At 32.1% G+C, this 144,179-nt stretch overlaps 4 protein-coding genes across 6 annotated transcripts; 1 reads left to right on the forward strand and 3 right to left on the reverse strand.

Annotated features, from left to right (window-relative positions):
• Positions 1-1,925: 1,925 nt before the first annotated feature.
• LOC123663871 (microtubule-associated protein Jupiter) lies at positions 1,926-73,161 on the forward strand. The gene is made up of 4 exons (XM_045598518.1): positions 1,926-2,130; positions 68,234-68,387; positions 68,811-68,940; positions 71,733-73,161. The coding sequence occupies exons 1-4, from the start codon at positions 2,069-2,071 to the stop codon at positions 71,864-71,866; spliced, it is 480 nt and encodes a 159-aa protein (XP_045454474.1). The 5' UTR covers positions 1,926-2,068; the 3' UTR covers positions 71,867-73,161.
• A 423-nt stretch (positions 73,162-73,584) lies between these two features.
• On the reverse strand, positions 73,585-78,935 carry LOC123664029 (D-aminoacyl-tRNA deacylase-like). 3 transcript variants are annotated; one of them, XM_045598654.1, is made up of 5 exons: positions 78,703-78,934; positions 78,535-78,625; positions 77,311-77,437; positions 76,091-76,199; positions 73,585-73,900 (listed from the first exon to the last, which is right to left on the reverse strand). In XM_045598654.1, the coding sequence occupies exons 1-5, from the start codon at positions 78,743-78,745 to the stop codon at positions 73,779-73,781; spliced, it is 492 nt and encodes a 163-aa protein (XP_045454610.1). In that variant the 5' UTR covers positions 78,746-78,934; the 3' UTR covers positions 73,585-73,778. The 3 variants fall into 3 exon arrangements, with proteins under 3 accessions (XP_045454610.1, XP_045454612.1, XP_045454613.1); XM_045598656.1 differs by lacking the exons at positions 78,535-78,625; positions 78,703-78,934 and adding an exon at positions 77,540-77,807; XM_045598657.1 differs by lacking the exons at positions 73,585-73,900; positions 76,091-76,199; positions 77,311-77,437 and having other exon boundaries at positions 78,438-78,625; positions 78,703-78,935.
• A 5,331-nt stretch (positions 78,936-84,266) lies between these two features.
• On the reverse strand, positions 84,267-90,330 carry LOC123663909 (D-aminoacyl-tRNA deacylase-like). Its single transcript, XM_045598552.1, is given in 5 exon segments — positions 84,267-84,464; positions 84,553-84,662; positions 89,803-89,929; positions 90,015-90,105; positions 90,202-90,330. Coding segments are annotated over 5 exon segments (531 nt in total). The 5' UTR covers positions 90,245-90,330; the 3' UTR covers positions 84,267-84,304.
• A 2,813-nt stretch (positions 90,331-93,143) lies between these two features.
• LOC123663902 lies at positions 93,144-98,762 on the reverse strand. The gene is made up of 2 exons (XM_045598546.1): positions 98,560-98,762; positions 93,144-94,584 (listed from the first exon to the last, which is right to left on the reverse strand). The coding sequence occupies exons 1-2, from the start codon at positions 98,756-98,758 to the stop codon at positions 94,214-94,216; spliced, it is 570 nt and encodes a 189-aa protein (XP_045454502.1). The 5' UTR covers positions 98,759-98,762; the 3' UTR covers positions 93,144-94,213.
• Between the last annotated feature and the right edge of the window lie 45,417 nt (positions 98,763-144,179).

Genomic DNA, 144,179 nt, shown 5'->3' on the forward strand with positions numbered 1-144,179 from the left:
TATATGTTGTAATGGGTAAGTGTTGAAACAGGGAAGCCCTCGATTGTTTGACGTGTGCCGCGTTGAAGATGGATGGTAGTTATACGGAGCTATGATGGGAAACACATGGGAGATTGATTGATTTACAATTGTTGCGATATTAATGTATTTCGTATCACGTAACCAATGTGTTATTAATGTACTGTGATAAACGCTTTGTTGCAGTTCATTTGAATTTTCGATTGTTGTGTTAAATAAGCGACTCTCTAGCGGTGTGTGATATCGTGATTTACACAATTTGTAGTTTCTACTGCTTATCGCACATTTTCTATTTATACATATAGTGCAACTTAATAGATATTCATATTATTTTTCTTTTTTTTAGTTTTTATGCTTATAACAAAATTTTTGTTTATATGAAAGTAAATTTTTAAACAAATACAACGTATGGTTAAGATAAACAAAAATGTTAAATGCAAGGAAACTTGTCGCGTTTTGTGTTGTGAAATCTGTCCGTGTTTTCTACTCAACAACATCAGTAGATGTTTACGGTGCAGTACTTAATGGACCCGTGATGATTTGTACTAATACCTATCTAAGAACCATGTCTTTACCGAGACTATATTAGGATGAATCTAATTGGCTCTCATGTTCGGTTTTGTCTGATCTTAAACTGTACCAGATAAGTACTGTACTGTTATAGTTTTGTATACATTAGGTATCAGTATAAAACTGTTAGTTTTCCTTACCTACGGTTACATTTGCTAAGACTTTTTACAACTCATTTTGAGCTAAAAATAATTTTGCTACTTAGACCGGGTAATTTTATCGATTATATTAATATATATATTAAAACAGAATATTTTGTACATAGGTTAGAATGTACGATTTTTTTTATGTCACGAGTAATTAGTAACTTGAGTACGAAGCCAATAATACAGGTTACACTCGGAGCGTTGTTCGAGCATTCTATTTAATTGTATCTTAAATCTCAAGAGCAAGAGATTATAGGAATTAGAAGATACCTCGCATTAATCAATGTCCGCGGACGCACGACTCGAGCACCGTATCGGATTTCAGTGGTCGTTCATTAAACAGTAGCCAATTATATGCTTCGAGTGGATTAGCATGCGTGATTACTTAAGTTGACTATAAGGCATAAATTAATGTAAATATACATTATATTGTAGTATAACTGTACTATACAAGACGTAAATCGCGTAGTTAGAATAATTTTGTTGTAAACGCAATTGATAGAAAAGATAATATGAGAATTAAGAATAGCTTTATAGAAATGCTTCTCTGGTTTATAAAAATATCTATATAATTATAATTTTTATATTACTTTTTAATGATTTTTTATAATGCAAAAAAAGAGTCATACTCGAAAGGCCGGCAACGCGCCCGCTAATCCTCTGATGTAGCGGGTGTCTATGGATGTTGTTTTCATTTACCACCAAGTGAGCCAACTGTCCGTTTGTCTCCTCTTCTATAAAAAAAATACCATCAAAGCTAAATGTTAAGGAACAAGCTATGTACTATAACCCTTTTTATCAACATTCTTGCAAATAAAGAAAAAAATATTGATACTGTGTTAAAACAGTTTTTATTTTAAAATATAAATACTATGCGTAATTGACGCTAAAAATATGCATAATATGACTTCACGTTTTAAATATCAATGAATTTCACAGTAAGGTTGTATTTCGTTTTTATAACATACAAGTATTTTGACCGGCTTAGTTTCTGTCATCGGATATTTGCTGTCCAATTTAAAAAACCGTATCCCTTTCTGTTGACACTAGTCATCTGTTCCGTTCAGATGTCAAACAGGAAAAGCCAGGTGCTGGTTAGTTAAAAAAATAAAATAAAAAAGCACAACAAGACTTGCGGAAGCGCATGCGCGGTTCACTTTTCACGCGCGGGCGGAGGGTGGCAGCATCGACTTAAGCAAGGGTACTGGCGGCGCGCGCTCAGTCAGCTGACGACCGTCGAATCGTTCGCACGTACATTTATCTCAGGCGGATTCGCGCAGTGACCGCACTTGTGCTAAATCGTGGTTAATATTTGAAGATAAATCTAAATTACAATGGCCACATACGCCCAATTCAAGCATGTCGAGCTCTACAAGATTGGTCATGGAAAGAACAGGTGAGTGTGGTCGATTTTCAGATGCGCGGATGCTGTAAGATTTTCAGTGAAACGGGAGGGATCTTTGTTATTTGATGGGGTTGCGAGCTGGAGTTATATCTTGTCTCATTAATTTGCGTCTCATAATTTATCAATAATGTCATATTTGCGAATACGGGTCTCAACCTTAACGCGCAGATAAAAATTACTATTATTATTTAGTACTAATTTTTTTTTTCAAAATATATTACATAGTTAACATTAAAATTATTGTATATTTATAGTTATTTCTATTTTAAAAATTACAAAGTGTATTGAACTCTAGGTCGCTGTAATCAGGAGGTCACGCTTAGTTACTCATGACGTGATTTCAGTTTCAGTCTAGCTTATAAAATAAGACCGCATTAAAAATATAATAACTAAATTATTTTTATATTCTAAGTGATTTAGTAATTAAATTAAATAGTTTTTCTATTTTTCTTTATTACGACGATTTATAAATTTACTGAGAAATGTATAAATATATTGCGTAATGAATAATTATTTGTTTTCTCGTATTTATCTTCTATAGATTAATACGCGAAGCAAAAAATTTGTAACCCCTTTTTACGAAAATTGCGCGGACGGCGGAGTATGAAATTTCGCACACTTACACACACTATAGAAAAGAAGTGCAGAATGCTAATATTTGTTTTTTTAATTATGCATAAAAAAACATTAAATCATTAAAAAAACATTACACACACTATCATTTATTTGACTCACACAGACACGCATATTATATACTCTTTTCTATAGTCTTTGACAACAAAACGTTAATAATGTCCAAACTTATAATTTAAATTAATTATGATCGAATTTCTACCACTAGGCGATCACTAGATTAGATAAATATTTTAAGGTCATTTTTTTCTACTTCAAATTAAAAAATTTGAACGACGATTATTCGAAATTTGCAGAAAAAATTATATGCTGCATATATTAGCTTCTTAGATCTTATTATTAGCTATACTAAACTTAAAATGTGCGTAATATTAGTTGTTCTATAAAAACTGACACACACATGTAATTTTGGCATACCTCAGTAAAATTTTGCTGAGATTTAAATTCGATTAAATGTTGCTAGGAAATCATTTTTAACAATAGAACGAAAATTGCTTCATGACTAATATTTTAATGTCTATCAAAATTTTGTCTAAAATGTGTTTGTTTTCATACAAATTCTAGCTGAAGCGGCAACCTTCGTACCGCCATAGTTTTTTTTTTTGTGAATATGTCGTTTTTCTTTTAAATTATCTATACAAATAATAAAATTGGGATGTCTGTTTGAAGAATGAAAATAAACGATTTTTACTAAATGCATAATATGGATGTATACACGGTACATATACCAAAATAACATTTTTTACAATTTTTATCTGTCTGTCTGTCTATTTGTTTGTTCCGGCTAATCTTCGAAACGGCTGGACTGATTTTGACAGGACTTTTACTGGCAGATAGTTGATGTAATAAGGAGTAACTCAGGCTAGTTTTATTTTAGAAATTTATTTATTTTATAACTCTGCCAGCTGAACAATAACTACACGGTACATATACCAAAATAACATTTTTTACAATTTTTATCTGTCTGTTTGTTCCGGCTAATCTTCGAAACGGCTGGACTGATTTTGACAGGACTTTTACTGGCAGATAGTTGATGTAATAAGGAGTAACTCAGGCTAGTTTTATTTTAGAAATTTATTTATTTTATAACTCTGCCAACTGAACAATAACTTTTTTATTAAATTCCACGTGGACGAAGTCGCGGGCACAGCTAGTCTTTTATACAAACCTTGCCCTGACAGTAACGAATATAACAAATGAATAATTATCCCATTTGCTGCAGTCTTCGAAAGACATGCCCGTCCATGCATATCGGCAATTCATTATACATGTAAGATTTTTATCGTACACGGTTTAGACAACAATAACTATAATAATATCTTCAGATGTAAGTCTATATATATATTTTAAATAAAAGTACGCAAAATTATTATAATACATACTTATTAATTACTTTCTTAGCATTTCTTTTACAAGTGATTACAATCGTTTAATCCTTGGCCTAATATTCATATTATAAGTATAAAATAAGATTTATGACTTCGTCTGTGACCGCTGAAAGGTTACATCTAGGGGTGTTTCAGATTGGAACAGATTTTTGTGGATTTAATACGCATATTTTTCAATTATACAATTTATATGACAAAAATGTTTTAAATCCTTTCTCCTCTTTAGTAGATGTGTGTATTATTCCTTATGGTACTAAATTCGGACCCAAGCTTTAAGCTACATTATAAATATAATAATCGGTCTAGTGATTCGGTCGTGAAAGCGTAACGGACAGACAAAATTACTTTTGCTTTTAGGAATTTTATGGGTATGTTATCCAAAGATGACTTAAATACAAATATATATATTTAGTTTTTTCTTATCCTGAAGTTAGTTACAAGTAAGTCTGTGATACTAAGCAAATATTGCTCTAGATTTCAGAATAAGTGTCTCGTATACTAACGCCCTACATTCGCAAACACATCTGAAGCGGCACTAGCGTCGCGTGCCAGCGTCGCACATTAGCATATCCATAGGAAGTGACGTGATTAGTTGGGGCGAGCAGACAGACGCGAAACCACCCTCAGTTACGATTTACGAAATAACTACTAACGAAGATTCTTGAAGTTTATTTCATTAAATAATTCTAAAGTATAAAATAAATAATTGTGTTTGCTCGCAAACGAAAAAAAAACCGACTTCAATTACATCGACAAGTAATACAACGTAGATCAACGAAAAAATAGTCAAGCAACTACGCGTTATTAAAGATTACTCAAAAAGTAGTTATCAGATCTCGATAAAATTTATATGTGACCACATGATAAACATCAGCTTTCGATTAAATTAAAAATTATCAAAATCGGTACACCCAGTAAAAAGTTATTACGGATTTTCGAGAGTTTCCCTCGATTCCTCTGGGATCCCATCATCAGATCCTAGTTTCCTTATCACGGTACCAAACTAGGGATATCCCCTTTCCAACAAAAAAAGAATTATCAAAATCGGTATATCCAGTAGAAAGTTATGCGGTATAATACAACGTAGGTCGACGAAAAAAGCGTCAAGTAAAAACACATTATTAGATATAACTCGAAAAGTAATTGTTAGATCTCAAATAAATTTAAATGGGACCAATTGGCACACACCACCTTTCGATTAAAACAAAATTTGTCGAAATCGGTCCACACGGGCAAAAGTTCTGATGTAACATACATAAAAAAAAAAAAAAAAAAAAAAAATACAGTCGAATTGAGAACCTCCTCCTTTTTTGGAAGTCGGTTAACAAATAGAAATTTAAAGGAAAATACCTATATTTTAATATTTGCATTCACTAAAATGTCGTAATTTACTTATATTTAGGTTCATTTTTAAAGTAAACCCTTCAAAGTCTAGCTTCTGGTTGGGTTAGATAATCCCGTGCTAAGGGCCCGAAAAATCAAAAATACAATTGCCTAGACCACAATAAACATTTGTATGATCTGTCCAAACAATTGTCATATGCCGGGATCGAAACCACGACCATTAACATATAAGACAGTTGCTGATTACGGCGCTAAAGATATTTTGTACGAAAGAAAAAGTATATATAATAGTAGTAGTGTAGTGATTTTCATTTATATTTTAAATGCGTATATTAGTTTTGATATTTTTATATAATTTTATGTAAAAAAGAAACTAATCAAGCTCTAGCTTTATGTATAAACATGTAATAAGTACGTAGGTACCTACTGTGTTATTATATAAAGGGTCATGTAAATTTTCGTCGTAAACGTAAAAAGTGACCTTAGCTTGCAAGATATATGGTTCTAGAAAATATTGTATTTAAAATAAGCCACTAGGTCATTTATAAACAAGATCGAAAAACGCAGATAGTCTAATCTATTAGGCTCAAAGCCTCGAAAGTCTCACGCTAAGGACGACCTTTTGGATGGATTGGATACAACGAATTTTAAATAAATAAATCACATGTTTGTACATTAATAGCACTGGATTATAATCAGCTCAGTACGGAATGTCAAATAAAAGATAGATGATACATTAAAAAAATTTTTTTTTCAGTTTTATAATTACCTTCTGTTGGAAAAAATCTTTTTCTTTCACTAATAACAAGGGTGAAGCGCTTCTCGTCACGCTATTTAACCGTTGGTTGACAAAGAATTACCTTTAGTATTGATCGTTATCAGATGTTTGTGGTAATAACTGGCATATAAAGCTTTACGAGTTCTTCAAGACACAATAAGTGAAACGGACAAAAATTTAGACGGGTTACATTCATCACCACTACGCCAGAACGTTATTTAATTTTTACTTCTTTTATCACAAAAAGTAAACATCTGATCTTCAATCAAGAGAATGAATTCAGTGTTTCGTAAATTAAAAATAGTTTCAATGCATGACAACAAGTAAACTTTCGAAATACAAAATTTCTTTCACGGATTTATGGGTCTTGATTTAATAAAACAAGAAGAAGAAATCGTATACCTTTTACTCTTAGTTAACAATACAACGAACGGTACAGGAACATAAATTTACTTTGTGTTTTATTCGTCACGCATAAAAAGTTATTTATATCACTAAGTCAGTGTAGTAAACTCATGTTTTCTAGCACTAAATTATACTGTTCTACGAACGAAGTACTGTTCACGTTTCTTTCGAAAACGCTATTAAAACGCCCTAAACTATGAAAATGTGAGACAGTGTAAATTACAAAGTAATTTACGGTTATGACCGGACACTGTTGATCCGATTAATCGTAGTCGGATGGTGACGGTAATGTGCTGTTATTATTAAATATAGATGTCAATCTTTATCGACAGTTATCATGATAGTAAGTCTAACTACTAGAGTCTAATCGTCGATATCGAGTAAATTGCCCATAAATATACACAAAACGTAATCATTGGCGGTTATTTTACTGATTTAGCGGCTACGATCGGAATCCTTTTAAGATATCTACTCGGGCGACGGTCTACCGCTTAGCGCTAACATTTGATAAGTTTATTAAGAGCAGAAGTTAGTAGTATAAATATGTTGAATTGATTTTAATAAGTTTTATGTTTTATTTAAAATTCTATTTCTACAAAAACTGTCCTTACTTGTATACCTATTACTATTATAAAGAGGAGAGATTTGATTTTTTGTTTGCTTGTAATGGATTTATCCTAAAAAAGTACTGGACAGATTAAAAAAAACACCTCCAGATGAATGTTACGCTATCACTGTGTGACATAGGCTATATTTTAACGGGAGAAAAGCTAACAAAATCAACGGGTGTAAAACTGCTGGCAAAAAAACTACAAGTATAGTATTCAATTTTAAGATATTCTTTCAAACGCTGTATTGTATGTCAAAATAAAAAAAAAGAATATTCTTAACTTGAGTGTAGGGTGTTGTCGCATTAACTAGCTGGGAGAGTTAAATTAGAAGTGTCGCTAAATGTTTTAAATGTTTACAGCTTTCACGTTACGATGTCGCTTTTAACGTTAAACATTTTCGATTTATGTTTAAAGTGGTACCACTCCATGTATCGGCCTTACGTTAACGCTTATCGTTAAACATGTATCTTGAGTATTTGATTATCTTCAACTTGGTTTGGGTTGGACAAACACATCAATTATTATAAATGAATAAATTTTAATTAAATGCTACAGATGTTTTAGCAAATTTCTTACTTTTAAAATTGTTTGATTTTGCTTTAAAATGGTTTATAACAAATAGATTCATAGTACACAATTCCATATAGCTAGGTAACTCTTATCACATATATAAAATCACATTTGCGGATTCCTAGATCTAACAGGTTTATGTTATGCATAACATGATCTGACGTCCCAATTTGAATGGGACAGTTCAGTTTTTTGATATTACGTCCCGCTGTCCCCAAAGATAGCCGCGGAACGCAAAAATGTCCCGTTTTATACTGGACCGCGCATATTATTGAGGTAGGACACAGCAGAAAATATGCTGCTGAAAATCTGGAGCAGTACCGATTTGGGGAGTACCACAACTTTACATAAGATTATAGATAAATAACAATGCTCTCAAGTTGTGTTGTGATCCTATGGTGAGTAAAGGATAGGGTCGCCAACGCCGAATGACAGTATGGGTGTAGTAAAAGTGTGTTTTTTTAATTTTACTGTTTCTTGTTGACTTACATATCGTCATGGAGTTGTAATTACCTTGGACTCTGTCTTCTCTACCTTATCACAATAGCAATAGCCGTTATACTTGTAGCGCACATATTTTATACCAATAAAATAAACACACCTATTAATTTTTAACGAAAAAAAAAAAAAAAAAACTGAAGGCAATGTCCTATTTTGAGCCAAAACGAAAACTAATATCAAGTTTTGAGCAAAAAAAAACCGATACCCCGTTTTGAGCCAAAAAAAATGGTCACGTTAGTTATTTAGTAACCTATTGAAGACTTTCTTTAACCATACTCTACTAATAGAGTTAAACAAGGAATAACGTAAAAACGGGATGATACGCAACATAATAATAAAACGTTAACAGACAGAATAAAAACTTGATAATCCTTTTTTGCTTGAAAACGTGGAAATAGCATCGCATTCCGAAGCATTTCAATTAATGTTGGAAAAGCGGATTAAAATAAGTATTACTTAAAATACACGCTAAACAAAATCAGGTGATTTGAGTTATTTTTACATAAATGGTACTAAAATTAATTAGTAAAAATGTTTTTCCATATATAATATTGTAATCTTTGACGTGACTATTTTTTTTATTGACGTAAAGCATGGGATTATAAAGTCACCCTAAATCACAAGGTCGTCGGTCGCGTGCGAAACAAATACCTCTAGGATGATTTCATGCCGCAGTACAGAATATCATGACAGTTCGCAGTGATTACGACTATCTGCAGAGCTACATACTACCTGTACGGTAATAAATTATACGGGCTAGACATACTGAGACAACAAAGTTTATACTTAATCAGCTAAGTGGTAAAAGTTTAATATTGACTCGTGTATAACACAATCTGTATCGGGTAATTTGGAATGATTATAATAAATAACATTTCGTGAGGAAGTTAATTTTTATATTTAAAATTAGCTGAGCTTGCGAACATCGTAACTCTATATAGGTACGTTTGTCGTGAACATATCGGTTTTTTTTTCAATAACGAATACAAAAAAAAAAACAATTTGGTGCAGTCGTTCAATTTATATTCAAATTATAATAGCTAACGTGGTTAAATAAAAACTAATGTATAGAAGTAGTATAGAAGTTTAAAAGACTGTTTTAAAAACAATTTAATCCTTTCTTTCTAAGTGAATGAGAAAGAGGTGTATGTTTTTTGTTGAACAAAAATTTATTATGCACTACTGTAATATTTTGTAGCTATTAATTGTTTTTAATTTTTCAGAAATAAAAATTTATTTTTAATATACGTATATCCTCTATGATTATTACTGTTTTCAGAATAAATTGTAAGCATATTTCTAACGTTTGCCTAATTAATCGTCTTACGTGTAACGAACATTCCTTTGTTATGTTTGAGTATTATGTTCTTATAATTATTTCATCGTAATTTCAGATATTTTAAACAAAAAATAATTTAAAATAAAAATAAAAATAAATTAGTAGCGAAATGTAATTTAAAAAGTTAATATTTAAAACAGTAGGTGCCTAATGAGTTAATTTCCGTACATGTAATATTTTTACGATTCTAGTTAGCGATCAATCCGTTCGTTTGTCCGTAGTTGAAGAGTATAGGGTTTAGTTTCCCTGGTTACTGATAAAGTTTATCTTGCACATTACTTACTGATAGGTAGGTTATAAGTACGATATACAGTGTCTCGGGGCCTGTTCCACCAAAAGTAATAAAGATTTGGATTGGTTTAAAGTTGCGTATAAAAGTATCTGACAAATAAAGTAGCGCTTGATGGTGAGAAAAAAAGTATCACATGTGTTTTTTATGTAATAAACACAAGTATACATATAGATTGTTACGCAGTAAGTTGTGAAACAGGCCCTTAGCTTTAGAAAGCCGTAACTTGGCTAAGTGTACGTTAATCACGTTGGCAAAGTGACAAATAAGTAGTTCTTTGCAGATATTCGACACTAGTTCCTATGCAACAAAGTTAAATAGAAAACGGTTGTAAGTTTATTTTCATTTAACTATTTAATTATTTCAGCTTAATAAAAAACAGCAAGGCGATGATTCATCTTAAGTGAAATATATGTATATGTATATTGATGCTCTGTTTTTTAGAAAAGATTGTCATAAAAATCGGCAATTTTTTAATTTAACGCTAAAACGGATTTAACATAGCCATCAAATGGAATGTGTTCTCACGGCGATGCCTAATGGGCTAAACAGTTTTATTGCATCAATCACATAAGAGTGTGTTGTACAAAGGGCCTTTAATGCTTATGTCTTTTACTTCTCATAAAAACTAAACGGCTACAGCGGTAAATACATTAAAGAGAAATTAGTGACGCTGACGGCGTCATGAGGTAACATTAATAAAAATTACCATGTTGGCCAGGCGTAATGTTTAAAGCGTTAGTTGGTTTTTGATATCGCGTTTGATCCTCGTTTGTGACAAATTTTTCATGTTTGTCGCATTCTGGTTGTCTGTATTTAAGCATATATGGTTTTTATTTTACTAGTGTATTTTAATGTGAATCTTTATGAATCGATTGTAATAATTATTCATTATTACGAATTTCTCAAGGTTTAAAGATATTATGTTATATGGGATATAAAATTATCTTCTATATAAATAAAAATAAATGTTGCTAAGTGTAGAATGGCTCGAACAATTCGGCTAATTTATTTATTTTTGTATGTTCCTTAAAGCCCACGGAAGGTTTTAATAAAAAATAAAAAAACTTTTGACATAAAGAAGTCTGTCCGCAGCTAGTTCAATATAAATATTTAATCAATCAATAAAATATTAATTATTATATTTTATGGTGATAATTAGTAATTATATTTCTTTAATTAGCTTCATTAAAATAGAAACTAAAATTGGTTTATTTTATCTAGTTGTAATTTTTTTTAATCAAAATAATTATCAATAATAAATAAAGATTATAATTTAATAAACCCCGCTTGAATCATATAAATTAACATATTTTTAAACACACTGTATTTTTTCTTCATTTTTATATAGTCGGTATTTATGTTTAATAAAACAAATCAAATATCTACACACTGAAATTATGTTTACTTGAGTTTTGACAGAAGTACTTAAATTTGTAAAAAAAGTTTATTTGTTTGCGTTGACAGACGAAGCGAATCGCAATCCGTTATAAGTACAGATTTTCTTATCTCTGCACTGAGTTTTTATCTCCATTTTGTTTTTATCTTTGCGATTATCGCGCATCTACCGTTAACTGCACGCGCCGAGCTGCAAAAGAAATAAAACTTTTGTTACAACACTTAATTGTCTTTGTAATTGTACATTTAAACTGTTTAAGCGATTAAATTTTACTTCACTCATTTCAAATACGCTAAGACATTAGACCCGTACATATTAATTCAATAGAAAGTAACCACCATGAGCTATGTTTGTGAATTGTTAATTTTTTGTTATCGCGTTTATTTGCATGTATATATTTATGTTTTTTTTTTTTTAATTAATGTAAATGTTGTGGCGTTTTAATATACATGTTTTTACACCTTAATTGTTGGTTTCAACGTCGTATTTTGAGTAATATACAATTAATACAAAAAAGTATTTTAAATTAATTGGATAAGTATAAAATATCTTATTAACGCCTGACAATTTTAATTTGATATATATATATATATATATATATATATATATATATATATATATATATATATATATATATATATATATATATATATAGCTATTATATAACACAGAGTAAGAACTAAGAGCAGAAATTGAATAAGAAGGTTTCTCTTCTTACAATAACGAATTTCAAGTTAACTTTATAAATAACGCTAACAAGCTTATGTAAATAAATTATACAATGATAAAGTCGTTATGCTAAATATTTGTTTAAATAAAACATTTACATTTAAATTCAATGCGCTTCAGTCTATAAAAATTCATGACCTTAAAGGGCTACTGCTCTATCTATCGTTTTCCAAAACTATTTTATATAACTAATATATAGAAGAAGAAATTAAAAATTGAGAGTAAGGAAAAACTGGTTAATTTTATTATATTATCTTTAATTAAAAGCCTACGTATTTATATAATAAGAATTCATCAAGTATTTATGACTAATACGCCTATAATTTTCACTTTAAGATTTATTAAAATGCATATATTTTTATTTTATAGGTATCATTTAGAATGACAATTTTGGGAAATGGTATTTTTCAAATTGTTTTAGTTAAAGTATTTATTTATTAATACTCCGTCTCTATTTTATTATGAATAAATAATTAGTTGTTTTGATTGTTTCTCGGCAAACAACATAAATTAGAAAATTACTTACAGAGTTGTAATAACGATTGCAATTAAGCTTATTATGACAATTTGCGGCTGTTGAAATAATAAGTACTACTAATTTATTGTAAATTTCAATGTACTATTTGAAACCATAAAATATTTATTTATTATAAATGGTAATTTTACTGGGAACAAGTTGTGTCCTGTGTTTTAACGCTGGAAAATTGGGATAAAAAATAGTCTAGATATCTCAATCCGACTCCTCAAGTTAGTTGCGGAAAAAATGTCACGTTTGCCGAAAACATTAATGGATACATATATATACGAGTATATACGTAAATAGATGTAGTACAATATACATTAATTCTTGAAAAGTTGTGTTTATTTTAGCGCTCTAAATTCCTTTCAATTTGGAAAATTATTTTAATACTGTGAAGCCTTTTTCTTTGGATAGGTAGGCTATACAATATGACGGTATGCCTAACAGGAGTAGAGAAGTGACTTTAAGCGTCGACTCGAGTGAAACCACGTTCATGTCTCGTACGAGATGTAATAGAAAATGCTAAAGTAAAAAGCATTAACTATTTATTCTAAAGCAATTTTCAACATTATTAAGACGCCCTTTCTCGAGTGTGTGCGATATTTATTACAAACTCGTTTATCGGGCAGGTGCTAATTGGAGTTCTCACAGAACCCGTTTGTGCGAAACATTTATAAATAGATATAATCGTAACGATTTGTTTGAATTTCTGTTATAAATTAATAACTGCGTTCATTGGAGTGCATCATCTGTTTTAGTTCGACTTTACATTTAACGTAACTAATTAAAACGTTACTAATATCAATTCGGTTAAATGCTTGTAGGACTTTGAGTTTTTGCTAAAAACCTCAAAAATTTTTTTTTGTCAGAAATCAGTGAAAGTGGTCGTGAACGAGTAGGTAACGGATTATATTCGTGACCGACGCGTGCGCGTGCTACGTCTAAATTTACAGGTGCGCTCGCGCACGAGAAGTACGATCCGTCGAGAGATAGCCGACTTTATTACTGCGCTCAGTTACGGCGACCCAACGCCAGAGTTAGCGATGCAATACTCGAGTTGATTAGTTTCAGATAACAGAGTGCATGCCGTCGGAAATTGGATGGAGCTAATGTACATTATCAAACTCATAGTACACATGTACTGACGAGAGAAACTTCAATTAAATTAAAGATAATTGAGGTACTGACAGCGGTTTGTTTCGGCTCTATGTTCAAACTCCGTATAACCGTTTGAAAGGGAGCTGTAAAACTGTTGATGTTTTTGAACTCTGCTGGTTTTTTAAGTAAATCTTCTTTACCCACGCTTGACTTGGGGAGTAAGCTGGTGAATGTATGACGAGAGCGTTACAAAATGTGTGATCTGGCGAGGCGAATGGAAGTTGAGAGGGAGATATAAGTTAGTGAAGAACGAAAGAGAGAGAGTTACGTTTTTATGAGCTTTTATTTCAGTCATATGGTCTAAAGCACACCCGTTTTTTTGTTATTATTTAACTATCTATATGAAATTTATAACAATAGACCAACGTTTCTAAATTTAAACTAAAAATAAATGTTCAAATTAGTTTTGTTTATTCCATGTGTTATATGAAGTAATTATTATGTCAGACGTTATCATGGACAACACGGGGTCGGGTGACGTGAAGTAACATGTTAATTTTAATTAGTTATCGTATAACTCCTTATTCATTCGGCTACAGCTTAATGTAGTTAGCGATCACAATTACAAGTTACAGTTAGATAGCTGCGCTTGAAGCAAACATAATGATTATTTGTTTTTGTTTGGCGAGGTGTGAAGTAGACATGACTGTTATCCGAGTATCTATTTGTACTACGAATTGAAGATTTTCGAATTAGGAATTAATTCACAACTTTTTTGTTACCTACCAGGCTTTGGTTACTGTAAAAAAAATTATACACAGAATTGGGGTATCCAGAATTTTGTGAAGGTGGGGTAAAAACAAATAAATGTAAAACTCTATAAGTAGTTGAAAAAAATTTTTTTATTTATTTATTGCAACTCTTAATTTACTTTCACTATCTACACTGCTACAAATAATAGCTTGCGGAGGTTTTGGCTAAGTGTATCTACGATTTCCTAATTTCAAATCTAAAATATCAACTATTGCCTACGAATCAGGCTGGGGCAAAACTGTGCTCCACCGTGGATCCGCCCATGATACACAGTATTTTTAAATCTCTTGCTGTTTTTAAATTATCAACATTAACAAAAAAGGTCGAACTGTAATTATTATGCTTTACTAATAGAAGTATTTTTTATTTCCTTGTGAGTTTTATCCTCAGCTAGCTTTAAAAAAAATATCAGCATTCTACACTCCTTCTCTTTATCTTCTATAATATAAAAATGAGTCGCTGAATGTGTTGCTAAGCGCAAAACTCGAGAACGGTTGGACCGATTTCGCTAATTCTTTTTTTAAAATATTCCTTGAAGTACGAGGATGGTTCTTACGGAGAGAAAAATTCTAAAAAAAAAAATAATAAAATTAAAGAATCGACTGTTAGGCGATACGAAGTTCGCCGGGTCAGCTAGTTAACTATAAATGTGCGAAATTTCATACTTCTTCATCCGCGCAATTTTCGTAAAAGGGGTACAAAGTTTTAGCTTCACGTATTAATATATAGATGATTAAAAAAACGCATTTAAAAGAAATCGCCATAAGCTAAAATAACGATTTCGAAACTCTTATTTGTGACCCTTAAAATTTTATTATGCATTTCCTATAACATTCCTTATGACAAAAAAGCCATGACGAAAAACGGCGTGTCCAATTAGATTTTATTACGTTGTATCGAATAATTTCTTAAGAATTGTTTCGTAATTGTTGCAGCCTACATTGAGCCGAACGATTACTATTGGTGGTCTCGAAAAAGTTTGTTTTTAAATTGTATAATTGTTTCAAATTGTCGTTGCCTAACTTCCTTTAACGAATTACCTATTTCTTGTTTTTGTATCATTGGCTGATTGCGTTTTAGGAGTTCACTTCTTAAGAAACAATAGAAGGCATAAAAAAACACGGGGAGTAAAATCGTGTGAAACAATGAAATAATAGTGACTACCTAAATAGTGCACTGCTGTGCGGTTACGGCATTAAGAATATAGCCAACCCCTCTCTTCCCGTGTGTGTCGTAACAGGCGACTAAGGGATAACACAGTTCCACTACCACCTTGGAAGTTAAAAAGCCAATTGATGGCTTTGAAATAAACAGGCCGAAGACGGGTAGCAGCGTCTTTGGTGCGACAAAACACACCTTAAAATTAAATAGAATATACGTACTTATATGTATGTAATATTCTTTAAAGGTAAAGTTGGCATCTGTCGACTCGATTAAGAAACCGTTATGCTCATGGTGTCATTTTGTTTAATTTAATCATTTGCGTTGTCTACGATTGTTATGATAGCGTTCGGCCTCTGTTGACATTTAAACATGATAATAATTAAAGGGTTTAAACTATGGAAATGATGATTTTAGTTAGATTTGATAATTAAGGTTTTGGTGTCTAAATACAGTACTACTTACTATGCGTTTTCTAGTTGTAAATTATTATAATTTTAAAGAGAATTTGTTATATGTTACTTAATATTATAAAGGGATTGTAATTTTTTTTTGTAAGAAATTAAGTTATTTAAATAAATGCTATGGTACTCATTATGGGGTTAAATAAAAATCAAATTTACATTTATAGTAGCGCGATAATGAGAATTTATACAGATGAAACCGCGTGGTCGTCTAGTCCTTGATAGAAACTTTGTTTTTTCTTTATGAAAGCTCTTATTTTCTCGCACGCAGCTATTGCGAACTGTACATAAGCGTTACGAGTGAGAGGAATAGAATAATATTCGTGTATAAACATGTACCTATATTAAAATAACAGTTATTATTGCAATGCACCACTTTCTGAGATTTCTAACGCGTGTCGGACTAAATTGTGATATTTTTTTATGAAAACGTACGCGCTACGGCCGCGCGGCGCGGGAGTATGATTACATTAGAAACGTGCATATGCGCATTTATAATTAGGTGTCAGTTATATGAAAATGAGTTTAAGAAAATATGTTAAGTTGCTGAGAGTCATATTTTTTCAACGGTTAAGCGTCATTTTATTTATCTCGTTAGCTTGTAGAAGCTTTTAACGCTGTTTTTTAACTTCTACGATTATTTGTTTAAAAGTATAGTAATTATTGTTGTTGTTAATTACGGGATAATTTTATTAAAATAAATGAAATAAAGAAAGCAATAATTGTATATTAGGTAAAATAATTTTGAGTTCCCTAGGACAATACAAAGTTCTTTACCAGCGAATCTATTTCCGTTGATAATGATAATATGTATCGCTGAAAAAGATGAATTAAAACTTTCTCCTGCAAATAATAATAGTACTTAAAAGTAAGAGGGTGGTCGTTTGCAGTAATTTCAAAGCAAAATTATATAAATATAAGTAGCGTTGTAATGGATTCATTTCTGCTTTGTCATTGATTGTCAATTGAGATGTAGATTTTTTGATTTCACTTTCACGGTGAGCGATTTTGTGAATTGAAGATTGAAACGATTTTGAACGTTTTTAATTTATCTTTTTTCTCAAAAAACTTAATTCAGTAATGTTTAATTCAGAGTGATGTATAAGAATGTCGTTATGAAATTGAATTATTATATTCTTATGAGTTATTATATGGGTTTAGTATAGATAATTATTTTCGATGATAATTTACTAATTCCCGTGCATCTGAATAATTTTTCTACTTAAGTTTGCATGTCTGTACAGTATAATAGTTATGCAAATATTGCTAATATTTAAGGCAGGTTTATTGACCGTACCTTAGCGATTAAATGAAGATGATTCGAGACGGTTTATAAGATGCAATTGAATGCGATTTCCGTTTGACCGGTACCATTACGAGTACATTCGTACGTTGCCCGGGAGCCCAAGACTTTAACTAGTAATAATCTCATTTCTCTTAGTGACTGTCGTTATGACAGAATTACCTAGTTAGTTTATAATGTATGTAAGTGTAGGCTTATAGTTCAATGTTGGCACGGCTCGTATCGTCATATTTTTTTTCGTCAATATATAAATTATATAATTTTAAAAATTTGTTTAGGACTGACCTGGTTCCGTATATATGGGTATAGATTAGCTGAACTGTTTTGTTTAATACTTATCATAATCAGTATACCACGACAAACAATAGCTCGTGATACTTAAGGGAGTAAAAGAAAGGGCTGCATATGCGCTTTTTACCATTGTTTAGTTTTAATTAAAAAATATATGATAATTAAAAAGAAAACAATTCGACTTTTCGCATGCTCCCCGTCGTTTTCCGTGTAAATTGGCACGTGGCATGTCAATTCAATTCACTAGTTTCATTGTTTTACCAAAAAAAAGTCTCATAATTTTAATATCGTAGGTGTATTGTTTGACGTGCATATGGCGATAGGCGCGGCCTTTGCTAACAATGCCGCATTATGTACTATACGCTTGAATGGTTGATTTTGTTGATTTTATAGCGGCATATTATGATCATTGTTTAATACTAAATAACTGACGTTATTAAGTTTTGAAGTAATATCCGATATCATTACGTTTACAATTCCACATACGGTTTTGTTTGCTCGTTAACACAAAGACAAGTTACAAATAACTTTGAAATTTCTTCTATCAGACTTTTATAGAAGACACATGCCTACTCAGCTTAGCTATTGATGACTTATTACTGTAGAATTTAGTAAAATTTTGGATGATTATTGTATAAAAGTATTGTATCAAAAACTTACGATTCTTACAGTTTTTGTATCTTCCTTATTTTAATTTTTAGTATATATTTCAATGTCCATTTTAAATCCTACATTTGACTAACGTTTTTTGCAAACCTTGAAATAGATTCCAATTTTCAAGCCTTTGAATGGTCTGTTTAAGCCAAATATACTACACCAGGTTTACTACACCAGAGCGGTTACGCTAACGCTTCAGCTTGTAATATCCCACAGCTAGGCATAGGCCTCTTTCCCCATATAGGAAAAGAATCAGAGCTTTATTTACCACGCTACTCCAATGCGGGTCTGCGGCTTCCATTTAATTTTGAAATTGTTTACGTAATTTCAAGTGAGAAATAGATTGCTTTGCGTGCGCTTTTATGAAAAGTGTATTTAATATTTACTACGCTAAATATCTTGGTCATCGTTAATAACATAACAATTAGCGATGAAGTATTCGTTATTTGATGTGCATAATCGTATTTTAGTAGTGTTTTTGCAAATACATATGTATGTTATTGTAAATGTGTTATTACATTTCCACTTGTATCTTAATCATGATCTGCAGATTTTTTATTCTTTAAATGATAATAAAAGAACTTTCTTTGATTGATACTCATAAAATATCATTTCATAAGTATTATTATTTTTCACAATTAAAATGAATTGTTATAACATCGAAAGTTTTATTGATGTGAATCGATAACGAGAATTAAAATGAATGTTTTATTAAATGTCGTATAATTTAACTGTACGGCGTTTTTTATACTGTGATATCTATTTTTTGTCATTTCATTGAATTATAATTGTCGGTGTCTTTATTTAGGTGTGAATATTTTAATTAATAATTATTCGGTGTAAATGTAAGTAAAAAAATGTAGATAATAATTAAATTACCAGTTCTGAGAACTAGAAAAAAATGTATAATTTCGCATATCCACTAAATTTTAGAATGTAGATCAATTATATATTTTGTCCACATTGACGTTTAGAGTTTGAGCGATATTTGGAGTTGCAAGGTATTTTATGGCTTACAAATTTTTTTATAAAAAAAATAACCTATATATAAAAGGATAGGATAAACAAACAAATTCGTGTTATGGTAGTTATGTGTTGAAAAGAGAATGGATACGACATGCTCGGTGGAACACATACCACAGTTTTGTTAGCTCAGACAAGACGTTAAACAACACTAGATCCATATCTGGCGGAAGAGAGCTATTACCTTAGCAAATATCGAACATCAATGTATCAGTCGAATATAACATTAAATCAAGAACATGCCCCTTCCGGTTATTGTTCATATGTACGCGTTGGAACCGTATTGTCTTATTTGTTATTTTAAACTGATGACTAATGTCTCTTTAATATGATTAGTTTTTTGTTTGTTTGCATTATTGTCTTCTTATAACTACGTAGGAATAACTCTTATAGGTATATTCATTTGGATTTTGTTTCTTTCTTTTGCTATTATAGGTAATATCTATTTTTTTATGTCAAATAATACGGTATACCTACTGCACTAGCTTAATCTTCTTCGTAGTAGCAACTCTAAAATTTTATGAAGAGTTATTACAAAATCAGCTGAGTTACTTAAATTTAATTTGTAATTGCTTTTTAGTAAGTTGCGGCCTTGCTAACACAGTCAACATATTTTGTGTCTGTGGTAAAGCATGCAACACTAAGAAAATATTAAGTAATATTTATGATAGTAAAGATTATACAAATATTTCCTCGACTTAACGAGAACATGTTTATGTGATAGTTTGTTTTAACTGCTGATCTCCGAGTCTTTGAGCGCTGTACACTCCGCAAACTATTTATGTAAAACCGGTAGTTAGTGAGAACAATTACTGTAATTATTTATCGTTCAAAGGTGGTAAATAAGAATATTAAAGGTTGCGTTAATTATATAAGAGCTATGATATTAATTATTGAATATAAAAGTACTGGTCGGATGTATATTTATGTAATTAAATAACGCAAAATTGCAGTTATGATTGAAATGTACTGTTTTTTACTTATTTTTGTAATTGACTGTGAATAAATATATATTTTTTATTTCTTTTCAGGTAAGGATTTCTTTTTGTTACTGTCTGGATGAAATTAAGTGTGTAAGTATAAAAAAATAGCGTATAATGATAATAATTATTAATAAATTGTTGCTATTTAAACAATCTATATTTTTAGTATTTGTATGTAAGAAATCCTTATATCGAGATAGGAGATTCATAGATATATCTATAAATAAATAAGCTTGTCTCGGGGAGGATATCGCCGTTGTTGCAGGCGGTAATGAAAATGAATAGCTACAGCAAGCACCATCTGTTGCCACAAGCTTAACTTGTCAGTTATTAATAAATCTCTAATGACAAACGGACACCTTACTGCCGTGTAAGAAGTTTTCTATCGTACGATTTTTTTTTATCTTTTATACATACTCTATTATATTTGCTTTTGCTTTAAAACTTATAAAAAAATTAAGTACATTTAATTATTATTATTTTTCTTCGCATTTATTATAATTATTTAAAGTTTACTGATAGCGATCGTTACTCCTAGTAGGGAATATATTCGTCAACCCGCAGTGGAGCAGCGTGGTGGATTAAGATCAGCAGTGGGATGTTTCAGGCTGACTCAATCAAAAATTTAAAATATTCTAGAAACAATCAACCTTAAGACGATATAACTACATATACTAAAAACAGATATAAAATTTTACGAATGGAGGTCACATGTCTATACTAATAAAAGTTAAAAAAAAACCCGTTAGGTATTTTAAGCGGCTTATCGAACTAATATTGATCAAAAAGGAATCTAATATGCATCGATAAGAGTGTTAGTCACTATCAGAATGACGGCTTATCTGATATATGAACTGTGTGTAAACAATTGTTTGTTTTGTTTTCAAAGATATTATTTTCACGGCATTGGTTTTGATGTATGATAATAGCTTTGTATTCTATCTGGAAATATCTACGTGTATAAAGTAAGACAAGATCAGCTTTCGTATGCCAGACTAAAAAATATGAGAGTTTGGATGTGGACGAGAAAAAATTTGTTTCTTTGTTGTGAAGACTACATTGTTTCAAAATTAAGTTTTAAACTATATTTGGACGTAGCAGAATCATTCTTCATCGCTAGGTTTTCACTCATTTTTATTTCATTTACAATACATTCTTATTAATTCATACATTACTATACACTTCTAAAAATCTTACCAAATTTATTTTAAGAGTGTCGCACTCCTCAGACATACTGCTCCGACACAAATTACTTTGATTATATTATAATCATAGATAACAGGGTAGTTCTCGTATTAGAAGGAATTCTCGTTACAAAAATACTCTAAGTCTTATTTAATAAATATAATGAACTATTGGGATTCTGAGATGGATGGCCTTAAACTCCCTAGTTTTACTATGATTATATCGTTAACTTAAATAAGCAAAGCGGAACTTCTGTATTCTTGTTAGTATAATTTAACTGTTTTGTCGCTTAGATACGTTTTATAACTACAGTGCGATTTTTTACTCTGTCATAGGTCCTACGATATTGTTAGGTTAAACGTCAATTTATAGTACTTTGTTAGGTCAGATCCAAATTTATAATGCAGTGTGCCGCTTGATAATATTTTGATCGTGTGACATAGAGTAGCTAAATAATTTAGGGAGAAATATTGAGGACATAAGTTTGCTATTAGCGGTTTTAATACTGAATTTTCTAAGCTTACAAGTAATCAATACTAATCTGTGAAAGTTGATTGCAATCGAAAACCGAGTGATTATAAATACCACCAATACCCATCACGCGATCCTGATTCTGAATCGAGACGACACAAGACCGATCGTAATCCTATCACACTGATGCCCCAGACAACCGTCGTACAACCCACACATTCTATAACTCTTATTTATATGCAACAAGCGCTACACGTATTATATTCATTCCCAGATCACATTATTTGCATCGTTCGTATGTTCCAGATGCACTTTCGAACGGTTAAATATCTAGGACCTTTAGGGAATATAAAGTCCACATAGTAGTGCGTTTCCAATATTAATATTCGTATTCAAGAATTCGGTCACGTATAATAGCATCCTTTACACGAAATAACGGCATGTTTTATGGGTCGTTATTATTTTGTTATTAGTTTAGTGGGTACGAGATTCGGGTCAATTTTGACGCCCTTTCACTTATTGTTTTAGAGGTCTAGTTTTATAGACGACACGTTGACGGCTTTGCAAATATTAACATTAATACGGTGCGTGACGTGAATGTGTTCGTGGAATATCTATATTGTGAATCGCCTACTCTCTTATTTCAATATTTTATCTGACGTTTACATATTCGTATTGATTTCGATCTTATATATGAAAAAGGTTTGTTTGAGATATTACAATTACTTATTTTATTTTTAAATGAAATGTTTAAACATAACAATAACTTCGGATATTTTTTTTAAATATCAATTGTTTTTCTTTTTTAATAATTTTGATAAAATGTAAAGCTTAGGTACGAGTAGGTAGAGATGTTTATGAAAATTAAAAATTAAAAAAAAATCTTTAAAGATATGCACAGAATACAAGTTCTTGACAATACAATGTCTTTATTGCTATATATCATGTAGGATTCTCTCATCTATTAAAGGATTTAGATTTTAAAAAAGCTAGTATTCCTCATAAAATCATCACCGCAATATTCAAATGATTAAACAAATATCATTGGATATTTATTATTAAGTTTCAATTTTATTTAAATGTTTTCCTGTGTTTATTTACCACATAGGTATTAATTATCGTTTGGGGAAATACGGCTAACGTTATACATTTAATGTTTATATCGAAAAATATATTCATTTAATGTAATTTTTGATTATGTTGTGTTTACAAAGATGTGGATGTTTGTTATTTTTTTTGTGCTTTTAACAAAAGCTTAAGTACGATAGACGTATTTTTTTCATATTTACAGTATACATACACGGTCGTCTGTTCCTAAAGTACGCAACTTGATGCTTGTTTTATAGGTAATAGTATATGTTGCACCCAGATTCGGAGTCGGAATCGAACCCACAACTCCTGGATTAGAAAGCAGGGTCACTACAAATTGCACCAACGGGCTAGTCAAATATTCAACCAACTTTTGGTAAACATATATTCCATGACTTAAAGTTGTCAGCAATGATTAAATAGTAGTTAGCTATAACCCTTGGATATACTTTAGAGTTGATGCTTGATGCGAATATGTAATTCGAACTGCGTTAAGTCTGCTCAGGCATCCCCGATCCTCAATCGGTACCTAATCCAATCACAATTCAAACCCATGTAAATAATTGCCAGCCGTGTTTGTTAAATCGATTGGTCCTACCTATGTTGAACTAACAGATTGATCAATAGTTTTAAATTAGCTGTAGTTTTGAAAATATATAGTTATGTAGCTACAAATTATATTTTATTTAATTATATAAACGATGAAACTGATATAAATTACATAAATAAATATAAATATATGCTAAGCTTTACATACACGGTCGTATTCTCCTTTACATTTTTTTTTACATAAGCACGTTATGCACTTATAAATATAGCGCTCAGACTCAGAGCGGGAATCGAACATAGAACCCTGGAGCGAAAAGTACAGTCGCTGTCATATGCGTCGACGAGCTAGTCTATTTGGTACTAGTGTGTTGTGGTGGTAAGTACAGTAGGTACGTGAGTTCAGATGAGAGTTATACTAATATATGTACCTACGCGTGACATGCGATGGTACGATACAGTTACAAATTTCGCGTGTGTTTCAAATTGCCACGCAGTATACAAAATAAATAATATTACATTTTGAAATTAACCTTTTATTTTATTTTTTTATTAAAATGAAAGGGAATAATAGTCGGATTTGGTCATATTTTATCAATCTAAATTAAATCAGTATACAGTAGACTGGTACAATTGGTTATTAGTAAAAGTTTACGCATTTTAATATTTAAAAAATTTTGCTTTAAAAAAAACCTATATGATGTATAAAATTATTTATATATATTAATATTTCTTATTTATATCTTTTCCAAAAAACTTTGATGCCTTTCCTGTCAATATTTCATACAAAAGTGTCAATGTATTTATGTAGTAATATGTATTGTGAAAATTGTATTATCAGCTCTCGAACCTAATAGATATTTGATTTAAATTTTTTGTCTCTTTTTTTTTTATTTTCATTTAATTAAAACTAAAACTCAGCGAGGCAATAGTATATTTTTATGTAAATTAAAAGTTTATTAAGTAATAAATAGCGGCATTTTAAATATTAATTAGGATTAGAGTGTTTAAATAATGCATAATTTACTAAGTGTTGAAACTGCAACGGTAATTAGGTACGCTAGTATATTTTGAAAAGAGGTAGCTTAAGATGATTAAGTACAAGCAATTATTAACCAGAAATATTTTGTGGTAATAAATTGAGTAGCGGTCGAGGTCGGAGCTTTACGGCTCATAAAATGCATCTTAAAAAATTAAGGTTATTGTCCTCTTAAATATGATTTTTCATATTTCATCAAATCATCGCTTCAGTATATCTAATAAAAAAATTACGTCTGTAAAATCGCAATTCGTTTTGTTACTTTGTAACGGATACCGTGTATTTAACAATTTTTTCGTTTTGATTTCATGAGAAAATTATTTCAAGAAATGATTTTAATGAGAATATTGTAATACCATTGTTAAAACCGCGTTAACGAAAGTTCGTTTTATAAATTACATTACATAACAGTTAGACGTTACTTTCTAACACTTCACAGAAAAAAAGAAGCTAATATCTCATTGATTGATGTTGGGTGTCTTTAATTCACCAATTTTTGTATATTGCCCGTTTTCTGATACCAGTCATTACGGGAATTTAATCGAAGACCGCGATTGCGTTCAAACTGCCCACGACTGGTAGTTACATCTCACGTAATCATTGTAATATAATAATATTTTACCTCACGTAATCACTGTAATGGTTGTTTATTGAATTGGATGTTGATAGGAAACGCATTCTATCTCCGAGATAAAATTTAAACTCGCTGCATTTCGCGGTCGGTCGTAAAAAGTTGATTGACCGTGATGTTATAAAGATCAATATCCTAGATGCCTCGAAAGCTATTTCTGTACGATTTAGTACTGTATGATAATAGAATTTACGAGAAAATAATTTTAGGATTAGGCAGCTGTAATAGTTTAGATTGTTTAAATAGTTTGACATCTGTAGTAAAAGTGGGTTATATTTATAGTTATTACTAAAGCATTCTCTCTACACCACATGTTTATCATAAAATAAAATACTTTAGTTAAAAGTAGCTTAAAGTTCATCATCATCTATTGTATCATATTATATTACAAAGCTGAAGAGTTTGTTTGTTTGTTTGAACGTGTTTTTAATTTCAGGTCCTAGTGGTTCGAAATGAAAAATTGTTATTGTTATTAGATAGTCCATTTACCAAGGAAGGGTATATCATATTTTTGTGTACATTATTTTCTTAATTTAACGAGGGTAAAACCGCGGGGCACTTCTATTTTCTAAGATAATTCTGAACAAGACGCTAAAGTCGATCATGGTGGTCTCCTTAAAGTCTGAAGTTTAGTCTTACTCTAATCGTGCAGATCAAGCTCTTACCAGACACGACTTTATTGGACCATGAGGTGACAAACAGATTGAAACGAAATGTCAAACGATACATATATACATTTATATAATATAGTAAATAGTGTTAAAAGTAAATTTAATGAAGTTTGTAATCAATAAAAAATACTTTTAAGTTATGTTATGTTATTTATTTATTTATAGTCTATTGCAAACTTAAAATAAGAACATTAAAAATAAGAGGAAAAAAACATACTGAATAAGGTTCAAAGACGATCTTATCGCTGACAGTGATTTCTTACAGACAACCCGTCTATAAAGGAAATATTTGCAACATATAACAGGTACACGGTGCAATTTAAAACAATACACTATGTATAAGACTCATACACCAAGTATACAAAAGTATATTCACATATACATAAACGTAGGCATATATATATTTACATAATAATATGCATAAAAAGTAATTACATACATATATAATACACTAAAAAATAATTATTTACTAAAAATAATATATAAATATCATACAAATAAATGTTATTAACGATATGTTGATAGATAATAATGTTTCATGACACGTCGTTTAAAAATATCTATCGAATCCGCTTGACGAATAATGTCTCCGGGAGGGCATTCCACAGTTTTGCAGCCTTAACACAAAAATATTCGCTGTAACATTAACTATGCGATATAGGATGTTTAAGCCTGTTGTCAACTTGAGAACGAAGGTTTAACGTTCTAGGGACTTCCGAGCCAAGAAAAGTACAACATATTTTTTCTCTCTCATTTTAAGCCAGTTAAGCTGTGCTCGATAATCTGCGATACGATCGTACTTTCTTAAACCGAATATGAATCTGATGACCGTGTTTGGAAGGCGTTCAAGTTTATTACGGAGAGTTTCAGACAGGTCAGAATAGCAGACATCAGCTAATCAAGAATAGAGAAAAGAAGTGTGTGATATCTTTGTTTTGATGGGTAAGACATTTTTCCACTTTCTCAATGTGCCGATTGCAGCATATATTTTGCGACTGATCTCAGCAACTTGAGGTCTATAAGAAAGTGTTATGTTATGTAATTATTACTGGAAACCTCCTAAAATCAAATGCAACTCAGCATTTTCAATACTTAAAAATAAGCTTAAGTTTAATTAACTGCTTTATACCGATAACGACTCCTACTGATTTATTAGTTAGTAAAAACATTATTAATTCATTGATCATTTCCAGCGAGAGCTATAATTATCGGAATGCAATTAATGGGGTCTTCCTATAGCGGGATAGCCGTAATGACAGATCGGCTGTATCATGTCTCAGACATAGCGTGACGTGACGTTGACTTATAGCTCACTACTGCCATATCAATCAATGCAACGATTATTATTCTATAATGTTCACACATTTTTATTAATGTTATATTTATAATTTAGTTTTTTTATTATAGTTTAAGTTGAAAGGGGAATAATATTGAAATAATTAATCGAAAGTCATTTAAAATGTAATTAAACTACTTTATGTTATATGAAAGTAAACATTAATAGTGACGAGCCTTTAACGAAATCAAAAATAAATAGAACAACACATATAGAAAAGATACTAAAGAATTAATGTATTAAGAGAAAACTTCGTAAAAGCGTAACGAAACAAGTATAATTATAAAATTAAATGACGTCAAATCTTGCAGTCCTCCGTGAAGACAATATTGTAGAAAGAGTAGAGTGCTGACAGATTCATTTATATTTAATTAATCCATATATTTTAATAATTTAATATAATGAAACACAAATAGTTTACTTTTAGTTAGAGATTGTTAAATATAATTATTCAGTTTGTCTTTTTCAAGGAAGTGTCTTAAAACTCGTTATTGTTTTTGAAATGTAGGTTAGTTGCTTTATGTTTCCTGTTCCATTTTCCCTAATACCTCGAAAGTTAATCGATAAATAAACTTTAATGCATCCGAATTTTGACTACTTCCTAGCAGTATATCAGACAATTCCTATTTAAAAAAATAATAATAATGAAGGTAAAAATAAGGACGACGAAGACATTTTAGCAGGCTGATATTCATACATTCAATGACAGAACAACAGGAATTTGTCTTAAAGGGAAAAGCCGTTATCGATAGTTGTGACATTTCATCGAGTCCAGTGGTACTAATCTGTGGTGAAAAGTGGTGGACAGTCTTAAACGAGATGGTCGGATGCAGTCGGCGACATCTCCGCTGTATCGTGATCGGGACTCTTATATTGGCAATCACGCGCCGTCGTTAGCGAGGCTTCTAATAAAGATATAAATTACTAAAAGTTAATTAAAACGTTTATCTCTCTGGCAGGCATGCCAGTGAAGAGGCTGAACGGGTACGAATTTAATAGATTGTTCGAGTAAATCAATAAATGAATTATTATTTTGTATTTATAAATATTTTATTTCCTACAATTAGTTATTTATTTATTTTGACTTGTTTTTATTTTTGTATTGAATAAGTAGCTACAAAATGAAAGCCAACAAAGTGTTCTGCTTTATTTTAAAATGAAGTTTAATGAATATCCTAAATATTGACTAAAAAACTTACTCATTGATCAATCTGAAATAAAATGAGATATGAAAATTATGTTTTAATTAAGTTTCCGTTACGATCGATTAAGTTTGCAAATTTTATCCGAGTGAAGTAGAGCATGTCGGCGGACAATCAAACTCTTAGTTAAGCGTTAATCGATTGCTTGCGGTAGGGAATGTCCAATTTCACTCCATTCTCAGATACGGAAATGCATTAGCGCGATAACTGTCACTTCTTCCGTTAGTCCTATCTATACAATGAACGGTCCGGTGGCGATGCGCCCGCGCGGCGAAATGGACGCGATTCTCACGAACATCATTCCGCAAGACATTTTCTATCTCATTGCTTTTTTAAACGAGAAATTGAGAATCGCGAGTATTATTTATATTAAAATTTCATTTAAATAATATAATTTTTAATTAAGCTAATTGAACGAGACTGTCTTTAGTATTTGTCTTACTCGGCCATTTCCACGTTTACGGTTTATTCGCTTTAGTAAATTTTCTCCATTGTTTTAAGCACGACTGTATATAACAGGTGCGGGTGAAATAACAAAGGTGAAAGGAACGACCAACGGGTCGGGCTCTTTGCATAATCAGGGAACTGACACTACAATTAATTGTTTCTGCCATTGGTCAGATACGGCTACATACTGCTCGGCAGCGTCGGAGCTCTGTTTTATTTTCTATGAGAATCATTTCTAGAACTCTCTCTAGTATTTAGTGGCTTTAACATTACTAGCTACTCTGCTTTTATAAGTAGCATGATTTTTAGCCTGTGTATATTAATACATAACGATGGCTCCTAAGTATACTGAGTCAACTCTACTTCTTATAACTTTATTTTTTTGTTACATAGGTAGATAGGAAATGAAGTAAATGTTATTAATCTATAATATAAAAATGAGTCGCTGAATGTGTTGCTAAGCGCAAAACTCGAGAACGGTTGGACCGATTTCGCTAATTCTTTTTTTTAAATATTCCTTGAAGTACGAGGATGGTTCTTACGGAGAGAAAAATTCTAAAAAAAAAAATTTAAATTTCCTGAAAAAGTCTAAAAACAACACTTTTCTATACTCCCATACAAAAAATTTGTGATAATACTTAAAAGTCACTGTTGGGCGATACGAAGTTCGCCGGGTCAGCTAGTATCTTAAAAAAATGAAATAGTCAAAAGTTGTTAGTTGACTCAGTATACTTAGGAGCCATCGATAATAAAAAAATACAATAATTTCAGTAGGTATTTTTAAAATATGTCAATTAAGAAAGAAAAAAAAACAAGAACAATTAAAAAAAGAATGAATGAAATGAATCTACAATTAATTTATAAAAGTAATTTAATCCTCCGTTTGATATTTAGATTGATTGCTTTGAAGTTGTGTCACTGTTTCGATATTAGTCTAATATTTTTTATAATTTCTACCGACATAAAAGATTCTTTCTATAAAAGCTCAGTAGGTAGGAAGTGAGTGGCTGACGGAGCGGTAAAGTTGACAAGTCAATTTGACCGAGGTTGATTGATCGACTTCATTGCGGTCATAATTGTGATACCTGAACATTAATGATGTAACAAAGACATTTTTCATCCTTTCTTTGAATAATACACAAATAATTAATAGTTAATATCGGTATATATCTTTGAGTTCTATTATTTTTAACATGTTCATTTTACTCATACTTATGTGTTTGGATGTGTGTGAGAGGAATAGGGTCTAAAGTTCCTTATCCACTACTGAAAAGGGGGGATCCTCCGACCAGACGGATATTGGTCTAGCGGGCTACTACCCCGACGGTTGTTGTCGGGTTCTTGTATATATTTTAAATATTCGGATAACTTTAATATTTCGATGTAGGCTACATCAGTTCTTAGTTCCGTAGTTCGTATGTTGCGCGATAGACGTCGCCACTATTTGTATTATAAATAGGTATTTTATAGACATTAAGTTTGTTAGGTTAGTCGGCACTACTCATCTGCTTTTTTGCGTTAGAAACTTATTATGTTTTGGGCTATAAAACTTCATTCAATGGCTGAAACTGGCGGAGTCATCATCATCATCATCGTCTAGTAGACGTACCGTCAGTAATGTAGAGTTATATGAAAGTTTGAAGATGAATAGTAATGTAAGTTATTAAAAATGATAAATATGATACATGAGATAAACGACGGGAAATTTTAACATTCTTTAAATACGCAAACAACCTCAATAGTTCCGATAAATTCGTTATATATGACTTAATTCTTACATCCTGCAGACCCCGCAGTAAAGCTGTGTATACAAAAATAGCATAAATTTTATTAATAAATAGTGAAATCGAAATTCTTCAAACGTGTGTATATAATTATGTCGCTTCTTTTAAAAGCATTTTCGGCATTGTTTCATATTGAAAATTGCCTATAAAATAACTAATTTCCTATACAAATTAACATCGATAAAATAGTGAGAAGTCGCCGAATTTATTTGGTTTAATACTACTTAGTTGATACAGTTATTGGCGTATAGTTTATATGCTTCTATGTACGAGTATGTTAGATTTTAACTTTAATAGAGACTTCCGATTTACATCTTGACAAATGTTAGCATTTAATGGTGTGAAGCTATAAAAGTTTCGATAAGATACGCATCTATTTATTTGGTGTAATTTTACTAATTTACTTAAAAATATGTATACAAGTATAATCATTTGATTATTTTTTTTTGCATCTAATTGAGCTGGTATGTTAAGGGGAACGGATATATAACAATTTTTTAAGATGTTTAATTTAACAACTACAATTAGGAATTCTATCGAAAAATTAATTTTATTACGCTCATAAATGTAGATGATAACGTTATTCGTTAATATTTAGTAAAAGTAAAAACAGTTATAGCTTGTAAATTCCGAAGCCTCGTACAATCTTCCTTAAGATTGTTTATTTCACATTTGAAAGTTAAAGTGGTATGTTTAGCAAAATATTTAAGCCACGTGATTTGTTGTTGCTTGTGGTCTATTTATATAATAATAATAATAATAATAAACAACATTATTGCAACCAAAACTAGCTTAAATGCCAAACCTTAATATTAAATACATTATAATAAACAATATTAAATATATTATATACCTACTAGGCCATCTTAACGTTTAAATTAAGCTCCAACCCTTCATACACGGAGGATGAGGCCTAACCCAGCCGTGGGATATTACAGGCTGAACCAATAAATCATCTTATTTTCTAAAAAACGTAACAGTATCATAAATTCTCAGATGATAACAAAAATAAATAAATCTATTACAAGTGAGAGATTCTGAAAGACGGACGGATAAACTTCATAAGCGCTTAGGTCGAAGATCTGACGCGAATCCATTAACTATATTCTCTTGCTAATGGCCTTTGCATAAAATCGTAAAAATGACTGGTGCTAAATATTATATGGCATAGAATTTTTAGTGTGAATGTGGTGTGCGAAAGCTTGGAGAATATATCTACATTCTTTTAACATTTAAAGATAGTTATCTATATAAATTAACTATTTGTATTAATTAACCATCTATTTAAATTAAGCTTTTTAAATATGCGATACGACTAAATATTGGTGTTTTTTATTATTAAAACGGCGTTTTAATTATTTTTTGTAAACACAAAAATTTAGGCTTTCTTTGTTCTTGTACATATATTTATACTTTCGCGGTTTCATCGTGTAGAAATAGTGTGAATAGCGAAAATTCGTGACTTAGTGTTTCTCTTTCAGAACGTAGTTGAGAGTCAAATATATGCTTAGTGTGCCATTTAGTCCCGCTTTCATATTTTGACCACTTTTAATTTTTTCTTGTTTTGCAAAAAATCTGCCTTTAGATAACCGTATTTTGATATTTTGCTTTGTGATTACGGCAGTAAAGAATATAACTACCCTCTTTTTTCCCGTGGTATCGTAAGATGCGACTAAGGGATAACACAGTTCAACTACCACCTTGGAACTAATTAAGCCGACTGATGACAGGATAACCATCCAACTGCTAGCTTTCAAATACACAGGCTGAAGACGGGCAGCAGTGTCAGCACCGACCCGCCTGCCCAGCGAGGTGACTATGGACAAAACAGATGAGTTCGCGCTGTAATGTCTGGAACGAACTTAAGGAGGCCTATGTCCAGCAGTTGACTGCGGTAGGCTGAAGTGATTTTCATTAAATCCTGCCACTTTATAACTATAAAATATACGTACAGTGCTATTAAATTATTTTAAGGAAGGACTAATAATTTGTAAATGAGGAGCAGTATTTTTTTTAAACTATTTTTTAATTTCGTAAAAGTTCATAAAATTTCGTATATTTATTTTTCGCAAAATATACAAAATTTATACTTGACTCACAGAAAAATTAAGTTTAATCGTTGATAAATAATTTAGAATAATCTGTAAAATCCTAACTTATCCTGAAAGCTTTGCCGTCGAGATATACCGAGATGAGATTTCCTTGATCTAACATTGAATATTTCTGTAGAGGCCGTCATCAAGCGTGAAATGAATATGTAAAGAGAAAACCGATAGTTATCTGTCACTGTCGGTCCGTATATTAACTCAATTGAATCAGTACTGTTATTAGAGTTTCTAATTGAGTTCGACGGTATTCGCTGTATCGATATCTCTCGTTATTTCATTAAATGTAATCGAGACATCGTTTAGCTATGTGCCGTATCGATAAACTAAGATTATTTAATTGTGATCTATTTGCAATTCTATGCGATTAACTTATTATTTTAATTAATAGTTTTAAAGTGGTGTGACGTAATCTCTGTTGGTTTCTACGGAGTTGTATTAATTGCATTGAATGTCTGTTCCGTTCACCGTTCGTGTTCGCTTTTTTTCCATCCTTGTATTCTACAAACTCAGGTACAAATAGCAACTTTGAGCAATGCATGAGAGAAGAAATCGAGAAATATATATCCAACCCCAGAGCCAGTAGTACTGAAATACTTGAACTAAGGGAAGCCTATGTAGAAAGCATCAATTCAACCATACCATACGAGTCGGTTTCATCACTAGCTCCCTGCCGATATCCAAGATTTTTTTTGCATCCAACATAGACTATTTGTGTCATATCAGAATCTTCATTGAGTACAACACTATTTTGCATTAATAATAATTGATTTACTTAAGTAATGAAAAATTCTTTACAATTTATACGCAGTAAGAAAAGATTAGCGTAGCGTAAAATTAATACAGAACTCATTTTTTTCACGATTACGGTAAATCCAAGAGGAGAGATAATAATTCAAAAGGGAGATAATAATTATATATTTTCTTATAACAATGTGTTTGACTACAATTTAATATACACAGTTTAAATCGTTATGACACGTAGTTTAGGGTGCATAAAACTTGTGTAGATAAAATTGAGTGAGCATATTAATAAATAATGAAGTACGTTTTGTGCATAAAATGCATTTTTAGACGACAGCTTGTTTCTCCAATTACTTTGAATCAAAAAGTTTTATAATTATCAAATGTACTCGAACAGGGAAGAGAATAAGAATATCTGTCAAGTGACTAAAACAAAAAATCCATATTTTTAGGAACACGTACGTTCATAGTAGTGGGCTTGACTTATCTTTAACGAGTTTAGGTGAATGTTTACTATTCATCAAGTGCCGTGTATCTTGTATATACATATTTTCTAACGTAGAACTTTTTATTCATTATTTACCAAGTGGCTCTTTAATGTCTATTGTATTGCATGGTACAATGTAATAGTGCCCAAACATTCGACAGTTGTTGAATTGAACACGAGTTTTGTACTCTAATTCGGCTTATTTCGTATTATTCTCGTCTGATGTGAAAGTAGAGGTCGTCGGGTTACACGTCAGATATTTAGGTATTTTTCTGGGGTTTACCCACTTTCATCTTAAGACTTTTGTATGATATAATGACTACTTGACGGTATCATAGAACTTTAATACAAAAAAAATGTAGGTACTATATGGAAGCATCTTGAGAATTTTGGGTCGTTTGATGAAAAGATTCATTCTAATTTTCGAAGAAAAAAAATGATAATAAAGAAATCGTTCTCATGAAAGCCACGACATCGTTTCAATAACTAATGTTTTTTTAAATCAAAGGGCAGAGGTGAACAGGTGGCCCATTTACTCGCCTGTCAACTATCAATAAAATATCATCGTACATCAAAAGCTACGTCGGTTCTTTGGTACAAATAAATTCATATTACAATACTAATTACTGAAATAACGTTGGTTCGTTTATGACTTGTACTATAATTGACCTTTGACCTAAAGTCTGGAGGGTCTATTATAATTTCCTAGCCGCAAAGGTTGTTGATAAAACGATATAACAAGGCGTTAGTTAGTTAGTAAGTTAGTGTAAGTTTAGTATTATAGAAGTTATTGATTGACCTAATCAAATTTTAGTTTATTTCTTCAAGTTACCGTGTGTACGTAGTCATATTGTATAGTATGTCAGTCAGTCAGTCAGTTCAGCCTATTTCAGTGCACTGCTGGACATAGGCCTCTCCAAGATTGTCAATATTATCTTAAATCGGATCTGTTTATTTTAAGATTAGTTCAGCAAACAAACAAAATATTCGGCTTTATAATTAGTAGATGCTGTAAGTTATTACTAGCAGTATGTTTTTATTAGATCTAAAAGCGGTTAACACTTACCGCTATTCTATATCAAAAGGCAAATAAACTGTTTACATTATCGGTTACACGTTAAGTGTAATTTTGGTTTTACCATCAACAGTTACGTGGTATATCTACTGATACCCCGTGGCTCCTGAACCACACTACACAGAGGTCGACAACACGTCTACAAATAGAACCGAACAGACGTACGTTATTAGCTTCTAAACTTCCAAATATAGTTACAATATAACCGTGTTCCGCATTACACCGTACACTGAAAATATTATGTATTCATTATTAATTCATACATACAAGTTTTGCTACAGAGTCAAGTAAAAAAAAAAATATATATCTCGTAAGTTTCACAAATTAAAAAAAACATATAAATCATACGTATGTCTAATAATGTTTATATAAAATTATTTACTGAATATGAAATGTTTTGAATTTATTAGATTAATTAAGAGATACGTAATCACTGGTACTTTTTTTTTGTAATTGAGTGCCCGTCAGTCTGTCAACGCACGTATTAAGCGGTATTTGACAGCCTAATTGATCGAATATTGTGACACTTGGTTTGGATAATAGGGGATTATTTTATTAAATTCGATAATAATTCTACTAACATTTGAATAAGGTGACTTTAATCTGAAGAGTTATATATAATTATATCGAGATACAAATTTGCTCGCTCTGAAACTATTCAATATCTATTTTGAAATACATCTATACAAATAAAAATTAATCGCCTAAACCTATCGCACCAAATTGAAAAATTCTTTTTTTCGTGTTTGTTATGGACATGACAAGGTTAATGTGAAAAGTCAGAATGTAAATTTTTTTGAAAAAAATATAGTGTTACGAATTACGCTTGGCCCCCCGGTTTAAAAGAAATATTGGGTAAATATTAAAGCAAGTTTTGAAATAATTTTCGTTTCATACATCAAGTAATGTTTATATTATTCATAGAAGTACAATTTATTGAAATAGACTAGTCACACGTGGTCGCCAGATGTGTCGTTTATGCAAATCGATATCGGAAGTGGGAACAGTGCCCTAACATTAAATTATTTTGCTTTTACTAAATATGATTTTCCAAGAAGTTTCTTTTAGTAAGAAACTGAGATAAGGCACAGTAGGATATATCCTGCTTAAATTTTGGAGCAACCCGCTTGGGAAGTGCATCGACCTTACAAAAGATCACAGCTAAATAGCACTGCTCTCCAGCAGTGCAGTGTTTTCAATAAACAACTTTAAGCAACGCTATGAAAAGTGTTTAAATTTTAATTGCAATACTATTTTATTGAATATTATATATATACTAGCTGACCTCGCTAACGTTGTTTTGCCATACATGTTATTAAGCTCTTAATCCCCCCCCGCTCCCTTATAACTTAGGGGTATGAAAAATAGATGTTAGCCGATTCTCAGACCTACCCGATATGCACACAAAATTTCATAAAAATCGGTCCAGCCATTTCAGAGAAGTATTGTAATTAATATTGTGACACGAGAATTTTATACATAAGATATCTTGGTTTATACCTATGTTTTGAATATTTGAATCCCTTCATTAAAATATGCAGGTACAATGGCGTTGCGTAATTCCACTTTCTAATAGCTATCAATGCGAAGACTTTTTATTAAAATTATTGAAAGCCTAACAAATCGAGTCGTGATCGCTTTGGCTGTCATGATAGTGACATAACCACTTTTTCGTTACATTCCAAAAATACTGTTCAACTTAAAGTAATTTTGACAGCACTTACGTAACCAGGGATCAATCTGAAGGCACTTAAATAGAAAAATATACAATAATTATAGTTAAATATACCCAAAGAATAATTTATTACTAGCGGACGTGTTATTTTAATATGTCCGACAATGTAAATAGTGTCCATAATTTGACGGTATCCGTCTAATATATATTTAAAAAAAATACGTTTTTGTACAAACTAATATAAATACAAACTAATATACTCGTAAGTATATTGAATTTAATGTGTTGGTATGATCATAATTGATAGGCTTCGTTTACAAAAAAGTTTTTAAAATTAAATAAAATAAAAAATAAATGTTTTATCGAGACTCGGAAACGATACGAGACACTTACACAAACGCACAGACAGTACTCGCTACCGTAATCGCAGCAGCCAGTTGTTGTGGTTGCTGCACCAGCGTGTCGTCATTGCGTTATTATTATTAACTAGTGGTCGCCCTGTGGTCGGATTTCGACTATAATTTAAGCACAGACTTTAACAATAAATAAAAGATCATATATGCGTCTGTTTGTAATGATTAATTTATTGCTTTAATATATTTTTTATGCATAATTTAAAAAAAATATTAGCATTCTGCACTCCTTCTCCATATAAACTATAAGTACTAAGTATAGTGCGAAATTTCCGTAAAAAGGGGTACAGAGTTTTTGATTAACGTATCAAGATATACACAGATTAGTAATTGATTGAATGTTATTGTTGTTTAGAGTACCTATACGGCGTATAAGGTTGTATGAGAAAATAATTATGAAAGAAAGCTAAATTTAATTTTAATATTCTTTTATATTTAATGAGAGCGAGTCTTTAGCACAACTCACAGCGCAAACTGTTTTTTAATTTAAATTAAGCTCATCTATCTTCCCTTCACTCTGTTGTATGTGCATGTCCGTATCAGATGCGAGGCGTAAGGGCTCTTCAAAATATTGACAAAACAGCGTTGTGCCGTGCCTGCCCGAGTTATCACCGCTGAAAAATACTGTAAAAGCGAAACCCTACGTGGATATCGTGCAACTCGTCTGTATTTTATTTACTAATGGCTAAATTCGACTGCATTGAATAGAAAAGAAACATATTTTGTTACAATTCAACAGATTAATGGGAATATAATATATAAGTAAAATTATCTCTAAATACTTTTTCTAATGTTGTAGCTAAATAAAGAAATTCGTCGACTGCTTTTCGTTTTGTGACTAAAAAAAACACATGGATGCTGTAATTTTATGTGTGTACATAAATTATGATGTTGAGAAGTTATTTTCTTTCATCGTGAGATTATTGTTTATTCATATTTTATAGTGCAACTATAGACCCGCACCGGCCCTGCACGGGTACAATGCTGATACTAAATATAAAATAAATATTTGCAATGTAAGCGCTAAAAAAATATGCTTATTTACGACATCACATTAGAAACCTCTAAAACTATCAGTGTTTCTCTACTCTATTATCCACGCATCCATCTCATATATCTATTATCTCATACATATAAACCTTCCTCTGGAATCACTCTATTTAGCAAAGAAAACCGCACGTAGTTTTAAAGATTTAAGCATACAATAGCGGAAAGCGACTTTTTTATACTATGAAATAATAAGAAGTACTTATTTTTTAACTCATGGCATAGTTTACTCCAAAATAGGTTTTTTATCAATAATTAATATTCAATGACTAATAGTCATCAAGATAGTAATCAACAAAGATAATGTAAAACTGCTAACAATACGCATTGAGTATTAATATTTTGTTGTTGTGTAAAATAAAAGGGTTTTTATTTTTCAAAAGTGCGGAGTAACAAAAGACGATTTACTCGATATTCTTTCGTGCATTTCTTTGCAATTGCGTCTTCAATGGCATTGTTACGTTGATGAGTGTTTGGTGACTTGTAAGTCTTTGTAATAATGGCTTTCCCTAACTTAATTGTAAACCTACCATTGAGTACATTGTAACGAAGTAGTAAAAAAAGTTGTTACTAGTAGTAAAAGTAAACACGAATAGTAATTCGTGTATACTTTTAAGTATTAAATTAGTTCGGTTTCTACAATTTAGTGATTTCAAATTGGCACTGTATGTAACTATGAAGTTTATCGGTTCTGTTGACTATAAATCATTTGTAAATAGTTCGTTCTAGATTATACTGAAGTAAAGCAGAATGGTTTCACAAGGTCATACCATTCACTCCTCACGACAGATATATAGGCCGTCTCTTCAAGTGCTATTTCCTGACGCAAAGCAGACGCATACAAGTGTCACTGTTTTCGCGGACCGTTACGATATTTAGCATTCGTATTATATCCATTAGTGCACTGAAAAGTCCTACTTACGATAATTGATTATCGAATCAATTATCGTAAGTAGGACTTTTCAGTGTACTAATGGGAGTCGATACTCGATAAAAATGAGTGAACGCGACTAATGTTTTAGAAACTTTGTCGTTGTTGAGCTTTACGGCTCCGTTCGTGCGTCTTCATAAGAAGAAAATAATTTCTAGAAAATAATTTCTAGACATGTGTAAAACTTAGAATAGTAATTAGACTTGAATAATTTTGAAGACGAATGGGTGGATGGATATTTGTGGTGCTTTTATGTTAGAATTATAGATTTTCCTTTAATCTCGTTATCACTCACTTCAGCCTATCGCAGTCCACTGCTGGACATAGGCCTCCCCAAGTTCGCGCCAGACATCCCGGTCTTCCGCAATCCTCATACAGCCGACACCGGCAATCTTACGTAGATCGTCGGTCCAACGGGCCGGAGGACGTCCCACACTGCGTTTGCCAAGACGCGGTCTCCACTCTAGGACCCGTCTACTCCAACGGCCATCGGTCCTGCGACACAAATGACTAGCCCACTGCCATTTGATTGAAGACTTATTATCAGATTAAATTATGGGGTCCTTTTTATACCGAAATTCTCACAGTGTTCGGACTCATACAGTAGTACCTTGAGGCACAAATAGCACGTTATGTACTTACAGTTACATATATATTTTATTTAAAGGATAAATATAGTTCTAGAGCAGAAAGCAGGATATCTGCCGCAATAACGGGCCAGTCAGTAGCCTAAATTTTTGTCTGATAGGAATATTTTGTTGCATGTAATAATTTCTAAACTTCAATTTACTTTAATAATGTAAACAATATTCAGCAATAAATTTGAACATTGTTGTAAAACGAGGGCAACTCGAGCGAAACGAGGGCGTCTGACATCCCGCGGAAAAGCTTAATTGGACGTATTCGGAGACGCGAGTGTAAATGATGCGATGCTGTGTGACGCCTTTGATATCGCCGCTTTCTGAGTACCGTTCGACTTAATACGTGACGACATAATTATATCAAAGACACTGTTTTTTTAACCGACTTCCAAAAAAGGAGGAGGTTCTCAATTCGACTGTATTTTTTTTTTTTTTTTTTTATATATGTTACATCAGAACTTTTGACCGGGTAGACCGATTTCGACAAATTTTGTTTTAATCGAAAGGTGGTGTGTGCCAATTGGTCCCATTTAAATTTATTTGAGATCTAACAACTACTTTTCGAGTTATATCTAATAATGCGTTTTTACTTGACGCTTTTTTCGTCGACCTACGTTGTATTATACTGCATAACTTTCTACTGGATGTACCGATTTTGATAATTCTTTTTTTGTTGGAAAGGGGATATCCCTAGTTTGGTACCATGATAAGGAAAGCAGGATCTGATGATGGGATCCCAGAGAAATCGAGGGAAACTCTCGAAAATCCGCAATAACTTTTTACTGGGTATATCGATTTTGATAATTTTTAATTTAATCGATAGCTGATGTTTATCATGTGATCACATATAAATTTTATTGAGATCTGATAACTACTTTTTGAGTAATCTTTGATAACGCGTAGTTGCTTGACTACTTTTTTCGTCGATCTACGTTGTATTACTTGTCGATGTACTTGAAGTCGGTTTTTTTTTCGTTTGCGAGCAAACACAATTATTTACATTTAGATATTTTGTAAATCTGATTCGCATCTACTTACGAACCCTTCTTTCTTATACTTATGTAAATTGTAATTTTGATGAAATATGAATTGTCTTTATTGCTTCAAATAAAATTAAACTTTGCCAAATTCTCTACTTAATCAAAAGGACTAGTTACTCCTTGTAGGATTTTTTCTTCTTTGTAGTCAAGTTGATGACTTATCGAATAAAGTGATTTACAATTAAATGTCTGGTACTTTCAAAAAGTTTGGTAACGTAATGTATGTACTTTATATCATAAAAACACTCGTTAATATTTTTATAAGATTTTAATATAATTGGTCTAAGATAGTCGAAATAAATACGCATGACAATGAATTGCGTGTCTATGGCCATATATAATTTTAAAGCTTCCTAGAATGACAAAATAAAAGACGCAACAATAAACGCATTCCCTGAGGCGCGAGATTTAATTGGACGTAAGGGGGCACGCGACGCAAGCGCATTTATGCAGCTATGTCTTTGAATTGCCGCCACCGCGTCTATGATGACAGGTTACATAAATAGAGCAATGTTGGAGATGCAACAGATATTATTGTCAGTTTAGCGATTGTTCTGCGTTGAATGGGATTCAATTTTATAGACGGGCTTTGTAATGTCATTGTTTCCTTGTGTGTCAGTTTATAATAATGTATGATGGAGTATTTTTGTATTCTATTTTATTTTTTATTTCACACTATTAATATTGGAAACATGATATACTTTTATATCTATCCATATCTATACTGATATATCTTTGTGTGTTTCTGTGGCTAAATTTTGTGATTAAACTTTTAGTTAAACAAAGTCTAAGGTTTCGTGTATTTGTAATTTAGTTGCAATCGTATTTTATTTAAATACAAAAGTAGCAATCTCATTCATGTTTTTTTTCTTGTTTTTTTTATTTATAAATTTTGATCCACGGGCTCAAAATGCCCGTGCCTTTGCCGTGCCCTTGTTTATCATGCATGCATTATAATACCACAGGCGATTTTTCTACTTATTATATATATCTCTCTCTTATCAATATCTCATTCATGTTATAAATACGAAGCTGTGCTACACGATGCACATGTGCATTTTCTGTACAAGTGTGCACACAAGCATGTTACTTGTACCGGTAACCATTATTTATCTTGATCACGCATGTGTACGGTATATGAATATTCATTCTATCAGGCATTATATAGACTTGTGCTCTAAATTTTCTATTCATTTCTACATTGACTCATTTGTCTCATATGTCCATTATTTATCTACGTGTACGTATGAACTTACGTTTAGCGAATTCTGAAAAAGGTTGCTTTGTTATTCCATGTATGGTAATAGTCGTATCTTAAAGTACACGGTACAATTAATTGTTACTTCAACTTATTTTAAATGTACCTAAATAGATACATTACACACATCTAAATATATGAGATAATTTTCTTCCATTATTTTAAATAAAATATATAAAAAAATCTAAGCTAAATTTCTAATAATAAATATTCATACAACAACAAACACATACATACACAATTTACGAAGTTGACACAGTAGACTTCGTGATCTAAGTATAGAACATCCGGGTGCTGTTTTCATAAACATTGACAAATGGAAATATACAATTACTCTTACAAAATATCTTTGTTCAAATAAGACTAATAAATAAAGCTGATGCTTAAATAACATTGCTTTAAAATTGTGATTCATGTCAATATTTCGAAAATAAGAGAAAGAATATACAATAACTCTCAAAAACTTAACTGTTCACTTCCTGGACGATAATTTTGTTGTAATATAAAAAAAAAAAAAACACTTAAAAATTCAATTAATATTTCTTTCTTCTTATGATAAACGTGTAATAACTTTAATAAAAATTGCGTGTTAATTAAAATTTGTATCTTTACCGTTTTAGAAACGTGTTTTGCTAAGATAACATCATAAACCGTAAGATTATCCATTATCAATTATTAATTATTAATTTATCCATTATCTATTATTTCACACTTTTGTATTAGGAATGGGAACATCAGTCGATTGGCGGCTTCCGACCGAATGAATCTAGCTTGGCGATTGGTTCCGCATTTGAAACTTGCTTGTAAGGGCCATACAAGATTGTATTCACTTTATTCACTTCAGCCTATCGCAGTCCACTGCTGGACATAGGCCTCCCCAAGTTCGCGCCACACATCCCGGTCTTCCGCAATCCTCATCCAGCCTACACCGGCAATCTTACGTAGATCGTCGGTCCAACGGGCCGGAGGACGTCCCACACTGCGTTTGCCAAGACGCGGTCTCCACTCTAGGACCCGTCTACTCCAACGGCCATCGGTCCTGCGACACAGATGACCAGCCCACTGCCACTTCAACTTGCTAATTCTGTGGGCTATGTCGGTTACTTTCGCTCTCTCGCGGATAGTCTCATTTCTAATCCTGTCTTTGAGAGAGACCCCAAGCATAGCCCGTTCCATTGCACAAGATTATTATTATTATTATTTACAAGATTGTATAAGGTAGACAAATGCCGCGGTATCGCCTGTATTGCCAGATCTTGATTTTTGTTGTTAATCATTTATTTTCAAAAGTAACCCAAAAAATTATATGATTGCTTTTTCGTCAACATTGTATAAACTCGACGGCTCCATAAAATTATAACGTGCTCCCTTTGGAACCTTTTCTGGAGCATTAGTATGATGAGGGGTAGTTATGGCTGGTGGAACAATAGGTGCACTAAATTGAAATGATAGCTCTATTAAAAATCGTTTGAAGGGAAGCGTGGGGAATTCGAGCGGACGAGAACTCATAAAAGGATTTATTGATTGCGCAAAAATGGTCAAAATCAAATCGAATCAAAGTATACGTAGGTACTTCATTTCAAGTTGAGACAAAAAATAACGAGAAAAATTTGAACATTGTGTTATTTATTATTTTTGTGAGTTATAATTTTATTTAAATGTCATACATGAAAGTAATATAATACTTAATTCACTCGTCATGTCTTGTTTATAGTATTGAGTACAATAAAGATAAAATATTTAGATGTTGAGGATTTCCAATTACTTTTTTAAATTAACTGTTGGGGAGAGGTCACGTGCAAGGGAAACGTATTGAAATGGACAATTCGAATTACCTGCAAAAAAAAAATCGAATTAACATCATATCTGCGCCGATGATCAATTCAATGTTTTAAGTTTTTAGTCCAATAATAAGACTGAAATGGTAAATAAATTACTTAAGTATAGATAAATGGTACAAAGTGAACCAATATGCTAAAAGTTTCATAACACACGCAAAGTCGTAAGCTAATTATTTATTTTTTTAAAACGAGTCAGGTAGACGGTATTATTGTTACCGCAGTTGTCAGACAGTCTTCAACTCGGCGCCTTTAATTAAGATTTAAAACTAACAAAATATCTTTAATCTGATCTTGAAAATATTTAACACCTTTTGTTTTACTGTTAATTTGCGCAGTCTCAAGTGTTCGTATTTTCATCGTTTTTGTCTGGTAATATTCAGAGCGCGACCGGCTCGATACCGTTTCTCGTTGCTCGTCGTCCAAGCGACCGGAACAGACTAATGAGTTCATTTTAAGCATCGTTTGTATGATAACTCGATAAGCATCTATCAAATTGCAAAACGCTTTTACAGCCGGTTCCTATAAACTATCAGTCTATCGGTGAATTTTCTTACAAGAACTATAAGAATCTTATAGGTCTTAACCTAGAAGGTTTATATCAAAATTTTATCTTTAGTAAGTAAAATCATAGATAAGTTGTTGTTCATACATAAGAACCGACCGTTTTATATTAATGTATTCCTGATACTTAATCATATTATTATTACACATACGAGAACGTTTGGCGTTTTATAATTTTATCACTAAAGAATTGACGACACCTCTATTATTGCGTTAAATAATAAAAATGTTGCTGCTTTGCACGTTTGACCTTTACTATAAAATTTGTTTTTCTGTTTCAGGTACGTACCTACTTTACAATTGTTGGAAAACTACAGAAAAGTAACTTCATTTGGTATGTTCGAATATTAATTGGTTGGAGATTCAATTGATACTCTGAAACTGAAGGCTAAATTTCGGACTCAATATGTAGAAAGATTATGTTAAGTGTAGTACCTACTGTTGTATTGGCAGTAGTTTATTTAAGCATGATGTAATATGGAGATTCACATATGGTAACTTGTTCTTTGGTTAACGAAAGACAATAAAAACTAAAATGGGAGCAATAGAGAGAAATAAAACTGTCTCATTTACTTTTGTTCTTCTTTAGGTAAGACGGTTTCAATATATGCACATTTTAACTATCAATTATCCAGCAGTAATTTGACTTTACGATCTAAAGTTGAAATAATCTGTAATAAGATGAGTTTATACTTAGTTAAAGTAATCTCTGTTTAGATCTGAATCTCTCTAAGCCTTCTTCGACGAATTTACTATATATAAACTACTGCGTGGGTGTTATTGTACCAGTTAACTATATTCTGAAGTGAGGTTACACTAACGATGTTCAATTATACGAACAATGGGATAAATATATTCGTATTTTGGTTAATTTTGAAAAGGGTTTGTCATTATTTTTATCGCTAGTAATTCAGATTGTATGAATAAATAATTAACGCTAAACTAACTTTATTGTCCCTAAAGCTTGAGGAGCGCGAATAACCTTATATGTCGAGCACCAAGAACGAACTACGGTGCAAAAAATATCTTGTTTCAAGGCGTGAAATTATATAATAAAATTCCGAATGATGTAAAGAACTCACAATCATTACAAACATATAAAAAACGTTTAAAACATTATATAATAAACAATTGCTAAATAAAATAAAAATATTATAAATATAAAATATTTATAATCTATAATAATATATATAAAAGCGAAAGGTCACTCATTCATCACGAAATCTCCGAAACTATAACACCTACAAACTTGAAATTTGGCAGGTAGGCTCCTTATAAGACGTAGGCATCCGCTAAGAACGGATTTTACGAAACTAGACCCCTAAGGGGGTGAAACGGGGGTTGGAAGTTTGTATGAAAGTCCTATGTTTTTGAAGTAAGAGACTTAAAATTTAAAATGTAAGCTCTATAGATGGTGAAAAGGTGACCAAATAATGAATATTTAGAAATCAACCCCTTTTTGGGGTTAAAACGGGGGATCGTAGGTTGACTCACTGATCACGAAATCTCCGAAACTATAACACCTACAAACTTGAAATTTAGCAGAGAGGTTCCTTATACAGCGTAAACTACCGCTAAGAATGAATTTTACGAAACTCGATCCCTCAGGGGGTAAAACGGGGGTTGGAAGTTTGTATGAAAGTCCTATGTTTTAGAAGTAAGAGACTTGAAATTTAAAAGGTATGCTCTATAGATGATAAAAAGATGTCCAAATAATCTATCTTTAGAAACCAACTCCCTTTTGGGGTTAAAACGGGGGATGGTAGGCAGACTAACTCATCACGAAATCTCAGAAACTATAACACCTATAAACTTGAAATTTGGCAAGTAGGCTCCTTATAGGTCGTAGACATTTGCTAAGAACGGATTTTACGAAACTCAACCCCTAACGGGGGGTGAAACGGGGGTTGGAAGTTTGTATGAAAGTACTACGTTTTTGAAGTAAGAGACTTGAAATATAAAATGTATGCTCTATAGATAGTGAAAAGGTGTCCAAATAATGTATCTTAAGAAATCAACACCCTTTTGGGGTTAAAATGGAGGATGGTAGGTTGACTCACTTATTACGAAATCTCCGAAACTATAACAGATACAAACTTGAAATTTGACGCGTAGGTTTCTTATAGAGCGTAGACATCCGATATGAAGGGATTTTACGAAACTGGACCCCTAAGGGGTAAAACGGGGGTTGGAAGTTTGTATGAAATTTCTATGTTTTTGAAGTAAGATGCTTGATATTTAAAATGTACGCTCTATATAAATGATGAGAAGGTGTTCAAATAATATATATTTAGAAATCAACTCCCTTTTTGGGTTAAAACGGGGGATGGTAGGTTGACCCACTCATCACGAAATCTCCGAAACTATAACACCTAGAAACTTGAAATTTGTCAGGTAGGTTTTTTATAGAGCGTAGACATCCGATATGAACGGATTTTACGAAACTCGACCCCTAAGGGGGTAAAACGAGGTTGGAAGTTTGTATGAAAGTGTTATGTTTTTGAAGTAAGAGACTTGAAATATAAATGTATGCTCTATAGATGGTGAGAAGGTGTCTAAATAATGTATATTTAGAAATCAACTCCCTTTTGGGGTTAAAACGGGGGATGGTAGTTTGACTCATTCATCACGAAATCTCCGAAACTATAACACCTATAAGCTTGAAATTTGGCAGATAGGCTCCTTATAGGGCTTAAATAGCCGCTGAAAATGGATTTTACAAATCTCGACCCCTAAGGGGGTAACACGGGGGTTGGAAGTTTGTATGAAAGTCCTATGTTTTTGAAGTAAGAGACTTGAAATATAAAATGTATGCTCTATAGAGGGTGAGAAGGTGTGTAAATAATGTAGCTTTAGAAATCAACTCCCTTTTGGGGTTAAACCGGAGGATGGTAGGTTGACTCACTCATCACGAAATCTCCGAACTATAACACCTACAAGCTTGAAATTTGGCAGATAGGCTCCTTATAGGGCGTAAACAGCCGCTAAGAATGGATTTTACAAATCTCGACCACTAAGGGGGTAAAACGGGGGTTGATAGTTTGTATAAAAGTCCTATGTTTTTGAAGTAAGAGGCTTGAAATTTAAAATGTATGTACTATAGATGGTGATAAGATGTGTAAATAATGTATCTTTAGAAATCAACTCCCTTTTTGGGGTTAAAACGGGGGATGGTAGGTTGACTCACTTATCACGAAATCTCCGAAACTATAATAGCCACAACCTTGAAATTTGGCAGGTAGGCTCCTTATAAGACGTAAACATCCGTTAAGAACGGATTTTACGAAACTCGACCCCTAAAGGGGTAAAACGGGGGTTGGAAATTTATATGAAAGTCCCATGTTTTTGAAGTAAGAGACTTGAAATTTAAAATGTGTGCTCTATAGATAGTGAGGAAGTGTCCAAATAACGTATCTTTAGAAATCAACTCCCTTTTGAAGTTAATACGGGGGATGGTAGGTTGACTCACTCATCACGAAATCTCCGAAACTATAATAGCCACAAACTTGAAGTTTGGCAGGTAGGTTTCTTATAGGGTGTAAACAGCTGTTAAGATCGGCTTTTACGAAACTTGACCCTTAAGGGGATAAAACGGGGGTTGGAAGTTTATATGAAAGTCCTATGTTTATAGGAAGAGACTTGAAATTTAAAATGTATGCTCTATAGATGGTGAGAAGGTGTCCAAATAATGTATCGTAATCTATATATATAAAAGAGAAAGGTCACTGACTCACTCATCACGAGAACTCAAAAACCGCTGGGACCATCCAGTGGTTTTTAATCCATCCAGGATGGACAAAGATGAAATTTGGTAGGTAGGTAGATTATAGTAAGTAGGCATCCGCTAAGAACGGATTTTGCGATATTCCACCGCTAAGAGGGTTTAATTGGGGATTATAGTTTGTACGAAACATAAACAGCAGCTATAAGTTCGCCTGATAGGTTATTTATACTGCAGCCTGAAAATAAAGCTAAAAATGTGGTGTATAGAGAGGTTTTATAAAAATAACTATTAAATTATACTAAATTGTGCCTTTTAAAAAGTTACTCAGTGTGATAAGCATTTCAAGTGACTGAAATAAAAAAATAGTTTGCGTTAAACATCTTAATAGTAATGCATATCTTCATAACCACGCGAACGTAGTCGCGGGCAACAGTTAGTGTATTATAAAACAAAGTCCCCAAAAGCGTATGTGATCGATTCCCTCAAAATCTAGTGAACGGATTTTCATGCGGTTTCACCAATGGAGAGAGTGCTTCAAGAGGAAGGTTTACGGAATGACTAAGCCGATTTTGATGAAAGTTTCACTGGGAGTTTGCTGGTAAAACTTTGTGAAACACTGATTTCAACGCGGGCGAAGCCGCGGGCACAGCTAGTAATATATAAAATAACAAATAACTTAAGTGCCCTGAAATGCCATGCCACTTCTGGTCTGTGTGTGATCTATGTATATTCCACGCATTCGATCGCTGTGTAAACTGATTGTTGAATTTCTACCCACTTTAGTTTTATTTTTTTTCTTGCGTGTTGGACTCGCAGTAATACTATGTTATAAACTACAAATTGTTTATATAGTTGAATTTCTCATGTAATTGAATTTGTTGTAATTCTTTATGAGAATAAAGTTTCTATAACCACAAAGCTAATGAATACAACAACAGCAAACAAAGTGTTGCGAAATATTAAAAACTCAACGAATAATAAGCTTACCGAACGCTAGTACGTTTAGTGGATAGGTACGAAAATATTGTAACCGACGGTTGACAGTTTTAGATTGATTCAACAACATTGACTCTTTAAATAATAGACAGATGACATAAAAAGACAAATTTAGTACTTGAAGTATTGACGGTACCAGTGCAGTGTGAACTTAAGCCCATTACAGTTTGGTAGAGTTATAAAGTCATCAAATTAATTTACCTCAATTACCTATAATTAGAAAAAATATAACGTTGTCAGACTCAGTGTAATCTAATTTACTTGAGCACTGATCGCGGAAAGGCTTCATTCGTAACACCTACTTCCCTATATTTTCTGCTAACAGGGTGTAATATGAGTACAATGTAAAATTATAACAAAGACTGATTGACAGGCATGTATCTAAAGATGGTTTAGAAGTGCGAAATTATGTACATAAGGGTATTTGTAAGATCTTTAAGTAAGCAAATACGAAATAATATAGATATAATAGGTTACTAAAATTGTATATTTTCTTGGTTTTTTAATTATTTTTTATTGAGTAAAACGTCACATAACTAACAGGAGCTGAGAAATAAAACTAAACGGGTGTAAAACTCGTGGTTCGTTTATCTATATAATAATACAAATAATATAAACTCTTTTTTCTTGCTTAGCAAACTTCAAAGGTTTAGATAATGTAATAATTTTTAACCGACTTCAAAAAAAGAAGGAGGTTACTCAATTCGACCGTATATATTTTTTTTTTTTTTATGTACGTTCGGGGATAACTTCTTCGTTTATGAACCGATTTTGATAATTCTTTTTTTGTTTGAAAGGAGATATTCATAATTTGGTACCATGACAAGGAAACCAGGATCTGATGATGGGATCCCAGAGAAATCGAGGGAAACTTTCAAAAATCGTAAGGGTGACTAGTAAATTTAATCATGTTTTCATTAAGTACTATAAAGCACTACTATTTAATAAAGGTCTGGAGTCGATCTGATGATGGAGAAGAAAGATAGTCGAGGGAACTCTTCAACAATTTATAGCAATTACCTGCTGTTTGAACTTAATTCGTTTCTATTGATGAGAACTTTGCATATGTATGAGTTATAAGTGCCATTACAGTCTGATGATGGAGACAAAAGATAGCCGAGGGAACTCTTTAACGATTTATAGCAATTACCTGCTGTTTGAACTTAATTCGTTTCTATTGATGAGAACTTTGCATATGTATGAGTTATAAGTGCCATTTCAGTCTGATGATGGAGACGAAAGATAGTCGAGGGAACTCTTCAATGACTTATAGCAATTACCTGCTGTTTGAACTTAATTCGTTTCTATTGATGAGAACTTTGCACTTATATGAGTTACAAGTGCCATAAAAGTCTGATGATGGAGACGAAAGATAGTCGAGGGAACTTTTCAACGATTTATAGCAATTACCTGCTGTGTGATCATATGTGTCGCAGGACCAGGTTTGATGATGGAGCCCATAAACACTCGAGGGAATTTCTCAACAATTTACAACAGTTACCTTTTGCTGTTTGACGACCGCTTTGATATAATGGTGCATGTACCGTGTCGGCGGCGCCTAAACACCGACGGTCGCGGGTTCTATTCCCGCTCGGAGTGGATATTTATGTTTATACAAATATTTATTTTCGGTCTAGTTGTTAATCCTTGTGGTTCTCCCAACCTAGCCTCAGAGAACACGCTAGGCTGTCAGTCCCGGTTGTTATTACGTTCACCTGATAGCGTACTTTACTCATAGTATGTCGACGCGTTAGCGCAGCGGTCACAGCACCGGCTGTTGCGCTGGCGTTAGTGGATTCAATCTCCGCGCACGACAGACATTTGTATTGGCCATATAGATGTTTGTCATTGTCTGGGTGTTTGTGCTTGTGTATTGTGTATGTTTCCGGACCCCCGACACAAGAGAAAAAGCATCCATGTTAGGTCTACCCATCACTAAAAATTGTAAAATAAAATAATTTTTAACAAAAAAAAAAAAAAAACCGACTTCAAACAGGAAACTAAAAAGTGAAAAATAAATTTACTTAGTACAAAGTAATTCGTATTTTGATTTAGTTAATCAGAAATGATTAAATAAATATTTTATAATTTTGAAGTTGGTGCCAAGTAAATACTACAACAACCTGGCTACAATAACAAATACAAACAACACACACACAACAAACAAGTATAAAAAATATTATTAGATATGTCAAAACAATAACAGAATAATAACAGTATTCAACCTAATAGTCAATGAAACAAATTATGAAAGAAAACTGAATACAACTTACGAGTAGATACTAGAGTAGTTATTGTTTTACTTGGCACCGACTTCAAAATTATAAAATATTTATTTAATCATTTCTGATTAACTAAATCAAAATACGAATTACTTTGTACTAAGTAAATTTATTTTTCACTTTTTAGTTTCCTGTTTGAAGTCGGTTTTTTTTTTTTTTTTTGTTAAAAATTATTTTTTAAATAATTCTTCTTACTGGTATTCTAAAAGTATTATCGTATTTCTGTTCAATTCTATGTCTTCAATGGCTATTGATGACTGTATTTAATCCTTCAATTTGAAGATAATTTAGCCACTTGTCGACTAGCCATTCCCACGTACCGCCGCAACATTCTAATCACCAAAGCCAAAGGTGCACGGGTACTAACTAACGTTACGTAAGCTAGGGTAACCATAAACATTTCTCTATAACGAAATGTGTTATGGCACATTGCGATCTCTGATTATATCACTATAGTACACTCATGAAATTTTATATTTTAAGATTCGTAAAAAGATGATTATGATTGAAGGCATAAATTTAAGCTATATAAAACAACATATCGCTAATCTTTGTAAATAATTAAGTATTGTATTAGTTGTAGATATGAACTAGAGACGAACTTCACCCATTTGCTCGATTGATGAATATTATCTTATATATATTTTAGTATGTTTAAGAAGAAATCGGGTTGACTGATAAATTCCTGGCCATGCATTCTTTAATTAAAAATTGAAAAATTAACAGCAACATTGGATGACAGGTATAAACAGGTATATTAACAATTATTGTTCTAGTTACTTTATAAATAATTATATAATTATTATTATAAATTATTACTAAATAAATCTTACAACAAGTTTAGTACAGTTTTGTAAGTGTGTATATATACTGTATATATATGACGCCGCTTTGGCGCAACGGTCACAGCCATGGAATGTATCTGTTGCACAGGCGGAAGCGGGTACGATCTCCGCACTTGACAAACATTTGTATTGGGCATACAGGTGTTCGTCGTGGTCTGGGTGTTTGTGCAGTCCTTGTGGGTCTCCCCATCGTGCCTCGGAGAGCACGTTAAGCCGTCGGTCCCGGTTGTTATCATGTACACCTGATAGCGATCGTTACTCATAGTTGGGAATATATTTGCCAACCCGCATTAGAGAAGCGTGGTGGATTAAGCTCTGATCCTTCTCTTACATGGGGAAAGAGGCCTATGCCCATTAGTGGGATATTACAGGCTGAAGCGTATATAATATAACATCGTAACAATTGTCTTATAGAGAATATGATTTGATTTTTCTTATTCGTCTTTATAAGTACTTCAGTACACTACGTGTACGAGATTGTTTTGTTTCATGGGAACTCTAGCGAAGGGACGTGTAACTGCAAGAGTTATTGCTAGTAGTATTGAATTGCCTTGCCATGCCTTGCATTGATTGTAGATGTTCTCACACGTAGTTAATCTTCGGTGAAGATAAGTATGTTCTTATAAAATTAAATAGAACAGGAAAATAATAATAATTTTAATTATTGCACACTATTAAAAGATACAAAAAAATAAAACAAAGGTAGTACAATTAGGGGAAGATGTAAAAAGGCGGTATTATTGTTAAAAGAGCAATTTCTTTCAGAAAACCTTTGGGTACCGAAATATACTATAGTAAATAGATCCATGTATAGTATCTACTTAGAATCAAGTCTTCGCTAGTACGAAATACGAAATATTAGTAATGTTTGCAGCTGTGTGGCCATCCAACTGCTGGCTTTGAAATACACAGACCGAAGACGGGCAGCAGTGTCTTCGTTGCGACAGGGCCAGTCTTGCGGTCACCAACCCAGGCGCCCAGCGTGGTGACTATGAGCAAAACACATGAGTTTACGCCATTTTTGGCGGGAGCTTGTGGAGGGAGGCCTATGTTCAACAGTGGACTGTGATAGGCTGAAATGATGATGATGATGAGTAATGTTTGTGTAAGTACAAACAAAAAAAACTTAAAATTTTGTAATATTACAGATTTCTTGCGGTAGAAATATAAATACATTCCGTAGTGTATAAAATCGTATTGGGAAATGATTTTATATCATGTAACTCTTAAATAAAAACTTTTTGTACGTATTTTGAACTAGGTGTTTAGTGTTCTATAAATAAACAATATTATCACCTTACTTTTAATTATAGATTTATTATATATTAACTATGCTTTTTATATTATCTAAACATATAAAATAGCTGTTCCAATGCGGATGTATGTATCGTGATTTAGTCACCTCCTTTTCACCAAAAAAAAATATTTTGTCAGTCTGCTCGACCGCGCCATTTTTTTTTTTTTGGACGCATTGACGTGTGGCAGGCGAGCAATTAAATTGTCTGTTAGTAAAAAGACATTTCAATTTATGTTGTAAGCGATATGACAGTCCTAATAAATATTCATTCGAGCTGTATTACATGCAAGACGTGACTAAATTTATAATGACTGACTACTGACAGTTTTTTTAAAAGAGCAACTGCGGAGTTGCGGAGTTACTCGCTGATTCTTCTCCGCAGAATCTACATTGTGTATCGGTGGTCGCTACGTATTAGCCATAATTATTGCAATGTTAAATTTATCAAAGAATAGATAACTAATTTATAAAACGCCGATTAAAAGGTGCTTTTGTAATCTACTTGTATGAAGAAAATTTTTATTTTTATTTTTTTATGCGATTGTTAAGAGAAGCAAATCCAAAGAACAAATATAATGATGAAGCGTATACAAATGACTGTATTTATATTAATGTCAACAGTGTCACTTTCTTAATCTATTTTTTGCAAGAAAGTTATATTACAATTGTAGCGGAAGTAATTATGGTTAATTTAGAAATAAAGACAAGAGACAAAATGTGTAGTGATTTGGGTTTATAGCGGTTACCCAATGTCCGGTAAGTTTTGGGTGGATATCCGAATTCCATTTACCTAGTTCCTAGCATTCGTGATTGAAATAGTATGACGTCATAACATAACCTATTTTTATTAATTTATGCTTATAGTTAGTATTTGCCTATTCACGCTAAGAAAATTAGCCACGCTCCTCAATTGTCTCTTAGAAGGGCTTACTTTAGCTGGTCAATGTGAACACAGCTTATAATTTACTGCGATTTAATTGGTCAAGAGGTCTATCTAAGCTTAGTGAAAGCGATGAGTCACTATTTTTGTAATGCGAACATATACTATAGCGATTGAAGTTTTTCATAATTCATATGGTGCTTTTGTGAAAATTCTGTCTTTCGTAAGCAAAACTACAAATAAACAGTTTAAAGTAACCAGCCGTTAATAAACACGTTTACCCATTGTCATTCGATACGACTGTTTACCGGTATCGTCAATTACGTACTAAAGTATATAGGTCTCCTAGTGCGCCCGTAAACTTCGATGAGTCAACTGCCTACACGATCGTTTGCTGAACATATAGGATGTAATGTTTGTAATTTACTTTGAATTACTTTAAATGATTATTTTCTTTTAATCTTTTTTACTTCGCTAGCCTAAAAGAAATACCTTGGGACGGTTTTAATAATCTGTTTATCTCTGCTTTTGTTTGATAAAAGTAGAATTCTGACGGAAATTCAATATGAATTAAGTCACACATCTATTGCCAGTAAGTGTATTCAAAAATAGGTTAATTATTAAAACCAGTCGTAATGATTCTACAGAATTGTAATATTAAATTGCTTTTATTTTCTAGTAAAAAAAAAGTTGCCAATTAATAAATATAGAGTTAGAACCAAAAATTTTAGAAATAAAAATAAATAATTTTTAGTATAGAACTATTATTTTGGTGTATAGAGAAAAAAAAAACATTGGAAAAGATATGGTTTTTTTTAACGTGTAAATATAGAGCTTTAGCGAACGTGAAATAAGAGTCGTTTGTAGGTATCGTGGCACCATAAATACTCAAATTAGGTTAGGCTTTTATCTTTAGGAGAATCAATAAAAAGAAAGTTGTAGTGTTATAAAAAATAAATGATTCATCAGGACGACATAATCGTGGGAGATTTTAGTGAAAAGTAATAAGTCACTCAAAATATTCAGGTTACGTTGAGTTTTATGTGTTATTTTTAAAGTAAAATTAATAGCTATATGTTCGATATAACATGCGCTATATATTGAGTTAACTCGTAAAGTGCTGACAACCTCAGTTTAACCAAAGCTGGCTGACCGCCAGGAGGTCGTTATTGATTAAACCAAACAACTAGCCTATAGCTAGTCAGAAAATATTTATTCAAACAAAGTATACACTAAATTGAAAATTTAATGTTTATTTTATCTACAATTGATAAAATCAAAAGTACTAAGCCGATTTTAATAATTCTTCCACCATTTATAAAGTAGTCATCGAAAATATAATATATGACGAAACTGAGAAAAAGTGCTTAATTTAATTGACACCTTTGAGTAATCGCTGTTAAAGGTAACGGAGAAGCATTAATATCTAAAAGACCTTTGACCGGATCAGGCGTGAAGCTCATTTGACATAGAAAACATCGTACGATCTCCGAAGTATCACACACTCTGGTAACCAGATTTCCTAAAGAGCGCAGAATAAAGTTACTGTTTGTATGCTTGGAAACCCCAATAATGCTTTAGTTTACCTATTTGTTATAGTACCAATGATGCCTATTATACTGGCATGGAAGTGGAAAAGATAACAAAAGTTTTAGCGCTTATCGCTCATAAACTCCTCTTCATTTCAGTTCCAAATTTCTAGAAAAACATCCTCCACATGAGATCTTTGAATTTTAAATATTAATAAAGCCCTATTTCGAGTCATTTGGAGAATAATGCCACGTTGGCTGTTAAAAAGCTCATGGTAGGAACAGAGCCAGATGATGTTTCGCATTGGGACATTGGCTTCTTTTCATTTATCTTCTCTAGTTTACCCTAGTATAAATTGAGTAATTAAAATAAGATTCCCGAAAATACCGAAAGAACCGGGACTGACATTTGATTTCCTGGTTCTTTTTGACTGACCGGTACTGGGATTTACCGGTTCTAAACCATACAAATACAAATACAAAAACCATAGTACCATGTATAACTTTCGAACTACTGCACCAAATTGATGGGTTTTTTTAAATATATGGTTTTACGAAGCTCGACTGATCAGATAGATTAATTATTTAAAAAAAAACATTCTATGCAGATTATTATTAATTAGAATCCACGGGAAGGTTGTAAGTAAAGAATATCAATTAGACGAGTTCCTGTACGCCTATGCTCTTATAAATTTTATTATCTGTGCCGTGCGCGAAATCACGATCTTATCTACATTCAACAATAATTCGCGGATAGATATCGATTTCTCCCCGATCGCGATCAAACGTCAGAGGAACGAATCGCCTTGATCGATGCGAGATTGTATCGATTTCAACGCCGACTCGTGAACCCTGTGTGGTATGTACATTTGTTTCATACGAAAACGTTATGGTTTAATCGCCAAAATGCCTATACATTGCCTATTTTCTATCAAATATCAGAGTTGAAGAACATCATCAATAGTTAATGTAAATTGTAAAAGTAATATTTACGATTTTACGCAGTGTAGGAAGGTCGTAGACGCTTCTCAGACGGGCGCTGGGGGCAACGCCCGTATTCGTGTAAAGGAAAACTAAAAATGACGAAAGTTTCGTGAAAAAAGCCGTTCTTCCTAGCTACAACTTACCCTATCGATGTTCTTTTAACCTAGATAGTGTAACTTGCATATTTCAAAAGTTAAATTGATGTTCAAAGTTTATTTCGGTTCAGACTATCTATAAATTTGATCTCATTTTTCTACATGACATTATCTTGTATAAAATCGAAATCGAATCTATATATGTATATTAGTACATATACACTATATAGGGCTATAGCTAACTATTCAGTCATATTTTTGGTCTATTACTTCTTATTCGATTTGTAATCCGATATACACGGTCACTCAGTAAATCTTATGAAACAAGTCAACCGACCATTATGAAGATCTTCATTTAAAATTTCTTCTTCTTCTTCTTCTCAGTCGTTCGCTCTTGACAGAGTGGTCGTGGTTGACGACGATTCATTAGCTAAAGCAGCCCCCGCTATACGTTTCCACTTGATGCGGTTTTCAGCGTCTCGAGACGAACATTTAAAATTATGTGTTCATAACACAAAAAAGGACTGTTCTAGGGTAGTGGTACATGTGCTATATATACGCGCCTACATACCGGTGGTTTGCAAGTTAGATTCCCGCTCATACTCGTATGTTTGTACAAATGAATGGCCCAGTTCAAGAAATTGTTAAGTCCACTTAGGGATTTTATGCACCAGAAACATCTCTTTCAACAGTTTTTCATTGTCTACGGGTTGATCTGTTTAATTTATTTCCAACGTGTGCCCAAGTGCATTTTTTTAAACTTCGACGTCTAAGTCCAGTGACTAGACACCAAAAATCTCTAGTCCGAAAATCTTAAAAGCTTGCGGCGGAAGATAATGCAGAAGATCCAGCTGCTTGATTTATTTTGAGATCTTTAAGTGTGTGTATGGATCTTAAAGATTTAAAAATATATTTGGCTCGTCTCTATTGGTTAATTTTAAGATTCATAGTATTTATGTGTGTTAATGGATTTTAGATTACATTTTTATCTACGTTTAAATCATTCGAGGCTATAGATTGATTCGATACAAAAATAAATAAACGCGACCTTTGCAAATAATGACGGGTTTTGATTCGTTTGTCGTGTGTAACCGTGTTTTATGTGTGACTTCTTACGTGTTTTTTCCCTTTTCAATTATTTTATATTCCTAAACTTGTGGTATATGTGATTTCTATTAAAAATGCGTTTATATAATCTAATAAGTTTCAATTTTTGTGGTACTATTTTTGTTTAATTAAATATTTATTTGTTGTAAAAAAAATATAATAGTTTAGAAATTTGTCTAATAATAAGAAGCCCTCACAAAGTTTAAGCTTTATTCACAACGACATTTTTATCTCACGTTCTAAAGATCTCTATTTCGTGACCTCGTTAGTCGGAGAAAATCCTAATGCATTTTAAAAGCCCAAGTTAAACGGCTTTTTTTTGCAGTGAAATGCTGGTTAAATCGGCTAACGAATGTGTAAAGGAAATTACACGCTTAAGCATAACCGACTACTAGCAGGCCTATTTTTCTTTAATGCATAAGACATGAATGCTAGTTCTAGTTCGAATTCTCATACAAGTCACTAAGTAACGTTAATAGGCTAGAGTGCTAGGGTTGCCATTCGATCTGTATTTTTTGTAGTTTACTCCTTAAGAAACGATAAAAGGTGCATGGTATGAAAAAAATATGGTGAGTGAGGGATATCGTGTAAATTTGTCCGCCAACCAGCAGTCGAGCAGCGCGATGGATTAAGCTTCTATCCTTCATCTATGTAGAAAAAGAGGCATTTGACAACAGTTAGGGGTTGATCCAATCAATATTTCAATCAAACAGAACAAGATTACTTTCGTATAACTTACGATTTCAAACTTTTATATATTAATTATTTTTATAATGACGATTTATTGACACCGTCTAAATATTAAAATCTATGTTATATCTTATGTAATCGAATATGAAAACCTTTTTATATATCAAGGTACAAGAGTATAAGTAAAATTGTGCTTCCTAGATCAATTTCACTGATTCGACAGCCCTATAATAAACCTCGTAAATAGAAAGAATGTGTACACGAACAAGGAATGCCTTGTAAATATTATAATGGCAGCTTTTACCTTTATAAAATACAATAGGCAGCTTAACAATTTAGAGTTTCAACGTCAATTTCTACGTTCTTACATTACATAACATATTAATAGTTCAATTTCTCGGTCTCATATTTGAATAAAGACCTAAATCATAATGTACACAGTAAAGTAAATCATTTAGAATAGTGTTGCCCAGTTAAAACTTTATATTTTTTTTATTTAGTGTAAACATATATTTTTTTACTCTTTTTAGACTAATATGGTGTTAAAATTTTAAATTTACTCAATTTGCTTAAGTTTTTTAAACGTTGCGTTATATGCTTTGCCCATACTTTAGTTTTTTTTTATAATGTTATAGGTTTTAAACATATTAATTGACCTTGCGTTAATTTTTTGGTATTTCGCTATTAATTAAAAAGAAAAATATAAGACTAAGGCGACCTTCGCTACTGTTAATGACTTAAATCTTGTACAGTAATTTATGTTTGGACATTTTTTAAATGAAAAGTCACTAGTTAAATTAACTTCGCTACCTTGGCATAAAAGTGTTTAGGGGGACCTACTTTCTTTAATGTATATTTAAATAAAAAAGCATACTTTCTTATACTATTAGTACGAAAATAATATTGATAAAAAATTGAGCAAGGTAGAATTTAATAAAATATTAGTATGACTAAATTTCCATCCACGCCTTATTTTTCTTTCGATTTTAGCTGTTCCGTTTTATTTATAATGTAGAATTCTACTGATTAATTTTTTTTAAATCTAGCCAGTAGTTTTTGGGTTTATCCATCTTCAGACAAACAAAAAATTAAATATTTTTCGTATACAATGAATTAGTATACATTTACGAGCGTAAACAATCTCTCGCAACTCTGTTAATGTTAATAAAAGATCACGTAGCAAAGGAAATAAAAAATAAAAAGTATGATGAAATGCAGTGTAATCTACAATTGTGTTTCTGTAGTCACGAAACGACAGCTTAATGATACAGTCAAAAGCGAAGTCGAGAGATTTTCGGATCATACTAATTACTCGTGTATGTATGAGTGTGTTGTAACTTGTAAGTAAAGCGTGCTGCGTACTCAAATACTCTCCAAAGTTTCGTATAAAATACGTAAAATTTTGCATTGTATATTATTTTTGCTTTGGAAATATGAAAATATCTTCAAATGTTTGTGTCTATAAATCGAAATAAACTTTTTGTTAATTCTGTTATGACTGTCTAGTCACATTAGTTTTTCAATTACTTTTCTGGTTATATGTTATAGGTTATATGTTTGTATATTTTCTCAATTATATTTATGAAACTAAATATCAGACGACACGCGTTAAATATGTTATTTTACATTTTCGGATTTCAAACTCCTCTTATCTGAAGCATCATGTTTTACATGTTCTGTATAATTTCAACTTCTGAGCAAAGTCCTCTCCTTAATGTAGAAGAAGTAAAGCTTAATTATTTAAGAATAAAATATATTTTTTAATTTAAGAAGCTTGATTCGTGATACTATTCCACTGTGGGTTGGCCGTCGGCCAAACCTTATGTGCTCCAGAATTACTTTCGAAAGTGCATATGTAGGTTTAAATCTAACCTCTTTAATAAATACCTACTATAACATAAATAGATTGTTTTTAAAGTTATGCTCTAAAGTATCAGTATAAATTATTTATATTTTGTTTTCGTCTTAATACTTCAGCCTATCACAATCCACTGCTGGACATAGACCTTCACAAGTTCGCGAAAAAATGGTACGAAGTCATGTGTTTTGTCCATAGTCACTACGCTGGGCTGGCGGGTTAGTGACTGCAGGTCTGGCTTTGTCGCACCGAAGGCGCTGCTGCCCGTCATCGGCCTGTGTATTTCAAAGCCAGCAGTTGGATGGTTAACCCGCCATCGGTCGGCTTTTTAAGTTCCAAGTTAGTAGTGGAACTGTGTTATTTGCCGTTAATATTTTTCATTAGTAACATTTTACTGGAAAGAAAAATAAATTAAACAGATACATGAAACGAAAAAATAAATAATCATAACTACATATACCATTTTTATGGAAAAAAAACAAAAGTCTTAGAAAGACAAGAAGCCACTTCGTCCATGTCTACGCGTAATTTCATCCAATTTGTTTTTTTCTATAATCTCACTAGCGCTCGTGGGCTTCTAACCTTTTCCTATTCAATAGCCGTGCATAGAATGTTCAATTGTAAAACAGTTATTATCATTAGCCTTTCTAATTTCCCGTCTATAGTAAAGTACCTAAAGTTAACACTGAATCACCAAATCTATACATATAAATGAAATTGAAGTCTCTGTTTGTGATTTAAAAATAATTAAGCTTTTTAAACTACATATGTATAGTTTTTTCAAGTACATATTTATAGCGTCTTCGGTGCGACAAAGTAGCCCTGCGGTCACCAACCCGCCAGCCCAGCGTGGTGACTATGGGCGACACATATTAGTTCACGCCATTTTTGGCGCGAACTTGTGGAGACCTATGTCCAGCAGTGGACTGCGATAGGCTGAAGTGATGTATAGTTATTTACATGACACTAAAACATAAACGAACGATTAAAAAAAATTTGTCTGTCTGTCTGACTTTTTTGTTTGTCCGGTCTTATCTTCAGAACGACTGAACGGGACTTTCACACTAGAAGATAGAGGAGGTTGTGGAGCAACATGTAGGATAGTAAAACCGTGTTTACCGCGTCCTAGTATCTACCGCCTAGATAGATATAACCAATCGTTTTCTACTAAATACGACAATTTCTGCGAGCATGTATACATCTATACCAATATGATGAAGCTTAAACTTTGTTTTTTTTTTTCATTAAGCGTGGTAATCTGAAGAAATACTGGTTTGAATTGAATTTTTTTTTCCGTTTTAGAAAGCCCATTCACCGAGGAAATCTATTTTTCCTCAAATTAACGCGGATGTAGCCGCAGGGCACAGCTAGTATAACCTAGAATTTTACTAGGATTTTAAACTAGCCTTATATTCTTGAAGTCTTTTCTCTTTTAGATTAAATAAAAAATATATATATTTAATTACATCAAAAACATAAATCAAGCAAAAAATGTAAAAATTCAAGGTGCATTCAAAATGTACTTTCCGAAGTTTTACCATTTCTATCAAACAAATTTCTAAATTCATAATGTGGCTCTCTATGACACAGCAAAACGCTGTTCGTCTTTGTATGCATGTATTTTGCAAGATACTAGTAATAAGAGAACCTTTAAAATCAATTTACTGATGCCCAATCGACTGACTAGGTAACCAGTACCTAAGCCACATGACCGCGTTCTGCTCTTTGTCCATCGAATAGTCGATGCAAATTGATTTGTTTATTATTTACGATTCACGTTCCCACAACCTTTAACGTACCTACAGCGAAATTACTTGAATTGTTTCATGTGGGAGTACGTATTTATTATTTCGTTTATAACGTTGTCAGGAAATTTATTTACTGTGCCAAGAATCCTTAACTGTATAAATAAGTGTTAGCTATGTTTACTTAGCTAAAGCTTGATCGCTTTTTTATTGTATCTTCTTATATCTTTATAAACGGAATAAATAATTATAGTTATATAAAGCAATTAAATATGATAGATGTTACAGCAGGACTTTGGAAAAACGATTACTTTTTTTATGGTGATGTTGAGTTTTCAAATCGGTTGTAGCAGTTTTTTTATCCATTTATTTATTTACTTAAACCTTTTCTTGTCAGCCCTCCATGTCACGTCATGGGGTATTTAATGTCATATGGTACGCGAGAGTTAAATTATTAAAAATAAATTGCATTTACGTAACAAGTGTTTCAATAAGTTGAGTAAATTGTTACATTAAGTTCTAGGTAATGTTTCATAACTATTAAACATGACAATGGCGTCTTTTCGTTTGTGGAGTACAATTAAGTTTATTTAAATGTTCGTGAATAATGTTTTAGTAAGTATTATTTACGGTGTGAATTGTCGTGAAAGTTATAATCTTTGCTCTCTTTATCTTAATGTATCGCCTTACGTTCGAAAACTAAAAGCAATTTCTCCTGCCGTTCCACATATGATAAAGTTACGCGGTCTCTCATTACTATGTATATCATTACTGGCCTAACAGCAGGTTGCGATGAAATTTTATGAAAATGAAACCCTTTTAAGTTATCTAATGCTAACACACAACAACAATTTTAGTTTCGTTTATAAAATGTGCGATGAAATAGTACATTACAGTAAAACTTATTTATTATCCTCACTTCAATTTTTAAATGAATCAACTGTATGAGTACCGGTTGATAATATTTCTTTGCCTCATTAATTTTCATGAGGAATTTCATTAAATGACGATAAGTAATTATAAAGTGATGTATTACATTCGAATAGAAAATTATGTTCACTAATGATAATAAATTCCGCATCCTATCTTATAAATCTTAAGACGATGTTTCGTTAAATGTCTGCCATACATTCGTAGTGAATCGCTAAACATGCGATGCTATCTGCTTCGTGATCGGTAAACGACATTTACAGTTGACCATATCAATATGACGTTGTAATTACCCGTAAATCGTGTTTAAAGGCAAATACTAGACGATGTGGTCTACTTCTAGGTATATAGGGTAAGCTAAATATTCCTGTCATTTTAATTACCTTATATAATTATTGTTTTATATAATTGAGAGATCTTTTTCTAAAAAGAAGTCAAGGAGTGTGAGGCGTTTTTGTTGAAGTTAGTGTAACAATTTTTTTTTTTAGTTTGATTGTTTATCTAGTCCAATTTCGAATCGTATTCAAATAAATCATTAAGATTTATTACAGATAGTCATAATATTTTCAAATAAAACATATTTTTTATTGTCTTCCGGCGTCTGCTCTATATGGTTTATTTGACAGATGTCTATTTTAGTAACAACACCCTCGGCGCCATCTTTCTTCATCGCGTGTGGCGCATGCGCTGTTGCGACTGATATTTGTGTTACAAAACCATGCTATTTACCTTCTCTCACATACTTTCTCAGTTAGAATAATAATTATAGGACTGGCCCTAGCAATTTTAAATTGTTCTATAATTAAGGTTCATGTAGTGTAACGTAATTATCTATTACCATCATCACATTTTTTTTTGTTTTCGTGTTATGTTTCACAATTTAATTGGTAGGTAATGTTTATAAAGATAGAGCCTCAAATGTTATTTTTATGTCTCACTGTGAGTCTAAAAAAACTAATTGCTACTTAATCAAATCGTAATGACACTATGTGACAAGCACTAGCTTTCGATTAAAAAAAGAATCATCGAAATAGGTCCACCCAGTAAAAAGTTATGAGGTATAATATAACGAATGGTCGAAGAAAAAATAGTCAAGTAAATACGCATTATTAGAGATGATTCAAAGAGAACTTATCAGATCTCTGTTAAATTTAAATGACAAGCACCGCCTTTCGATTTAAAAAAGAACCATCGAAATCGGTCACTTAGTAATTTCGTTATGACGTGATACACTTAAAAAAAATTACAGTTGAATTGAGAACCTCCTCCTTTTCTTTGAAGTGATTAGAAAGAAAATCTATTTCTATTAATTCTTTTTATTAATTTAGTAAGATATAATAATGATTATAACGATCATTATAAAATGTTAGAAAGTTGTAAAATATAAAAGGTTTAGGAGTTTATCTTATTTTAATCTTCTTCTTCTTAATATATAAAAGTTGTTATTATAGTTTCAATTGGTTGACTTTTCAGTCGGATGTCATTACGTCAATCTCCGAAGCATGGAGATTATGCGGGTAATGTGAAACTATAATTCGCACGATGCACTCTACTGCGGAATGGGCGAAAACGCAGTTTATGGGTACCTACTGTATATACACATATACATAACTGAATTAAAGTAGCGTGTTAATATAACTCACTGTTGGGGACCTTCTCTTCTCCTATATAAGAAAAGTGATTGGAGCAAAATACATCGTCTTGTATCTGTATAGAATGCCAGATAATAATTTATCCTCCAATAATTATGATCGATATCAGGTTTTCATGACAAACACCGGGACCTTAGAGTGTAATGTATACTCTAAGACCGGGACCAATAGCTTTACCTACATGTAAGGAATTTCTACAAATACTAATCTCCGATACATAATCACTACAAATCCCATAGTTGATAGTTTTATAAGCCGGTAGGAGTCTGAACACAAACAGTGGGGACCAAAGTACAATTGATGAATTTCTCTGCCATCAAATTAAAATGTATGGACAATTAAACGAAGGAAATCGAAATGTGAAAAAAATGGTAATTACTAATTTATTAAAGTCTTCCTTCATTTTAACAAACTGACCTCATGCAAACTTTTAGGTATTTTTTCTAATTCCCCAGTCAGTTTTTTTCCTCACAGATTTTTTTAACAAAACTTGCGAGTTGTTTCCGTTATCTATGGAGGCAATATGATTGGTTTTTTATCACTTTCGATTCTTTAAAATAGGAATGTAATATAATATATATGGAATATCTCATGATTAATGTGTAAAATACACATTTTACACATAATGAATTATTTTTAATATATTGTAATTAGATGTATATATTAATTACTATGTACTAAATTAAGAAATAATTAAGAAATTATTAAATTTCAAGATCATTTATAAGTATACATATGAACCTATTGAGCTGGCGGAGTAATGCGTGGGTACTATGAAAGGCTTAGTAAATACATTAAACATTATACACAAGTACATAGATACAACCCCATGGATCGTCGGTGAATTTGCTTTTATTTATCGTACCGACTCGGGGGGTACTCAATAGCTCGCCTACGCAGACAGCGGGCGTCGTGCCGGGCTTAAATTAAATGTCGGGTTATTTCAATCGTAAATTGATATTTTGTATTTGTTTGTTGATAGTATACTTAAAATTATTTATGTTTCTTGTATATCCATTTATCGACACGTAAAATGTTTAAAAAAAAAAACCAACAAAAAATATAAATTAAAAAAATAATAATTTTTCTCAATTACAAACTATTGTTTTTTATCTCATATTCACCTCTGTCTAAAGGTTATCTGGAAGAAATCGTTACTTATCAATAACGTCACCTTTGTACATAAGTATTTGTAAGTTTTAAGTACTGGTTGATGTAATTTTAATACGGTGTGCAATAAAAGAATACTCTATCAATTATATAGAATAAATTATTTTAAATTATCTGCTTAATAGTGTATTATGTTAAGACACGCGTGTAAATAGTGGTAGTAACTTGTTAGAGCTGACACAGAAGGCACTGGTGCATAGCGTCTGACCGGAAGCCGCAATGCTGCGGTATTGATTCTGCTGTTCAATTTCACAGCGATCTGATTGTTGGTTGACTGACTGTTACTTGATAAGTGCACAGCACCTTCTTAACCGACTTCCAAAAAAGGAGGAGGTTCTCAATTCGATTGTATTTTTTTACACGCAATCGTACATACAACTATTTCAGCTAAAAAAAAATGTTTAGGTGTAAGTGAATTTTTTTTTTCATCATAATACATACATACTTATAATAATGTTTCTTAAAATTTACTTTACAACGATTTAAGCTGTTTTTAATGTACAAAAAGACCTGTGTGCTTTAAACCATATGTTTGAAGTAAAACTTCTTTAGATCGTACAGTAATATACGAAACGTAATTACACTAACTTATAACTCCATCTCAACTGCCGTTCGCCTTGCCCGATCACACTGTTCCTAACGCTCTCGTCACGCATTTACCAGCTTACTCCCCAGTTAAGCGCGCGTAAAGAAGTTTTACTTCAAATAACTTTCATTAGTATAGAAATATAAGTTTTTAACAAAACAGTAGTTTATCTTATTCAATTTCTCTGATTTCAAAAGCCGATATTTAAAAACCAACCTCAAACCGCATCGCTTACAAGAATACATATTTGCGGTGCTCGGCTATCTAACGATCAAGTGGCTCCCATTAAACAGGCGTCTAGATTTATAATCGACTGTTTTCTGTTCACGGCGAGCTTATTAGTTGCACCCACACCGCATCGACGTTACCTGTAATGATCTCTCTAGAAAATTGCTTTAGAGACGCTTGCCGTTCAAATTATCTTTTGCAATAAATGAATATACATTTATAGTTATACCTTCTTAGTGGTGCGAACGACGGAAAATTAAAATTTATTTTTATTTTCAGCGCATTTTTATCGTTGTCTTTTTAACAATAAATGTTTTAAAATACTTTTAATGAATACTACAAAGAAATAATGTGATTTTTTATTTATATAATGAATACTTTGAAAAAGTTACTTCTATTAGTTGATGTGGAATTTGAATTTCAGGTAAGCCACGTTGGTCAATGATCGACCTGTGTCAGTAATGTTGAAGTGTCGATGAACTCTATCCCCTACAATAGCTTCTATGGATTTTTAACTTGAATTGACCGATCCGTTTGTGGTATTTATTGACTATGAAAGTTTCCCCTACGGAAGTAAGTTCATGCATAGGTACCAGTAATGGGTTTGCGTGTCCAGTCAGGTGTAGGGTGAACAATATCGTATTTTATTGTACTTATGTATGAGTATCGTATTTCGTTAATAAGATAGATTAAATGTGTCTCAATTTACTTAATGCGTTATGGTACTTAATAATATGAAGCCATGTTTATCATACTCATTTTTCTTATCGGTAATCAAATCAAAAACAAATAGAAAATCAAATACATCCCCAAAGATTCTTCCACTTCTTCAAAAATTTAGAACTAATGATCTGAAATGTACTTCCTACATACGAAAATCGTTGGGAATCTTTTAACTTCAAAACTTTATAAAGAATAATAGATACAGTAACTTTTTTAACTTACAAGTCGAAATAATGTATTTTTATTTATTTGCAGAGTTCCAAATGCTCCCAAGAGCTGCATCGGAGAAATATTCAACGCTGATAGCACAGACGGCGGCAGTCCCATAAAGAATGGCTCAAGCCGTCCTCGCGTCGTTAGGGACACCCCTACCCGCCCGAGAGACACACATTCAAGACTTTTTGGACAAGTAAGTATTAAACGGATTATGTTCTAACCCTTCTCCTATATGGAGAATGAGGTCGATGCCCAGCAGTGGAATGATACAGGCTGAATCAATCAATCACTTACAATTAGTGATTACTTTATACACAATAGGTATTCATAATACCAACGAATATTTTAATATAATACATATACTAACATATAGGTGTACATACATTTATTGGTAAAATTACAAATACATCATGTGTAATATGATTTTATTAGCTATTGTTTTTGTATTGTTTGAAAAAAAAAACTATTAGGATAATTTATATAAGTTGTACTTACTCATTGTGCCTAGGTACTGCAAGACACTTTTTTTCTACTTTGGATGTTTAATGATGTGAAATCAATCTTATGCCAGTACTTGAAATTGAAACGAAAACTTTATCGATTTCAGGCAGCCAAGAACTCGACAAACTCGCCAATGATAACCGATACAATCCGAAGCCACATCCAGTTCGGTGACAGCGAAATGAATGGCAGTCCAGCGCACTCGCCCAAGATCAACGGCAGTGCGAACTCCACGCCCAGCCGAGGTGAGACGGACCTCGCCGATCATTGTGAGTCGATTAAGATGTAGGCACGCCAGCACGTAACGCATCGCTATGCTGGGACAAACGAATGTGGAATAGAATATGCACCTTCATGCAAAAGGTCATGAAAATAATACCATTTTCACATTTAATATCTTTAACTGAACATTGTTTTGTTTGGGTAGGTCTATTCTTTTAAAAGCGTATGCTGGCCACATTTGTTATTTGCAAAGTTAAATGAGTTTAAAAAAAAATCTTTTTGTAACTGGAACTAAGCGGCACAGCACATCCTGTAGTTAGAATTGTAGTTGTTTGATTGTGCCTTGTAAATAAATACAAAGAAGCACATATTATATTTGCAAGACACGGCAAGGTTTAATAATTTGATTTAAAAAAAAAGTATTGTTTAAATTAAGTTTTTAATTCAATTCCACTTTCGATAAAATTCGTATTTTTTACATAGCATGGCACTAGGTTTGGCTTAACGTCCTCATGATATCTGTGTCATCATACGGTTATAATATATTCAGTTCAGTACTCACACGTGTAGGTACTAGCACTGTAGCACAATATGCGACGCAAGAACATCTTCAACAAAACAATAAGTATTAAAATGTACTAACTTAACTATATTATTTTATTAATTTTTAATACACCGTCCATTTTCGTAATCACTGATAGTCTTACACGTTTTAACTGGTTAATTATTTGTTTTAACTGGTTAATTATTTAAACACATCAAATTATAAAAATAACTTCACTTACATTTAAGGTATATTATTTGTATGTTTAAAATTACTAAAAATGATTAATTTATATCTATATTAACGTTGAATTTGCAGAATTAATTTATAATTATGGGTTTTTAAATGGATATTGTTGAATAAGTTTACGTTAACAATGATATAATTTGTTAAAATATGTAGGTAATATTTACAGAAATTGCTAGAGCCGAAAATTCTAAAAACAATGATTATAATTATTAGTATTTAAGCCAACATATTTTATGTGAATCATAAGTATACTATGTTCAATGAGAGTCGAAATATGTTTTTTTAGCGTCAGTATCTAATTTTGATCGTTGTCCGTGGTTTGAATGAAAACCGTTTGTTCTAAATGGTCAGTATCATACACGCCACCGAAGAGGAATCCGGTGACCGGTGACGGAGTGCCCTTGCCGCCTCCGCGTCGCCGACACCCGGCCGCCAGTCTGCGAGGTGCCTCACCAAACAACCATAACACCTATCCTTTCAAATATCTCCTGGAACCTCAACCCACTCACAGATATTACACACGAGAATGGCCTCCTCTTCCAGCTCAGTATTATGTCCATTCTACAACGAAACCTATTCAGAATATTCGGTCCTCCCCTTACACACTATTGGGCCTTAAGACTGACGATCCAGAAAGAGATCATCCTATCATAGATCCTGATTCTCTATCTCCTCAGCTGGTACTCGATAAACATTGGCCTCCATTTCCAGCTCAACACTATTTGGAATATCAAGAGCATAATATTCCTTATCACCCTCTACCGCCACACGCTTTAGTCGGTATAACTTCTGCTCTAGGAGATCGCCCTCAACTTGATTATAAATACAATCCGGTGCCAACTTTAGATGGGCCAATCGATCCTTTCGTTATTTCTACTTTAGATCCACCCCCAACTCTGTTTAAATACGAACGTGACGGCCCTATTCCAGACGTAACACTACTTCCGACCTCTCCAGGTCTAGGTCCTAGTACACTCAGTGGGTTTCCCCCAATTTTCCACAAGTACGTTCCTAGATACCTTTTTAAACTCAACCGGCATGCTGAGGACTTCAATCATAAGACGTACTATGTAGACTATGTTCGCCGAAGAGAATTGGGTGGGTGCTTAATTTAAATGTTGAAGGCACGTTGTTTGGTCTGATAAAATATTTATTCGATAAAGATGTTTTATCAATGTATTTGCACTTTGCTACAGATATACAAAAAGCTTGATTTGAAAAGAATATCGAGACGATTCCTTCATGTCATTCAATTAAGCACTCAACTTTATTATTATGATTTGCTTATTGGATCTAAACGTAATAGTTTTCGACATTTTATTGTAATTTAGAAATCTGTAGGTACTTGTAGTAATTTACTGTCTTCTTGTAATCTTTATCGTGTTGTTATTGTCAATAGTAATAGGAATTAGCTTCTACAACTACATAGCGTAATGCTATTATCTATTATATGTTTTTCTTTCTGCACGCAAATTATCCTTTTATTATATTAATGTTGTTATAAGACCGAGAACTAGTTGTTTAGCTTTAGCTGCACGTTCAGTGTATAAGAAAGCAATATTTTGTATAGCTTTGTTGAATAAGTGTAATATTTTCAATTTCATGTAAAAATGGGTTTGTCCAATATGCATGGTTAATTGTTGTTGTTTATAATGATTTTGCTAACTTAAGGTATATTAAACAACCTATATTCTTAAAGTTATTGTATGTTTTGTAGGATTATTAATTATTTCTTTTTTATAGAAGTAATAGCAATTATATAGACTTTTTATTTTTATATAGCCTAATTACTTAAAATATTTAATTGTTAAACAGTTATTTGATGTAAAACTTAAAGCTAAACCATTTTGGAATTTCCCCGTATTAGTCTTCAATTAAAGTACCTACTTTGAATTCAATTTATTAACTAATTATTAGGACTTTATTTATGCGCAAATTAATATTGGAAGCTTTAAATATGTCCATTATACGCCAAAATATTGTACTAACTGTTTATTAAAATACATTTGCTTGGCTTTACAGAAGGCAACCCGATCACTGGCGACGGCTACAAGTCTCTGAATGGTCAAATCAACACTGTCACGTCTATAAATGGCCACAGCAGCATTCTTCACAATCGCGTTCCTCCCGGCGGATTTTCTTCAGGACTCTGGTAGACTACTGACACCGAAACGAATCACAGCGGCCAAAAACAAAATCAACAGCCGCATTTCCAACTGGCCGTTGATAACTTTGTCACGCGATTCTTGTTTAGAATAATCGTTATTACTTATGAATGAAATTGATTTCTCAAATATCCTAAAGTCTTTCTTCAACTTTAAAAACAAAATAGTTACACGTAGTGGACCATATTATTAGATATTTGAAAAAAATTCGAGATTATTCTAACAAAAATCGCATTTTCACTGAAAGTAAAAAATAAGTTGTTTGGTTTGCGGTTCAAAACGACGCATTTATTTCGCTGATGAAATGTCATAATTTTTTTTTTATTACTAAATCATGTAGAGTTTGAGATGTTAAGTAACTTGCACACAAATCTACGTCCACTAAATTGAAAGGGTATATGTTGTTCATAAAATCCTTAGCCTGTCGCAGTAACATTTTATTCAAATAATTTAGCATAGATTATAGATATTTTTATAATAGTAACATTTCGATAGATATTAAAATCATAAATTCCTAGTGCGGAAATTTGAATTTTTGACTATGTTAATTCTTTGAGGCTTAAAATATATAAGCACTACGGCATCGACGGTTTTGGTCGAAAATTCAAATGTCCCCGCTATAATAATTGTAAGGTCGTTAAAATTGTAATCTATCACTTGCAAGCGCATGTTACGCAAATATTGAAAATAAGGAGTGGGGATACGTATCAGCAATATACCAAAATGAATAGTGCCTTGATTGGTTATGAAGTGAAAAATTCTTAAAGAATCAGAAAAGTTTGAATAGATGTTTGTGTAAATGAAAAGAAAGTGATTATATTCTCTATATTTCACAGTATAGAAATAGTAATCATGCGGCACTCGGGCTAATTGATATACATAATATTAAATTAACTTATATATTATTCGACACTATTTAAGGATCTTAATCTCGTTTGTTGAATTTCATTATCGTAATTTAAAAATAGATGGATAGAGTGCATTTATTTTGTCTGTTTATACATTTTTTAGTTTATTTTCTACTCGTTTAGATTTAAATTTAAACGTATTTGAATCTTGGTCGATTATCTGTTAACAGTTTTAGCGAAACATTGTTTATGGTCTACGTGTTCGTTTGCGTTTGAAGATTATTCAATTTTTGAAATTTAACGAACGTTTAGAACTAGCATATCATCTTTGTAAAAATGTTTACTAATTGTAACACTTAAGTCGCTGACACCTGGCCTAAATTAACATGTTAATAGATAATAACCACTATTTCAAAATAAAGTTTTTTTTTAATTATTGATGATTTTTTAATTGTTTACCCATACCAAATGTTTCTTTTTGTATTTATAGTTATATAAAAGTTCTAAAATAGTAAAATGTGTGAAAAAAAAAATTAAGAATTATTATACTAATGAAATAATGAAGAGTTCCTTCGAGGATTATTCAGAAATAAAACATTCTTTTTGTTGTTAATTTCTTTTATATATTAAAAAAAAGTGCGCGCGTACAAAGTACACATGTCAGAAGTGAAACTTCTTTGGCAAACTAATTTTTAAGTCTCGTTTATATTTGTACAAATCTAAAGCTTTAGATTTCCGTTTCAGCGCTATCGACAAAAACGTTGCTGTTTTATCAAAACGTTGCCGTTTCATCCGTAAAAATTTTACCTTCATGGACCTAAAGAAGTTTTACTTCAAAAATATTTAAACATTACTTAAATAGTAAAAATAGTACTTTGACTAGGTAACAATAAACTATTTATTGCAAGGTCTAAATGTCCTATAATATAAAATAATAATATCGCTAAAAATCTTGTGGATTCTAATATTATCTTTTTCCGATTTTTTAAGACATCCGTTTGATTCTTTTTAATTGTAGTCAATAAAACATTTAAAATGATGACTATCATGATTGTTCATATAGTACTTTTACTATTTTCATTAGGCAGTTCATGACAAGCTTGAGGTGAATCGATTTCAAACGTCATTGAACCATCATTCTCCAAGTAAAGCTGTCTATAGATCCCGAAAACACCATCTAAAAAGAAGAAAGTATTATGTAATGAATTTAAAAAATATATCCATATACATAACAAATTATTCAAAAAGATGTATTTATTACAACATATAAACCCCAGGTTTGTTAGCTTCCGTTTTCCCTCTTCAGGGCTGTGATTTCAATCAAACACGCATTTTTATTTTTTATAATCAAAAGCATGAAATTAAAGTTTGAAAATAATGGAATTAACATAAATATAACGTAGCTTATTTCATCTTTTTAATATAATATCTATCTCAGTCAGTCAGTTCAACCTACTGCAGTTCACTACTTAACATAAGCCAAGTTCGCGCCAGAAATCCCAGTTTCCGCAATCCGCATCCAGCCTAAACCGGAAATTTACGTAGATTGTCGGTCACAACGGGCAAAGCCCTCATATGTATATTAGAGTTTTAATATATTTTTCTAAACATTATTTTTCACAAAATGTTAAGTGTTCAGCTTATAAAAGAACCCTAATAAAAAAGTAACCCTTAACTTATAATTGAGTTTCAAAGTAATGAATTTCTTTCTAAAAAATATCACACAAAAATCTGCACAAAAATCACACAAAAATGGTGCACCATTTGGACAAAATCGTCCCACAGTGGATCGATATCAAAATCAATAATTATTTCATCCAAGTAAGTTCGAAAGTACTTTTGAAAACTATTACGATGGACTTCGTTTTGCCAAACTTTATTGAATAGCAATAAAGTTCAAATTGACTCTGTATTTTAGTTAGAAAACGTTTGTATGGAAAAAAGAAGCTAGTAAGTAAGGGCTGTTTTTAGGGGTTTTCCCGGAAATTATTCGAATTTTTCTCGCCGTAAAAACCATCTTTGGACTTAAAAAAAAAAGAGTTGGTAAAATTGGTCCAGGCGTTGTTGAGTTATGCTCTTACCAACACATTTTGCGATTCATTTTTATATTATAGAATAAAATGGTTTTAATTTACTAATTATAGTTAAAAGTGAAGCTACTACTGCTTTGGAATGTAGATTGTGCAGAAAATAATCTGCCAATCTGCAAGTCTGCCGTTACTCTTTTAAATGTGTTTTATTATACTCTTATCCTTCTTAAAAGATGAGGTTTACAGTCAGCATTATGATCATTATTACTATCTGTACCAGCGACTTCGTCCGCGTAGCATTAAAAAAGAAATATTGTTCATTTCACAGGGTTACAAAATAAATTTCTAAAATAAAAGTAGCCTAAGTTACTCCTTATTACATCAGCTATCTGCCAGACAAAGGCCCGTCAAAATCGCCGTTTCAGAGATTGGCCGGAAAAAACAGACAGACAAAAATTATAAAAAAAAATTACCCACAAAAATATAGTCATGTATCAAGTCATAAAGAGTATCCAAGTCAAAATAATAAAACATAATAATATGTAGTTTACGAAATCCAATAATAGTAAGCCGAGTCACAGCAATACGATGCAGAACAAATTCAATAAAACAAGCCAAATTCAGAAAAATAGCACTGCGCTACTAGTCAATCACAAACGAAAGATGCGAATACTAAAATATGGTTAACAACTAATAGCTGAATAGCTGGCGCACGCACACTAACAACACGACAGTCACACATAGATAAAACAGAGCGGAGAGCGCGTGGGGCCCGGTAGCGGCATGCAACGCGACAGAATCATTTTATTCAAATACCTATTTTTGAAAATTCTCTTCGGTACCCTTTCCTCTTAAAGAGCTTGTCTATTATCACTATTAAATGTATCAAAGGACATTACTTTAAAACGAATTCTGTTGAGTGAGTGAGTACGATAATTACGAATATGCCGTCGCTATATTAAGAATTAAGATCTTCGTGATATGGTTAATATTTTAATGAAATTATTAAATTTTGTGAAATGTAAAACACCAATAGCATTTTGATAATAAGTTTCCTTTTTATGTCTGGGTTGTCTGGAAGAAATGGCAAAATAGTCATAAGTCCGCCCCTTGTACTTCATTGTCTGTCTTATGTATATATAAACTATCTTCATGCCTTGTTTGTAATATATTTGTGGTGTACAATAAAGTATAAAATAAATAGCAATGATTCCTTCTTCGATTTGAATCCAGAACCAGGGGTCATGTGTAGGTTTCACACCCGCTACTAACAAATTATTATTTTTAGTTTATTTAAAACTATTAATATTATATTACTACCACAATACTAGGCTCACCTTTTACTTTTTCTGGGTTATAAATTTCTCTTGCCATTTCCATTAATTTGCTATAGAGTTCTTGTGATTTTTCTCCACCCATTGTTTTATGAAAATCTGGTGTATTACCCTGAAGCCAAAATTCATTTCCATCACTTTATTTTAAATTCAAATTTATTTCAAAAAATAAAAATAAATTTTTTATTATTTGTTAAATATTCTAAGATTAATTCAAATATAGGAGAGGACCCCAAGTTACACCTTATTTGGGATCTATCATTCCTTGTGGACTTGCAATCTGTGTACTGAATGGAATTTATATTTTATCAAATAAATTACATTTCTGGTTGCCATAAAAAAACCTGGTCAATAATAAATTCAATAGTCCAGTTTTGTTTGGTTTTTCATTAATCACTTCAACCAATATGTAAATTGAAAATTCTTGTATCAGTTAGTAGTCTCTCCAGTAATTTATTTCACACACACACATCAGCATATCGCAGTCCACTGCTGGACATAGGCCTCCACAAGTTCGCGCCAAAAATGGTGTGAACTCATGTGTTTTGCCCATAGTTACCAGTCACCACGCTGGGCAGGTGGGTTGGTGACCGCAGGGCTGGTTTTGTCGCACCGAAGGCTCTGCTGCCCGTCTTCGGTCTGCGTATTTTAATGCCAGCAGTTGGATGGTTATCCCGCCATCAGTTGACTTTTTAAGTTTCAAGGTGGTAGTGGAACTGTGTTATCTCTTAGTCGCCTCTTACGGCACCCACGGGAAGAGAGGGGGTGGCAAGTAATTTATTTGCCACTACCTAATAACTTAAGTGAACAATAATTAAAATGGTTTTATTCTTGTCAACTTAATATACAGTTATTATCTTCATATATATAAATTACGATTTACCGCCACGTTTTTTGTCCATGATGGACTCCTAAAATACTTAACTGATTTTAATCAAATTTGCACACCGTGTGCAGTTGATCCAACTTTGAAAGATAGTCTATATTTTATTTCAATATAAATATTTATTATATACAAAAAAAAAAAAAAAAAAAATTGGTGGTACAAAGTTTGCCAGGCCAGCTAGTTATTATATATTATGTTTATATTTATTATATTTATGAAGATCTGTGTAATGGTTTTTATTCTATTTTTGAAAATAAGAATTTTTATGCCACTGCACACACTGACACATAATAACAGTATATTACAATGTCAACATTTATTAAATAAAAAAACCAACCTTCCAGCCATTATAAATGGTGTATTGGCTAATAATGAGCACCTCTAATTGTTTGTCCACTACACTTTTTTCCCAGTTTTCATCATTGTCATCAGCATACAGTTTTACACTTAATATTTTTTTCACTCTAAAATTGTAAGATTATATTTGTCAATATACCTAATTAATTATCATTACCTATATAATAATAATGAAATTAATGTCAAATATGAAGTAAAATTGACCTTACATCATAAATAATGAGACATTATTTTGTAATAAATGCTCTGCTATCCTATATGTTACAAATGTATCTTTAGCTTGAGAGTAAAGAAAAACACTGTTAGGTAGCTTGCATGTCTGTGGAATAACTTTGAAATATGCAGTGTTCCACTCCAATTACGTATCTACCTACTTCTAACTGCATTCCTTCAAATGGGGTATTCTGTAGGTGTTATATGTCACGTTCCACATGAAAAAAAAAACATAGTTCATTTTTTAATTTTCTTTCGTTTAAATAGACATGCAACTTTGATAGACTCGTTCCCCATGATACCTTTCATTAGGGCATGAGCACGGCTATAATTTATATTAAAACATTCTATGAGAAAAAGAATTTATTTCCATATGCAATTCTTTAGTTGTATGCGGCAAATAATATTAATGTTTCACTTTATTGACGTTTTTTGGGTCCAAGTAAAATAGTATTGGACGGTTTTACAGAAGTACAAGGTCAAAGTAGCTCATATAGACAAGGTCAAAGTAGCACATATGACAAGGTAAAATTAAAAATATCCACTCATACGTAGTGGCTCATATAGTCACCTAAACCACCAAGTTTATATTTGATGCACAAATAATTCCTTCTGGGTCACCCCACTATGTCTCGGAGAGCATGTTAAGCCAACGGTCCCGGTTGTTGTTATAAATACCTAATAGCAATTATTACTCATTGTAGGGAACATATCTGCCAGCCAGCAATTTTAAGCTCCAATTCTTCTCCTACATAGAGAAAGAGGCCTATATGGGTATAGAGGCAGTGGGATGTAACAGGCTAACTGCAAAATTTTAAACATGATCTTCACATGCAGAACCCCCATTTGAAGGAACTCAGGAGTCCAACATCCTTCTTTCATTTCCTTTCTTTTTCCAGTTTCTCTGGCACTTTTTAAAGGAGAATAGAGCTTTCTCTCAGCAGTGGGGCAATTATGAGTTTTTATCGTTGTTTGCTAACTTAATACTTACATGTATTCCAAATCTTTGAGCGTATCTTCTTTGTGAAAACCAACGAGGACACATATTCCGGGCCCGATACTTACAGGAACTTCGTTATTTACTGTAATTTATAACATATTAAAACTATTCGCGCTAAATTTAAATCATACGATACGGTTATAGTGAATATAAACTTACAAATTACTTTGGCATTAGTGACACGCTGTATTACCGCTTTCATTATGAAGGCTTCAGCTCTATATATTCTTCAATTTATTACGTAAAATGTTAAATGAACTTTATTAAATACATGTTAAATACATTGCAAAATCACAATGAAAATAAATACTAGAAGACAAACACGTGAAAACTGACAACAAATAATTGACAGTGAAGATTGACAGTCGCTGAATGACTGACATTTGACCATAATTGACAGTTACAGTAACCCTGCGTTCCGAAATGCGATGAAATCGATTACAGCGATCACAGAACCGTTCTGTTTTATCGTGAGCGCAATATGGCGGATGTAATGACGTCATCTGTAACGTCACGTGAGCATTCGATGGCACGCTCACGATAAAATGGAACGGTTCTGTGATCACTGTAATCGATTTCATCGCATTTCGGAACGCAGGGAATGATTTTGCCTCGGGCGTAATAGTTGTCTTCTGTCACTTTTGACATTTCTTGTCGGTTGTCTACTGTCTAATAACTAATTGAATATTTTTAAATATCATATCGACCGTGTCGGACACGGTCAGTCGGAGACGCGGGTTCGAACCCCGCTGGAGCGGTCAATTTTTGATATGATATTTAAAAATGTTTAGAATTCCTAATGTGTGGGTAACACAAAAATAAAATTGTACATATTAACTAATTGAACAACAACAAAAAATGGAAACAAGAACAACACATATTATTTCAGTTCACGATGAGGGTACAGGGAGAATAATTCAACTATGTTTAAATGAACAAGATGTTGAACAAGCGCAAAGAGGTAAAAATTCACTGATATCGGGATATTTGACTATATTGGCCGTCTGAATATTTATTTATTTATTTGCTGGTCCACAAAACAGAATACAATCAATACACTTTTACATAACAATGTAAAAGTGTATTAGTAAAACGTTAATAATAAATTTTATGGCTGGATTATATTCCTAAAATATGTGCACACTTCATGATTCTAAACATTATTAACAAAGCAGTATTTAATGAAGTTATTAAATATTATATTCTATATTAATATTAGGTATATAGTTTTCTATACGAGGTATCCTTCGTTTAGTTCCATCATGTGCAGCAGATACTACTGCGAGAAATTCTTCGTCGTCACTGCTTGACGAAGATTTTTCCTCCAGTGAGCAAAAATCGCTGTCGGAATCCTTTAATAACAAAAGTAATTGAGTTTCTTCCTCTTCCTCTATTTCCTGTGCGTGCGTAGTCATCTCTCAGTGTATTGCAAAAAGTAATCACTACGTTTAGTAGTATATTGTGGAATTTGTGAATTAATTTAATTTCGAAAAACTAACTTCAACAAACGTCAAACTGACAAAACAAACAAAGCTCAAAGCGCTAAAAAGTGCATTCCGATTTGAACAGTGATTTGATACTAATTTCAATTCGGAACGGGCGATATCGATGAGATCGCTGTAATCGATTTCATCGCATTTCGGAACGAAGCCCGAGTTAGCCATGATTAACCATGGAGTTCTCCAAGCGCCATGGTATAAACCCTTAGACAAAGAATAGGTTTCTTTATCTAAGGATTAACGGCATAAGAATGGACAACTTGAGTCATATGAATTAAGAATGGTTAAGTAAATTTATATAGTACTGTGTGGCTACGGTACTAAAGAATATAGCCACCCCCTCTCTTCCCGTGGGTGTCGTAAAAGGCGACTAAGGGATAACACAGTTCCGCTAACACCTTGGAACTTAAAAAGCCGACCGGTGGCGGGATAACCATCCAACTGCTGGCTTTTAAATACACAGGCCGAAGATGGGCAGCAGCGTCTTCGGTGCGACAAAGCCAGTACTGCGGTCACCAACCCGCCTGCCCAGCGTGGTGACATATGGGCAAAACACATGAGTTCACGTTATTTATGGCGTAAACTTGTGGAGGCCTATGTCCAGCAGTGGACTGTATAGGCTGTAATGATGATGATAATGATGAAGTAAATTTATTTATGAAAAAAATAGCATTTAACTGTATAAGCTTAATGCTTAACACAAACTTTTATTTTTTGTCCATTGTCATGGTATGAATAAACATGGTTTTTAAATTGTATTTATACTTTTTAATTTATAACTAGTTTTAAAAAAATTCCTAATTTTATTTATATTGACAAAAAAAAAAAAAAAAAATTAACATTACACGCTTAACCAATATACTTCGAGCTTTGTCTCCAGTTGTGAAATAAATCAGTTCGTTAGAGACTTTTAGTGTATTTATTTAATTATTTACAAAGTAAAAAAAAATTAGAAATTTTATATAATAAATAAATTTCTCAAAATCAAAACGTGCTCTCCAAGGCACAGTGGAAACCCACAAGGACAAACTTACAAACCGGAAAAAAATATTTGTACAAATGCAAATATCCATCCCAAGGGGTGATCGAATCCGCAAATCGCCGGTGTTTAGGCGCGTACCAGGTACACGCACCAGTATACCAAAGCAGCTGTTTGCGAGTAATCAGATATCTATAATAATTTTATAATCTATTGTGATGTACTCTAATTTCTATAACAATTGTTTGTACACTTCCTAACCGCTTTTCTATGCGCTGTCCTATACCCAAAGGTTGTCTGGAAGAAATCGCTCTTTTAGCGATAAGACCGCCTTTGTACATCTTCCTCTAATTATACTACTTTTGTTTGTATCTTTTAATGGTGTGCAATAAAGATTATTATTATTATTATGATTTCCTATAATTTGAAGGTCTGCAGAGTGTGGATACGGACAAAAACAATAAAACAACTGAATCGAAAATCGGGTTATTATTCACCTTCAACACTTTAATGGTCATAAAATGTGTAGTATGTACTGGCTATACTGGCGAAAAGGACTCAGGGATGGGAATTAGCATTTATAGTTGTCCTTACAAAAATAACTAAATCGCTAATTTCTTACAAAATATAGATTTACAAAGAGCAAAAAACAACACGTTATTAAATAACAATTACATGTACTTTTTTTTATTCAATAACTTGGTATAAATAATTATGTTTGCAGACAAACGAAAAAAAAAACCGACTTCAATTACATCGACAAGTAATACAACGTAGATTGACGAAAAAATTGTCAAGTAACTACGCGTTATCAAAGATTACTCAAAAAGTAGTTATCAGATCTCGATAAAATTTAAATGTGACCACATGATGAACATTAGCTTTTCATGAAATTAAAAATTATCAAAATCGAAACACCCAGTAAAAAGTTATTGCGGATTTTCGAGAGTTTCGCTCGATTTCTCTGGGATCCCATCATCAGATCCTGGTTTCCTTATTTTTATTTTTTTATTTATTTATCTAGGATCACCAGTAATTGTTAACACTAATTACACAATAACGTAAACCTAATCTTAATAAATACTTTAGAGCTAAGTGTTACAATTTATTAAGGTGAACACCACATGCAAAAAGAAGCGTTACATTCCAATATAAAAAAAAAACATATTTAAAATGTATAAAAATCAACAGTCACCAATCATACATAAGAAGTAGCCATCTTAACAACAATTCGTCCATGTCTCGCACAGTTCCCGTCTGAGCTTGGTAAATGAGTCGGCAAAGACGTCGATTTTAGTTTCGTTAAGGAGTCTGGATAACCTCGGTACCAATGAGTTGGCACCCAGAGTTGTTTTGCGAAAGGGCGGGCACAGCGGAGTAATAGGAGTACGAGGATAAGTTCTCGGCACACGGAGTTGGAACCTCTCAAGCAGCTGTGGACAATTTATCGCGTTTTGTAAAATTTTGAAAAGAAAAGAACAATCAAGTAAAATTCTGCGGTTTTCCAATGAGATCATTTAAAAAAAAATTAATCGTTTTTTATAGGACAGCGTTTCCCTTGAAACTTTGTTCCAAAATGCCAAGTATGAGACAAATCGCTTTTGTATGCGCTCCAATTTCAAAGTATGAACTGCAAAATGAGGCCTCCAAACAACACTACAGTACTCAGTCAAACTTCGAACTAAACTATTGTAAAGAATAATTCTTGTACTATTATTTTTGAATACTCTTACATTACGAATCAAAAAACCTAACATGCGATTAGCTCTTTTGGAGATATACTCAATGTGATCCGTGAAGGTTAACTTCCTGTCAAACAAAACACCCCTTATCATGGTACTAAACTAGAGATATCCCCTTTCTAACAAAAAAAAATATCCAAATCGGTATATCCAGTAGAAAGTTATGCGGTATAATACAACGTAGGTCGACGAAAAAAGCGTCAAGTAAAAACGCATTGTTAGATATAACTCGAAAAGTAGTTGTTAGATCTCAAATAAATTTAAATGGGACCATTTGACACACACCACCTTTCAATTTAAAAAAACAGTCGAATTGAGACCCTCCTCCTTTTTGGAAGTCGGTTAAAAATTGGTAATAAATTATAATATTTTTGTATATAAATATTTCATCTATACTGTAATATTATAAAGCTGGAGAGTTTGTTTATTTGTTTGAAGTTTGAACGCGCTAATCTCAGAAACTACTGGTCCGATTTGAAAAATTCTTTTGATGTTAGATAGCCCATTTATCGAGGAATGGAATATCTATATATCATCACGCTAAGACCGAAAAGAGCGGAGCACCAATGAAGAATGTTTCAAAATCTGGGGTTCTTTCTTTCGAGAACTTCCGCTGCGTGCGCTGTGAAAACAGTTAAAGTTTCGCAAAAATCGTGTACGATAGAATTGATCCTCTCTAAGAGTTCTAAAAAAAAGTCCGCGACAGCATATATCTATCTTTTAAGGTTGGCGCACTATAACCTTTTTTATGCTAACCAAGTGTGTTCTAAAATAATGCATTATACGCGAAGATCTTTTATAAACATGATATTAATCCTTATCTAAATAAATACGTTATTCATCACTAGTATTTAATTTAAAACAAAATAGCCTTTTACATAATTCGATTTCAATGAGTATCTCAGGAGATATCGCAGTTTTAAAATAACATCGCAGCAAAATAATGATAAAAATGACAAGATCAATATTGCGCGCGCCTCTGTTCCACACGGACGAAGTCGCGCGCAGAAGCTATTATCTTATAAATTTTAACATTATGTCTCATCATTAGTGTCGGATAAATACGACATGGGCGTTGGAAGTCATTACACTTTCTCCGGGATAATATTAGTAAATTTACCTTAATTGAAATAGTATTTTATTTTGTTTCTTGATATAGTAAATCTGATATGTAACACTAATTAAAAGGTTGAATAGATAAACTTTCGGAAAAAAACCTCATAATACGTTTAGAAATTGAATATATAAAACACAGGGTTTTGTGTCGGATAAATCCGACTCAGGCGGAATAAGCTCGAAATTTTTTGTCAGATAAATCCGACTCAGGCGGTGAAAGGGTTAAGGGAAAAATTATTTTTAATCAAAATATTTTATTATATTCTTTTTATTTAATTTTTTTTTCATGCTACAACATGTTGCTTTTTTTACTATTGTATTTTCAGTAATAATTTTTTTTTCATTTATAGTAGTTAAGAAACAAACCAGATGTTTGTTCTCTGCTAATTACTTAAATAAATATATTAACTGTTCAAATGATTGAATTATCTGTCTGCATTATTCTCCATTTCGCCAGTTATAAGAGATTTGCTTTTCTTCACTTTTTCAACCTGTGCTGGTGACTCAAGTTCTAATGTGACTGGTCCGTCATTTTTCAGTGCTACTTGCATGTACGCACCAAATACACCATCTAAAAAAAAATTACTATTTTTTATAATGTACTCGTACATTTATTTATTATTTTTATTTTAAAATAAAATGGTTAGAAAGAGTATTTATAATATCTATTTACCTTTAATTTTTTTCAGGTTTATAACTGTCTTTTAGTAACTGAATAAAATTTTCATAAAATTCCTTGGATTTTTCTGATGGCATTGCATTGTGGAAATCAGGTTTATTGCCCTTAAATAATAATAATTAATTAGTCTGCTTTGGTCGATGTGTTTTCTTACATATTTGTATTTTTATGAAGTCTCTAATCAAAACTTTTGTATATTTAGTACATATTTATGTAGGTAATAATAAATTATTTAAAAATAATAATTGATCATTTCTTTAAGAGCATATAATAATTGTGTTTGCTAGCAAACGAAAAAAAAAACCGACTTGAATTACATCGACAAGTAATAACTTTTTTACTAAATAGTTGAAAAAAATTAACATACACACTATCGTCACTATATATACTTCACACGTCACTATATATACTTCACACGTCGCTATATATACTTTGACTAACCCGTTGGCGCAGTTTGACCCTGCTTTCTGCTCCGAGGGTCGTGGTTTCGACTTCCACCCCGAGTCTGGGTGTAATATAAATATTTATTTATATATTTATATATGTACTATTTATAAGTATGTTTATAAAAAAAAATGTAGCTATATTATGGGATATATTGGGATATCCTTTCCAACAAAAAAATAATCAGCAAAATCGGTTCATAAATGACGATGAAGTTAACCGCAAACACATAAAAAAAATTATATTCGTCGTCAAATCGAGAAACCTCCTGCTTTGAAGTCGGTTAAAAAATAAAGCAATTAAAAAAATAAAATAGAGGCACTGGAATCGAACGAACACTTTTTAGAGAAAGAATCAAGAAAAAATAGCCTTGTTCTCCATGATATACAAGAAAATGAAGTAAACTAGTAAGACCTAATGGAATTAATTATAAATGTTTTAAATTATTTAAGTCAAAAAACAAACAGAAGTATGGGACAGACGGGAAATCAAATTGGTGAGAAATTCGGAAAAAAGACCGACGGCCGTACATGAAAGAAATTAAGAATTTAAGGAAAACAGTGATAGAAACATGTATCCTACCTTGCCTCACCCACGAATATTAAACCTGGGTGTACAGAAACAAAGTAAGAAACAAACTACTGACAATACAACATGCAATGGAGAGAAATATCCTAAGGCTGAAAAGGATACAAAAAAGCTAAGAACAAAGATATATATATATATATATATATATATATATATATATATATATATATATATATATATATATATATATATATATAACTGTGTTCGCAAACTAAAAAAAGCCAACTTCAAATACATCAACAAGTAACAAAACGTGGGTAGATGAAAAATAGTCAAGTAAATACGCATTATCAAAGATTATAAAAGTAGTTATTAGATCTCGATCAAATTGAATTGGGACCACATGACACACACCTTTAAAACAAAACCATCGTAATCGGTCAACCCACTCAAAAGTTCCGAGGTAACATACCTATATTAAAAAAATACACATGGATTGAGAACCTCCTCCTTTTTGGAAGTCGGTTAAAAAACTAATCTGACTGATGCTCTTAAGCATGCATTAAAACTGAAATGGCAAAGGGCAGGACATATTGCTAGAAGTACAGATAGAGTGGTCCCTCCATGGTCGGGTCCAATGTGAAGAGATATTGGTAGACCAAGAAAATGATAGGTAGGACAATATAATCTCAGTGGCCAGTGAAATGTGGCTCACTACTGCAAAACAGAGATAAATGGAAAAACTTGGAGAAGGCTTTTACCTAGATGGGATCCAAGCATTAATTTAGTTATGATGTACATACAGGGTGGGGATGACAATACGACAATAACTTTGACATCGTATATGTAATGATATTCCAAGCCCACATACAAAAAATCAATAAAATACATCCAGTAGTTTAGTCAAAAAATATGATTTTTCATTTTTTAAAATTACTACGTGTTGTATAACATTAATAAACGGTCACCCGCAGGTTAACGACCCTTTGAGCGCGATCGGTACAAACATAATATTACGCGTACGCGTAATTTAAAAACGTGCAAAATTGTTATCTATTTTGGTAGGTCAGTGTTGTGTTAAGACATATTAAAAACATTTGTTAAATAGTTTTAATATTCAGTATGATTCTAATAATTTTCTTTTTATAATTGTTTGTTTTTTAAAAATTTATTGTTTCTTTTAATGCTTAAATTTTAAATTCTGAAAATCTAAATTCTGAATCTAACATAGTTTTTGCAAGTAGGTAATATCACGGGGAGCACACATGGCATATCAACAATATTTAATAAATTTAAGTATTTCATTGACTATATTTATTTCAAGATCAAAATATTCGCGAAACTTTTGCTCGAGCAGTTCAACAAATGCGATAAAGACAACAAATAACAATAACAACAATTATTAATAATAAAATACCACGTTATTACATTAAAATATTAAATCTTGCAACAGCTGAAAAAAACAATCAACGTGGCACGTGTGTTGCAATGACCCTGAGAACGTCTAACGGTGTAAAGGACAACTGGCTGTGCCAGGGCTGCTAGAAAAATTTGTCACACTCATACAAAATTTTCTGTGGTCATATTTTTTAACAAAAGAATTTGTTGGCTTAAAATTCGTATCATTTTCGTTTCTTCTTATTAATTGCTAGGCTAATAATGTGCCCTTAAGGGTATCATTGGATAAACTGTTTCTAAGTTTTGTTCTGATTAAATTAACTTCGCTGAATTCTCGTTCACATTACAGATTGCACTTTAATGGGGAAAACATAACAAATTTAAAGCAAATTGAGCCAGTGTTTTATAATTTTCAAATTATTTTTTATTTCAAAATGTATTTTTTTTTTAAGTCGCAATTATTACCACAAGATAAATTATAAGTTTCATTAGAAAGCAAACAAATACAGCCTTTATATGATTTTTCAAAGAGTCCTCATTCATATAAAAGTGGTAGGTTCATTCAAGTAAGGGAACTTAACGAAATTCAAGCTTGCCGGTGAATGTTGTTTCTTTAATTATGAAATGCTTCCAGGTAATAGGAATATAAAAATCGTACATTTTGCGTATGATTTTAGTCTAGCGATCGTACATGAGTAAAAATTAAAAAAAAAATCGTATCGATTAAAATCGTACATCTGTCAGCCCTGGTGCGTAGGCTAGCGTAAACAAAACATGTTATAACCTGTTTTTAGTTTTTCCCTGAGTTGCCGCGTACGCGACAAGCGGCCAGTGGTCTCTGTGCCGTTTATTTAGGTACTCATGTTTCTTGATGTCATATGCGTTGATTTGTCAATTTTCTACATATGCGCACGAGTTTTGTTCGTTTTAATTAATTATTGGATTATCTCGAAAGACTTGGAGTGATTGTGCGATATGTTAACGCTTTATTTTTATAGTGACAAGAACATTAACGTAGAATAAATGCCTAGTTTAATAGTTATTAGGTGAATTGTGCGAAATTAGGCGCTAGTGTTAATAGTAAGAATAGTTTTTATTTTATTTACAATGCCACGTTATAATTACACAGCTTCGGAGTACATGATTTTTGTTTACGGAGAATGCCACGGCAAGGCTAATTTAGCAATACAGAAGTACCGGGAGAGATATGGGAACACCCGTATTTGTCCAACCGATGGCCGCACTATTTCAAATGCTTTTCAGAGGATACGGGAAGATCAATGCTTAATCCCGCATTTTCTGTGAAGTCTTGTAACAAACGACTTGTACTCAACAGACGTAAATACAGTTGATGAGTTAAAAAATAGAATTATTAGACCTTTTAATAAATTAAAAAATATGGCCACTAATGGCGACATCATGTCAAAATTAATGAATTAAATTATAAGAAGATAATTATTTTAGATAGAATTTAAAAATTTAGTAACCTACAATGACCGACCAAACAAACCAACGTACCTAGTTCGTAGTAGTTCGTTGTGTCACCGCGCGTCATAACAGGTCAGTGAACCTATAGTCACACATGTTGTAGTATAATTTTATTATATTTTTCTTATTTAGTTTGTTTGAAAAAATCATTTTTTTGATTTTGACGTTAGAACTTTTTTGATGGTTTTGAAATACTCCTATAAACTAGTATTACCTGTGTTATCAATTTTTGTCGTATTGTCATCCCCACTCTGTATATATTTATAGAATGTGTAAAAGTAACTGCTATGTAGATATTTTGTTTGATAAATTATAATTCTGTTTGCAGGCAAACAAAGAAAAACTGACTTCAATTATATGGACAAGTAATACAACGTAGGTAGACGAAAAAATAGTCAAGTAAATACGCATTATCAAAGATTGCTCCAAAAGTTGTAATCAGATCTTGATGAAATTTAAATGTGATCACATGATAAACATCGGCTTTTGATTAAATTAAAAATCATCAAAATCGGTACACCTAGTAAAAAGTTATTCGGATTTTTGAGAGTTTCCCTCGATTTCTCTGGGATCCCATCATTAGATCCTGGTTTCCTTATCATGGTACCAAACTAGGGATATCTCCTTTCCGACAAAAAAAGAATTATCAAAATTGGTTCATAAACGACAGAGTTATACCCGAACTTATATAAATATATATATATATACAGTCGAATTGAGTAACCTCCTCCTTTTTTTTTAAAGTTGGTTAAAAAATAAAGCTTTATTATTATTATTATTATTAAATATCATTCTTACGTAAAAGCGTTCTTCTCTTGAGAATATAATGACTTATTGTTGACATTGTTCCATATTTATAGGCAAATATTTTCTAAGAATTTAAAATTTCTCTACTGATATAAAAATTAATCACCATCATCATCATTTCAGCCTCATATAGTCCACTGCAGCCCATAGGCCTCTACAAGTTCGCCCCAAAAGTGGAATGAACTCATGTGTTTTGCACATAGTCACCTACTGGGCAGGCGGGTTGATACAGGCGGCAGGGATAGTAAAAAGTAAGTTTTCTAACAATTCACAAAATGCATTCTAAGAACAAGTATCTATTGAAACTTCTACAAAAATATGCATTTGAAAACTTGGGCTGGCTTAAATTTAAATAATTTTATATGTTTAAATTAAAATATACCCATTTATACTTCCTTTACTTTAATTGAATTATTGATACATAGTGATTTTTTGTAAAAGAATTTGTATTGACATTGTATTGGCTGACATATGCATTGATGCGTCCCTACTTAAGATCTTTTTTAAAATACTTATATTGTTGTCATATCATGCTATTCATATTTAAATGTATTTTATATTTAACTATTATAATTTTACCTTCCATGTGTTGTATAATGTGAATTGGCTCACACAAAGAATTTCAAAGTCACTGTCAACTACACTTTTTTTCCACTTTTTGTCGTTTTCATCGTCAAATAGCTTAATACTGAGTATTTTGCGAGCCCTGAAATAATTTAAAACAAATGCATTAACATTTTTTTATTATAATTTAATTCTCGAAGTTAATATTAATTTGTTAAGGTACTTACATGTATTCCATATCTTTAACATTGTCATTGTTACAAATACCTATAAATATACAAGCTCCTTGGCCTATGCTGCTTACAACTTCTCCATTCACTGTTAAAAGTAGGTTTGGTTTAAAGACGCTTATTTGATAGAAGAAAAATATAAACCCATTTGACCGTCATTGTTAAACAAAAATATTTAAATTACCGGTCACTTTCGCATTCATAACACGTTGTATTAGGGCTTTCATTATTTTATAATATTATTTAATACAATATAAGTATTAAGTACATAGAATACAAAAATTCGCCACATGGAAATGACATAATATTAACATATGACACCGTCAAATTTGACTTTGAAGTAACATAATTGGCCGCGTTCCACTAAGGGACCGCAACGCTTGCAATGACCATTTTATTGGCACCTAAAGCTCGTGGTCGTCGCGAGCGATCGCTCGACGTCATAGTCACTGTTCGCGACCATATCGCACCCACTTCGCCCACAGGTGGATCTAGTATATTACGTCCATGGGTGGGTCAGAGTTGGCTTTCATCAAAACGTGGGAATTAAAAAAAAAACTGTCAATGTCAAATTGTGAATGTTATCTCTCATTCGATTCGTCAAAAACGCAACGGTTAATTTCCGGCAATCCACGTTGAATTATTTACTCCAATCCATGTAAAATATTCACTCACAACCCCCACAGCTGCATGTTTTCAGTTCACCATGCCACCATATTGCGAGCACATAGCTGACACCTGACAGCGCCCAAATATGTGTTCCACTTATAAAATTCGCCCACAACACCCGCGGTATTTTTAACGTTAGTAGAACGGTAATTTCAGCGGTCGTGGACAGTCATTGGACTGATAAGCATGTAAAATTGTTACTGCGTTTGCGCTTGACTGCGTCACTCCCTCGGAAGTCTATTGAAAATACCTGGGGATCTTTTTAAAAATGGTTTAACCAAGTGATACCCAGCGTAATTATTCTTACAAGGATTTGGCAGAGGATTATATTTTAAAAAATTTCGATGCACGTCGTTACAAATTTTTAAGTTTGATAATGGGAAACCCTTCTTCATTAACCTCTAAATCTAAAACTCTTAGAGAAGCCGTTTATATTCTGTAAAGGAATGTCGTGGTTTGAAGAAAGTCCTATTTTCATGATTATTTAACTTAAAATGAAATGTAAACTTCAGAATATAATATTTTACTGAAGTAGAGCAGAGCAAGATATATCCTACTCAAAATGTGGAGCAGCCCACTTGAAAAATGGGTACCTCAACCTTAAAGAAGATCACATATAAATAATTTTGCTTTTAAGTTTTATTGTGTTCCTGTGGTGAGTATAGTATCCAGAGCTCCTGGGGATCGTCGGCAGTAGGGTTGGTAATGTGCTTGCAATGCTTTTGGTGTTGCAGGATTCTAGAGGCTACGGTAACCGCTTTTCATAAGGTAACCCGTAGGTATTGTTTTTTGTCGAATAACGGCCAGTTTTAAAGCTCTATCTATCTCTGAATTTGCTTACTAGAGATAGAATTTTGATCTAAGCTGCAAGGAAATTGTGTCAAAATCTATCGCGAGCAAGCAAAACCAGAGATACATTATTGAAAACAGCCGTTACTCGCTTTAGTTTGTAATATCCCACTGTTAGCATGGGCCTCTTTCGCCATATATTCCCTATTAGGAGTAACGATCGCTATCATGAGTAAATGATAACAACTGAGACCGTCGGCTTAACGTGCTCTCCGAGGTACGGTGGAGAGACCCACAAAGACTGCACAAACACCCTGATGGTAACATCTATATGGCCAATACAAATGTTTCTCATGTGCGGCGATCGAATCCGCAACCGCCAGCGCAACAGCCACAAACCGTGATTTCTACTTGAGTTTGGAGAAATCAAGTAATATTTATATTTAAAAAAAAAAGAAGTTAATAACCGTTCTGGTGTAGTAGTGGTAATCGTTTGCCTTATCGGCGGCGCCTAAACACAGGTGGTTAGCGTGTTCAATTACTGCTCGGGATGGATATTTGTATTGGTACAAATGTTTCTTTCCGGTTTGGATGTCTGTCCTTCTGGATCTCCCCACCGTGCCTCGGAGAGCACATTAAGCCGTCGGTCCCGGTTCGTATCATAAATACCTGATAGCGATCGTTAGTAGGGAATATATTCGCCAACCCGCACTGGAGCAGCGTGGTGTATCGAGGCCCAACCCTTCTCCTACATGGAGAATAAGGCATATTTCTGAATCGTGTGTATATAATTTTTCTTAAATTTAAATTTATTTTGAAAGCTTCGAGCTTCGACTTGTTCCAACCGTTTAAGTATATGTTCTAACGTATACGAGTATACGCAATATACAACGTGTAGGTACACAAAAAGTTTTAATGATTTTCTTAGACATAGCTTTCATCAGTGTTTTTACTGATGTTATGTAGTCTATATGCTACACTTATGCGTGTTAAAATACGTTAAAAGATACGAGCGACTAACGAAAGTGGTAGGCTTCATGTAGTATTTTTATTTTTTATTTTCATAAGTGTTTATGAAGTTAAGTGGTTAGCACTATGTAAAAAAAAACAACAATGTTATAATTATTCAGACTAGTTTATTTTTAAATAACAGCTAAAATGTATTTACAAATTATCAATAAATTTAAACAATTTTAAGCGTAAGACTTTAAAGTTTATTTAAAATTACACATAATTTGTTGTGCTTTTTAAAATAACAATATTAATACTCAACAACATTATGTAGATATTGTGTTAACTTATCCACCCAACTTAAATTTATGAAATTGTAGCGTGGTTATACATATTACATTTATCGTGCATCAGCGGCCATAGTTTGAAGGAATATAAACCATAATTAACCATAGAAACAAAAATAATATACGTAAGGAATGTTTTACGTACTATGAAACGAATCAAATGTTTAACAACAGATAAATCAAATTGACATGTAAAAATGTAATTGAGTGTAAGAGCTAAATTTGAAAGCTTTAAATGCGAGAAATTCTCATTTTCTTTCGGTTCAAATTTCACGATTATTTTAGTATCTATGACAACAGATAGTTAAATGGTTCTTAAAATTTTTGTATATAACAGTATCGTAGAACATTGTACAGAAAAAAAATGTTATTTGATTTGCATGTTTTAATGAGTTCACTTTTAGCCGACTGTAGCAAAACCCAGAGGCTTCTACTTTTATCAAAATTAGGAACGAAGTGTAAAGACAAATGGTAATTGTATATTGCAATAACAAACTGATAACATTTAAAATGAACACTGAATATTTGACTACACACACACCTAGGAGATAATTTACGTAAAATGAACACTGTGGTATGTCTGTGTGTGCAATGTAGATAATTATCTACTACTACAACTATTAAATGCCTTCTAAAAATATAAAAAAATGATAAATACTAAATTAGACCACATTTAAAACTAAAATTATAAAGGATAATTCTTGTAATGAAATGTTCATTATGGAGAGTATTTTGGTACTAAGCTCAGATTTAAGGTAATATTTGTTGACCATTATTTTACAGTTTGAGAGTATTTTAAGCTTTTTCAGCTTTTTGGAACTTACAACTAAATTTCGATTAAACAGACGTAACTCATACACAATCTGTAATATAAGGCTCAAGATTTTTACATGTTACATATATTTTATCATCCAATCAATTTTACATAGTGGTTTATTTAACATTTAAAATTTTGTCACTAACTTTAAAAGAGAACTCATATAAAAAAATGGACGTATAATTAGCGGTTTTTTATTGTATTCCTATAAATTTCTAGACCTATGTAATTGGTCAACCTGTTAAATCGTTTATCAATACTTTTAAGGCTTAAATATAAGTTAAATATAAGTCTATATAATAAAAGATACACGAGATATACCTAGAAACATCAACAGCCTCGTATATAACAACCTCAATATGTTTACAACAAAAAGGGTTTCCTATATTAGCCACAACGTTTTTGAATAAGACACTGCATTTAAATATTATTGCTGGAAGGTAAAATAAAAGCACATTTTAACCAATATTTTCCTTGCATCAATGAGTACTTAAATAAACTAACATAAGTCGATCACAATAAGCATAGCTTATATGCAATAACACAATTTTTAAACTTAATCAGAAGTATAATACGATCACCCTTCACTTTATTCATTCATTCATTATTTTACTGAGGAAAATTTAGTTTTTAGATTCTATCTTCAGGGGTTTAGTTTGCGCGTCTTCCGCGGGTTGTAAGGTGATGAGACCAGCGGCATAAAGACGGACATGTTCCAAATATCGCCGTTTGTTTTCTGGATTGCTCATGACAGCAGCAACGAAATCAGACGTTTCTTTTTGCAGAGCAATGATCTTTTGTTGGATAAGCCTGTTTTTCTGCATCAGGGCGATTGTTTTCCAGGCTAGTTCTAAAATTACTCTGTTTTGAGCAGCTTTGTCTACTACGGCTGACTGAGGCGGAGGAGGTGCGAGCGCCTCTGGTGTAGTCGGTGAAGCTAACCACTGCATTCTTTGTAGGCGTCTCGCTTCACGTAGGCGAGCCAATTGCGAACCTGTAACAATAATGTTTTTATTTTAACAAATTATTTTATTTTTTTTTAATAAACAAATAAACTATTTTTTTAATGGATATAGAGTTATAATAATTTACAGCGATAGATTTACAGTAATTCAACAGCTTATGGTACACAGTATAATGCGATAGCATTACAACATCAATACGTTTTCAAAACAGTTTTCGAAAGTAAATAGATTTTTTGTTAATACGATAAACTTTATAGATGATTCATCTTTATAAGTACCTAATAAAAATAACACCAATCCAGTAGTCACGTTAAGAGCCGTATGCTCAGAAACCGGTACGGTACTCATACACCAATAAATGCAACGTGCTAGTGAAACGTGAATACAATAACTTGATTTATCTGATTTTATTTATTGTTTTACCGGAATACACATTGTTATTGTCTGTGAATTTTTCATAAGAATATTATATAGGTTGCTGTGTGGCTACGGCACTTAAGAATTTAGCCACCCCCTCTCTTCCCGTGGGTGTCGTAAGAGGCGACTAAGGGATAACAAGGTTCCACAACCATCTTGGAACTTAAGAAGCCGACCGATGGCGGGATAACCATCCAACTGCTGGCTTTGAAATACACAGGCCGAAGACGGGCAGCAGCGTCTTTGGTGCGACAAAGCCAGTACTGCGGTCACCAACCCGCCTGCCCAGCGTGGTGACTATGGGCAAAACACATGAGTTCACGTTATTTTTGACGTAAACTTGTGGAGGCCTATGTCCAGCAGTGGACTGTATAGGCTGTAATGATGATTATATAGGTAACTATTGTAACTATAGTTAGAATCTAACATAAAACGGGAAATCAAAAATCTCGTAGCTCCAAATTACTTACTATTGCATATTATTAACTTATAATTAGTTTAAAACGGTTTCTGTATTTTTTAACACATATTGTACTTTTCGAAATTTGTTTTTCGTTTATGAGGACTTGCAAAATTCAGATTATACCTATATATATATATATATATATATATATATACATTTAAAAATTTACATTTTTAAATATGAGTGCCGGAATCGTGCAGAAATAGAACATGTCATTAAAAAAGAATCCAATGTATAATTAAAGGATATATTGGATATTTTTTTCTATTTTAATATTACTATTATGCGTTAAGAAACAACAAATAGTAAGATTACTACTTAGTAGAAAATTGAAAAATTCAGACCTGACTCTCAATTCAGTGTGGGTAATTTGAGTCTAACTAGCATTGAGCCACCAATTTGAATCAAGGTCGTAGGTATATTAAGTGCCGCGAAATTCGTAAACAGGAAAGAGGGTCGTTCTAAGAAGGCTTTAACGGTGTTAATATTTTAACACGTGGAGAAAAATAATAAAAATAATACATGTAATAAGCAATATCAAAAATAATAGCTTGAGAATCTTAAAATTAAATTATAAATTTTTTATTCGTATTGTAATTTTACTTTCCAAAAACTTTAAAAAATGTTATACCTAAGGACTAAAATATAGGTAGGTACTTGAATAAAATTGTTGTTGTGACTTTGTTTTAATAAATTAAAGTTTATACAAAATAAAGTAAAATTACTCTGACAAATTTATTTTACTGTGTGCTTACCAATGACAGAATTTATTTTTTTATATCCGGTGTGGTATGAAAGAATACTTTTTTGCATACGTTGACTACATACACAGGTCAAATACGTAACATATTAAAGAAGTTTACGTTAGTTTGATTAATTACTTTCAAATAATATAAGGTTGTTTCCATAAATAAAGAAAAATCTAAAGTAACTTTTTCATCATGGGATATCTATAACGATTCCTACAATTATTGTATTATGTGGATAATTTATAATGTGGAAACTGTGCTGGTTGTGTAATTTTGTTGTTAGTGTGTTAGTTTGTTGTTCTGAATAAAATAAAATAAAAATAACATAAAAATAAAATAAAAATAAAATATTCTGAACATTATTCATTGAATTAATAATTTAAGAATCTAAATTATCTAAATATGGTATTAGAAAGTTATGTAAAACCACGTAACCACGGAATATAGACGATACCTATATTATCCCACGTCTGTCGTAGGTAATAACTGCATCTAATTGTTTAACAAACAGTCTATGCACGGATAGGTGAATGAACTACTAGTATCTACTTGTATTTGAAATTTCTTTTACTACAGGCAAAGAAAAGACAATGTTAAAATAATTTTTGAGACTTTATCTTAGAACTTTCTAAAATATTTGTTTTATATTTTAATCTTCAAACGGGTTGTGGTGTTGTGTTATTGTTTTTGTGGTAATATTATAATTGCCTGTTGTATCGTTTGTTAGAATTCATAATACAATAACATTGTTGTAACATGTGTTAAATGATTAATTTATTAGTTATTAATCTATTTTTTTTTTTAATTTTTATACAACTACGTAGGCAAACAAGTGTCATAAGCGTCAAGTTAAGCGTCAAGCGTTAATCATCATAGTAACATAACACTGGTTGAAAGCAGTATTATTTAGCTGTGATCATGTTTTCATTTTCAATAAGTTTGTAAATAGTTTTTAAAATAAAAAGGCGTGACCTGTCTACAATTATATAAATATTTAAAACTTTTTGGAATACACTTAACCTTTTTTTCAATCTGTGATAGTTTCTCTAAATAATAAAAAGTTAAAAACCTAAAAAAAATCTCTCAGCCAAAACTTGTACGTGCATCACACATTCACAAAATAAAGTAAAATGAAAGTGAAATGACTATGGATTCCTTTGTCATTTAGTACAGTCAGCATGTAAATTAGTTCATCAATATAACATAGCTAAAGAGTTTAACACGGTATTTAAATGACCTACTAGTCTTATTTGAAAAATATGTTTTTAGATGCTTTAATAACGAATGTAAACTATAAAATATCGTGCTGACGTATGCGCGTGCGCATGATTCATAGAAGCGAAGAAAAACGTCAAACAATCAGATAAATGTCGTCACGAGGAAAGAGATAGGAAAATTAAAATCTATGTAACACCTATTTACTTACTACAACTGTAATACTGATCAATAAAAGGAAAACCTAAACTGTCGCCGTCCGCCGACAATTAGAAACAATCGTTTTACGGTGTTTCTAAATTATATTTAATTCTACCTCAAATGATACATGAAAAATATTATATTTAATTTTTGTTTTTTTTTTTTGCAAATGGCAAATTTACATAAATAGACATGTACAACAATTATATTAAATATGCAATTACATAAATAGTAATGTTGTACCTACTTGTATATCTTTAAATTTAAATACATTTTTTTTAAATTAAATTACTTAAGTAGATTATTTTATGAGTTCAGTGACCACTGCTGTAGTTCTTATTTTGCTATTTAAAGTATTCTTAATTAACTGTTTAAGTCCTTTTTATGTTTTAGACTACGACTATACTTGTGAGAGAGATAGAGTAGAGAGTAAAAGTAACAATTTATTATCTAAGTTTTTATGCACTAGAATCCTGTGTAAGATAGTTAAAAAATCGTATATTGTATTTTAAATATAAAAAAAAAACTTAAATAATTTTATATTTTTATATAAAGAAAAATTAAATGGAAAAACGCATTCTATTAACTGGGTATCAATTATGTTATGTAACTTGGGATATTAGAAGAATTTAATAACAATATCACAAAAACAAGTCATTAATTTTATATTCAAAAAATTTTATTTTAAACGTACCAATTAGGTTAATCTGATCAAAATCTGGATGATTTTATTTATCAAGTTCAATAGAATTCTCAATTTTTTCTCCTACTAAATATATATATATAAAAAAAATGAACTATTTACTCAAACACTCATAAATAAATCAATTTAAACAAACATTATATAGAAATACACAATACAGTATGTCTCATACGTGTGCGGTAGGTCAGTTTAGTAAGACTTACTTTTCCTTAACTCTCTCTTATTACAATCAGATATTATTAAAAATAAAACTAACCTTTTTTAATTTTCCTTATCCTTTTTTCACACATATTTGAAGAGCACAGTTTGTCGATTATACAAACACTAAAACAAGAAATTCGTAAATTGCTTGAGAGCTTATCGGACGCGTGCGTATCGTACGAGATCCGACTGCGAAGTAAGCTTGCCGGGCTGGGTTTTAAAATCGAAACCCGGCCGGCCGCGTGCCGTGGCATAGAGCGAGAGGCAAGCTTTATTGTCATGCGAAAATTCGTTTTTCCATGAAGGTAACGATTAAAATATAATGTATTGACCTTTATGATAATATTTTACGATAAAAATCATTGTTTGATGCTCAAGTCGTCGTCGCGTCTGCGAATTGGATATACTAAAATTATTTTGTATTTTAATATAATATAAATAGTCCTAATATCGTAATATTGTATAGATATTCGTTGTTAATAATTAAATATTAATAAAATATTAAATATATTTTTGAGTAATATGGGTAGTTTTTAAATTTTTGAGTCTTTTTTTATCAATGGCGTCTTATTGCAATTATAAAAAGTAATATAGGGTATTATATATTTTCATAAAACGAAATTTTGTTTGATTTTTCACACTTATTATTTACAAGTAACTTAACAAATATTAAGTATATAATCGTGTTTTCTCGCAAACGAAAAAAATCGACTTCAATTACAAGACGAAAAAAATGAATAAACGCAGTAGTCGTCACTACAATTTTCGACGGTTTCCCTCGATTTCTCTGGGCTTCCATCATCAGATCCTTGTTCCCTTATCATGGTACCACACTTGGGATATCTCCTTTCCAACAAAAAAAGAATTATCAAAATCGGTTCATAAACGACGAAGTTATCCCCGAACATACATAAAAAAATATAATTCGGTCGAATAACCTCCTCCTTTTTTTAAGTCTGTTAAAAATCCTATATTTTGACCATCTAGAATCACTAAAGAATATTTTAAGCACTTCAATAATCTAGCAGTATCCATGTCAACTTAATTAGCCGTTTCGATAAAAAACATCCATCAACATATCCTTATCTATTATTGAACGATATGTATCCTAAAATAAAATAAAATAAAAATACTCATGAAAATATTTTATACTAAAATTCCCACAAATTCGGGTAATTTTCCCCACAACGTGCTGCGTGCACTTCGCTGGGCGCAACTCGCATGGAGAAACACGTGTACGATGTCTCTACTCTATACATTGCCAAAGACCGTTATCGGTCAGGCGATTCATGATTTCTAGATAGGCTACAATTAATAACAAAATTCACGTCTCACAAAAGTCTTACAAAACAGCAAAGCACTAATGAATTGATGTTATAAAATGGAATGTATTAAATTAGTTTGAAACACATATTTGTTTGTTGTTATATGATCGATTCAACCATCAATTATAATTGATAAGACATCAGATTCACTTCTTTAAAATAAAACACTTCTTATTAATATATGATAATATATAATACATACAATATAAATGAAAATGTATCGCTGAAATGTATGTACGCTTATAACGTTCTAACGGCTTCGTGTTTGCTATTCTCTGAACAAGCTTTGTATTGATGAAAATTAAAAAAGACAAAAAAAAAAAGATTTACTTACAAATATATGGGGGTAGGAGTGAGGTTAGCTAGATTTGTAATGAAAACTTACATTTTATCTTTTACTTACATTTTAAACGTACGTTTTATATGTATAAGATGTTGGGTGGTCATAACAGTTTCATTTCAACGCCAACTCAAAAAAAGCTAAATATGAAAAATTACTTGCTGCAAAAGAACAAAAAAAAATTTACTATGTTGTCCACGTTAAATTGTTACTTTGAACCCGTTTTATTAACAGAGCTTAAGCTAAACACAAAGTTTCATGATTTCATCTTTGACAATGACGAATTTTCATACAAAATTTATCTTATATATTTCGACCCCTTCAAGCCTATTTTTATCTATCTATTTCGCAATGAAAAGTATTCTATGCCCTTTATCAGAAAAAAATAGTGTGATTCTAAAAAGTTTTACGTCAAAATTCATTTATCATCGACATCTCGAAAAAAGAATAAAGTACTTTTTTTGTTCTCCTAATTTTTTTTTGAAAATGTAATATAGTCTTTGACTAGCCCGTTGGCGCAGTTTGTAGTGACCCTGCTTTCTGCTCCGAGGGTTGTGGGTTCGATTCCCACCCCGAGTCTGGGTGTAATATAAATATTTATTTATATATTTATATATGTATTATTTATAAGTATGTTTATCGAAAAAAAAAAAATGTAGCTATATACCAGTCGGCTGTTACCTATAACACAAGCATTAAGTTGCTTACTTTAGGAACAGACGACCGTGTGTGTATTGTGTAGATATTTATTTATTTATATTTATTATCATAGTCTATGTCACCCAAAAATGTTCCAAAAGTGAAAGAACTTTTCAAATTGGTCCAGTATTTTCGGAGCCTATTCAATGCGAACAAACAATAAAATCTTTCCTCTTTATAATATTGGTATAGACGATTGAAATTTAAATTTATTTTGAAATCGAAAACACATTGCGCTCCACGTGGGTTTTATTATAATATATAAGCGTTCAGTTTTATACTGGCCAATATTTTTCAATCTTCTCAATTGAAATAAATAAATAAAAGTACTTTGTTCTTTGTCATTAAAATTAATGAATAATTTTTTTTGTAGCGCGTATTATATGTATATATATATAATAAAAAAAAAAAGTAAAATAAAAAAATATCTTCTTTTTCTTGTATTATTATTTGTACGTATCCGATGCAACTGGAGTCCTGCTGCGTTTTGTCAATTAATGTACAGGAGTAATAATATTACCAAATGATTGAATATTTTCAAGATCTATAGGTTTTCCTAAATAAATACTCATCAGTATTCAAGATATAAATTTATGGAGTATCTGAGCACGTATCTCTACATGGCTCTGCGGTACGTCGAGCTTACGACTTCATATGGCATTAAGGCATCATAGTCTTAACCTCACAGTAGGTACTAATCCAACGGGGTCACAGCATACGAACTCCTCTGCAATATTTGATATTGATAATGTTTTACGGTGACATGTCATGGCCACGACAGCGTGCTGCATAACGACGAAGGCTCTATGCCATGGTTATGTCGCTGCACACTACACTGTAGCATGGTAACAATGCTGCTGTGGAACTGTAGCCTTAACAACACATATCCACGGAAACTTGACCACGCAACTTTTGCTGTGTTTTACAATGCCAAAGAAACTGAATTCAAATGCAGATAAATCCATGCATATCAAACATGGGTCATACACGTGATATTGAGACACGTTGGGCTGCATGCGGACACGTTCCATTTTTCCGAAACCCGAATAAATTAGAAAATAATAAGACTAAGATTTTGTTAAATATTGCGGTCTTCATGGTTTTGGCTCACCAGTTAATTTGACGTGGCTGAAGTAGTTCTTTTTAAATTGTTGAATTTTTCATTTCATACATATCTATTGACATTTTGTATTCATTCCTCAATACAGATACTAAAACTGTGTTGTGCACGTATTAAAAACGATTTTCTAAAAAAGTGGCATGGACACTCATTGTTGGCTATCTCTACATTAGTTACTCAATGTAGTTAAGTTAACAAGTTTGTAGTTAAGATTAATAACGCTTAATATCTCTATATGTTCTATTTGAACTTATAATTTTCAGTTTTATTAAAAAGCACATACAGTCATGGTCCTTGAAGAGCTTGTGGACTGTTAAACTATACATAATATAATATTTGCATTAAGAAACTTTTAACTTAATATATGTACTAGTATATTGAGGGGTATATGTATAAATGACTAGTTAGACATATTTGAAATAATTTGTAAATAACTCATTCATTGATTCACTCATTCATGTTTCAGTAATATGAACTGGCTGGACCTCACGGTCGCCCGGACTCATGTGGTGGGGCATATTCTGGACCTGGTCTTCCTCCTGCAGACGGCGCGGCGCAGGGATTGACTTGGAAAAATTGAGCGTCGACAGGGCCGAAAGTCCATTACCAATCCCACGGCGTCCCACTAAGGAGCCGGCGGAAAAAAGATGTGAGTTTTAGTGGATAGTCTGGCACTTTGGGCTGGGAGTTCCACACTCCCGTCACCCTCGTGTGACGGGGCTAGTGCTTAAATTGGATTTCCCCATCTATAAAAAAAAATGTTTAGCTCTCATAGCTTACGCAGTTTTTCTTACTGTGTGCAGACTGCAAACTATGCAAACTAAGCTATGTGAGCTAACTAAAATATGCGAAGCTAAGTTAGTTGTGCCGATGCCCAGCTACAGGAGCTAAGTCCCTCACGTCTACCTCGGACCCCCTTCCGCCGCCGAGATTGACTGTGTTGATATATCCAAAGTCTGGAATGTTTTTTTTTTAAATAATAATAGGTCAGTAATATTCTTTTTCTATGTGTAACGTATTCATCATCGGAACTTTCTTCATTGATGATATTCATGGTGATCGACGTCCGTAGAACTAAATTTCACAACACTGACTGAGTTTTCGTTTACTTCTTGGTGTGCACGGGCCACATTTTTAGTTTATTTTAGTTTAGTTTAGCTAAGCTGGCTTTGTTTAGCTTCGTAATAGCTTAGTTATCGGTCTGTAACCATATTATGTATAAATTACGCATAACGTTGTTTGTCCGCGATAAACTCCGAAATTACCTAACCGATTTTAATTAAACTTTCATACCATGCAGTTTGATCCAACTTGAAAGAAAACAACTATTTTATTTCGATTCATGGTTGCGATATTTTTATTGTAATACTTAAAAAAAATGTAGCGGAATGAAGTTCGCCAGGACAGCTAGTTATTTTTAAAACAGTACTCATAGTTAAAAGTCATAAAAATAATAATGATATATCAAAGCTAAGCATTATTCACATACAATATGTATACCTACACAGTATGTGTATACACATTGTAATTACTTGACAAATTTTTCATCGATACGATTAAATTTGTTAACGAATCGGTCAGTAATACAACGTATTACTCGGTCGGTAATACGTTGTATTATTGACCGATCTGACAATTCTTTTCCACCCAGTCAAAAGTTCTGTGATAACATACATTAAAAAAAAATACAGGGGAATTGAGAACCTCGTCCTTTATAAGTACGTTAAGAAAATAGTTCCTTTGTTATATATTTTGTTTAATACAGTAATTTAAATACTGAATTCCGAAGCAGTAGTGCTTGAAAAAACACTTTTTTATAATGATATTAATTACTCTTTAATTCGTCACAAGTCGTTAAGTATTTCATTTGCTTGTTGTTGTTCACCGTCCTTCGATCTGAGCACATGCAAAAGAACGTGCATTATCAACGTGCGTCGACCTGCCTCAACCTCGTGCTAATACATGCCGCAGCAGATTAACCGTCTAGCTCACCTGCGCGAGCGTGCGAAAAGAGAACGACCATCAAACGTGATGGCAAATCGGCAATCTAATCGAATATTATTAAGCGGAAAAATTTGCTTGTTTACCTACTACAAGGCCTTAATCGTGAAATCGTGGTTGAAATCTTACGAATTGCATTAGGACTATTGGAATATGATAAAGTAATCCGGATGCAAGAACCCTTTTATAAAAAATAAATAAATAAAGAAAAAATTTTATCGAATCAGGGAAAGATATTTTCATAAATTATTATAAGAATGCAATGCCTAGAGTTTTAGAAGTACTTGAATAAATTACGTGGGTTTCCGAGTAAGTATTCAATAAACAATATAGTTAAATGTCATTATACGTTGCTACAGTTTCTTCTACTTTTTATTTATTTCTTATTTATGCTTAATTTGGGAAATTATAATATTTCTTCTATCTTGGAGCGTTAAAACGAGATTAGTCTGCTAAACAAGGATTAATGTTTTAGCATGAGTTCTTTAATATACAGAAATACTTATTGATATAAAAGGATTCGTTTTGGTAAATAAAATTAGACATCCATTGTTGTGTTATTTGTCTGTTGAGTTTTGATGCTGGTACGTATACACAATTACCTATATTCGAGGGAAATCTGTAAAAATACAAATAATTGGCGTAATTACGAAGATAAGCTTGCGCCTTTTAAATTTGCTATTTCTCTCTACAAGAATAATATAGACTGTCAATTATTTAGCGAATGAGACATTTACACTACATTTAAAAAATATTTAGTTTCGTGACTATGCCCACTATAGTATAAAAAAATATAAAATTCATATTCATACAGATTGTTTTCTAACGACATCTGTACGGTGCTTAATAGGTAGGCACTTTAATTACGTAGAACTAGAAAGACATGATAACCCGGTATATTTTATATTATGTAGGTAATTAGGTATGCTTACTGATATGGTGTGTTGACTTATATCTCGTAATACGACCAAAGAGAGACTGTACGTTTTTCTAAATATCAATATTTCAGCAAAAATTGTCTTGTATTCAAAAATACTAACAGTTTTACTACATCAAACTTTTTTTTTTGATTATGTGAAAAGCAAAGGCAATTACTATATACTATATAATTATGAAAGCATAATTATTACCTAATATTTCTATAGGAATATGTAGGAGATTATGGCAACTTCTTCGGTTTTCTCGTATTAATATTAAATCTTTTAGTAATTATTATTCACATAACTGTGTTTGCTCGCAAACGAAAAAAAAAACCGACTTCAATTACATCGACAAGTAATACAACGTAGATCGACGAAAAAACAGTCAAGCAACTACGCGTTATCAAAGATTACTCAAAAAGTAGTTATCAGATCTCGATAAAATTTATATGTGACCACATGACAAACATCAGCTTTCGATTAAATTAAAAATTATTAAAATCGGTACACCCAGTAAAAAGTTATTGCGGATTTTCAAGAAGTTCCCTCGATTTCTCTAGGATCCCATCATTAGATTCTGATCAGTTTTCTTATCATGGTACTATACTAGGGATATCTCCTTTTCAACAAAAGAAGAATTATCAAAATCGGTACATCCAGTAGAAAGTTATGCGGTATAATACAAAGAAGCGTCAAGTAAAAACGCATTATTAGATATAACTTGAAAAGTAGTTGTTAGATCTCAAATAAATTTAAATGGGACCAATTGGCACACACCACCTTTCGATTAAAACAAAATTTGTCGAAATCGGTCCACCCGGTCAAAAGTTCTGATGTAACATACATAAAAAAAAAAAAAAAAATACAGTCGAATTGAGAACCTCCTCCTTTTTTGGAAGTCGGTTAAAAACGGCAAAACTCAAGGGTACTTTTTAACCAACTTCTAAAAAAGCAAGAGATTTACAATTCGACTCTATTTTTATATGTATGTTACCTCAGAACTTTTTACCAAGTAGATAGATTTCGATGTTTTTATTCGAAACGTGTCGCTTTTCATGTGGTCCAATTTAAATATAATCGAGATCTGACTTGTAGTTTTCGAGTTATATCTAATAATGCGTATTTAATTGATTATTTTTATCGTCTAATTATGTTGTATTACTTGTTGATGTACTTGAAGTCGTTTTTTTTCGTTTGCGAACAAACACAATTAATTACTGACTAGTTACTATATTTATAGTTTATTTATGTACCTGGTCATATCTTAAACTGTAACATTTTTTTTCAAATATAAGCAATACAGCAACAATCAAAGTCGACGTGTGCAGGTTTGCTAGTTGCGATATTATGTTTAGTAATTATTATGGCGAATAGTAAATAGAGACTATTACTACGTCCTTCGATAGAATTTTTTAATTATTTCTTTAATATGTACTTACTAATATTTGATTTCATACGGCATGTGTTTATTTATATCTAAACCACTGCTTCAGAATAAATATCCTCTTAAATCAATGGAGTTCTTTATGTGAAATTATTATTGTTTATTGTATGTAATGTACATATGAGATGTGTGAATATGTCACGCTTTACGATAACTGAGCGTTCGTAACAGACATGTGACCGATGACAAACAATTCTTCCGTTAACAGAGGATGAATATCCTCTGTACTCAACCTCAGTAATTCTTTTTGTCCTGTAATATTTAATTTACAGTATATCACGCATATTTCTTGTATTTTAAAGTTTTTTTTTGCCAGATTAATAAAAGTAAGTATATTTTAAGCTATTATAACCAAACTATATGTCGTCAATAAATTCTTTTTGTCTATTCTCTTTTTGTCTAAGAATTTTTATACATAACTAAGTTTCTAGAAAGGTATAATACAATAACCTAGAAAACATATTGCATAACGCCACTTAGTACATACAATTCTTTATATCCTCACGGAAATTTGCAGACAGTAAATTAATTATGAGACGGTGAGTGAGTACGGTCACGTTTGACTCCATGTTACATGTGCAACGTGCTCCATTTTATGTGATTGCTACTTGCGATCTTGCACACTAGGTACTAAGCGTAGGTTGTTATTGAAGGTTAAGGCACAGACACATTCCAGGTCATATGTTGATAAGAGAATGAGTCAGCGTAGTGACATTGCCTACGCAATTTTAAAATCGATTACTACTTTTAGGTACTAGGGGTTACCTACTTTGCTGCTAAGATTAATATAATATTTCATATTTTTTCTCGATAAAAATGCTACAATTACGTAATAAAAAAATACATAAAAACACATAAAATAAAAACTGTTGATGTTATCTGTATCCAGATATTATAATATAAATAAATTCGTTTTACCTTTAGATCGATAAATACTTTGGAAGTTTATCGTAATAGACAAACATGACATCACGAGTATAATATAACAAAATCAAGTGTAGGTTTTCTAGTATTTAATTCAATTTCATACACAATTTTGAGTCCTTTTAAAGTATTCCTAGCTCTTTACTAATTGTGTTTTACTCTAAAAGCAAGCATTCACCAAAGTCAGAGGAAGTTTGAATTTTTTTTAAATATATTTATGTATATAGGTATATACATTATTTTTCCTCGAACCTTATTTTTGTAAATGTTTACGCGATTAAAATGCTGACTATGTTATTTGCACGTTGTTTTATTTGAAAAGTTTTTTTTTTTATGACAAGTATCCGTCTATAAAAATTATCAATTATTTCTGTTTAATTCAACTATTTATCAAACATACTATAATGTTATCACTGTATGTAACAATTTTGAAGCTAGATAAACCAAACCAGTTTATATAACTTATGTTATCAAATTATTTATTATAATTTTATTAAATTACTACACAACAACTAATATAGACCATACCTTGCCACTCTTCCTGGTGTGAAAAAAATTACGTGAAAGGATCTTCACTATACGTTGTAATAACCTACTTATAACAAAAAAAAAACCTTGAATTTGTTTACTAATAATATACTTGCAACACAAACACTACATCAGTTTGTGGTTCAACATTTTTATCGGTAAACAACTGGCATGCTAGCGTAAACGTGCTCAGTTATTGTAGGCACTCTGTGATCACTCGGAGTGCACCGTGACGGAATTTAAACGTGGTGTGTAAATGCTGACTTTGATTATTGAAGAACAAACATATACTCGTAGAACACGTTTTTTGTCACCTGTATCTAAAAAATATACATTTTAATGTTTACCTTTGTTTAATCTAATATTTATGATAACTATATATTCGCCGAAATGCCCGTGGTTGTGGATTCGATTCTTGCTCGGTGACAATATTTGCATCTGTACAAATATTTCTTTCTGTCCAAAATATGTCCTTGTAGATCTCTCAAGAGTTGGAAATTATGGGCTATATCAATCAATACTAGAATAACAATAATAATAATTCCCGCAGAAGTGTGGTGGTCGAGGAATATTAAGCGCTAAGATCATGCATAACCATGAGATGTGCAGCCTCAGGGCCTACTTTGAAACGAGACGGGACAGCGCTTTGTATGGTAACGTTGTAGTGTGCGACAAAGGACTGCCCCCCCCTATCCGTGGCCAAAGAGAATTAGCAGAAACCGGTCGTACTGAGCACCTCTGACCGGGAGACCGTATAGATAGAGAAGGAGCTGCATGGACGATTCTATAAGGCGCATCACGCGCTTCACATGGACAGTAAGGCCTCCGTGCAGTGGCTGCGTTTCGGCGAAACGTTTCTGCTCTTTAGAAAAATCGAAGGTTTTGTCTGTGCAATAGAGGATCAGGTGGTTAAGACGAACAACTACCGAAAGCACATCCTGAAGGATGGCACTCCCAACTTCTGTCGAGCCTGTTGTCATCCTAATGAGTCACTCAGGCATGTGCTTTTGGGTTGTTCTGCGCTTGCTAACACTGAGTACTTGCACACACTTGACAGAGCTTGCTCTTATGTACGGCCTCCTGGAACAGAGGATGCCGTATTACCAGTACTCACCGGTGCCAGTACTCGAACGCGACGGAGTCCGGCTCTACTGGGACCTGCCTATAGCCACAGACAGGGCGATACTGGCGAATAAGCCTGATATCGTGGTGATAGACAGGGCACGGTCGAGGGTGTTTTTGGTGGACATTACCATCCCGCATGACGAGGACCTCGTGAAAGCCGAAACAGAAAAAACCGTGATTATCTGGATCTGGTGCATGAGATTGTCGACATGTGGGATGTGAGGTCCGCTGAAATCATTCCTATCGTAATATCTGCCAACGGTTTGATCCCGGTTAGACTTGCTATATCGCATATATATCGCTAATTCGTTCGAAATATTCGCAGCATAATTATGTGCTGTGTGGTTACTGCAAGTTGTATCTAATAATGCGTATTTGTTTAAATATTTTTTCGTCGACCTATGTTGTATTACATATAGGTATCGTATAATTTTTTACGGGATATACCGATTTTAATAATTCTTGTTTCGATTGAAAGCTGATACTTGTTTGTAGTACAATTAAAATTTGATCGAGATCTGATGACTACTTTTTAGTAATCTTTGATAATGCGTATTTACTTGTCTATTTTTTCGTCGACTTACGTTGTATTACTTGCCGATGTAATTAAAGTCAGTTTTTTTTCGTTTGCGAGCAAATACAATTATATGTTATGATTATAAAAGTGCATGCAAAGGGCAGGCTTTAACGCGAGAAAATTCAAGTAATCTCATCATTTTATCATCATTATCAGAGCAGCCTCTTGCAGTCCACTACTGGATATAGGCCTCCACAAGTTCACGCCAAAAATGGCGTGCCAGGCCGGTTGGTGACTGCAGGGCTGGCTTTGTCGCACCGAAGACGTTGCTGCCCGTCTTCGGCCTGTGTATTTCAAAGCCAGTAGTTGGATAGTTATTCCACCATCGGTCGGCTTTTTAAGTTACAATTCAAGTAATAGCCGTTCTGAAATAAGGAAATCAATAAATTCAAGACTACGTTGGGTGTCACGTTGACTTCAAGACGCCATAATGTGACTTGGAATACGCAATTTAAAACGATGCTTGTAAAAAAGCCATGCTGCTTGGTGCTTGCAGGGATGTGTGTACGACACTACACTATTTTTTTTTATCGATGCGATATTTCAAATATTTGGCATAAATAGTTTACTATATAAGCCAATAGCCCAACAAACTTCGTGTCGTGCTTATTTTTCATGAAAATATAATTATTTAAACCTTATTTTCATCATCACTCTTCACACCTTTACTTCAGCCTAATACACTGCTGGACATTGGCCTCCACAAGTACGCGCCAAAAATGGCATGAACTCATGTGTTTTTCCCATAGTCCCTACACTGGGTAGGCGGGTTGGTGACCGCAGGGCTGGCTTTGTCGCACCAAGGACGCTGCTGCCCGTCTTCGGTCTGTGTATTTCAAAGCCAGCATTCGGATGGTTATCCCGCCATCGGTCGGCTTTTTAAGTTCCAAGGTGGTAGTGGAACTGTGTTATCCCTTGGTCGCCTCTTAGGACACCCACGGGAAGAGAGGGGGTGGCTATATTCTTATTGCCGTAACCACACAGCAAGACCTTATTTTAGTAAATTCAGAAAAAAGAACTATCCTAGTTGTTATATCCAGTTAGACAGTTATGCGCGTCCATACGTTTCGGCGATTTATCTTATTTATATAATATAATGCATTAAACGAAACGATTATGACTTATTAGAAGTTAAACGTTTGATTATAAAGAGTAAGTATATGAATGTTTTACATATTTAGCATTTAAAAAAACTGTTCGTGCTTTAGACAACAAGAATGAAGTAAAACTTCTGCACAATATGCCTGCATTATGTATGAGATGTACGAAACGTAGCTGACTGTGAGAGAAAGAATATTAAGTTTTCATTCAATTATTCAGATTAATGGCTTCCAACAGTAAATATTAACTTTTAATACCCATGCAATCTGTTAAAATTTTCAAAATTTAAGTTTCAACGCAAAATAAATAAATACACGTGATGTGTCATTATACCGCCCCTCCCTGCCTTTGTGATATTTCGTAATTTTTTCCGAACGCCTTTCGAACCTTACGTGCTAAATGGACAACCCCTAAACTCAATATTAATCAAATAAATATACTACTAAAATAATTATACTTAAAAAAAATTCAAATCAATTTTTTTTTATTGTGGTTAAATTTTAATTATTTTTATGATATTATTATATTACTATATTAAGCTACTTTCTTGGTTTTGTCCTTATTAGTAAATGGTACTTAAACTTTTATATATTCTTGTAAAAGTCAACAAGTTTGATTTATGATTAAGCAAATTAATTTATGAAATTAATTGTGATGTAACCTTGTTTTAATTTAAACGAGCCTCGATAGTCGTTTAAATATTTTCTCTTTTATTTTTCTAATTCTGAAATTGCCCTAATATGTATGTACTTTAAAAATGGATCTTACCTGTCTTATGTTGTAATTGAACGAAGATATAATTACGTATACTTATATGCATGCTTTGACATTCCTTTATTTTCATTGATCAATATATAGTCGTCTGAATATATATTATTCAATTTGTCATAAATCAATCAAAACGGCCAATAGTTGGCAGCCCTAAGTCACGTTGTGGCCACGATTCGGAAGTGCACATGGCTGACCATGCCTCACGTTGCTGAAGTGACATCGCCGATATTTCAACTCGTTCTCACTGTTGACATGAATCGTTTTTAAACTAGGATAGCAATTGGGACCAAAACAAAATTATTTATGGGCATAGCATAGAATGCGACCTTATATAAGATGATAATACGGTTAACGTAAGGTATTTTCTGACTGGTTTTGTGGTTTCGCTTATACTTTTCGGCTTAATTAATACCAAAAAACCTATTTTATTTTTTATTTTTCTAGAAAATATACTCGAAGGAGACGTCGTCGGTTCCATTTAAAAGTACTTTTAGTTCTCATCCTTCTAAATAGAGTATTAGTTACTTACGTACTAAGAGTACTGTTTCGCATTACTAAATTCCTAAAAAAAACATAGTAGAGTTTAGTTAGTTTAGTATTTTTCATATGAATTGGCCCTAGCAAACTTTGTCTAACTACGTCAAAAACATCCACATGTTTTGCACTTGTGAAGGCCTTGAAACCACGTTGTCTTGAATTATTCACACAATTTAAATATATTCAATTTGTCTTTATTGTTTGTTGATGAATAAATGTTTTCTAGTTATACATTACACATTTTCGGGATTCCAGTGTATTTAATAACTAAAACAGTGTTCCAGTGTGTTTAATAACTAAACTAAAATATATGGAAATATTATTTAATACTTAATCTAAAATCAGCCAGAAGACACATGCATGAATAATACTGCTCTCAGGCATTGTTGTGTTCCTGAAGTGAGAAAGGTAGGCAGAATTTATGAGGATGGTCGCGGGTAGGGTCGGCAATGTGCTTGCGATGCTTCTGGTGTTGCAGGCGTCTATAGACTAAAGTATCCCATTAGCATAAGGAGGGCCGTACGTTTGCAGACCTAGTCGTATAAGAAAATCTATTCAGTTATTTATTTTTGTGTTACACACACATAAGGGAATTCTAAATATTTTTAATATCGTATCAAAAATCCGTTCTAGCGGGGTTCGAGCCAGGTTCCAGGATGCAGGTTCGATCCTCGCTGGAACGGATTTTTGATATGACGTTCATCATCATCATCATTACAGCCTATACAGTCCACTGCTGGTCATAGGCCTCCACAAGTTTACGCCAAAAATAACGTGAACTCATGTGTTTTGCCCATAGTCACCACGCTGGGCAGGCGGGTTGGTGACCGCAGTACTGGTTTTGTCGCACCGAAGACGCTGCTGCCCGTCTTCGGCCTGTGTATTTCAAAGCCAGCAGTTGGATGGTTATCCCGCCATCGGTCGGCTTTTTAAGTTCCAAGGTGGTAGCGGAACTGTGTTATCCCTTAGTCGCCTCTTACGACACCCACGGGAAGAGAAGGGGTGGCTATATTCTTTAGTACCGTAGCCACACAGTACATGATATGACGTTAAATAAATCTATTTAGTTGCTTAGCCTAAAAAGTAAAGTTAAATACAAACAAGCAAACACAGTATAGAGATTTGTCCAGTTCAAGATATTTTCCGGAAGAAAGATCAATAACAATAATACGGTTTTGTTTAGATTTTATCCATTTGGCGGGGTAGTAACATATGGTGAAAAACAGGTATCAGGATACTTCATTATAATTGCATTCTCAACCACACCGATCATTCTCCTTCTTATCTTTTCTATCCTACATGACATTGGCGAAATCGACAGTGCTTCCCTGGGGCGAATGAAATACTTTAAACCTAAGAATTAGTTAATTACTTTATAACAAAATCTAATTATCAATTAATCTTTAAAAGCACTTTTTAACAAACTTAAAAAAGGAGGAGGTTCTCAATTTGACTGTATTTTTTTAAGTGTGTTACGTCAGAACTTTTTTTGGGTAGACCGATTTCTTTCTTTAGTCGAGAGGTGGTGCTTGTAATGTAGTTCCATTTAAATTTAATCGAGATCTGATAAATATTTTTCGAGGTATAATGCGCATTTAACTGACTATTTTTTCGTCAACCTACCCAAGTACATTGTATTACTTGTCGATGTAATATTGAAGGGTATATTTTCATTATTGTTGTCGTTTAGCAATAGTATATTATTAAATATGAAAATTTTGATGTGAAGAATTACTAAGAAAAGCAAAAACTTCTATTATAAAAACTGTCCAAGCACAGTTCAATTACAATTATGTAAGTTTTAGTTATATGTACAGCAAGAAAGCCAGCGCTACCAAGCCTACACATTTTCTTTGTGTTTAAACATACTCGTATAGTCCTCTACAGAAATATAATTAGGGTCTTAAAGATTTTTTATCATAACTTTAAATTAGTATAATGGCATTTGTAAACTCGTTTGTGGGATTTTATTACATACCCAAATTACTAGGAGGGAAATATTTAATTTTCTAAGTGGGGAACATTGAGCTACAATTTTGTCATTACTTATCGTGTTAATATAATAAATATATTACCTATATCCTGGCCCTTCTGCTACACAGAGAGAGAGGCCTATGCCCAGCGGTGGGATGCTACAGATTAAATCGTATCGTATCGTATCGTATAAGCATATAAAATATGTCCTTCTAAATAAATAAAATAATCAAACAATTTTTCTAATCATACGACTATAAAACGGCGCGTTGGCGCAACGGTCACAGCACTGGTTTGTAGCTGTTGCGGATTCGATCCCCGAACATGACAAACGTTTGTATTGGCCATACACATGTTTGCCATGGTCTGTGTGTTTGTGCAGTCCTTGTGGGTCTCCTCATCGTGCGTCGGAAAGCACGTTAAGCCGTCGCGTCGATCTCGGTTGTTATCAAGTTCACCTGATAGCAATTGTTACTCATAGTGGGATATTACAGGCTGAAGGGTATAGTCATATGTCGTATTTACCATCGCCATCAAATTTTTTGCTAGGTACTTTAAAAAAGAAAGACTTTTTGAAAAATATACAAATTGAAAGTATTATAAAGTTAAATATTATTAATAATATTTATTTTTCTATAAGCACAATATCTGACGACAATCATATAATGATCTATTCACACGAGTCTGAAGTTCGTGACATGATAGTGACGCATCTGTAAAAGTGAATGCCTCGACTGAGCATGACATCAAATTTCTTGTATATTCTTAACGCTATCTCACTACAGATGTTATTGATTGATACTATCATACATGGAGTTAACAATTTAATTTTTTTTTGGATTTATACTTTCTTATAATGAGAAAGCATAGACTCAAAGTAGTCACGGAGTTTGTTACAATATAAATTAACCGAGATAGACTTGAAATATGAGGTTATTGTATTATGTTATTGTTTACGCTACATACATTTCATCATTACAGCCTATACAGTCCACTGCTGGACATAGGCCTCCACAAGTTTACGCCAAAAATAACGTGAACTCATGTGTTTTGGCCATAGTCACCACGCTGGGCAGGCGGGTTGGTAACCGCAGAGCTGGCTTTGTCGCACCGAAGACGCTGCTGCCCGTCTTCTGCCTGTGTATTTCAAAGCCAGCAGTTGGCTAGTTATCCCGCCACCGGTCGGCTTTTTAAATTCCAAGGTGGTAGCGGAACTGTGTTATCCCTAAGTCGCCTCTTACGACACCCACGGGAAGAGAGGGGGTGGCTATATTCTTTAGTACCGTAGCCACACAGTAGTACCGTAGCCATACAGTGCACAGCTACATACATGTATAAACATTATATTACATTTATGAGTGATTGTATATGTCCTACACTTTCTGTTAATTTCCTAAGTTTTGGAAAATGCCTTTTCTCCAGCGAAGAAGAAAGCTTAATCTGGAACGATTCTCAACTGGAAAATGTACATAGTTTATAATGCTTCTACCGTTACATTGTTTGGCGAATAAGTTACTAGGTATTATTAAAATTATACAGTATATTTGAAATATGGCTAGACTTATCTCTTAAGTTTTATTTGACAATTTTCTATGAATAATATATACCATGAGTGTATGCAAATTAAAAACAAAAATTGAGCGAAAATGCGCAAATTAAAGCAAAGTTTTCATCTGCTTTAAAACATGTAAATCCATTTATTATACACATTATTCAAATTTATCAAAATTTAAATATAAAATATATATTAATAGCTTAATACCTAATACCTTACGAACCAAATTTATACTTTCATTTACCTATTGTTTCTATGTCATTTGTGTTCTTATGGAAATAGATATTTTGAATACGTTAAACGCAGGGATTATCATTGGTGGACTGTGAAGTATTTGCTGACATGGCAGTGTGTACCAACCGCAATTTTTTATGTCCTAAGAAACTCACGCAACTTTGAAAGTGTTGTACTTTCCAAAAACTTTTTCTTTATAATATTTTTCTATAGCAAGAAATTTTGTCGAATTAAAAAATTAAAGTATGTTATATTGAAAGTAGTGTGTACTAAGTAAAATTTGACTTTAATAAATCTTCATTTTTTTTTCGCCTATGCATTTTTTCATAGTAAACCTACCTTACATTCACACACAGTAATAGGTCGTCCGGCTCGCTGCAACGAGCACGTGTAGATACTATTAGTGTCAGGGACCGTCGCCTACCATATCATCGAGTCGCCAGTACACCTACCGTGATTCACCTGTCTGTTCTATAAACATTTATTAATACAATTCAATTGGGCACGTGTTTATTAACGATTGAGACTGATTGTGATAAAATTAGGCGTATCAAACGTCACTAAGACGATGATTTTATGCAGTGGTATTACTAGAAATCTGTATAAGAGTAGAACAGTGGATTAGGGTTCGGTATTTCATCATACGAGACTTAGCGCGACTAGGATTTAGGAGGTACTTCCCCCGTTGGACTGCTTTAGATTTTGAGCATGATATTTCCTGCTGTGCTTTATTCAGTGACGTCAGCATCTGCAATGTCGGCGAAATATCGAGATTTTCAAAATGACGATCTCTCTTTATAGAAGAAATGGTATTTGTTAAAGGGTCTTTTATGTTGGTTGTAGAAAGTTCGTTCGTTCGTCGTCGTAGTACTGCATTCAAAATGTACCTATATTCATAAATTTGAATTGAAGTATTTAAACGAACTAGTGGTCGCCCAGTGGTCGAAATTCGACAATAATTAATTTAAATTATAAGTTTGAACACTAAACAAAAGAGTATATATGTGTGTGTGTCAAATACACGGTAGTGTGTGTAATTTTTTTTAAATTAATAAAATATATTTTTATGCATACTTAATTTAAAAAAAATGCAATCTGCAATCCTTCGCTATATAAACTACAAGTGTGCGAAATTTCATACTCCTCCGCCCGCGCAATTTTCGTAAAAAGGGGTACAAAGTTTTTGCTTCAAGTATTATAATATATAGTATAATGTTTAAAAAACGAATACACTAGGACGATTAACGTCCATGTTAGCAGTTTTTAGAAATACCGACGAAGAGATTCGAATAAAAAATAAATATATTTTTTAAATTATGATTGTGTTGTTTAATAAATGTGTGTTTAACTAAAATTATTGTTTAAAGGGTTTAAAATTTTCCAATCCTTAATTTATTTATGGACTTTTATACACAGTCAGTTTCTATATAAAAATAACTGAGATTTAAGAATCTGAATCTAATTATAAAATTAACTTTATTGACAATGTTTGAACTGTTTCTCAAAGTCCCGCTCCAAAAATATCTCATCTGAAAGCTGGGAATTTTTATATTTGTAATTACGAATTTAAATACGAGAATGTTACTTCCGTGTTGAAAATTAGCCTAAAACCTACACCTTAAATAAACAGAGTTATATTTAGAACAGATCTAAATAAAATATATTAAGTCATTGGTTAAGTATATAATCGCCTACGCTCCAGTTTTTACATTCTGAGATAAAGAAACAAAATAAGCAATATGAAATTTTATGGAGAAAAAATGTTACATAATGTTATGTTAGTGTTTGTCTTCGTTAGATTGAATTATATATATATTTTAGCAAATTCTATCTGAGATAATTTTCAATAGTAAAAAAAGGAGTATGAGAAGATAAATATGATACAGTACTAAATTAAAGCTATTCATTGAAAATTGAATGCATATAGTAACATTAACTAATACATAAAATGGAAATTTGAACAATCTTTTCTGTTTGTTTCGAGGTGCAAAAGAAAAAAATTAGATCATTGGATCCTGATTCTTGAAATAAAAGACTACTATTGATAAGTGTCATAAAAAATAAGTTACAACTGGTGATGTAACGGTAAATGTAACTACAAAAAAAAATGGCGTGAGGAGTCTGTGGACGAAGTTCCTTTCGCATTTTAGTAAGCGTTTGCTGTACAGACATAATTTAAATTGTAAAATATCAAGTTAAAAGAGTTGAATTGAAAATTTTCTGATACAAATATACTTCTATATACTGAGAAGCTTCACTCCAATGTTTCATTCCAAAATCTCTAGTGATACATATTATATTTTTACCAGGTGATAAAATACTGGCAGTACTTGAATAAATCGCAGTACTTGTTCGTATATATATTCATTATATGTATTCTACATCCTCGGTAATCCCAAAAATATACACGCTAGTTTCATAAGCCGATGTAATTTAACAATATTAGGTATATTGTGATGTATGTCGAGGTTGTCTGGTTGTGAGATCACGCGCTAGTGTCCACACGTGACTAACAAAACGATACATGTTATCCGCTCTATAAATTTATTCTTTTGATGTTTCTTAGTTTTGATAAATACATAAAAGTATATAGTAAATAATAGTAAGTTTACCTCACTTTTTTTACTATAAACCATTATACTGCCGTGCTTAGGTAAAAGGCTTACTGTTTTATTTTCAATTTATTACCATAATATTTATTTTATGATTACAATTATATGTCATTAAAACAATTTTATTAAATCTATAATTTTATTATCGTATATTATTCACACACATCCCAAATTTAGAACTCAATCAATCTCTCTTTCAACTCAACTCAATTTCTATTTTTAACTTTACTACCTTTTATCTAAGAGCGGCGGTATAGGTTCTGTCTTCGTCTAAACTCTAGATTGTTCTTTCTTTTACTCTGATTGGATTGTCTTTGGAAGACTGTAAACTTTTTCCTAATTTTAATACTACTTACCTTAATAACCGCGTAGAATTTTTTAAATAATTATTTCAATTTAAAGACCAGAAAGATGGGAACATTATAAGTAATATTTAAACAAATATTAATAAATTGAAATAAGCGATAAATTATATTTATTGATGTAACTCGAGTTGATTGAGATTGTTATTATATAGAGCTTATTAATGTGAATATTCAAAATAAATTCACTAAAATTAATGTCACGCACGTGGCGTTTTCGATTATAGATATTTGTTGTTATTGACTAAGACACGTGAGTTTGTTACTTATTATTTATAAAGGTACTAATGTAATGAGTGTAGAATTGAAAAGAAAATTAGTAATATTGGTAAGTATAATAACTGTAGTATTGACGTCAATAGTATTCTAATGTATGTATACAATTTTAACAACGATTAAATTAAGTTAAATACAATATTTGATTCTCAAATTGTAGTGTTTGATCAAAGCAGGTTTTTTTTTAACCGTAACTATAATCAAAATTTCGGTCGGCCTGATCTCAGCTTTCGATCGAACTTACCGAAACTTAGCAAATTAATTTATTTGTTGATATAAAAACTTATAGGTTATTACACACACTATATGAACACTAATAGGTTGATAGTAACATGTGTACTGCGTATATATATCGAGAATAATAAAATATTTAGGTACTTATTATTTTTTTAACTTAGAATTACAACCTGTTAATCTTACAACTTCGGTTGTGTTGCTTAATCTTATTTTTTATTTATTTAATTAATTAAATTAACAAAAATATAGACAAATAGTTTTACGAGTAGGTAAAGAGCTTAAGGTTAAACAAGTCGCTCGTCTTTCCATACAAACGTATAACAGTAACTACTACAATGTTCGACGTTGACCATTCAAAATTAAGGATAATATCAATTGATCTCGTCATTATCTATGTATGTATGTACTCAAAACCGTAAAAAAAGTGTACATTTAAAAAATACAAGCTTCTAAACTTTCGTATTTCAACACTGATTTTAGCCCAACTTTGGGCGAAAATAAATAGTATACGGAGAAAGAAAACTCTAAAATAAAGCCCATACCGATATAGTTTAGTTATTCAAAAGCGGAAATAAATTTATTTCGAAAAGATACATTTAGTAGTTTTTCTATAATAACCGTTATGCTAAAAGTCTATTCACATTTTTTTACGCGGTCGTTTTAGTTATGAATCTATGTGCCTTTCAACCTACGCGCGGGGAGTGGGAGGGAAGGCAAGCGCCGCGCCATCCGCGCGCGCGGCTTTACATTATTATTAAACAATGTCTTGTTCTGCTGCCTGTCTTATTATTACTTTGAATTCCCATTTTGGGTGAAACATACGTTGCGTTTGAATTTTGACTTTGTCTCGCTAATCGCTATTATTAGTACAGTGAAGGGAAGTGACTTGTATATTGTTTCTCTATAAAACAATCAATAATAATAATAATTATTATTATTATTATAATAAATTCTTTATTTGACCAAATACTGTACAATTTTATAATCCACCAAACTGCGTGACAGATTATCGGCAGAATTAATGCTTGTCAATCATTGATCTATAGTTTTTAACCGACTTCCAAAAAAGGAGGAGGTTCTCAATTCGACTGTATTTTTTTTATGTATTTTACATCAGAACTTTTGACCGGGTGGACCGATTTCGACAATTTTTTTTTAATCGAAAGGTGGTGTGTGTCAATTGGTCCCATTTAAATTTATTTGAGATCTAACAACTACTTTTCGAGTTATATCTAATAATGCGTTTTTACTTGATGCTTTTTTCGTCGACCTACGTTGTATTATACCGCATAACTTTCTACTGAATGTACCGATTTTGATAATTCTTTTTTTGTTGGAAAGGGAATATCCTTAGTTTGGTACCATGGTAAGGAAACCAGGATCTGATGATGGGATCCCAGAGAAACCGAGGGAAAATCTCAAAAATCCGCATAACTTTTTACTGGGTGTACCGATTTTGATAATTTTTAATTTAATCGAAAGCTGATGTTTATCATGTGGTCACATATAAATTTTATCGAGATCTGATAACTACTTTTTGAGTAATCTTTGATAACGCGTAGTTACTTGACTATTTTTTCGTCGATCTACGTTGTATTACTACGATGTAATTGAAGTCGGTTTTTTTTTCGTTTGCGAGCAAACACAATTATTTACATATCAATGTTGTCAATAAGTACCTTTTCTAGTCGTTTACTAAGTTCTTAGTAACCTGCCAGCAACATTTTACACAATAACTAAATAAGTTTAAAAGACTCGCAAATTTTTATGAATTCTGTGAACATAGCCTCGAATGCGAATCTGATATAGGTAGGTATACGCTGACAATTGGTGGTCCTTGCTAAACCGTTCACAATATTTTTTTGACAAGAAATAGGCAACAGTCGCGTCGTTGTCGTGTCTCGCGGCAGTCGGTACATCAAAGGTAGACAGACGTATTTACGTAAACATGAATGCTCTTATTCATTGCAGCGGTTGTTCGTGTTAGCGCAAAATTTATAAGTAGTGTGAAAAATATTTTGTGTTTTTTATTATTATTGCGTTTTACAAGGAAATAAACTAGAAAGTAATCTGAAGTTAATTATTCTAAAAACTATATTTATTAGTTATACTATTTACCTAAATGATATCTTTGGGGCACTTGGGAGCAAGAGATTTAGGGTTTTATATAAATCATCGCTTTCCCTAATACTACGAAAAAAAAAACAATTTAATCGAAAATTTGTTTTTATCGTGATTTATAGAAAATAGTTTACAATTGCAGTAAATTCCCTTTCCCTTTAGTTGTACCTAATTTGTAACCCTTGTAGAATCCTGTAGACAATGCGTACCTACCACAGCGTACCTATGTAGCTTTAATTTATTTACTAGCTACTTACATCTGACAACCTCCGTAGCGCGGTGGCTAAGTCGCCAGCTGAGGGACTCGTGAAGCCACAGGTTCGATCCCGCACGGCGCAACAAAAAAAATTTAGGCTAAAAACTTTAGATTATGGACCGTCGATTTATGGGGATTTGTGAGCATAATCTAAAGTTTAACCAGTATGTATATTCCGAGTCTAGGTGTGTATGTATTTATGTATGAATATTCTAGGATCACCCCTAGTTCACTAGGTACATGGTAACATAACACAAGCCTTTGCTTTTAGTTAGTGTGATTGTTTGGGGAGGTTATTCTTTATTTTAGTATAGTTAGTAGTCTCACTACTTCCGAAAATTTTGACACTTTGAGACTAAATGAAGCACAGGAATATCTTCATAATATTATACTATACTTGGTACAAGTATAGCATAATATCAGTAGTTCGGCTGGAACTGAAATCTCGAAATCTACCTATCAGATCTGACAAATACAATACCTACAATACAATTAATCTTTATTGCAAACTAAGTAAAACAGATAATACACAGGACAGGATAAGACCAATAAAGATAAATAATACTAATACAGATTACGTTGTACAAAAATGATTTCCTTTGTTTTTTCCTACTCCTCAAATCCTATAAATCAACTTCAACTATCACCAATTAGTAGGTAAGTAATATTTTATACATTACTAGCCCGCCCCGGCTTCGCACGGGTGCAATGCTGATACTAAATGTACTACAGAATGTCTTTGCTATTGTTTTTATTATTACTTATTTAGGAACGCGCCGCCGGCTGTCCGGCCGTAGTACCGCCGCAACCGTTATGTCCTTGCAATTTAAATTTGTAATATCTTCGAAAATATTCATTTAAATTACATGCTGTAAAGAGCTATATTGATCTATATTAAATGCACAGTGTATTGAAGATACTTAATGGGACAAGAATTAATGCTGTATTGCTTAAAATAGCTTCGTAAATAAGACATTATTTCTCGTAAAAAGTAAAGGATAAAAAATGGTTTATTGTGGGTTATCCCTAAGAGCTATACATATACCATCGCGGACTTTTTTGTAGATCTTTTTAAGATCTACAATACTGTAGTACAATATTTTGATCCATCTCGTAGGGTTCTTCAGCCAGCGCGAGCGTTTGCAATGTAAGCGCAAAAAAATGTGTTTATTAACGACATAACATTAGAAACCTCTAAAATTATCAGTGTATCTCTACTATATTATGCATGTATTATACATATAAACCATCCTCTTGAACCATCCTATGTAGTAAAATCGCATCAAAATCCGTTGCGTAGTTTTAAAGATCTAAGTATACATAGGGACAAACAGAGAGCGCGAAGCGACTTTGTTGTATACTGTGAAAGTGATAGCTCATATCTCAAAAATATCTTGAAAAGAAATAGGTAAGTAAGTAATCTAAATAATTGTGTTTGCTCGCAAACGAAAAAAAAACCGACTTCAATTACATCGACGAGTAATACAACGTAGATCGACGAAAAAATAGTCAAGTAACTACGCGTTATCAAAGATTACTCAAAAAGTAGTTATCAGATCTCGATAAAATTTATATGTGACCACATGATAAACATCAGCTTTCGATTAAATCAAAAATTATCAAAATCGGTATACCCAGTAAAAAGTTATTGCGGATTTTCGAGAGTTTCCCTCGATATCTCTGGGATCCCATCATCAGATCCTGGTTTCCTTATCATGATACCAAAATAGGGATATCTCCTTTCCAACAAAAAAAGAATTATCACAATCGGTACATCTAGTAGAAAGTTATGCGGTATAATACAACGTAGGTCGACGAAAAAAGCGTCAAGTAAAAACGCATTATTAGATATAACTCGAAAAGTAGTTGTTAGATCTCAAATAAATTTAAATGGGACCAATTGGCACACACCACCTTTCGATTAAAACATAATTTGTCAAAATCGGTCCACCCGGTCAAAAGTTCTGATGTAACATACATAAAAAAAAAAATACAGTCGAATTGAGAACCTCCTCCTTTTTGGAAGTCGGTTAAAAATGAGCCGCGCCGATGCCGACGCGCGCTTTATACCTACATATAGGTATCTACCTACCGTTGCGCCCCAAATTATTTATTTTATGTTTTTTATTTTATTGTCATTGGTGTTCAAAAAATAAAATAAAAAAAAAACATCTAAAGTAAGCAGTCTTGTTATAGGTTACCATGTAGTGATTTAATGCTAATAATGTGACTGGTTGTTTGATGTTTTTTGAGATTGAATTGAGATTATTTCAGTAATGTTATTATTAGGTATTGATTATTTATTTCTCTATGATAATACGTACTAATTTATTTCATTTCATTTATTTATATTATGATATCTTTATATAAATAAAAATGAAATGCCAAAATGTATGTACACGCGATTTTTTTTTCACTTATATACTAATAATAATAAAAAATCTACATATTAACTCCCAGATGGATCCCAGATGGGATTCCCAGACTCGGAACTCACGAGACTCATAGTGGTGGCGGTTTAGCCACAGCGCTACGGAGGTCGTCAATGAGATCGTAAACGCATTTGCTAGCTTGTCACATGCACGCGCGCGATATTTTCTCACTGCTCTTCTCGGAGTCTTTCCCGTTCGCACACTATGTCAGGTGAAATAGCATTCATTTAGGCCTCGCCTACCAACGAGTTCCCGCCGTCGACTTGTTGACCCTTAACAAAAAACTACAAAGTATGTTATGAATTCATAATAAGAGTCGCTTCGCAGTATTTTTGACCGAAGTTTAATCGCAGAGTGAGTCACGTGGTTTAATTTTTTTCGTTACTTGGTTATCATCGACATCAAAGTAAATAGCTAATATTGATTGAACATATTTATATATGGGCATCGAAAAACGTGACAGCGGTTTTATTCTGAATATTTGTTGAAAATGTAACGTAACGTTTGTGGACTGAGATTAAAACGTGATTTATTTACTACAGAATTAAAACGTACTGCCTACAAATAATAATAACTTAGTGAACTGAATACATGAATAATAATATATGTATTTTTATTTATATATTTATGATTTTAGAGATTATTTCAATGTAATATACTGTACTTTAGCTTGTACTGTTTAATGTAGTTTTTTGTACTGAAATAAAATATATTTTTTTAAATATCATATCAAAAATCGACCGTTCCAGCGGAGATCGAACCTGTATTTCCGACTTACCGTGTCGCTGCTCTCTAGCCAATTAAGCTATGGAATGATGTGCCCGTTAGGTCGAAATTTTTGGTATGATTTTATATTTGGTTCTAAGCGACGGCAACGCCGTCGTTTAGAATTCTCTCATGTGTAGGTAACACAAAAGTAAATTAGTATCTACGAATCCATTGTAAAAATGATTTATAATTATGTTTCTAGCAAGTGCAATAAAGAATATAAATATATTTAAATGTTTTTCAAAATCAAAAAACAAAAATCAAAAACAGCTTTATTCAAATAGGCTCCAAGAGCACTTTCGAATCGTCATTTTACAAATTAAAACTTTAAAAATCAATTACTATATTTGTAGAAGTAAAGCTACCACCGATTCGGAATGTAGATTCTGCAGAGAAGAATCGGCAAGAAACGCCGCAGTTACTCTTTTGAAAATTAATATATAAACTGTGTTTTAGTACAAAATTAGAAACATGTTGCATAAAATACAGCGTCACTAAGTCCACACATCTTTATCAACTATGTAATCCTGCACCGAGTAATATGCTTTATCTATTATTTTTTTTTAATAAAAACTTTAAATTTATGTTGAGACAATTCCAAAATCGTTTGTGGTATTTTATTATACATACGAATACCATGAGCCAGAAAGGAAACGTTTACTTTGCGCAGTCGGAAACTTGGAGTTACAATTTTGTTATTCCTTCTCGTGTTGCGATTATCACTATTTATTTCAAAACAATGAATATTTTGGTGAATATACATAATATTGTTATAAATATACTACGACGCAATTGTTAATATGTCTACCTTTTGGAAAATTCACTAAAGTAACTAAAGTTTCACTTGTATCGTAGTTTCAAAAAACCATACTATTATTTTTTTAGGGCAGATAAGTTTTAACTTTAGACGTTTAAATCGCTCCTCATTTCATGTAATTTTAAACAGTTATTATAAAATAGTTCATACGCACAGATGTTTTGGTAACAATGACAAAAAAAGAAAACCGTTAGATGTTAGCCCTAATATAAGTAGGTATTTTCCTAAAACCTGTTTGTTGCCAGGGTTACACAGAAATAAATATTTAACTATTTTATTTTCCGTTTTTTGACTCCTATTAATTGAATATAATAAATTGATAACGTCGACATACGAAAACATGTGAAATATACATAATTTGATAATTGATACATATTTTAATAATTCTATTTCGACAAATTGTGATCCGTGATTAATAATATAAAATAATATAATATAATAATATGTGTACAAATCAACATTCATAAATTTTCTTACAATACTATAATGCTTTATTATATTTTATATGTATTATTTGTTACACGCGTAAGAAAAGTAACATAAAGGTAAAAAGGTAACAAACACGTGGGTAGATAAATGAATGATATTGATATCTTCCAGACAACCTTCTACAAAAAGGAGAAAATATTTAGGTATATTTCTTTTGAAATAATTCAATAACCTTTTTTCGTCTTTTAGATATTAATAACATGTCATATTGCCTTAAACCTACTACCCTAGGAGTGACTTTCGACTTTAGGCGTATTAAATTACAATAATAAATTAACGCTAAAAGTTATTACCTACTCATTTTATGCATTTCATTTTTAATACATTTTAAGATTATGTTTTAAAACGTTATTTTTAGCCGAATTAAAAAAAGAGGTTCTCAATTCGACTTTTTAGTTTTGCTACCGCGTAACTTTTACTATGTGTATCGATTTTGATGATTATTTTCTTAATCGAGAGCTGATGTTGGTCAAGTGGTACTATTTAAATTTTGATTAAGATCTGACGAATACTTTTTGGATTTATCGCTAATAATGCATATTTAATTGATTATTTTTTTGACTAGCTGTCTATATTTTTTTGTTTGATAGATATAGAAGTAAAAATGAACTTGGTTTTGGTCGAAAGCCTTTGGTATTCTTCGTAGAAATGATCTAATGCATTATAATATAGATTCCAAGTTCCATCGATTTGTGTCACGTTTTCAGGCACGATCGATTCTGTTGCCTAGTGTCAGGAACCAAAATATATTAAGCGTTGTATTCGTATACATACATGAATTATTTACAAAAATGACGATATTATATACATAATTGATTTTTCATCGAAAAAACCTATACTAAATTGACATAACTGTAAATTACAAAATTGATGTGAAAGTTTATAAGTAAAACAGAAAAACTAAGTTGTTTTTTGTGTCTGCTGCATCGCTCATAAATATTTTTTTAACCGACTTCCAAAAAAGGAGGAGGTTCTCAATTCGACTGTATTTTTTTTTTTTTTTTTTTTTTTTTTTTTTTTTTTTATGTATGTTACATCAGAACTTTTGACCGGGTAGACCGATTTCGACAAATTTTGTTTCAATCGAAAGGTGGTGTGTGCCAATTGGTCCCATTTAAATTTATTTGAGATCTAACTACTACTTTTCGAGTTATATCTAATAATGTGTTTTTACTTGACGCTTTTTTCGTCGACCTACGTTGTATTATACCGAATAACTTTCTACTGGATGTACCGATTTTGATAATTCTTTTTTTGTTGGAAAGAAGATATTTCTAGTTTAGTACTATGATAAGGAAACCAGGATCTGATGATGGGGTCTCAGAGAAATCGAGGGAAATTCTTGAAAATCCGCAATAACTTTTTACTGGGTGTACCGATTTTGATAATTTTTAATTTAATCGAAAGCTGATGTTTATCATGTGGTCACATATAAATTTTATCGAGATCTGATAACTACTTTTTGAGTAATCTTTGATAACGCGTAGTTGCTTGACTATTTTTTCGTCGACCTACGTTGTATTACTTGTCGATGTAATTGAAGTCGGTTTTTTTTTTCGTTTGCGAGCAAACACAATTATCTGCCTTGATATTGTCTTGAAGTTATTGTTGATGAAGAAAATAAATATATATTTTTTTATATAGAGCGTAATAGATCCGATATTATAGATAGAAAGCTATTTACGATTTTTATCTAGTGACCTGACTAATAATACAGAAATGTTTTAAAATGTTTTGTTCCAAATGTAGGTAATCTATCCGTTACTGATTTTGATAACTACACATAAAAAATTCACAAACTTTATACGAAGTATGTTAAAATTGTGTCTCAAGTAAGCATAGTCGAACTACTTGTAGATAGATTATTGAAACGGGTTGGAAGAGTTTCTTTTTACACGCTTACAACGCTTGTATTTTAAGAGCGCGAATGTAAATATCACACGAAAATCCGTCACGTGAGTCGAAACGTGCCTCAGAGTGATAAATTATTGTCATTGTGAACCGGAGATTTGGACACCGCAGTATATTATCGGAGCGTTGAAATTAATGCGAAACTGACGTTAGATTAAAAGGAATTTGAAAATAAACCACAAATAACCACATAACTTTTTTAAATTTAAATTTAAATAATATCGAATATATTTGTTGTAGAAAAATATTGATTAAAAAAAGTATATATTCACAAAGCAAAATGGAATAAGAACATATTTTACTGATATTACCAGTAAGTCATTTTACAATCAGTATATTCATATAAAAGCATGTAGATACAACATAATTCACGATTTTTAATAGCGTTCAATGAATATCTTGTTTCTAGCCCTTCTAGTTGTTTCCTGCAATAATGTTTTGTAAATAAATTCATTATTATTTCATAGATTACAATCGACGCATCGGGTATGGTCCACGTGTTTCCACTGATCCATGTCCTCCCTTACACAATGTGAATTCGTTCATTATGTCACCGCTACACGTGCGTGAGTCACGTGTCTGCGGTTCATGCCAACTTGTTGTGGCGCTCTGTAAATGATAAAGCATATAATCCTTTTTTTAATTTTTTCTCTCATTTTTATGTTTATACCATTTGAGTCTGTGTCATTATAAGTATTGAAGTTTACTCTTTAAGAATTGATTATCATATAAGGCCCCGGTATGAAAAAAAATATAAGGAGTAAAATCTACTGTTACGTTTCTTGTAACGCCATTACATACGACGTTTTCTAATTGATTTGATTGATGGCATTATTTGATTCGTCTATTTAACATTTGATATGGTATTAATATTTTTTTAGACTAGTAAGCATTTTTTGTCCCAATTTAGACAATCGATCTGAAGGAGTAAACTGTAGTCATGCGTTGGAGCCGACAAACACGCTTTTTTTGTTTTTTATTTTTTTTTTGTCTTGCAGTTTTATTTGATATATGATTGTATAATTTCTATTAGCACACAGTAGACTTGTTTTTGTGACTACATTGCTCTTGTCAACAATAATACCAAGGTTGTTAAAAGTATGTCGAACAGGGTAACAAAGTCAAACAGGAAATTTTAAAAGCGTGCATGCGTATCTGTAACACATATTAAATTGTGAAGTGGAATTTCAATACCATGCCATGATAACGAAGTTGAGAATGGGGTAAATAAGCTACGAGTATAACTATAGATAATTACGATAGGACTATCACATAGCACATTATACCCTACAATACAAGAGAATATCAAATTTTCAGCAACAATCTTGACAACCAACTAACAACATACCTATTCATCATGGGCGTAGTTGCCCTAGAGACAAAAGGGCTATGGGTGAATACGCCCATGTTGAAATATTTTTGTGCTACAGTTCGAATAAAGAATCAGAAAACGGAATTTTTATTGGAATATTGAATTATATAGGATACCAAGTTTTATCCTAATCGATTTCATAGTCTTTGTATATCAAGCATACATCCATTCTATTGTACATATATTGAAACTGATTCAATAACCTTGGTGTGAAGAGCAACTGGGTGGAAAGAGCAACAAACAATCTCCTTTCTTAACATACCTCCATGCATCGATGGAGTCCTATTTTCCCACCTTATAAACTTTTGATTTTATTAAAGGTACTAGTAGAAAATATATCCTATTTTAAAATCAAGATGTTCCATTATGCACATAAATTCTATAAAGCATTATAAAAATTGTAAATATCACGTTGTGAATACAGCATTAATATTAACAATAGAACTTAAGCAGTCAAGTATCAAGTTGACTTTCATATTTAATAAAGTTGTTTCCACTTAATTTGTATGCAAAACAATGCCACTGACACCACGTGCGCTAGTCACGTGTTTGATAGATATAAAACGGTTACCAAGAAATTAAGACAGGTTTTACATTTTATAACACATTATTGTTTTTATTATTAATAATATTAAAAAAGTCCAAAAAACCAAATCCGATTTATTCAGTATGTACATAGACTACAAAAAAGCTTTTGATTCAGTTCCTCACTCGTGGCTTATGAAAGTCTTAAAAATTTACAAAATACATCCAACTATAATTAATTTTTTAAAAATTACAATGTCAAACTGGACAACCGTACTCCAACTCACAACGCAAGCCACATCACTAGTAGAGACCAAAAAAATCAAAATACAACGAGGTATATTTCAAGGAGATGCTCTGAGTCCTTTGTGGTTTTGTCTTGCTCTTAACCCACTCTCTAATATACTAAACTCTACTTCATTAGGAATTTCCTTATCTGATCGGCAAACTGACAAACAGACGGACATAGACAGTGAAGATTACATTTTAAACCATCTCATGTATATGGACGATATTAAATTATACTCTAGTACTGAAAATCAACTAATCGAAATAACTAAAATAACAGAACAGTTCACAAAAGACATAAAAATGGAATTTGGGATTGATAAATGTAGAATCAACTCAATTAAGGCAGGAAAAAATTATCAACATCAATATAAGCTAATAACAGGAGAAAAAATAGAACCATTAAATGAAGAAGACACCTACAAATATTTAGGATACGACCAATCTTTACAAATACATCACAAGGAAGCTAAGACTAGACTGACACAACAATTTCAACACAGACTAAACACAATACTAAAAACACAGCTATATTCACGTAATACTATAAAAGCAATCAATACCTTTGCAATACCTATACTTACATATTCTTTTGGTATTATAAAATGGACAAAATCGGAACTCAAGAGCCTACAACGAAAAATTAACACCACCATGACTAAATCCCACAAACACCACCCCAGATCATGCTTACAAAGACTAACACTACCCAGAAAAGAAGGAGGTAGAGGCCTCGTAGATATTTTAAATTTACACAATAAACAGATTTCTACTCTCAGAAAATACTTTTTTGCTAAAATAGAATATTCCAGACTTCATAAAATAATAACAGAAATGGATCAAGCTTTTACGCCTCTTAACCTTAAAATTAGGAGTGCTCAGAAAAATGAAACACTAATTGACAACAGAACTAAAATCACAGAATGGGCCCAGAAATCTCTACACGGAAGACACCGCCAGGATCTATGCCTTTCAAACGTCGACAAAGAAGCGTCGAACGAGTGGCTTCATCGAGGTGCACTCTTCCCAGAGACTGAAGGATTCATGATAGCTATACAGGATCAGGTCATTGAAACAAAAAACTATAGAAAATATATAATTAAAAATTTAACCACCACTGATTCTTGTAGAAAATGTAACAGTAATCCAGAAACTATCCAACATATAACCGGCGCGTGCAAATCAATAGCCCAAACAGACTATAAACACAGACACGATCAAATAGCCAGTATCATACACCAAAAACTTGCTTATGAATGTAAATTAACAGACACATTATTACCATATTACAAATACACCCCAGAACCCGCGTTAGAAAACTCCACTACACGACTGTACTTTGACCGAGGCATCCTTACAGACCGCACAATCCATTTTAATAGACCCGATATAACACTAATTGACAAAATAAGCAAGACTGGTTTTCTTATTGACATAGCAGTACCTAACACACATAACTTACAATCAACAATAGCTGAAAAACTATCTAAATATACCGAATTAAAAAATGAAATAACCCGAATTTGGCATTTACAAAAAGTTACAATAGTCCCAATAGTACTTTCCACAACAGGAGTTATACCTACTCAACTACATACGTCTCTACAAACACTAAAATTACCAGCGAGCACTTACCAATTATTACAAAAAGCAGCAATTCTAAACACATGCAGATTGGTAAGAAAATTTCTCCAAAGTGAGCCCAACCCATCCGACTAAAGACTAACACTTATATAAACTGTCACACTAACGATTATGAAATATAATGTATATAAATTTAATAACCCTTTATTTGCTAACCCGTGGATGTACATTTGGCCTAGGCCCGTGTCATCGACTACCCGGCTTAATGGTTACTAGCCGAGATTATACAACGTAAAAACAATAATAATAATAATAATAATAATAATAATAATAATAATAATAATAATAATAATAATAATAATAATAATATACTTTATTGCACATTTAAATAAAGAAAAAAATTAAAATTACAAGCAATTATAGTAACAAATTGTACAACCAGGCGATCTTATTGCTAAAAAGCAATCTCTTGCAGACAACCTGATAATGAAAGGGATATTGCTTTTCAGATGGGCAGGTGGTATACAGATTTAAACAAGTAAAAGAAAAAAAAAATAGAATATATAACAATTATATATGCATATACATTATACACATACGTACGCAATAAAATATAAATAAATAAAAACATTTACATACACACTAATATATAAATACAGTAATCGTATAATATATAGATTCATGGTAAATTTAATGATCTTTTATCAATTGAATGTAATGAGTTTAAATTTTTTTTTAATTTATTTTCTTTTAAAATATTTTATATTCGCATAATTTCTAAATGAAGTTAACTATTTTGATTATTATTAATCCTATTATTTTGCCAGAGAGTGAAATAGATGCGGATAGGCCGAATATCGAATAGTTGACATATATTTGATATCTAAGTAATTATTTTTTTTATTTAATTTAAAAAATTTTGTATATTTCTGTGGAGTTGGTTGAAAATTAAAATTGAAAATAAGATGAATAGGTGCTGACACGTTTGTTTAGCTTTTATCAGCACGATAAAATATAGGAACAATGTTACAAAGCACACGTTGTACTAATAATTATATAATGTTTCTAAACATGAGTTGTTATGAGGTGAACGACCTAGTAACGATTACATAACTTTGTTTCAATCAAGGGTAAGATAATTCAGTAAGGCGAATATTAATCACATCGTTTAGGTAGCCCTTATTCAAAATTCCCATTTACGAGCTGAAAGCAATCAATTAAGTTGTCACTTTTAAGAATTACCGATAATATTAAAAATAATTTATTTATATAAATATAAACAATCCCATAGTATTTAATACGGACAAAACAAATTATTGTTTACTTATAACTAGTCAGGAATTGATAAATGTTGTAAATAATACCTATTTTATTCATAAAAAAAAACCAGACAATATTTTAAATCTCAAAGAATCTTTGGGGTATCTTTATTTTATTTTTTATAGACACAAAAAGAATTAAGATTAGCCATAAAAGATCTCAAATTTGAAAAACGTTTAATTTTTTACGTATAAATAACTGAAACAGCGCATTTAGGTACTGTGAGGTCTCATTTTATATCTCCCAACTGTGTCAAGTCAATGACCTTTTAGCATTGCTAAGAATAACTGTTAGCGAAACCATCTTATATTAAATGCTTTTGCCCTATAAATACAATTGTTTATCTTATTAATAATGAATATATTAAAAATAATAAGAAGTTAATTTCTATATTGTTACGTGTAATTTAAAGTAGAGACAATAAAAAATATATTTAAGTACATTACCTCTTCTTACTTCAAACTTTTTAAAATTTTCTTTTATAGAAATCTTGAAAGATATCGAACCCAAAAAAGTTGTCATCCAATTTGGTTTGTGAATACATTTTAGAGATTAATTTTTATTTATATAGATTAATTAATTAATTGTAAATAATTAGTATTTTTCAAACAAAGGCCTTAAATAAAAAATATAATTTAAGTTACGTCATCGTAAAACTTGTGTTCGCAATTGAGTTGACCTTAATCTCTTCGACGTGAAGCGACGACCTCAAGTCACGTGCATATAATGCTGTTGTTATATTTTAAAGCGATGCGATGGATATAAATTATTCACTATGTCACAAATTAATATTATTAAAAAGTCTTATAATGATAAGCAGAGGTGGCTCGTGACATTTTTTGATGAGGGTTCACAAAAAAATAAACGAAAAACTAGAGCTTACCATTTATTTTATTTGTATAGAAAATCACCACCACTGCAGGGGTCAACTCTAAACAATAAACACGGAAAACGAAATCATTTATTGCTTTCTTCACATCCACGCAACCAAGGGTTTTGAAATATTGTTCAGATTTAAAAACACGCCTAAAAGATTTAGTCTTCGTAATACAATTTTGAGTAAGTCGAGGCGCATTTCGATAGTTTTTTCACGCTGTATATCAAAAGATTCACTGTATTGTTCCATTATTAACACAAAGTGTTGCACACAAACTATTTTTAATACTTATTTAGAAGAAAAATTACAAAAGAACTGACGAAGCCGACACGTTTTTTTTTTAATATATAAGAACGGCAAAAAGTAAATGATTATAAGATTTTGAAGTAATGTAAGTAAGTAATGTCTCTTGTACTCTTTCTAAGTACCGCATGAGTTACATACCCTTCGTATAATCCATTTTTTTTTGTTAATACAGGGTATCTTCAAAACGATGCCCGGCTCTTGGGGTAGAACCGGGTAATGTGGGATTCTTACCCACTAAAACCCGATAGCTGTCTACATAATCGCGTGCGCATGCGCATCCGTTGCTCTTCCCGCGCCTCTTTCTATCTTACTTTATTCGATTCTCTTCGATTCTACTCGATTCTACTTGATTTTATTCGAATTTACTCTACTCTACTATACTATACTCTTTATTCAGTTCTATTGTATTCTATGCTATTCTATTATGTTCTCTTCTACACTGTTCTCTTTTTTACTACTTTTCTACCTTTTTCTATTGTGTTCTGTTCTGTTCTATTCCGTTCTATTCTATTATCTAACATACATAAATAAATAAAAAATGGGTTCTCCGTTTGTCATAACAAAATAACCGCTTTTACTTAATTCATATGGATGTATACACGGTACATACTCGTATACCAAAATAACAATTTTTTACAATTTTTCTATCTGTTTGTTCCGGCTAATTTCTGAAAGCTGGACCGATTTTGATGGGACTTTCACTGGCAGATAGCTGATGTAATAAGAAGTAACTTAAGCTCCTCTTATTTTAAAAATCTATTTAATATTATTTTCATAACTGCGAATTGAACACTAACTTTTTTGTTAAATTCCATGCGGATGAAGTCGCAGGCACAGCTAGCTCAAAATAAAATACTGTTGCTATTCTCAAATTAATATAAAACAATAACTCAGTTGCAGTTTTACAAATTCTATTAATATAATCAAGTACCTATTGTACTTGATTATCAACAGTCAAGTATTACTTTCATTTCCTCGTCACATTATTTTAAACGTGAATAAAATATTTATTATTTTATCTGACTTTTTTTTAACCGCTTTCATAAAGAAAGATGTTGTCAATTCGACTGTATTTTCTTGTGTTTTATATCATTTTTATAACTTTTTCCTGGGTCTACCGATTTCGATGTGGTCCCATTTTAATTTATTCGAAATCTGAAAAGTATTTTTTGTGAGCTATCTCTAATAATGCGTATTTGCTTGACTATGACTATATATATGACTAATAATGCGTATTTGCTTGATTATGACTATATATATGACTAATAATGCGTATTTTACTGAGGAAGGGCACAGCAGAAATTTCTTGCTCAAAATATGGAGCAGCCCGAGTACCTCGACCTTACATAAGATCACAGCTAAATAATAATGCAGCTAATGTTTTCAAGCAGTATTGTGTTCTTGTTGGTGAGTAAGGTGACCAGAGCTCCTCGGGAGGGGAGGGGATTGAGGTTTGGGTCGACAATACGCTTGCGATGCTTCTGGTGTTGCAGGCGTCTATAAGCTAGGGTAATCTCTTACCATCAGGTGAGCCGTACGCTTGTTTGCCGACCTAGTGATATAAAAAAAACGAATTTTTTTTTCGTTTGCCAGAAAACATAATTATTAGGGATAGAATGAAATCACACTAAGTTTTGTATTTCTTATTTCAAAGTATACCATTGCTTCAAATATGTGTGACGCAAACTGCACTGATTTACAGATTTCAAAAGAGTTGTAGACAGAAATATATCGACTTCTTACTTTATGGCGAAATATCTTTTATTGTAATACCTGTAAAGCAAAACTTGTCTCAAGTTTGAGCAAAAATTACTTATATCAAATAGAAGGATGGAATTTATTTTGCAATTTCATTAAAATGGGGATATTTATAAGTTTTTTTCAAAAAAGAACTTACAGTTTTAGTTTGATAGACACTATTTGTAACTTTAAAATTTTATAAAAAATTTAAGACAGAGTAAAGGTACGTGTAAATCTAGTTTTATAGGTATTGTAGTAGTATCTATTTTCACTAGTAAACTATAACGCAGTTTGATGATTAAGAAAATGTGTTTGGTCCAAAACAAAGAACGATAAGAAAGAAGATAACAAAACTGTTCTAAAAATAAGTAAAGCATTTTAAAGTAAAATCCATTGAAAATGTGAATATCAAATGTTGCTATATAATATCGTAATAAATCATGACCTTACGTCCTATAATTACCGAAGGGCACATTAGTGTTTACGTTACTCGCCGCTACACTGTACAGTTTGTATATATACCAGTCACGTGGATAAACATGCAAATCATTAAACAAAAGTCGTCTGCGTGCCGTAGCAGAGATAAGCAGACCATTTTAAATGTCATTTGTGACGATTATTTTTATTTTACCGTGTACACGTATTGAATTTAATTAATTACGTTTTTGCCTTAAATCTAAGATGACATTAGATTATTATTAGACAGTACATGTTGATTTTTATTTAGAAATTAGATGTTATGTAAGTCTTCAGAGCAGGGAATATCGCTCAAAAATTTAGAACAGTTCTACTGTTGAGGTACCTCAGTGTTGTAGAAGATCTCAAGTAGGGTTGTGTTCCTGTAGTGATGCTCCCACAGTCCTACATGATGGTGGAAAAGTGGTATAACTTAAAATTATAAAAAAAAAGTAGCTAGCTTCTTCCCGCCATAATTTTTCGTTAATATACCATATTTTTATACAAGCTGTCTGTCACTAAGAAAGGATATATATTACACAATTGGTGCCGTCGTTCGGAAGTCACCTATGCTCGTAAATATATTTCGTCGATTCATTTTTATTTATATAGGTAAATAGATAAATTAGTTATTGTATATAAAAACTGTCTCTGTGTGATAAGTACTGGTCGTATTATGACGCGTTATATCTCATTGTCTGGCGTTACGTTTCATCGATTATATAGGACGTCGCCTTTATACAATTACGTATTCAATGAATTGTTAATCAAATCATAGATGGCTTATTGACGAGTTTTTAAGATCATGTTTTACTGGTTGCTGATAAAAGATATCTGAAAACGGTATCCAATAGTCAAAATTTTATGACATATTTTTCTTTTCCACCAACAAACTCTTCTTTGCCTATAACTATCTCTGATATCATAACAAAGCTGTGAATCCAAAAATTGTAGTTTATTAGTTAAGGCAAAATAGGCCCTAACCGTCGTAGTGCGAGGTTTTATAGCCTATATTTATGTACAATAAACTATTTTTGTAAAACAACAAATGTTTTTAATATATGAACTAGAACATATAAGATTTAGGAATATTAATGTGAACTAGTAACCAGTAGTATATCTAAGATAGTCTGACAAGACTACAGGCGTATATTTCGGATGCTGGAGATTAAAATGAGTCATAATCTCAATCCTTAATCAGTGATCAATTTTACTTTTATTTTATTTTTGTTTTTTGATAAACATTTTATTCGCATCAAATCCAAACGATTAATATAATATCAATCTTATCTTTTATAATCTATTAGAAGACACATTTTTTAATTTATAACTATAATATAAACAAGTACATGGTATGTGTTACAAAAATATTCACTCGGAAAAATAAGCTCTATGTCTACGTACATACAATCTAGAATTCAAAAAAGTATTCTTTACTACTACATAGAGTACAATTTACAAATAAATCATTCCAGTCCCTTATTATCTATTAGAAGACACATTTTTAAATTTATAACTATAATACAAACAAATACATGGTATGTGTTACAAAAATATTCACTCGGAAAAATAAGCTCTATGTCTACATACATACAATCTAGAATTCAAAAAAGTATTCTTTACTACTAAATAGAGTACAATTTACAAGTAAATAATTCCAGTCCCTTTGGGCCTTGACGAGCCCAAACTCTCATGCATAGTCATGTCTATAGTATTCGGCGCACGTGGCGAGTGCACGTGAGCTGCGCGCGCGCACCTGACTGACGGGGGGAACGACCTTGTCTTCCTTGTTTGAAAACGTTCATTATCGTTTACAGACATAATAGTATATTTAGGTATCAAAAACAAAATAATTTCGAAAGCGATTTTAATTTAAATTTCATACTCTTAGCATACGTGAAATATTTATTCAAAAACACAAAAGTATACTTAACATATACTAAAATACAAGCCTGTAGTTAGTTTGTATAGACATGAGTAACACACCTTTCTTCCTGGTAGATATTTTGATTCTTATGTTCTACTTTGTCGAAGTAATAGTCTAAGGATATTCAATGCCTCATGTGATAAGTTGATAATTTCAAGATAATTCTGTGCCTCATGTGATAAGTTGTATAAGTCGAGCTACACATAACTACTCTTTTTGTGATTTAATCTTGGGTATTATCGGAAAAAATTAACGATTTTTTGATCTAACTGTCGTTCTTCTATTTACTATAGTTACGGAAATATTTTTTATACAAAGTGATATATATAGCTGTGTTTAAAAATTCGTGATTTTGTCAAGAGCCTTTTTCTCAGTAATCAATCACAGTATTCAACATTAATTTTCGTGCTTTGTGATTTAAATGCCATTGTATTTAATTTCACTTTTATTTTTTAGTACATTTCTTGTGAATACTAGATGTATCTAGAGAGTTATTACCGTTTGAACCTAATCTTTCTTAAACTGGTCAAATCCAGGTAAATTATTTGAACAGGTGATTGGAGACAAAATAAATTAAATTGAAATGCCTACCTTTATTTTTTGTTAGGATTATTATAATATAATTTAAACACAGACAAGTTATAAATGTAAAGTAATTTAACTGTATAGGTATCATTTATCGAATAATTGTAGCACTTAATAAATGTGAAAAAAGATGCAACTCAAAAGTTTTTTTCACAAATTACTTTTTTAACAACGTGTATTAGGGGATGATAATCAAGTGATACAGTTGCGGCACGACGACACAAAGATGCGGAGACACGGGTACGACGATGAGGTTATGACTACATGATATGGATGCGACTCCAGAACGACACGAAGACACGACGAACAGATATGAAGGAGGCAATAAAGAGGGACTTTGCTTAGAATAATATTAATTCTAGCGAGGTGACACATTCTGAAAGAAACCTTTTAAAAGGCACAGTGAGGACTCTCAATAAAGAGCTCGAACGAACTAAGCGCTAGAAACTAGTATATCACCAGAAGTCCAATTCCTTATTTTCACTATTAGTAGCCAGGAAGTGAGGTTACTACATTCAGCGCCATCTAGTGACAAGTTGGTTACTTAGCAATGTCATATTATATAAGGTTTGTTACACTTTTAAAATTAAATATTTACCAACTAAACTAAAATATGTATTGGAAGAGAATGCTTTACTGTACAAAAGAATTATATTATTTTATATTATTAATTCTGAATTAGTTTATAGATTTATTATCATTGTTATTAATCAATTACACTCTTGCACTTCTGTGCCCCGCGATAACAGTAATTTTCACCACCATGGGTAGACTGGTAGAGATCTCTTCTAGAGATAAGTTCGCCCTTGCCAACTTTCTTTGTAAATATGATTTTTACTTGTTTCTTTTTTTAACCGACTTCCAAAAAAGGAGGAGGTTCTCAATTCGACTGTATTTTTTTTTTTTTTTTTTATGTATGTTACATCAGAACTTTTGACCGTGTGGACCGATTTCGACAAATTTTATTTTAATCGAAAGGTGGTGTGTGCCAATTGGTCCCATTTAAATTTATTTGAGATCTAACAACTACTTTTTGAGTTATATTTAATAATGCGTTTTTACTTGACGCTTTTTTTCGTCGACCTACGTTTTATTATACCGCATAACTTTCTACTGGATGTACCGATTTTGATAATTCTTTTTTTGTTGGAAAGGAGATATCCCTAGTTTAGTACCATGATAAGGAGACCAGGATCTGATGATGGGATCCCAGAGAAATCGAGGGTAACTCTTGTAAATCCGCAATAAATTTTTACTAGGTGTACCGATTTTGATAATTTTTAATTTAATCGATAGCTGATGTGGTCACATATAAATTTTATTGAGATCTGATAACTACTTTTTGAGTAATCTTTGATAACGCGTAGTTACTTGACTATTTTTGCGTCGATCTACGTTGTATTACTCGTTGATGTAATTGAAGTCGGTTTTTTTTTTCGTTTGCGAGCAAACACAATTATTAAGTGCAATAAAGAATATATAAGAAGATACTCCAGTTGAAGCTAGCCTACTTAATATTAGTTCACGTATAATAATTTTTCAAGTCTTGTTTTTGCTCTCCTGTAAAATGATGATTTTTGACTTGTTTAGTTGTATCACTTAGGAGCCACAGAATTAATAACGAGCAAAAAATACCTGATTTACCTCAAGATCCTTTGGTATATGTATATAAATTTTCACTTTTACATGTTCGAGTATATAAAACTTGTTTAAATTTAGAAAAAATGATAAAAATAAATACTTTATAAAAAGTAAAAAAGTAATTATAGATTTCAGGAAATTATATCATTAAAAAAAATGACAGACAGATGAATGTTAAATTAAACAAGAAAAAGTATTTAAAGATTAACGTCACATTATAAAGCCAAACAACATTTAAAAATTTAATTGAGTAAAGGTGTGTGTAATATCATGCTTATTTATTTAATTTTTTTCCTTTACTAGCTATAAGGACGTCATCTATTGACAATATGTAAAATTAAATCAGTGCCATCTATTATAATTTTTTAGAAGTCAATACACCCAAGTTATTAGGTTTGTATTACATTATGTTAACTATATTTAGTATAACAAACTGATAAAAGATGGCAGCCTAAGTCTCATTAAAATTTCAAATGAGAATAAATTAACGACAATACATAAAAAACTGTATGTAAGTAAGTATACACTTTGAACTTAATAAAAGATTGTGGCTAATTTTTGAAAGGGCTGGACCGATTTTGACGGGACTTTTAGTGGTAGGTGGTAGATAGCTGATGTAATAAAGAGTAACTTAGGCTACTTTTATTTTAGTTTTTTTTATAAGTCAGCAAACTGAACAATAATAATTTTGTTAAATTCTACGCGGACGAAGTCGCGGGCACAGCTAGTGTATAATATATTTACATTACATATACTATTGCATAGTTATTACATTTATAATATATTAACATTACACCTTGCTGGACTTAAATTACCTAATTTTAGTAAAAGAAGGGTGCCTTCCGTGGTTATCTTTTTTAATGTTATAGACAAAAAGATACATATATACACCGATTTTTTATTCCACCAGCAGGCAGCAACATATTTTTTTACAAAAAAGGTACAAGAAAAAAATGTATGCGATCAGAATCAATATTATTTATTTATACACTTAATTAATTATCTATGCTGATTAGTTCATTCGTTTCGAGACGTTGTTATTTGCTTTTGAATGATATGTGTTGAAATATGTATCGATATGATACAGCAGGCGGCTGTTACCTAATACACTAGTCTAGTCAACAAGTTGAAAATGGTCGAAAATAGAGACACTGCTCTTAAAATTGTGTGAAATAGCTCTTTGGATCTGGAATGACGCCTAGAAAAATGTTCTATACCGTGTATTAGCACATAAAAAATTGAGACTTGAACACAAAAGTGGTGATTTTTCCCAAAAAAATTATAATTTGTTCTGGAACTACATAAATTATTATAAACAAAGTATGAATATTTTTTTAACTTTTGTGGCGTGATCTTATTAAATATGTATATAAGAAAGGCTCTACGAAGCAAAAATTTTTTTTTGAAGCAATTCAGATGGAAGTTCAAGAAAATTTTGTTGGTCAACAATCGTTTAACTTGTTAAAAAAAATCCAAAGGGGTATTAAGTATTCATAGTGTTCAGAATATGCTGTAATTTTTTCAAGTCTAAAAACAAATATTCAATACCTTAAATAAATTAATCAATGTGTCGTACTTTGTCGCGCAACCTAAAAATGTCACACGTAGACCCATTTTCCATCCCCATTCATTTCCCATTTATAAATAATAGAGATAGAGTTCCGGGAACAAAAAGTTTTTTGTGTGAGTGCGACTTTGTCGCTTCGTCTAAATCTTAACTTCTAGAATTCACCTCCAATTTTAGTAAGGAATAAACATCTAATTGTATTTTTTGCACATAGCATGTACCTACTAGGTAGTTACGGTAGGGTAAAAGATACTCTCCCAGGGGAGTAGGATCTCTTACTGGGCGCGTCCCCCGGGTGGTGGACGGGGTCATGCCACTTGCTTGCCCTGCTTACGAGTGGTAGGGGTCCTAGTTTTGGGCCCCCGTGGACCAAAACCAGAGGAGTGTTGGGGCCGTTGGGTCGCGCTCCTGAGGATGGTGGGGCCTATGGCTGGGGTGTGGGGTTTCAACCGTCCTTCAGTTCGGAGGTGGTGTGCGGTGCAGGGTGACGCGTAGGATGCCGACGGTGAGGATGTGACGCTGAAACGGCATAGAGATGTGGGGGTCGGTTTTTCCTTCCCCCAGGCGGAGGGCGTTACTTTAAATGTCACTTTTAAAACATTTAAAACAACGTGACATTTAAAGTAAGTCTTCTCTAAACATTTTTTTAATATCATATTAAAAATCGACCGTTCCAGCGGGGATAAAATAAAAATATAAATAATATATAAAATTATCATATCTAAAGTTTCGATCTAGCGAGTACATCGTTCCATAGCTTAATTGGCTAGAGCAGCGACACGGTCAGTCGAAGATGCAGGTTCGATCCCCGCTCGAACGGTCAATCTTTGATAGGATATTAAAAAAATGTTCAGAATTTCCTAATGTGTTGGTAACACAAAAATAAAATCGTACAAAGTAAGTCTCTTCGTTTAACAAGCTATTACTATTATTTACTTAATACCTGTATATTTAGTATGTAGGTATACTCGTATTTGAATATGCATGGCAGTAGCTTGTAATTCTAGTTGAAAGTTAGGGGAAATCTGGGAGAATAAGAGGTTATCACACCATCTCAAATGAGGCTGCATACATTCTCTCAAGCTTACCCCTGGGATCATGTGGAATAAAATACTGGCTAAAATACTGGTCTGTTTGGTTGGTTCCTTTTTCTTGACTTAGCTTTTGGTAAAGGCTAAACTGATTCTGGCGATAATACAATAGACTTAGTAGCATGAGAACTTTGGGCTGTATATGTGAATGCAATAGCTACAATGGCATCGTTTTTCAGAGCTGGGGTATGTAAACTTGAAGGCTACAGGTTCACTGACATTATTGTTCACAATTAATGAGTTGTTAGATTGATGTACCTGAAATAATGGTTCTAAAAGTAACTAAATAAGACCAAATATATCTTTTGTCGAAAATCTATTTTTTGAAACAAGCTTTATTGTAGATTGTACCTTTTAGAGAGAAAACATACAAACAAACATTCGCTTTGCTTCAGGCTGTAATATCACATTGCTGGGCATAGGCCTCTTTCCCCGTGTAGGAGAAGAATCAGGAAATAGAAGAATCAGTTTAATCAAATACGCTGTTCTAATGCGGGTTGGCGGATATCTTCAAACAAACATTGCGAATGAAAAAAAAGTGTTGTCGAAATGGCCTAGCTACTTACTAAACTCAATAAAAAAATTCAAGAAAAATTATTTTTTCATATTTTGCTACACGCCGAAATCATAATTTTACAACTGCTTCCTCTGCTTATCTCTAAAGTGATAAACAAGCGTTGTTGCAAAGTCGCTAAGTATTATAGGTAGAGGGAAATTGTCTTTATCACAACTCTCCTCTATCACAACTTTCCTTAGTCTCCCCTACTAAGAAAAACAAGATTTTATACTACAGTATGTGATAAATCTTATAATATTATCTATGAAACATAGTCACGCATGATAAGAACAGCCACATTAATATTGTACCGTATAATTTTATTACATATGGCAATACTATCTCAATAGTTCGAAAATTGTTCTAATTTTAGCCATACTTTGT

This window comes from Melitaea cinxia, chromosome 21 (genome assembly GCF_905220565.1).
Source record: "Melitaea cinxia chromosome 21, ilMelCinx1.1, whole genome shotgun sequence".
Taxonomy (NCBI): Eukaryota; Metazoa; Arthropoda; class Insecta; order Lepidoptera; family Nymphalidae; genus Melitaea; species Melitaea cinxia.

What these genes read in the sequence shown, in the direction of transcription:
- LOC123663871 (XM_045598518.1), top strand. Translation starts at nt 2,069, where the DNA reads ATGGCCACATACGCCCAATTCAAGCATGTCGAGCTCTACAAGATTGGT. An exon ending in ATTCAAGACTTTTTGGACAA is followed by an intron (nt 68,388 to 68,810) that starts GTAAGTATTAAA and finishes CAGGCAGCCAAG; the next exon opens with AACTCGACAAACTCGCCAAT. An exon ending in GAACTCCACGCCCAGCCGAG is followed by an intron (nt 68,941 to 71,732) that starts GTGAGACGGACC and finishes TTGGCTTTACAG; the next exon opens with AAGGCAACCCGATCACTGGC.
- LOC123663902 (XM_045598546.1), bottom strand. Translation starts at nt 98,758, where the DNA reads ATGCCACGGCACGCGGCCGGCCGGGTTTCGATTTTAAAACCCAGCCCG. An exon ending in GATAAGGAAAATTAAAAAAG is followed by an intron (nt 94,585 to 98,559) that starts GTTAGTTTTATT and finishes TTATTGTTACAG; the next exon opens with GTTCGCAATTGGCTCGCCTA.
- LOC123664029 (XM_045598654.1), bottom strand. Translation starts at nt 78,745, where the DNA reads ATGAAAGCGGTAATACAGCGTGTCACTAATGCCAAAGTAATTT. An exon ending in CCATTTATAATGGCTGGAAG is followed by an intron (nt 76,200 to 77,310) that starts GTTGGTTTTTTT and finishes TTTTGGCTTCAG; the next exon opens with GGTAATACACCAGATTTTCA. An exon ending in TAACCCAGAAAAAGTAAAAG is followed by an intron (nt 73,901 to 76,090) that starts GTGAGCCTAGTA and finishes TCTTCTTTTTAG; the next exon opens with ATGGTGTTTTCGGGATCTAT.